General features: G+C 42.7%; 2 protein-coding genes, 1 long non-coding RNA gene and 1 other non-coding gene across 42 annotated transcripts in view; 3 read left to right on the top strand and 1 right to left on the bottom strand.

Moving 5' to 3' along the window:
- The window catches only part of VPS8 (VPS8 subunit of CORVET complex), a 388,385-nt gene extending 373,050 nt beyond the window's left edge, over positions 1-15,335 (top strand). For all 38 annotated transcript variants that reach the window (XM_077991934.1, XM_077991941.1, XM_077991930.1 and 35 more), the window contains 2 exons: positions 11,203-11,283; positions 14,604-15,335. In XM_077991934.1, coding sequence (XP_077848060.1) covers positions 11,203-11,283; positions 14,604-14,753 — 231 coding nt within the window. In that variant the 3' untranslated portion in view covers positions 14,754-15,335. The remainder of the gene's footprint in view (positions 1-11,202; positions 11,284-14,603) is intronic.
- A 25,933-nt stretch (positions 15,336-41,268) lies between these two features.
- C2H3orf70 (chromosome 2 C3orf70 homolog) lies at positions 41,269-114,445 on the bottom strand. 2 transcript variants are annotated; one of them, XM_077990382.1, is made up of 2 exons: positions 114,258-114,445; positions 41,269-46,799 (listed from the first exon to the last, which is right to left on the bottom strand). In XM_077990382.1, the coding sequence occupies exons 1-2, from the start codon at positions 114,337-114,339 to the stop codon at positions 46,243-46,245; spliced, it is 639 nt and encodes a 212-aa protein (XP_077846508.1). In that variant the 5' UTR covers positions 114,340-114,445; the 3' UTR covers positions 41,269-46,242.
- LOC144339082 (uncharacterized) lies at positions 66,355-67,641 on the top strand. Its single transcript, XR_013413745.1, has 2 exons — positions 66,355-66,440; positions 67,126-67,641. It is a non-coding gene; the product is annotated as an uncharacterized LOC144339082 (long non-coding RNA).
- A 20,958-nt stretch (positions 114,446-135,403) lies between the features above and the next one.
- On the top strand, positions 135,404-135,466 carry LOC114676583 (small nucleolar RNA SNORD43). Its single transcript, XR_003727634.1, has one exon. It is a non-coding gene; the product is annotated as a small nucleolar RNA SNORD43 (small nucleolar RNA).
- The last annotated feature ends 6,873 nt before the right edge of the window (positions 135,467-142,339 follow it).

A 142,339-nucleotide genomic window follows, 5' to 3' on the forward strand; every position in this document is an offset into this window, starting at 1 on the left:
GGTATTATTTCTGCAGGCTCTGTTCTGTTCCGTTGGTCTATATCTCTGTTTTGGTACCAGTACCATGCTGTTTGGTTCCTGTAGCCTTGTAGTACAGTTTGAAGTCAGGTAGTGTGATGCCTCCAGCTTTGTTCTTTTGACTTAGGATTGTCTTGGCAATACGGGGTCTTGTTTGGTTCCATATGCACTTTAAAGCAGTTTTTTCCAATTCTGTGAAGAAAGTCATTGGTAGCTTGATGGGGATGGCATTGAATCTATAAATTACCTTGGGCAGTATGGCCATTTTCACAATATTGATTCTTCCTATCCATGAGCATGGTATGTTCTTCCATTTGTTTGTGTTCTCTTTTATTTCATTGAGCAGTGGTTTGTAGTTCTCCTTGTAGAGGTCCTTTACATCCCTTGTAAGTTGGATTCCTAGGTATTTTATTCTCTTTGAAGCTATTGTGAATGGAAGTTCATTCATGATTTGGCTCTCTGTTTGTCTGTTACTGCTGTATAAGAATGCTTGTGATTTTTGCACATTGATTTTGTATCCTGAGACTTTGCTGAAGTTGCTTATCAGCTTAAGGAGATTTTGGACTGAGACAAAGGGGTTTTCTAAATATACAATCATGTCATCTGCAAACAGGGACAATTTGACTTCTTCTTTTCCTAACTGAATACCCTTTATTTCTTTCTCTTGCCTGATTGCCCTGGCCAGACATCCAACACTATGTTGAACAGGAGTGGTGAGAGAGGGCATCCCTGTCTTCTGCCAGTTTTCAAAGGGAATGCTTCCAGTTTTTGCCCATTCAGTATGATATTGGCTGTGGGTTTGTCATAAATAGCTCTTATTATTTTGAGATACGTTCCATCAATACCGAATTTATTGAGAGTTTTTAGCATGAAAGGCTGTTGAATTTTGTTAAAGGCCTTCTGCATCTATTGAGATAATCATGTGGTTTTTGTCTTTGGTTCTGTTTATATGCTGGATTACGTTTATTGATTTGCGTATGTTGAACCAGCCTTGCATCCCAGGGATGAAGCCCATTTGATCATGGTGGATAAGCTTTTTGATGTGCTGTTGGATTTGGTTTGCCAGTATTTTATTGAGGATTTTTGCATCGATGTTCATCAGGGATATTGGTCTAAAATTCTCTTTTTTTTGGATCTGTTCCTATTCTGCCATCTTGGGCGTGCCCCCCTCCACTGTTCTTAAGAACACACTTAGGACTGAAATTCTCTATATTCAGTTTCAAGTGAAGTCTGTTCCTCTGGGAAAAGATTAGAAGTTATTTATTTTAGGATCTACTTTTTTCCCAAGGAAAAATCTCTGAGCTGGGGCTCTGCAGCTGGGGGTAGGCACAATGGCAAGCTTTTTGCTGACTGTCATCCCCTGGTCTACTAGTTGAATGCTGTTGGAAGCGGGGAGGGACAGCAGCCTAAGGTGAAAGCCTAAGCAGCCTCCTGGCCTGCCTCTCCCAGACTCATAAGCCAGGGCAAGGGTGATCAGAGACCAAAGATTTTCAGTGCACAGCCTCCAAGGTAGAGCTTCCATTCCATGAGTAGAGGCTTCCAGAAGAAGGGAACACCCATTACCTCTTGACTCTACTCACCTAGGACTTAGCTCCAGCAACACGTAGCTGATGGCAGGATGAAAAATACCAAAGTCCTGCTCCTACTGGGAAGAAAGCCTTCCAACTGTGGTCTTGGGATAAAGAGAGCCTGCTGTTCTTGGTTGCAGTAGTGTAGAGTTCTGTCTTGCTGAGTTGTGAAGGTGGGGAAGGGAGCAGTCGGTTCAGAAACCATAGTCATCTTTCTTACCAAATTTTCATAGTGTAGGGAGGATAGTTTCTTCATTTGGTCATTAAATGCTTGGAGTTTTTATTTTATAGTTTTCACCAGTTTTTATTTGGAGTTTATCTTAATCCACTTGTATTGCTATAAAGGAATACCCACAGCTGGGTAATTTATAAAGAAAATAGGTTTATTTTGCTCATGGTTCTGTAGGCTGTACAAGCAGCATGTACGAGCATCTGCTTCTGGTGGGAGCCTCATGCTGCCTCCACTCAAAGCAGAAGGCAAAGGGGGGAGCCAACATGTCCAGAGATCACATTGTTACCAAGAAAAAGGGGCATTGCTGGCCTGATACGTTAGAAGCCAACACTATGACACTGTGGTTGTTTTTTGTTTTTGCTTTTGTTTTTGTTTTTAGAAAAGAACTGCTTTTTATTATAAATTGACTAGCAAGAAGACAGGAGTCCAGCTCAAATCTGTCTCCCTATGCTGGCTCTAAGGCAGTAATTTTATTAGTAAAGGTTCAAGGGGTAGATTCTGGGATCAGCAGGTGATTAGTAGAAAAGAGAAGGTCTGGAAAGTCCTCAGGGATGCGTGTTTATCTCTGCATGCTACCTCATGGGTCTCAAGTGCAAGTTTGGGAAGAATTAGTGTGAAATACGCAGTAGAAATTGGGCTGTGACATCAGTGAGCTCATTCCGTACAAACTGCAGTCAGCCATGTTGCTTCCAGCCAATTTCAACCGTTTTTTAATCTCACAAGCAGAGGAAGTTTTAGCATTTTAGCAAATTGTTCCTTATCTGCTATGTTGCAAACTCAAGAATTTCTGTTAGTCGTAGATTGTTTTTAACTCTTTGGGGCATTGTTTCAGCAACACAAGAGGAGCACCGGGAGAGGGAGGGGAGGGAAGTACCAGGCTCTTTTAAACAACCACCTCTCATGGGAACTAATAGAGTGAGAAATCACTCACCTCCTACCCTCAGGGAAGGCACTAATCTATTCATGAGGGATCCACCTCCATAGCACAAACACCTCCATTAGGCCCCTCCAACATTGGAGCTCCAATCTCAATACAAGGGTTGAAGGGAACAACATCCAGACTACAGCAGAGCTCCTCAGGCTGTCATGCTAGAAATAGCCTCTCTCCTCATCCATTGGAACAAGCAGTGTTCTGCCTCTGCTTGAAAACCACCTTCTTAGGGCAGGATATTCCATCTTTGGAAGCTGTAACTAAGATAATTCTTCCTTGTAGTAGGTGAAGCCAATTGATCCTGATCCTTCCCCTGGGACCTACCAAAAACAGCTTAATCCTTCTGTTACAGTGCAGCCTTTCCAGTCCTTCATGTAGCTGAGGTCCTCAATCTCCAGCCCTCGGTGGTCCCTTGTCCAGGCAGAACATCCACAATCCATTTCCTCTATCTTCTCCACGCTATCATACCACATCTTGAGTATTACCATTGTACTTCAGGTGAGGTCATTTTAGAACAAAATGACGTTATCATCTTCCTTACTCTGGAATCTGTTTCTGTAAATGGGAACCAAAAGCACATTAACTTTTTTAGCAGCCACTTTGCATGGTTGATTAACAATTAACATACTGATATCAAACTCCCAATTCTGTTCACACATGCTATTGATGCATATACCCTTGGTTTCTGGAGCCAAGTGCCAGGCATTGCTTATATTGTTTCAGTTTCTGACCCTTGGGAATCATTTTTTCCTCCCAAGGATAGGGTTCTTTTCCCTTTAAGCCATTGATAAAATATTTGTATATAAAAAAGCCAAGGTTGGTCGGGCGCGGTGGCTCACACCTGTAATCCCAGCACTTTGGGAGGCCGAGGCGGGCGGAACACCCGAGGTCAGGAGTTTGAGACGAGCCTGGCCAACATGGTGAAACCCTGTGTATACTGAAAAACACAAAAAATTAGCTGGACATGGTGGCATGCATCGGTAATCCCAGCTATTCGGGAGGCTGAGGTAGAAGAATCATTTGAACCTGGGAGGCGGAGGTTGCAGTGAGCCGAGGTCACGCCATTGCACTCCAGCCTGGTCAACAACAGCAAAACTCCATCTCAAAGGGAAAAAAAAAAGGCAAGGATAGAGCCTTACAGCTCATCATCAGAGACTTAGCTAACATCATTTATTAGCTCCCATGCTAATGCAGCTGAGAGCTAATGGCTGTGGGTTTTGCACTTCTTAATATGACACTTCTGCTTGAGTAGTTGTCTGTTCCCACTCAGATTGTCATATGTGTGTCTTATTATGGGGCTGTGTGTGAGACCATCTCGGTGCCAGTAGTTCTCTATACTATCGTATGCCCTTTCTATATGGAAGGGAACTCCCTCAGCAAAACAGGAGTTCGCTCATGGCTACCATCTTCTTGGACGTTGAGATTATTGATCGAGTTACAAATGGGCCTTTCCCCTCCAACATGTTTCCTGATGAAGCTTTTAGGCACTTCCCACAATACATGGTAGTTATCTTCTTTCTCTTCAGTATGTGTGACAGAGCCACTAGCAGCCTGTCACTGTGCATTAAAACAAGTCAGGAGGCCATTCTTAATTGTGCTGTGCTGAATTATCAGCCATTTGTAAAGGTCATGAGATTCGAACAGGGCTTCATAGATTGTACTGCTCTAATGTGTGTGATGTTTTCTGTCACTGCAGAGCGTAGCCTTCTGCCTGGACCTCTGTCCCAAATCAGTTGTGCCACCCTGAAAGCTCCCACGTCTTCATATAGTATCAAACATTGGATTGGGCGTGTTCGGGAAACTGGGAATCTCCATTGGCTAACGCAGAAGGGAAGGAGGAGGAGATGAACGTGGAATGTAGGCGGGGGCTTAGCGCAGTCTCTGCTGTGGCTGACAAGTCACTGCCTTGGGACTTTTATGTTTTGTTGTTTTCTACAAATATCCTAGGTGTGTTCTGGTTAGAATTTACATTTCTTCCATCATAATATTGAAATTTTGCTCCCTGGTTTTCCATGAAATATCAACTGATGGTGGGTATTATTCAAGACATAATAACACCTCCTTAAAAGAGAGCCCCTACTCTGTGTTGTCAAGCATCTGGATTGTATTGTCTTCCTTCAGAGACTTTTGAGGTTTTTCTCTGGCAAGCTATTAATTACTATTAAATCAGCCACATATTTTTGAGGCTTATTTTGAAGTTCTACTAGGGCAGATCCCCAGAGTATCCCTTTCCCTAGTACATGCCCTGTAACAGTAATCTTTCTGGATTTTTTAAAGATCTTCCTGTACTGACAATAGAATATGTAATTATGAAATGGCCACAGTATGCTGTGTGGCAAGACTCCAGGTTTGCACAGGACAGTGGCCCCAGGAAGGGGGTCAGTCTCACTGTCATCCATCTGTGTCCCTGTGCTGTCATTTTCATGCCTGTTTGTAACGGTCCTGCTCTCTGTCCTGGCATCTCGGGATAATGATGACTCGGGAAAATACCTCTGCTACATTGTGGGTGGCAGAATCCAGCTGTGATTTTTTAATGTTTGGGAATTTGAGCTTCCCCTGCCTGTGAGGCAGATACATTGAGATGGCCAACCCTTTCCAACCCTGTCAAGAAAACAGGAAGGCTGTCATGAATTTGACCAAGGAGCTACATTAGTTATCTAAGAATTCAAACTGTATTCTACATTTTTTTAATCCATTTTTTTTAAATGTATAATGAGATGATCAGCTTTTGTCACCACAGATTTTCCCCCAAGCTGTTGCCTTTCAAAGCAGGTTGGGCAAGGAGTAGCCAAGTCTATGCAGGAACAGCATATGGGTTTCAAAGACTTTAAACCAATTGGGGGACATTTTCTTTTGTGAGGGAGCAAAACAGGTGACCAACACCAAACAGAAGATACTTAGGTTTCCTTATCTAATGACACAGCCTTCACCTAGTGATCACCTTATGATGGCACCACAAAGGATCCCGGTAGGCACTCGGGCAGATTCAGCATCAGCCCCTACAGACACAGACCAGGCAGCCCAGGGTGTCCACGAGAAGCCCACGAAACTGTATACATTCAGAGCACCTTATGTTTGTCACTAACATGTCATAGTGGGCTTTAGGGTTAGACCCGTTATCAAGAGTTACCCTGTCTCTTACAAGCTGTATTCTAATATGTCTAAACTTCCGTTTCCTCACAGGTAAATTAGAGAAAATAATTTCTCCTTCAATGGGCTAATGTACACATTAAACATAAAAGTAGCTAGCAGAAGGCCAGAGACTAATGGACAACAGGAAATGAGCTTTCTCCATTTCCCTTCCCAGCCCTTTCCTCACAAGAAAGAGCCTTGTAAGGTAGGCTGTGCAGAGATTTTCCCCGTTTGTAGTTGAGATAACTGATATGAGGGATATCAACACAACTAATTAGTGTCAGAGCCAAGTTCAGACTTTTTTCTGTGATGGCAGAGGCATTCGTGAATGCCTAGTATGTACCCAAAACTGTCATTACGTTGTATGTGAAGTGTCTCACTGCAGAACGAAGCTTAGTTCTTAACACTGGGCTTTGGTCTAGGCTTCCAAAGTCATTTTTAAGCAGAACACTAATAGCTAGCTATATTTATTTCCATTAGCTGCTCTCTCCTCTCTCCTGGGTCTTTTGTTTATACTTTATAGAATGATGGGATGAGTTTTGAAATGAAAGCAGAATCGTGAAGGATCCCCAGAAGGAGGGCAGGTGTCCATCAGTTTCACAGGAGCTTGATTAAGCAGATTGATCCAGGCGAGTCCTACACTGCTCACATAACCTTTTGGGGCCCTTGAAAGTGACTTAGTCGGCTGGGCATGGTGGCTCACGCCTGTAATGGCAGCACTTTGGAAGGCTGAGGCAGGCGGATCACCTGAGGTCAGGAGTTCAAGACCAGCCTGACTAATATGATGAAACCTCGTCTGTCCTAAAAATATAAAAATTAGCTGGGCATGGTGGCATGTGCCTGTAATCCCAGCTACTTGGGAGGCTGAGACAGGAGAATCACTTGAACCTGGGAGGCAGAGGTTGCAGTGAACCGAGATCGTGCCACAGCACTCCAGCCTGGGCAACAAGAGTGAAACTCCATGTCAAAAAAAAAAGAAAGTGACTTTCCTCAGGCTTCTTTCAGACCGCTACCGAGAGAATGGCAGATGAAAGGCACCTCTGGAACCGGGCTGTCCCAATTCAGATCTGGGCTCCACCACCAGCCAGAGTGACCTGGCATATCACTGAATCCCAGGACTTGAGTTTCTTCACCTGTAAAATAACAATAAGAAAAGTACCTACCTCGTAGGGTTTTTGAGATGATTAAATGAGATGATCCATGCGCAGTACTTGTGACAGTGGCTGGCACATGGTCATTACACGATCGATAAAGCGAGCTGCTGCAGCGGGGAGGGAGGATTGTTCCTCTGTGTCACATCTGAGAAAACGTAAACCAGCGTTTTCCCCTGTGCTGTGAACGGTCACCATGTTGTTTCTTTTTAATTGTGGTATTGAAGGGCTTGGGTTTTTAAGGTTATTTTTCAGTTAGCCTTTCAGTCTGTCTCTGTGGCCTCAAGCACTCACCTCCCCTAGAGCTGGTCATTCTAGGGTCATGACCACTATAAAAGAATCTCCTGCAGAGACGTTCTGCCACATTTTCCCCTCCTCTCTCTAGGCAGCTTAGCAGCTTGTCTGCCTGTCGTCTTATTTCATTACCTAATTCATTATTAGCTGTGACCTACTGAGAGTTTTGAGGCATTAGAGAATGAGGGGCTATGAGGAGTCAGGTTCAATCTGAGAGCAAACTGTGTTGTGGGTGGGAATTTAGAAAAAGTATTTCCTGTTTGCAGAGGGGAAGGAGGTATGTATGTGGCTTTTCCTTTATCTCTGAAGCCAAACTTTGATTTAGGCAAAACTTTTAAATATTAAGGACCTCCAGTGTGAAACAGCTTAAGTGGTGGCAAAAGACTGGCTGAGGCTGTAACAGATATAGGGAAAGATTTGAAAGTGAGGTGGAGGGCATACAGGGAGAAAAGGGGGAAATATGCTTCTCATTCCACTCGTCCTACTTCATCTCCACCTTCATTGCCACCAGAAAATTACAGAAGCGCCTGTAGGAGGCTTCTAGAATACCGAAAAGACATGATTGTGTTACGAATTATACAGAGTGGCCCGTGTCTCTCTCAATGATTTGATCCTCTCATGTGTTAGTGTGGAAAGATAATTAGGAAAGGAAATGTTAGGGTTTTGATTTCAGGATCTTAGTAGTTGTAGAGAGTAAGAAATGAACAAGCAGAGCTCAGACTTCTGTGACAGTCTGTGTCTTCGAGTATGATTTGGAAGGCTTCGTGTCCAATATCCCTAGGAGTAGAATCAGCCCTGTTCTTGAGAACTTGGTCTGTAAGGTAGCAGTGGATCATGGTTGTTTTCCTATATCAGAGCTTGATACGTTTGTTAAGAGGTCTGTGGCCAGGCACAGTGGCTCACGCCTGTAATCCCAGCACTTTGGGAGGCCGAGGCGGATGGACCACCTGAGGTCAGGAATTCAAGACCAGCCTGACCAACATGGTGAAACCCCATCTCTACTAAAAATAGAAAAAATAGCCAGGCGTGGTGGTGCGCACCTGTAATCCCAGCTACTGAGGAGGCTGAGGTAGGAGAATCGCTTGAACCTGGGAGGCTGAGGTTGCAGTGAGCTGAGATCATGTCTCTGCACTCCAGCCTGGGCGACAGAGCAAGACTCTGTCTCAAAAAAAAAAAGAAAAAAAGAGGTCTGTGGATCCTGAGAGCCCCGGTTTGTTTTCTTCCTTCTAGCGGATATGGTTACTGCTCCCACTTTCACCTCTGTGAGTCACTGAGCTTCGCACTGTGCTGGCAGCCGTGTTAACCCAACACCCCTCCCTGGGCTCTCAGAGACCATCAGGACCTCGCTTTCCACTGGATTTACTTTAATGCTGAGTACTACAAGGTCATTTCCAGGGTGGCCACTGTTTCTTCCTCTCACACTCGCTACAGTTTAATTTTTAGCTCTTAACACTGGACTTTGTTACATGGAAAGAAAGAAATTTGCTCTAACAGACAGCAGCAAATGCATTTTTCTGTCTTTCCAATTGGAAAATCACTCCTAACCAGTTTTATCCTGGGGGATTTAGTGGTCTGAGAATACTTTTATGTTTTTAGATGTGAACAGAGATTATGTTCATATTTAGTTGCTCCTCCTTTATTTTTTGTCTGACCCTAATTTGGCATCTGTAGATGGAAACTGTTATTTCTCTTCAGGGCTGCCATGTGTCTTTGTGACATTACCCCTAATTTGCTTCCGAATATGCAATAAAAGATAAAAGCCATGATTAGGCTCAGTATACATTACTAATTTTCTTGAACTTTCTATGCCCTAAATGCCTGTTAATCTCGTGGTGCCCACGTCTTCCCTGGATGGTGGAGTGTGGCCGGGGTGGCATTGCCCTTTAATCAGTTGGAACATAGACTCAGAGGAGAGATGTGACCTCCTCAGGTTATACAGGGAGCAGGTAACAGGATTGGAGCCCATGTTTCCTGATTTCATCCCACTGTTCTTTCTAGGGGGCACTTCTCTCTGGGAGTATAAACAACACAATCACAGTAATTACTGCCATTGATTGAGCATCAAATAGATGCTAAGCCCATATATGATGTCTAATTTTCACAACAATTCTGCAAAGTAGAGTTTTATAGATAAAGAAACTGAGACTGAGAAAAGCTAAATTCCTTGCCTAAAGCCACTCACCTAGTCTTGGGCAGAGTCCAGATTGAGCCCAAGTGTGTCAGAAGCCCTGCCCTGTGTTCTTACTGCATGGCAGAGGGTTGGTCACAACTCCAGTGATAAATAGTAAGAAATCGGAAATCTGCATGTCAGCCCTCCCATCCCTTCATGTGATAGCAGATGATGACTCTGTGGCTGCTCTGTGCAGCACAGTACTGGGCACTGGTGAGCAAGACAGACAGGGAGCTGACCGTAGCAGCTCTCATTTCCATGAAGCTTTCCCTCTCACGCTCCGCATACCCACTCCTGCACATCCCCCAGCCTCCTTCATTACCCAGTTTTGCCTGTGCATGATGCTCTGATGCCCCCTTCCTTTCTGTTTCTGTAGCCACATCAGGACAAGGGCCACATGACGTTGTCCCCTGGAGACCGGCCCTGTGCGTGGTACCTGTGGGCCTTCCTGTGCTCTCTAGTTAGTAGTGCTCAGTGAGAACCTGCAGAGTCCCGTGCATCTACTATGTGTTCTGCGTGCATTACCTTCTTGAATCTTCATAGCCACTTTATGTGGTATAGCTATAGTCATTATCCCCATGTGAGCAAAAACAAACAAGCAAGCAAAAAGTACCCACCTCAGAGAACTTGCCTAAGATTGCTGCTCATAATTGTTAAAGCCAGGGTTTGGGCTTAGGCTGATGGACTCTGGAGTGCAGGCTCTTACCCACCAACCTGTACAGTGCAGACGCTTGGGACAGGTTCATAATATAGGGCAAAGAAAAATGTCTTTCAACTAATCTTATACATAAACAAAAACGCTTCTGAAATCAACTTTTAACTATGGGTATCTCTGAATTGTAAGAAAAGCTAGTGTGTACTGAACCCTCGCCTGGTTCTAGGCAGGCGACACTTTAAATATATATCTCATTTAATTTTTGGTAATCTCAAAAGGTAAGCATTACCCCTTCCTTCCCACAGGTGAGGCAGCTGAGGTTTAGAGAAGTGAGGTGACTTGCCTAAAGTTACATAGCAGGTTACTGTCAGAACTAGTATCCAGATTCTCCTCTGACTCCAAAACCTATGGCCGCCTCCCCCAGGATTCCATTTCTTCTCTCTGCATGTGAGTTGGATCAGGTCCACTGAGAGAAAAACCGCAGTTTGGCAGGTCCCACCACAGTAACAGGTGGAACAAAACAAGGCTGCTGTAAGAGCAGGCTAGACCGGCCCTTTTCCCAAAAGCAGCAGATGAATCTTGCAACCCCATAGGTAGCTACCAGCTTTATAATGAAACAGGGAGAGGATGAGATTTTTAAATGACAGTGCATCTCCTGTTACCAAGACAGAGAAAAGGGGTATCTTTGCTGGCCATGTGAAGTGATGGACATGGGAATGCAAGGCTGGAAGGAACTAACTAGCTCTGCATAGTGATGCCAAAGAGGGATCAAGAAACCTGAAAGGAACCTGTACATACGGGACATTTGGAGACTCCATTGGGAAAAGGGTCCACAGACAGGTCAACCTGCAGCCACACACCAAGGGGAGTTCTTAGGGGACGTGCCAATTTCTAACTCATGTTCAGTATATACGTCACTAATTGCTGGTAGCATGGATTGTTTTCAGAAGAATGAAGGAAGCACCATATTCTGCTTCAGCATCGTGTAGAGCACATTCAGAGGCTGCCTAGCCACATGATGTTGTTAATCGTATCGGTTTTTATTCTTCAGGGAACCTCAGAACCTATTCTGGATCCACAGCAAATCCAAGCATTTGATCAGCTTTGCCGTCTCTACCGAGGAAGTTCCAGGGTAATGTTTGTGTGGTTGTTTATATTTTCATTTCCCTATTTATAATTTACTGCTTTAGAAAGGCAGTGTCTTGGAACCTCCCTCTAGCCTCCTCCTAACCTGGAAGGTGCCCTGGCATCCCTGTTATGGCTACATGGACAACAGACCCTGGCCCTAGGGAGCACTCCGAGCTTGGCAGAGAGAGCAAAGGAAGTGGAAAGCTGTCTGTCCCTTACCTACCATGACCTGTGAGGACACAGAAGGGCTTCTGTGTTTGACCTCCCTCCAGAGAGAGCAGGCCAGAAGGCTGATCCCAGGAGGGCTTTGCTTAGGATATGGATAGGTGCCCAATCTGTCCGAAGCCCTAGACCCTCCTGGGCATCTGAATTGGTTGAATTCGTTTTGGCCATGAAAGACAAATGCAAAGTAGTAGTGGTTTAAGCAAGAGAGAAGTGTAACTGCAGCCAGCCAGGGCACATCCACGCACCTCCCTCCAGCTTTCGTGTGTCTTGTGCTCTGCCTTCCTTAGCACGTGACTTAAACTTCTGTGGTTCAACCTGGTTGCTTCCACTTATCTCCACTGTCTAGAATTTAGACCCATGACCATGCCTCACTGCAATGACTGGGAAAATTGGATTTTATTCCAAAAGACCTCAGGCTACAATTCTTGGTCTACTCTAACTGGGGAAGAAGAGCACAGACTGGAGGGCTTCTAGCAGTCGCTGCCACCACATCAGACCAGGTGTCCCCCAGGCACTTCAGAAGCATACTCATCGCTTTCTCGACCTGTTCTTTGCACCTGGTGCCTGCCTCAGGAACAACACCTCTGTCTTCCAGCCACCCAGAGCAGAGACCTGGCAGCACTAGGCTCACCCCTCCCCTTCCTTCCACCCAACTGGGGACATCCTGTGGGATCTTCTCTACTAATCCCCTTTTGCCACTACCCCCAGTGGGGCCGCCTCATCACTCACGGAGGCCACTGCAGGTCTTCTGATTGGCTAGAAACCCTTCTGTCCCTTCTCCATGCTGCTGCCTGGCCACCCTTTCTAAACCCAAATGTGTCATACCCTTGTTTATGACACATTCTGGATCTCCACCACCTAAAGAATGAGTCCAAACCCTAGCATCTCCACTCCCCAGATCACACCTCAATTCTAGCTGGTCCCATTTGTTTCTGAGCTTATCTCAAGCTTGTGCAAACTGCTGTGTCCTCTGCTTCTCTACCTGGGCCCCCTTCACGCACTCCCCATTCTTAGGCAGAACCTACTAGGTTACTTGGCAGCCAGAGAAAAAAGTGGTGTTCCTTCTTTGAGAGTTGGTCTGGGCAGAGGTTGTTATTCCAGGAAGCTTCTCCAGGGGTCTCCTGGATGCAGTCCAGCAGCTTTATTGAACTGGCCTCACCCCATCCCTTTCCAGCCTCAGCCAAGCTCTGCCCCAAGAGTTGGGTTTCTGGGGCCTTCCAAGGAGGTTCTTCTGCTTCAAACTGTTGAACTCTGATTTAGGGCTCATTGATTTCCAGATCACAAAGTTACCAAAGTAGAACACAAAAATACCTCTTTTCCTGGGAAATATATATATATATATATATATATATATTTTTTTTTTTTTTTGCAATTGATCTTCCCACCTCACAGTGTCAGAATGTGAAAGCATTGAGTTGAGCATCTGTTGCCCATTCTGTTCAAGGCATCGTACATAACAGTCATTGCAGAGAACGTCGCAGGCTGATGGGCAACTGAGAGGGTTATGGAAGAAAGGAAGTGGCACAAAGTGGACTCGGACAGAGCAAGGGACATCTCTTGGCCCCTGGCGTATTGCTTGAGTGGGCCTGCTCAGTAACTTGCAGTTAGAGCTTGAGTCAGAGTTACTGAGTTGTAAATGACACCATACATGTGTCTCTGGCCAGGACCTGGATTACTTGTGATAAATTGACACTTAGAACTTTGGGGCCTTTAGATGTCTTCCCAGTTACCACAGCCACTGGTACTGAGTTTTCCACAGAAGTGACACATGGACACATGTGAACTTGTGCCAACGTTGCCTGTGAGGGAAAAACCCTTTGCCAGAGGTCGGAGGCACCTCAAAGACATGGTGCCTGGCGGGTGAATCCCACATCGCTACTCACTGCTGGTGACCGAGGGCAAGTCACTTCTCAGGCCGCAGAGTTTCTGCCCCAGAGGTATGTTGTGAAGGATGAGAAATAACACACGTCAAGGACCTAGCAAAGTACCTATCATGGAAAGACACTTGATGCAGTCACGAGAGGCTGTTAGACATCCCCTCGGACTCCTGGCGTGTTTAGTAGACACAGACAGGGCTGCCCTGAGGAGTCTGATGGCCCGCTTGTCTCAGCTGTGAGCTCTCCATGGGCCAGGCTTTCACTGGCCTCCATGTGAGCCTGCGCAGGGTCCCTTAGAGTATTGGTAGTGGGACATGGTGGCCCGTCCCACAGGTCCCAACTGCTGTTATTAGGGACCGTATTGACCTGGGCTTGTGGGGTGGAAGTTAACTCACAAGGTTCTGGGAAGCAACAGGCAAAGACCCTAATCAGTCAGGAAGTCTAAGGACCTTGGGTGTAGAATTCTTATCTCCTCTGACCTTCAGGGGTACCTCAAGAGCCAGGCTGCCAGCTCCCTGCTTTTGCAGAAAGCCTCTTTAGGTGAAAGGGATGGTCCCCCCGTGGGGCAGAGTGCTAGCATCCCAACAGGCCGACATTAGCATCTCCTCCTACCCTTCTATCCTCCTCGACAGGTCTTCCAGAATTGAGCCACTGACAGAACGAGGGTACTGCTAATGTCATTGGTGGGAATAAGGAAGCTGGGAGCAGGGAGGACTCGCTTGAAGGAGAAGGTAGAATCCAGGGGTTCCACTCTGGAGCCCCTGAGTTTGAGTTGGCAGAAGAGAGGTCAGAGTCAGCGGTCATAATTAGTCATTCACCCCCAAGGAGAGTGCACCAAGGTGGAGAGCCTGGAATGAGCAGAGCTGAGAACAAGCTCCTCAGCACAGGGCACATCCACAGGGAGAGAAGGGCGGCAGCAGGGGCAGCTGGAGGAGCCCTCAGCGCAGGGCCAGCCCAGGGTGGGAGAGCTCTCCAGTGCCAGGGAGAGCACAGTTTGTGTGTCCTTGGGAGCGAACCAGTCCAGTCTCATTATTGAATGAGGAAATTAAGGCCCCAAAGTCACACTGCTAGTTTGTGATATATGGACCTAAGATCCAGACCGTGCATGTTACTATTCCTGCAACATAGCACTGTCTCTCATGTACCTGAAGCAGTGGATTCAGGAGCCTCTCTTCCCTCTGCTCTCCACAAACCTTAGCTGATGTGTGTCCTTCCTTTGCAGCTGGCTCTTCTCACGGAACTCTCCCAGAATCGCAGCAGCGAGAGCTATAGGCCATTCAGTGGCTCGCAGAGTGCTCCTGCTTTCAATAGCATCTTCCAGAATGAGAACTTCCAGCTGCAGCTCATTCCCCCACCTGTGACTGAGGATTGATGACTCCGTGGAGCCTAGCCCAGGAGAACCAGAGATGATCCCAAGGCCGCTGGAGAGAGACCCCGCCTCTGGTGGGCTTGGCCTCCACCGCCTCCCACGCTTCTGAGAAGAGGTTCCAAATTGGGATCCTGTGCCCAGAGCGTCCACAGCACCATTCCCAGCGTAGACTCCCAGTCTTCTCCACATTGTTGTCATGGTGTCACTTCACCAGACTCGTTGATTTTGTTTTGCCTGTTAAGCAAAGGAATGTCACATACCTCTGTCCAGCTTTTTAGGAAACACATTTTGCCTATTGGGACTTTTTCCATTTCCCCTGAAGCCTAGAAAGTAGATGGAACTCACACAAATGGCATTCCAGAGTCTGCTGTACTCCGTCTCCTCCAGCTGCTGGATAATACAGAGGAACTTCAACTTCTACAGGGAACAGTGGTTGGCCAGGCTGCAGTATAACTGAAACATGCCTTGGAGAGAGCAGAGACACTGTGGGGGCCAGGGCCATCTCCCTTTTAATGTGTTCGTGTTAAAACCTATTTGAGTATAAGACTTGCCCTTTCTAACAATAAATGCTCTGTGTTTAAGTTCTGCAGGTCTCCTGGCTGGCTGGCTTAGTCTGTCAAGTCATGGAGGACATTTAGAGCCCTGTTGTCACAATTTTATTAGCTCAAAGTCAGGAATCCTGACTATGACAACCCTCCTTAATTCAGATAAGCAGCTCCATCGTCAGCTCTATTCAGAGCAGCCCAGCCACCCAAATGCTCCTGTGACAGGGGCTGGGCTGCCAACGAGAATAGTACTTAACTCAGTTTTTGGCTATAGGACTTCATGTATCATTGAACCAACCACCACAGGAGGTCACCACACCCAGAGACCTAGGTTTCCACCTTACATACTCAGATGATCCTTTTCTCAGCGCACTGGCATGATTAGGCTCTCATGGACTGATACTAACCAAACCCACAGGAAATAGATACATAAACTAGATACAATTTTTTTTTATTATTTTATTTTATTTTTTGAGACAATTTCACGCTTGCTGCTCAGGCTGGAGTGCAGTGGTGCTGTCTCGGCTCACTGCAACCTCCGCCTCCCAGGTTCAAGTGATTCTCTTGCCTCAGCCTCCCGAGTAGCTGGGATTACACCCACCCACCACGCCCAGCTAATTTTTTAATTTTTAGTAGAGATAGGGTTTCACCATGTTGGCCAGGCTGGGCTCAAATTCCTGATCTCAGGTTATCCACCTGCCTTGGCCTCCCAAAGTGCTGGGATTACAGGCATGAGCCACTGCACCTAGCCAATACAAATTTTTAACCCTTAAATAGAAAATAGATCTTGTTTCTGCCATGTACTACCTATAATCAACAATCGGTTAACCTCTCTAATCCTCTGTTTCTTTATAAACAGAACTGTTATGAAGATGAAACAATACATGTAAATGTTTGCTGTGTGCCATTCAGGCACATGGCAAATACCCCAGAAATGCAAGCTTAGCTTTTATTATATAACTTCTCCCAAGACCTGGGCTACAAGGGTACTGCTTCCTGATGAAGGTGCCAGGATATAAAATTGAGGGAAGTGGTTAAACCATTAAGTCGTCACTGTTTGGATGCCTGCCACAACCAAATGACAGTCTCAAGCCGTTTACAGGTGAGAAAGCTGAGGCTCAGAGGTGATTAGTAATTTCACCAAGGTATCATACTGAAGAGCTAGCAGAGCAGGCGGAATTCGGAGCTGTGATTCCAGAGCCAGTGATGCTTCCTGCCCCAAGTTATGTATCAAAAGATTTCTCATTGAGCCTAAAATTAAGGACAAAGGAACTTGATATTCTCAAAGCAAAACTCAGTTATTCCCCTTCATCTTTTATAGTGTAAAGAACTAAGGCAAAAGGAGTATTCAGTATAAAAATGTAAATTGTGACATCAAAAACATGAAATGTATGTGGGAGGGGTGAAGTAAAAGCAGAACTTTATGCAATCAAAATAAAGTTGTAATAAATTTAAAATAGCCTGTTACAAACTCAGATGTTGGCCGGGCGCAGTGGCTCACACTTGTAATCCTAGCACTTTGGGAGGCCAAGGAGGGCGGATCATGAGGTCAGGAGTTCAATACCAGCCTGGCCAAATGGTGAAACCCTGTCTCTACTAAAAATACAACAATTAGCTGGGAATGGTGGTGCGTGCCTGTAATCCCAACTACGTGGGAGACTGCGGCAGAAGAATCGCTTGAACCAGGACCTGGGAGGCAAGGGATGCAGTGAGCCGAGGTCGTGCCACTGCACTCCAGCCTGGGGTACGGAGCGAGATTCCATCTCAAAAAAATAAATAAGATGATTTATGTAAGCTTCATGTAGCCACAAAATAAGAAATTAGGTAGATAAAAAGCAAGGAATAAAAGTATACCATTAGAGAAAATCATCTAATCAGAAAGAAAGCAAGAGAGGAAGAAAGGAACAAAGGATCTACAAAACAATGAACAAAATTGCAGTGATAAGTCGGCAGGAGAATGGCGTGAACCCAGGAGGCGGAGCTTGCAGTGAGCCGAGATCGCGCCACTGCACTCCAGCCTGGGCAACAGCGTGAGACTCCCGTCTCAAAAAAAAAAAAAAAAAAAAAAAAGATAAGTCCTTACCTATCAATAATTACCTTGAATGTGAATAGATTAGATTTGCCAATCAAAAGAGAGTGGCTGATTGAATTAAACATAAGATCCAACTATATGCCACCTAAAAGAGACTTAATTCACCTTTAAAGACACACGTAGCTTGAAAATTAAAGATGGAAAAAGATACTCTGTGCAAAGGAAACCAAAAGAGAGCAGGAGTAGCTGTACTTCGATAAAATAGACTTTAAGCCAAAAACTGTCAAGTGAGACAAAGTTATATAATAATAAAGGGATGGATTCATGAAGAACATATAAGAGTTGTAAATATATATGCATCCATTATCAGAGCACCCAAATCTATAAAGCAAATATTAATAGATCTGAAGAGAGAAACTGAAATACAATAATAGGGGACTTCAACAAGGGACACATTTTCCAGACAGAGAATCAGTAAACACTGGACTTGAATTACACATTAGACCAAATGGACCTAACAAACATACACAGAACATTCCATTCAACAGCATGAGAATACACATTTTTCTCAAGTGCACATTGAACATTCTCCTGGATAGACCATATTTAGGCCACAAAGCAAGTCTTAACAAATTTTAAGATTGAAAATCATATTTTTTCTGACCACAATGGTATGAAACTAGAAATCAGTAATAGGAATTTTAAGAAATTCAGAAATCTGTGGAAATTAAACAACATGTTCCTAAACAACCAATGGGTCAAAGAAGAAATAGGAAAATTTAAAAATATCTGGAAACAAATGAAGATGGAAACATCCCATAAAAATATCATTTATGGTATGTGGGGCAAAAGCAGTTCTAAGAGGAAAGTTTATAGCAATGAAGTCCTACATCAAGAAAGAAGAAAAACTCCAAATAACCTATTGGCATAGCAACTTAAGGAACTATAAAAAGAACAGACTAAGCCTAGAGTTAGTTAAAGGAAGAAAATAATAAATACCAAAGCAGAAATAAATGAAATAGAGACTAGAACTAGAAAAATAATTTTAAAAAATCAGTGAAATTAAGAGGGTTTTGTTTGAGACAGGCTCTTGCTTTGTCACCCAGACTGGAGTGCAGTAGCACAATCACTGCTCACTGCAGCCTCTCCCTTCTGGGCTCAAGGGTTCCTCCCTCAGCCTCCCAAGCAGCTAGAACTACAGGGGCATGGTACCATGCCCAGCTACTGTTTTTTGTTTTGTTTTGTTTCATTTTGGATGAGGCAGGGTCTCACTGTGTTACCCAGGCTGGTCTCAAAAAACTCCTGGCTCAAGTGATCCTCCCACCTCGGCCTCCCAAAGTATTGAGATTACAGGTGTGGACCACTGTGCCTGGCCAAGAGTTGGTTTTTTGGAAGGATAAACAAAATCAATAAACCTTTAACTAGACTAAAAACAAGAAGACTCAAAATCAGAAATGAAAGATAAGACATTACAGCTGTAAGAAGGATCATAATAGATGACTGTGGACAAGCATACGTGAACAAATCGGATAGCCTAGGAAAAATAGATAAATTCCAAGACATGTATACCACCTACCAAGACTAAATCATGAAGAAATAGAAAACCCAAACAGAACAATAATAAATAATTAGATGGTATCAGTAATTTAAGTCTCCCAACAAAGGGAAGTCCAGAACCAAATGGCTTCTCCACTGAGTTCTACCTACCATTTATAAAATAATTAGTACCAATTCTTTTCAAACTATTACAAAAAATTGAAGTGGAGGAAACTCTTCCTAACTCATAAAGCCAGCCTAAACCTCACACCAAAACCAGCAAGGACTCTATAAAAAGAAGAAAATTATAGGCCAATATCCCTCATGAACATAGCTGCAAATATCCTCAACAAAATACTAGTTAAGTAGGCTGGGCATGGTGGCTCATGCCTGTAATCCCAGCACTTTGGGAGGCCAACACAGGTGGATTGTCTGAGGTCAGGAGTTCGAGACCAGCCTGGCCTGTAACATGGTGAAACCCTGTCTCTACTAAAAATACAAAAATTAGCTGGGCATGGTGGCGCATGCCTGTAGTCCCATCTACTTGGGAGGCTGAAGCAGGAGAATCGCTTGAACCTGAGAGGTGGAAGTTACAGTGAGCCAAGACTGCACCACTGCACTCCAGCCTGGGTGACAGAGTGAGATTCTGTCTCAAAAAAAAAAAAAATCCAACAATACATCAAAAAGATTATAAAGATAATACACCATGATCAAGTAGGATGTATCACAGGAATACAAGGATGGCTCAGCATATGCCGATCAATAAACATGATACGTGACATCAATAGCATGAAAGACAAAAACTATATGATCATCTCAATACCTGCAGAAAAATCATTTGATGAAATTCAGTATCCCTTCATGATAAAAAAAAAAAAAAAAAAAAAAAAAAAAAAAAAAAAAAACTCTCAATAAGTTAGGTATAGAAAGAAAGTACCTCAACACAATTAAGGACGTGTATGGCAGACTCACAGCTAACATCATACTGAACAAGGAAAGACTGAAAGCTTTTCCTCCAAGAAATGGAACAAGACAGGGATGCTTACTCTTACTACTCTTATTCAACATAGTGTGGAAGTCCTATCCAGAGCAGTCAGGCAAGAGAAAAGAGGAAGTCAAATTGTCACTCTTTGCAGACAACACAATCTTACAAATAGAAAAACCTAAAGACTCTAGCAAAAAAACTCATAGAACTGATAAATGAATTCAGTAAAGTTGCAGGATACAAAATCAACAGCAAAAATCAGTAGTGTTTCTCTACACGAATAACAAACTAGCTGAAAAATAAATCAGGACAATCCCATTTACAACAGCTACAAAAAATAAAAACAATCTAGGCATTAATTTAACCAAGGAGGTGACAGGTCTCTACAAGGAAAACTAGAAAACACTGATTAAAGAAATTGGAGGTCAGGTGCAGTGGTGGCTCATGTCTGTAATCCCAGCACTTTGGGAGGCCGAGGTGGGAGGATCACTTGAGCTCACAAGTTTAAGACCAGCCTGGGCAAATGGCAAAACCTAATTTCTACCAAAAACACAAAAATTAGCCACCATAGAGGCAGAGGTGGGAGGATGGCTTAAGCCTAGGAGGTGGAGATTGTAGTGAGCTGAGATGGCACCACTGCACTCCAGCCTGGGTGATAGAGCCAGACCTTGTATCAGGGGGGAAAATGAAAAAATAGAAAGAAAGAGAAAGAAAAAACAAAAAAAGTAAAAGGAAGGAAGGAAGAAAGAAAGATACAGAGAAAAAAGAAAAAGAAAAGAAGTTGGAGAAGACACAAATAGACATCCCATGATCATGGACTACAAGAATTAACATTTCTAAAATGACCATATTACCCAAAGCAATCTACAGATTCAATGCAGGCCCTATCAAAATACCAATGTCATTCTTCATTGAAATAGGAAAAAAAAATCTTAATATGTGTATGGGACACAAAAGACCCTGAATAGCCAAATTCTGTGCAAAAAGAACAAAGTTGGGGACTCACACTACCAGACTTCAGAATATTCTACAAAGCTATAGTAACCAAAACACCATGGCACTGGCATAAGAATACACATAGACTGAATAGAGAACCTAGAAATCAATCCATGTATATGCAGCCAACTGATTTTTGACAAAGACACCACATACACTTATTGGGAAGGACACCCTCTTCAGTAAATGGTGCTGGGAAAACTGGATAGTCATATGTAGAAGAAAGAAACTAGACCCCACCCCTCTATATAAAAGTCAACTCAAAACAGATCAAAGACCTAAATGTAAGACCCAAAACTATAAAACTACTAGAAGAAAACATAGGAGAAACACTTCAGGACATTGATCTGAGAATAGATTTTATGACTCACAGGCAACAAAAGCAAAAATAAATAGGATTATTTCAAACTAAAAAGTTTTTGCACAGCAAAGGAAAAAATCAATAGAGTGAAAAGACAGCCTACAGAATGGAAGAAAATATTTGCCAACTGTTCATCCAACAGGAGTTTAATATCTATATCCAGAATATACAGGCCAGGTGTAGTGGCTGACACCTGTAATCCCGGCACTTTGGGATGCTGAGGTGGGTGGATCACTTGAGTCCAGGATTTTGAGACCAATATGGTGAAACCCTGTCTCTACAAAAAAAATACAAAAAGTTATCCAGGCATTGTGGTGTGCCCCTGCAATCCCAGCTATTCAGAAGGCTGAGGTGGGCAGATCACCTGAGCCTAGAAGGTTGAGGCTGCAGTGGGCCATGATCATGCATGCCACTGCACTCCAGCCTGGGTGACACGGTGAGGCCCTGCATCAAAAAAAAAAAAAAGAAAAAAGAGAAAGAGAAAGAGAGAGAGAGACAAAGAAGAAAAGAAAGTAAATAAAGAATATACAAGAAACTCAAACATGTCAACAGAAAAAAAAATTTTTTTGTAATGAGCAAATAATGTGAACAGGGATTTCTCAAAAGACATCTATAGCCACAGATAGATGAAATGCTCAATATCACTAATGATCAGGGAAATGCAAATCAAAACCACAGTGTGGTATCATCTCACTCCAGGATGGCTATGATCAAAAAGACAAAAAATATAAAATGCTGGCAAGGAAAGATGTGGAGAAAAGGGAACTCTTATATACTGTTGGTGGGGTTGTAAACTAGCACAGCCATTATGGAGAACAGTATAGAGCTTCCTCAAAAATTACAAATAGAACTATCATATGATCCTGCAATCCCACAATGTGGCACTTATCCAAAGGAAAGGAAATCAGTATATTGAAGAGACATCTGCACCCCAATGTTTATTGCAGCATTATTAGCAATAGCCAAGATATGAAATCAACCTTAGGTGTCCAACAACAGATGAATGGATAAAGAAAATGTGGTATATATGCACAATGGAATATTAACTATGAAAAAGAATGAAATCCTGTGATTTACAGCAACACAGATGGAGCTAGAAGACATTATGTTAAGTGAAATAAGCCAGGAACAGAATGTTTAACACTGCATGTTCTCCCTCATATGTGGAAGCTAAAAAAGTTGATCTCATAGAAGTAAAAAGTAGAACAGAAAATACCAGAGACTGGGAAGGGCAGGGGGAAGAGGGGAATAGGGAGAGATTTTTTTAAAGGATACAAAATAAATAACAGGAGGAAAAATTTCCAGTGTTCAGCACCACTGTAGGATGACTATAGTTAATAATATAGTCTCAGATAGCTACAAGAAGGATATTGGATGTTCCCAAAACAAAGAAATGATAAATGTTTGAGATGATGCTTATGCTAATTACCCTGATTAGATCCTTGCACATTATATGTATTGAAATATTACTATGTACCTGATATGGTTTAGCTCTATTTCCCCACCCAAATCTCATGTTGAATTATAATCCCCAGTGTTGGGGGAAGGACGTGGTGGGAGGTGACTGTATCATGGGCACGGATTCCCCCCTTGCTGTTGTGATAGTTCTCACAAGATCTGGTTGTTTAAAAGTGTGTAGCACTTCCCTGTTCACGCTCTCTCCTGCCGCCATGTGAGGAAGTTGCTTGCTTCCCCTTTGCCCTTCTGCCATGATCGTAAGTTTCCTGAGGCTTCCCAGCCACGCTTCCTGTAAAGCCTGCAGAACTGTGAGTCAATTAAACTTCTTTTTTTTTCATAAAGTACCCAGTCTCAGGTAGTTCTTTATAGCAATGTGAGAACAGACTAATACAGAAAATTGGTACTGGAGAAGTGGGGCATTGCTATAAAGATACCTGAAAATGTGGAAGGAACTTTGGAATTAGGTAACAGACAGAGGTTGGAACAGTTTAGAGGGCTCAGAAGAAGAAAGGAAGATGAGGGAAAGTTTGGAATTTCCTAGAGACGTGTTGAATGGTTTTGACCAAAATGCTGATGGTGATATAGACAATGAAATCCAGGCTAAGTGGTCTCAGATGGAGATGAGGAACTTACTGGGAACTAGAGCAAAGGTCACCTCAAAAGTGACTTTCTGTGCTTTAGCAAAGAGACTGGCAGCATTGTGTCCCTAACCTAGGTATCTGTGGAACTTTGAACTTGAGAGAGATGATTTAGGGTATCTGGCAGAAGAAATTTGTAAACAGCATAGTGTTCAAAATGTGGACTGGTTGCTTCTAAATGTCTGTTCTCATTTGCATAACCAAAAATAGCTTGCATTTAAAAGGGAAGCAAAGCATAAAAGTTTGGAAAATTTGCAGCCTGACCATGTGGTGGAAAAGAAAAACCCATTTTCTGGAGAGAAATTCAAGCCAGCTGCAGAAATTTGCATAAGTAAAGAGGAACGGAAGTTAATAGCCAAGACAATAGGGAAAATGTATCTAGGGCATTTCAGAGACCTTCACAGCAGCCCCTCCCATCACAGGCCTGGAGGCCTAGGAGGGAAAAATGGTTTCCAGAGCCAAGCCCAGGGACTCCTGCTCTGTGTGGCCTCAGGACATGGTGCCCTGCATCCCAGCTGCTCCAGCCATGGCTAAAAGGGGCCAAGGTACAGCTTGGGCTGTTTCTTCAGAGGGTGCAAGCCCCAAGCCTTGGTATCTTTCATGTGGTATTGGGCCTGTGGGTGTGCAGAAGTCAAGAGTTGAGGCTTAGGACCCTCCACCTAGATATCAGAGGACATATGGAAACACCTGGATGTCCAGGCAGAAGTCTGTTGCAGGGGTGAGGCCCTCATGGAGAACCTCTACTGGGGCAGTACAGAGGGGAAATATGGGGTTGGAGCCCCCACACAGAGTCCCCACTGGGGTACTGACTACTGGAGCTGTGAGAAGGCCACCATCCTCCAGACCCCAGAATGGTAGATCCACCAACAGCTTACACCATCTGGAAAAGCCACAGGTACTCAATACCAGCCCACAAAAGCAGCCACAGGGGTGGAGCTGCCCAAGGCCGTAAGCGCCCACCCCTTGCATCAGTGTGTCTTGGATATGAGACATGGAGTCAAAGGAGATTGTTTTGGAGCTTTAAGATTTAATGACTGCCTGTTGGGTTTTGGGCTTTCATGGGGCCTGTAGCCCCTTTGTTTTGGCCAATTCCTCCTTTTTGATGGGAGCATTTACCTAATGTCTGCACTCCTGCTGTATCTTGGAAGTAACTAACTTGTTTTTTATTTCAAAGGATCATAGGCGGAAGGGACTTGCCTTGACTCAAATGAGACTTTGGACTTGGACTTCTGAGTTAATGCTGGAATGAGTTAAGACTTTGGGGGACTGTTGGGAAAGCATGATTGGTTTCGAAATGTGAGAAGGACATGAGATTTGGGAGGGGCCAGGAGCAGAATGATATGGTTTGGCTCTGTGTCCCCACTGAAATCTCATGTTGAATTGTAATCCCCAGTGTTGGGGGAGGCACCTGGCAGGAGGTAATTGGATCATGGGGGTGGATTTCCCTCTCGCTGTTCTTGTGATAGTGAGTTCTCACAAGATCTGTTTAAGTGTGTATCACTTCCCCCTTTGATCTCTTTCTCCTGCAACCATGTGAAGAAGTTGCCTGCTTCCCCTTAGCCCTTCCGCCATGATTGTAAGTTTCTTGAGGCCTCCCAGCCTGTGGAACTGTGAGCCAATTAAACCTCTTTTCTTCATAAATTACCCAGTCTCAGATAGTTCTTTATAGCAGTTTGAGAAGGGATTAATACAGTACTCCATCAATGTGTATAATTATATGTCAATTGAAATTTTTTTAAAAAAGATTACAACTTTCATATGGGTTGTGCATCTGCTAGTGCTCTGCTCTCTCTCTCTCTCTCAATCTCTTTCTGCCTCCCCCACCTCCCCCTCCCTCCCCCTCTCTCTTTCCCTCCCTCCTCTTCTTAACTCACTCAGGAGGAAGCCAGTTGCCATTTTGTGAGCAACCCAGTGTACAGGCCCATAAGGGAAAAACCGAAGCTTCTTGCCAACAACCACAAGTACGCTTGGAAGCAGATCCTGCAGTCCCAATCAAACATCTAAGTGACTGGTGCCCCAGTTAACAGCTTGACTGGAATCTCATGAGAGAGGTTCTGAGCCAGAATCACTCAGCTAAGATGTTCCCAAATTCCTGAATTCTGAAAGCTGTATGAGATAATACATGTTTATTGTTATTTTAAGCAACAGAGTTTGGGAGTAATTTATTATGTAGCAATACACAATATTGTTTGCTTCCTAGGGAAAAAGAAAACAAAGCTCTAGGCATCACACTACCTGATTTGAAAACTAACTACAAAGCTATAACAAATCAGTATGGTACTGGCACAAAAACAGACATAGACCAATGGAACAGGATGGAGATCCCAGAAATAAATCCATGCATTTACAGTCAATTGATTTTCAACAAAAATGCCAAGAACACACAGTGGGGAAATGACAATATCTTCAATAAATGTTGCTGGAAAAACTGAATATCCACATGCAGAAGAATAAAATTAGACCTTCATCTCACACCACATACAAAAATCAACCAAACTGTATTCAAATTTTAAATGTAAGACCTGAAACTATAAAACTACCAGAAGAGGCCAGGTGCAGTGGCTCACACCTGTAATCCCAGCACTTTGGGAGGCCGAGGCAAGTGGATCACTTGAGTCCAGGACTTTGAGACTGTCCTGGGCAAAATGGTGAAGCCCTGTCTGTACAAGTTGCCGAGACCAGCTTGGTTGGGGAGACCCTAACCCTGCGGTGCTAGAGGAATTAAAGACACACACATAGAAATATAGAGGTGTGAAGTGGAAAATCAGGGGTCTCACAGCTTTCAGAACTGAGAGCCCTGAACAGAGATTTACCCATGTATTTATTAACAGCAAGCCAGTCATTAGCATTGTTTCTATAGATATTAAATTAACTAAAAGTATCCCTTATGGGAAACGAAGGGATGGGCCAAAATAAAGGAATAGGTTGGGCTAGTTAACTGCAGCAGGAGCATGTCCTTAAGGCACAGATCGCTCATGCTATTGTTTGTGGCTTAAGAATGCCTTTAAGGCCGGGCGCAGTGGCTCAAGCCTGTAATCCCAGCACTCTGGGAGGCCGAGACGGGCGGATCACGAGGTCAGGAGATCGAGACCATCCTGGCTAACACAGTGAAACCCCGTCTCTACTAAAAAATACAAAAAACTAGCCGGGCGAGGTGGCGGGCGCCTGTAGTCCCAGCTACTCGGGAGGCTGAGGCAGGAGAATGGCGTAGACCCGGGAGGCGGAGCTTGCAGTGAGCTGAGATCCGGCCACTGCACTCCAGCCTGGGCGACAGAGCGAGATTCCGTCTCCAAAAAAAAAAAAAAAAGAATGCCTTTAAGCGGTTTTCCGCCCTGGGCGGAACCACAACCTTCCAGTGTGGGTATTATGGCCATCATGAATATGTCACAGTGCAGCAGAGATTTTATTTATGGCCAGTTTTGGGGCCAGTTTATGGCCAGATTTTGGGGGGTCCTGTTCCCAACAACAAGTAATACAAAAAAATTCAGCTGGGTGTGATAGTGTGCACCTATAGTCCCAGCTACTAGGGAGGCTGAGATGGGAGGATTGTTTGAGCCTGAGAGGTTGAGGCTGCAATGAACCATGATCACTTCACTGCACTCTAGCCTGGGCAACAGAGTGAGACCCTGTCTCAAAAAATAAACACCTATCAGAAGAAAACATACGTGAAAAACTCCATGACATTGGTCTGAGCAAAGATTTTTTTAATATCCTAAAAGTAGCATTGGCAACAAAGGCAAAAATACAAATAGGATTACATCAAACTAAAAAGTTTCAGTGCTGTAAAGGAAACAACAGTGTGAAGAGACAGCCTATGGAATGGGGGGAAATATTTGCAAACCATACATCTGATAAGGGGCTCATATCCAAAATATCTAACGAACTCAGTAGCAAGAAAATAACTCAGTTTTCAAAATGTGCAAAGGAGCTGACTAAAGATTTCTCAGAAAAGACATACAAGTGGCCAGCAGATGTATGGAAAAAATGCTCAACATCACTAATCAGGGAAATGCAAATCAAAGCCACAATGAGATACCACCTCACACCTGTCAGAATGCCTGTTATCAAGAAGGTAAGAGAGTGTTGGTGAGGATACAAAAAGGAATCCCTGTACACTGTTGATAGGAGTGTAAATCAGTATGGGCATTATGGAAAACAGTATGGAGGTTCCTTGCAAAATTAAAAATAGAACTACCATATGATCCAGCAATCTCACAACAGGGAATATATCCAAAGGAAATGAAATCAATATGTCACAGAGCTGTCTGCATTCCCATGTTCACTGCAGCAGCATTCTTAATACCAAAGAAAGGGAGTCAGCCTCGGTGACCACCAACAGATGAATGGATGAGGAAAATGCGGTCCATATCCACAAAGGACTACTACTCAGCCTTTAAAAAGAAGCAAATTGCACTTTTGGAGGCCAAGGCGGGCAGATCACGAGGTCAGGAGATCGAGACCATCCTGGCTAACATGGTGAAACCCCATCTCTACTAAAAATACAAAAAATTAGCCAGGTGTGGCGGCATATGCCTGTAGTCCCAGCTACTTGGGAGACTGAGGCAGGAAAATGGCATGAACCCTGGAGATGGAGCTTGCACTGAGCCAAGATCGCACCACTGCACTCCAGCCTGGGTGACAGAGCGAGACTCCGTCTCAAAAAAAAAAAAAAAAGCAGCAAATCCTGTCATTTGTGACATCATGGATGAAGCTGGAGGACATTAGGTTAAGTGAAATAAGCTAGCCAAAGAAAAATAAATGCTGCATGATGTCACATTCAGGGAATGTAAAAACATCAAACTCAGAAACAAAGAGTAAAATGGTGGTTACTGGAGGCTGGGAGGTTGGGGAGATGTTGGTCAAAGGACACAAGATTTCATTTAGGAGGAATAAGTTGAGATCTATCATGTATTATGGTGATTGCAGTTAGTAATATATTGTATATTTGAAAATTGCAAAAGGAGTAGATTTTAATTTTTACTACAAAAATATAAGTATATGAGGTAATACATTTAAATAGCTCGATGTAGCTATCCCACAATGTGTACAGATATCAAAACATCATGATGTGTGCCATACATAGGTAAAATTGTACTTGTCCATTTAAAAAATAAATCAAGGCAGTTTATGGGGTTATCAGGACCTCTGTTCAAACCAGGACAAGCACACATCAACAAATCATTCTTCCTCAGCCCCTTTCCTATTTTATCAGTCCCCAAGAGTTCCTTTAGTTGTCATTCAAGTCACAGCACAATTGAATACATTGCAGCATTTTTACATTCAGGTCATGCCTCCCTAAGAATCTACTCTGGATTGGGTTTGAAGAGCCCTCTCATCTCATCTGATGGTAGATGAGACACAGGCTTGAGAGCTGGGCAGTGCTAGGCCCTGGGGATGTGGCATGCCTGAGCTGAGCCTGTTCTTGCCACCGGGAAGCCTGACCCTGTCCCATCTTCTGGCACTTAGCGCACGTTCTACTAGCAGGTCTTTGGGGGCAAAGTCTCTTATCTGGAACTATCTTTAGAATCAGCAGTAGCACCTGGCTCTGCTGATACTGCCTTGGGAGCTTGGAGGATCACAGAGCAGGCTAGGAGCCAGGCCCAGGATGTGGGAACAAGCAGCTCCACCTGCGTTGTTCCAGCCCCAGGGAGCTCCAGCTGGGTTTCTAGGTCACATGCCCACCACTTGGCTGTGATGGGTGATAAGGAGGATCTGGGAAGACTTCATATTACCATTTGGGGGAGGCAGGTAACTGGTCTGAACATTCTCCTCCCCTCCTGCCCCCTGTGATGAGGAGAAGATGATCCCTGGATAAGTTCACTGATGGGAGAGGGGAGGGCATTTGAGTTGTCCAAAAAACAGCAGTCCATCACAGCTTTGCTTCTCCTTTGTACCTGGTGATATGGTTTGGATCTGTCCCCACCCAAATCTCATCTCAAATTGTAATCCGCAGTGTTAGAGGAGGGGACTGGTGGGAGGTGATTGGATCCCAGTGGTGGAGCTCTCATGAATGGGTTAATACCATCCCCCACTCCCCCTTGGTACTGTATAGTGAGTGAGTTTCACAAGATATGGTTGCTTAAAAGTGTGTAGCACTGGCCGGGTGCGGTGGCTCATGCCTGTAATCCCAGCATTTTGGGAGGCCAAGGAAGGGGGATCACCTGAGGTCAGGAGTTCAAGACAAGCCTGGCCAACATGGTGAAACCCCATCTTTCCTAAAAATACAAAAATCAGCCAGGCATGGTTGTGGGCACCTGTGATCCCAGCGACTTGGGAGGCTGAGGCAGGAGAATCACATGAACCCAGGAGGTGGAGATTGCAGTGAGCCGAGATGGCGCCATTGCACTCCAGCCTGGGGAACAAAGGGAGAATCTGTCTCAAAAAAAAAAAAAAAAAAAAATTAGCTGTGCATGGTACTGTGTGCCTATAGTCCCAGCTACCCAGGAGGCTGAAGCAGGAGGATCACTTGAACCGGGGAGGGGAAGGTTACAGTGGGCCATGATGGTGCCACTGCACTCCAGCCTGGGCAACAGAGCGAGTCTCCATCTCAAAAAAAAAAAAGTGTGTAGCATCTCCCCACCTCTGTCTTCCTCCTGCTCCAGCCATGTGAAGTGCTGGCTCCGCCTTCATCCTCCACCTTGATTGTAAGTTTCCTGAGGCCTTCCCAGAAGCTGAGTAGATGGTGTCATGCTTTCTGTACAGCCTGCAGACTCACGAGCCAGTTAAACCTCTTTTCTTTATAAATCCCCAGTCTCAGGTGTTTTATAGCAGTGCAAGAACGAACCAGTACACCTGACAGAGAATCTTTGCATGTGTAACCACCCAGTGGGTTCTTCCTGCCCCTTTCCCAGAGAGAGCTGATTTATCAAGACAGGGGAATTGCAATAAAGGCTTTAATTCACCGAGAGCCAGCTGAACAGGAGACTGGAGTTTTACTATTACTCAAATCAGTCTCCCTGAGCATCTGGAGGCTCGGGTTTTTCTGAAGTAGTTTGCGGGAAGGGGTGGGGATAGCTAGCCAACAGGTGCTTGCTGATGACTGGTTGGGGGTGCTATCATAGGGGTGTGGGAAACGGTCCTCCACGCTGAGTTAAGTGGCTGGCTTCTGGATGAGGCCACAGGAGAAGTTGGTGGGTCCATGTGGAGCCATTTTTTGTTAGACATGCAAAAAACCCAAAAAGATATCTCAAAAGGCCATTCTTAGGCTCTACAATTGTGATGTTACCTGCAGGAGTAATTGGGGAAGTTGCCCATCTGGTGGCCTCTGGAATAACGGCTGGCAATGGTCTATATCAACACCTTAGCAGACAGAATTCAGGCTCCTCTATCCTCCTAGCCTGGTGACCTCTCATTAGCTAACGAGAGACCAAGTTGAGTGTACAAAGGCAGTTAAGTACTGGGGAAAGGCTATTATTTAAACTAAAGTAAGTATCTTCCAAAGTTAGCTTGGCCTAAGCACAGGAATAATTAAGGGCAGCTTGAAGGCCAAAGGCAAAGTGGCGGTTGGCAGATGAGATCGTCTACACTGCCATAATTTTTTCACTGTTAACAATTTTAGCAAAGGTGGTTTCAAATGGATGTATCACACCTGAAGATGGTTACTGTCAATTTCCAGCTTCACTGAATTCTCCCCTGTGCCTTTTTCTTCCCTTTGAGTCCCCAGGATTGCTCAGTCGTTCCCTTGGGCAAGACACTGGGCTGGCTGGTGTGAACACAAAAGGGAGCTATACACAGCCCTGCCCTTAGGCACCTACCAGCTGGGGAAGGACACATTCAGCAGGAAATGCTCCCAGAGCTCTATCAGCACTTGTTTTTATTTTTATAGTTTAGTTCTTATAAAAAAAGAAGGCCTAGAGGTCCTTTGCTTTCAGGTTATACATTTGTTGAGGTGGGATGTATTGTCCGAACCTACCTCTACATAACTCTGTTCATTTGTTTTGGGCACTTTTAGAAGCGAATCTGGGCTTGGACCTTTACCATGTGTAATCCGTTACAGCCTCTGCTTTCCATTCTGCTTCTTTTTCTACATTTTATTATCCAAAGGGAGGTTTTTTGTTTTTTGAGATGAAGTCTCATTGTATTGCCCAGGCTGGAGTGCCAAGGCTCACTGCAACCTCCGCCTCCTGGGTTCAAGCAATTCTCCTGCCTCAGCCTCTCAAGCAGCTGGGATCACAGGCGCCCACCAGCACACCCAGCTAATTTTGTATTTTTAGTAGAGACGGGGTTTCACCATGTTGGCCAGGCTGGTCTCAAACTCCTGACCTCAGGTGATCCACCTGCCTTGGCCTCCCAAAGTGCTGAGATTACAGGCGTGAGCCACTGCACCCAGCCAGGTTTTGTTTTTTATATATGAAAACTCTGAAGTCCTCTTGCTAGGAGCATTGCCTTCCTCCGGATGGTGTAAACGAGCACAGGTTTTCATGTTGCTATGGTTTGAATGTGTCTCCTCCAGAATGCAGGTGTTGAAACTTAATAGCCAGTGTGTTAACAGGTGGGGGCTTTAAGCAGTGATTCGAGTGTGAAGGCACCTCCCTCGTGAATGGTAATAAGGCCCTCGTAAAAGAGGCTGCACACAGCATTGAGCCGGCTTGCCTGCTGCCGGTGAGGATGCGGTAATCCCCTCTTCCGGAGGAGCTGCAACCAGGCGCCATCCTGGAAGCAGAGAACAACTCTCACCAGACAACTGAACCTGTTGGCACCTTGACCGTGGACTTCCCAGCTTCCAGAACTGTGAGAAATCGAGTTTCTGTTCTTTATAAATCACCTAGTCTCAGATATATATTCTTGAGACAGTTCTTGCTCTGTCACCCAGGCTGGAGTGCAGTGGTGTGATCTCAGCTCACTGCAACCTCCACCTCCCGGGTTCACGCGATTCTCCTGCCTCAGCCTCCTGAGTAGCTGGGATTACAGGTGCCCACCACCATGCCCGGATAATTTTTGTATTTTTAGTAGAGACAGGGTTTTGCCATGTTGGTCAGGCTGGTCTCGAACTTCTGACCTCAGGTGATCCACCCACCACAGCCTCCCAAAGTGCTGGGATTACAGGCGTGAACCACTGTGCCGGCCAGTCTCACGTACTTTGTTATAGCAGTACAAAACAGACTAAGACATGTTTTCATAGGTGTCTGCACATGTCTCTCAAGTCTGGGTTTTATTGAAGGGCATGATGGGTGGTGTACATCCAAGTTCCTTTTCTCTGTGACGTGGACTAACTGTCCTAACATTAATCAAGAACTGAGCCAGGGAGGGTGAGCGGAGGTGGGGGAAGGGCCTCAGAGAGCCTTCCTGGCAGGAGGGGTGCCAGGCTGTGTGGTTTCTTTAGGACCTGGGGCCACTGACAGAGCTTCCGGCTTATGTGGCTCTCGGTCCAGGGGCATATGGCAGGGATGGTGGGCGGGGTGGCATCTGGACACCGTGGCTGGCCCAGGCTTCTGCCCCATCTGTGACCTGCGTGTGCCAGGTTCTGGGTGTGCGTCAAGGCTCTGTTCAACGTGATGGGTTTCTAGGCAGGGCCCGGGGCGAGGGTTCTGAACCACCAGGGTTGAGAATCATTGTGGTTATCCGTCCAGCTCGGTGACACACCCCACCTGGCCTATCTGTGTGTAAATGGCCTGGACACCCCTTTTATAAGCTATAATGAAGGGCTATAATGAAGCCACCAGCTACAAACACTACTATGCACAGCCACTTTATTCTCCCCAGTCACCCGGGAGGGTAGCTGCTATTATCTCCATTTTCCTCAGAAGAAACTGGCTTCAGAGACCTGCCAGCTAATGAGTTGTATTTGGAGCTTGGGGTGTGCGACTTCCAATTTACCTGGAATGAACAGTAAAAGCCCTGACGGGAAAGCACGTATTCCCACAGAACGGCTGCGTGTAAGGGTGTTTAAAAGCTCCTCCCTAGATTCCCAGGCAGCGGCTCCCCATGCTCGCTCAGTGCCCACTCAGAGGTGTGGCTGCGCAGGGGCCATCCAAGGGCAGCAGGAATCCACAGTCCGCTTTCCCTGAAACGCGACCCGCAGAACTTGTGAGAGAGGCCCGCTAGAGTGCACTGTCAGGGGCCAGTTTGTAATCTGTGCTATGTGTGGGGGAGTCAGAGGCGCTGAGAAGGGCCTGCAAATGGGAAAGGGCTGATTCTGCCAGATGAGGGTGCCCTGCAGGGGGTTCTGGTCGTCTGGGAGGGCGCCCACCTTGGAGGGCTTCTCCTGGGCCGCATGTCTCGCGTGTCCTCTTGCAGCTGCTTTCCCAGCCCCTGAAGTGTGTGACATAACTAAAAGAAGCTGACCCCTGGGGTTATGCAGGTGTGGTCACATCCCCAGAGTGAGGACCGGGGAATCCTTGAGCAAATGACTGGCCTCTCCCTACTCTGTTTAAAAAAAAAAAAATGTGGCCGGGTGCGGTGGCTCAAGCCTGTAATCCCAGCACTTTGGGAGGCCGAGACGGGCGGATCACGAGGTCAGGAGATCGAGACCATCCTGGCTAACACGGTGAAAACCCGTCTCTACTAAAAATACAAGAAAATTAGCCGGGCGAGGTGGTGGGCGCCTGTAGTCCCAGCTACTCGGGAGGCTGAGGCCGGAGAATGGCGTGAACCCGGGGGGGCGGAGCTTGCAGTGAGCCGAGATCGCGCCACTGCACTCCAGCCTGGGGCACAGAGCAAGACTCCGTCTCAAAAAAAAAAAAAAAAAAAAAAAAAAAAATGTGTGTTGGGGAGGCCGGTGCTCCCCGCTGAGGCCGGTGCTCCCGGCTGCTCACTGCAGCATCCGCAGCCACTCTGGTGAATTCGGGCCCACAGTCAGGGCCTACGAGTCAGTAATCTCCTGAGTGCCAAGTATATGCCGGACGCTGTCCTTTGCAATGGGGACAAGCAGGGAGTAGGTCGGACATGGTCTTCCCTCTGGAGGGGACAGAGGTGACACCCTGCACAGACAACACAGCGTGAGACATTGTGACGTGGAGGGTGTGCCTGCTGAGGGCACGGGAGGGACCTGAACCTGTGTAAAACTTCTTTCTATTTTTAAAATTTGGACTCCTCCATCTTGCTTCTGATCTAATCTTTCATTTCTTTACCCAGCAAAGGAATAGAAAGAAAAGTTCTTTGCAAGTTACCACTCCACAGAAATCAGAGCAGATCCCTGCAGAAATTGAGCAGCAGCTTAGAATGTTGGAGTCAGTGAATTCTAGCATCCAGGTGACCTCAAGAGTTCAGGGTGCCAGCTTCTCCCACCCAAACACAGACACCAGTCTTGGCCCCAGGGGCTGGGAAGGAGTGGGAGGGAGACTCTGGGGTGAGTGTTCCAGAAAGCAGAGGACAGGAAGCAGTCTGTGGCCAGCAGGGAGCTCTGCAGCCACCAGGGGCAGCTACATTCTCAAGTGCTGTGTGCCCAGGGAAGTCTGCCCAGAGTGGGGACAGGCCCTGCTCAGCATCTGGCCGGGCACAAGGAAGGCGAGGCTGAATCGGCAGGGCTGACACGGTGGCTCAGGGCAGGGAGGACTCAATCAGCAGGGGAAGGGCTTCATGGAGTAGGTGTCACTGTCCTCTCCCCTGAGAAAGTAGACAGGGAAGGAGAGGCGACAGCCTGAGCTGAGCCCATCAGTGGGGAGTCACCTGCAGGTGACAGGCCCATCCTGTACCCAGTCAGTTCTGACCTTACGGAACCCAGAAGTTACAGCGCTAACGTTGCTCTGATTCACGATTGTCCTGCTTTATTCTACGGAGCTCTGCAGGAGGCATGTTTGTGGGAGAGGGTGGGGCAACTTGGCCTTCACACCCTAGCCAGCGGCGTGGAGGCGGCGGTGCTTGGAAGGGCCCCTGGTGCCCCTCCATCTGCCCCTTCTTCCTGCCATCAGGGGGATGGAAACTCCCCCAGCTCTCCAGGAGGGGCAGTGTGGCCCGTTAGGAAGAGCGAGGCACAGCCCCATCATGGCCCCTGTGTGAGCCAAACAAGGCACTGGGCCTCTGAAAAATACCATAAAAATGATGTTTCATCTGCAGCAAAGGTCCCAGCAACATGTGGGAAAATGCTTTACAAAGGTCACATATTACTTGTGGAAAAAGAAAGCCCACAGGGGCCTCCATCAATGAACTGCAGTGAATAAATCATTCAGAGCTTTGGGGATCCTTCTAGAAGCAGCGTATTTCCACTCAGCTCTGCTTGCTGAAAGTGTTTTTCCGAAGATGCTGCTCCAGAGTCAGATGTCTGTGACTTGCCCAGAGCTGCAGGAAAGGCCTCCTGGGGCTCCATCTTCTGGAGGCGGGGCGGACTCCAGGCCCCCGGTTGGGGGGGAGTCTGAGCTCCCAGTAGGTGTCCCCAGCTGATCAAAGGCCCCATCCCAGGGGCCTCCTCTCTCAGGGCAATCCATGGCCATCTTTCACCAATCTCCTCACACCACATCCTGGGTCCTCTCTGAAGCTTTCCCCAAGGAAAACGGCAGTTTGACACCTGTCCACCTGCTCCAGGGACACACCACACCTGTGCCAAGGAAGCGAGTTTTCCCATCTCACTCTTCCTGAGGGCAGGACTGTCTCTGGCTCACTCCTATGTCTTCCCTGGCACAGTCAATAGTTACTGAGTGTCGAGCATATACCAGGCACTTGGTGAGACAGAGTCTGTGTTGCTGTCCTTTAAGTCACTATCTTTTTCGAGTAAACTTTTGATGAGCAGAATATTCACAAACCATATGTGTACCACTAGATTAACTCGCAGTGTGAACACACCGGTGTCACCAGCACCCAGAGGTCCCCTGGATTCCTCTGTCACACCACACCCCCCAGGTGAACCACGACCCTGACTACTAGTGTAGATGGTTGTGCCTGTTTGGAATTTGGTACCAATTGAGTGATACATCAAGTCCCCCTGGGGAAGTGGCTTCTTTCACTCAGTGGTGTGTCTGTGTGACTCATCCATTCTGTTCATCCTCATTGCTGAAGAGCATCCCGCTGACTGGCTGCGCCATAGTTCATCTCTTCTGTTGTTAGTGAGAATTCAGTTGTCTCCAGTACTGGCCTGTCAGCATTTTTGCTTCTGTCTTTTGGTGGACGTAGGTGTCCATTTGTCAGGTATAAACTTAGGAATGGTTTTGCAGGGTCAGGGGGTAGATGTCATTAGTACCTTGTTGAATGCATACATGCCTGATGAATGAACAAGCCTCTGGCTCTGGGGGCAACAGGATAGGCAAGATGGGACATGGTACACACGCGCCCACACGCGCTCACACACTCAGTCTTTTCCTGAGCTTGACCCTAAGTGCAGGGCCTGCCATCTGCCTTCTGCCTCAGCCAGGGGGGTAGCCGGCTCTAGAGCCTGGCAGGATCTGCTGTTAAGCTGCTGGGTGGGGCTCGGTTGGGTCCAGCCTAACAGGCCTGGGGCTCTGAGGGGACCTCAGCTTCACATTTGAAGTTTTGTTTTGATTTTTCTTTGAGACAAGGTCTCACTCTGTCACATACACTAGAGTGTAACAGCGCAATCATGGCTCACTGCAACCTTCACCTCCCAGGCTCAAGAGATCCTTCCACCTCATCCTCCCAAGTAGCTGGGACTACAGGTGTGGGCGCTTAGCTAGTTTATTTTTATTTTTGTAAGGAGGTGGTCTCACGTTGTTGTCCAGGCTTTGTCTCAAGCTCCCAGGCTCAAGTGATCCTCCTGCTTCAACCTCCCAAAGTTCTGAGATTACGGGGATGAGCCACCACGCTGGGCTCACCTTGAGGCACTTATGAGAGAAGCTGTAGTCCCCCATTCCTGACATCTGTTCCCTCAGATCCCTGTGCTGACCATCTCAAAGGTCAGCATTGGGTCCTAGTAGTCTTAGGGGCCATGTCTGAGCCTCTAGCAAACTTGGGGCCTGATGGTTTGCCCAATCCAGCCTCTTTTTTTTCTTTCAAAGACAGAGTCTCACTCTGTCACCCAGGCTGGAGTACAGTGGCATGATCTCGGCTCACTGCAACCTCCACTTCCTGGGTTAAAGCAATTCTCCTGCCTCAGCCTCCTGAGTAGCTGGGACTACAGGTGCATGCCACCACACCTGGCTAATTTTGTATTTTTAGTAGAGGTGGGGTTTCACTATGTTGGCCAGGATGGTCTTGATCTCCTGACCTCGTGATCCACCCGCCTCGGCCTCCCAAAGTGCTGGGATTACAGGCGTGAGCCACCGCGCCCGGTCCAGCCTCTTCTCTCTAGATGAGTCAGCCCATCCTCCTCCAGGATGCCCATAGCACCCACCCCCATACCACCCTGCCTCATCTCCACCTGAGATGGGGTTTCCAAGTAACTGCCTCCCTTTATACTCACCACTGCTGGCCTCTCCGTGACCCCTCAGCCCCTCTCTAAGTGGCATAATGTGGGCCTAGGTGACTCCCTGATTGACTCAGAAGGCACTGGATAGCTCTAGGAATTCACTGCCTGTGGCCCTTGGAAATGATGAAGGGGAGGCAGAAATCCTTTCAGGATAGGACTGACCTCTTTGGTCCCCCAGTGATGCGAAGGGACCTCAGTGACTTCTAGTTGGACGGGCTGATCTTCCACTGGCCTGTTGGTGACTCATCAGAGATCTCCACTGTGTACCCCATGTTCATCCAGGTGTCTGAGTTTCCCGAGGAACCCTCATTTGGTTTCCTCAGGAAGCCCAAATGCCTGTTGTGCTCCCCACATCAGGGAAGCCTCTAAATCAGGCTAGAATCGCCTCATTCTAGATTCTTAGGGAAAACAGGCTCTGTGAATCCCCTGTGCAACTCACACCTGGGCCCCGGTGAACCTCCCCTCCTGGCACTGCGTGGCCTCCCGGCTCTTCCTGAGACCTCCGGAGTCCTGTCTGACTCTCCCGGCTCTTCCTGAGACCTCCGGAGTCGTCTGACTGCTTAGCGTGGTGACGCTCATAGACCAGGATGGCTTTTCCAGGTCCTTCTGCAGATAAACGGGTGTGCTTGTATTTGCTCTGTGAATTTTGGTATTGCAATTCACACAGGCAGATTCTAAACATGAGGGCTGAAATGTACTCCTTTGTTTACTGCACAGATCCCTGGTTGAGGCAGATATGAGAGGCTCATGGCTGAGTAATCATTCAGGATCTACACAGTCACCTGAAGTAGACTGGCCCGGGAGGTGAGTCCAAAGCAGATGCTACTGAGGACATGCAATAGGTGAGGGAAGCAATCAGTATCGAAGGTCCCAATCACAATGGAGGTAGCAGCGAGGGGGACAGGAGAAGCGGCTTCTTAAAGAGCCAACCCGGCAGGCGTGGTGGCTCACGTCTGTAATCCCAGTACTTCGGGAGGCCGAAGCAGGTGGATCGCAAGGTCAGGAGGTCGAGACCAGCCTGGCCAACATAATGAAACCCGTCTCTACTAAAAACACAAAAATTAACTGGGCGTGGTGGTGCACACCTGTAGTCCCAGCTACTTGGGAGGCTGAGGCAGGAGAATCACTTGAACCTGAGAGTTGGAGGTTGTGGTGAGCCGAGATCGTGCCACTGCACTGCAGCCTGGGCAATGGATCAAGACTCCTTTTCAAAAAAAAAAAAAAAAAAAAAAAAAAAGCCAACCCGAGGCCAATTCCCAAGATGAGTTCTTAGGCCCAACGGCCACGCTTGAGCATGAGCTAGTTAGTGCCTGTTCTCCAGATCAGACTCAGATCTAGGTCAAGCCAGGCTGGCGCACAGTGATGTGGCACTAAGGGCAACCTCAGGCGATACCCGAGGGCTGAGCTGTAGTTCCCTTGATGCAAGGGATGCCCTCTCAGCCTCAGCTGTGGGGCGAAGAGAAAATGGGTTGCAAAACAGGGCAGGGTTTGACTGCAGGGGCTCCGCAAGTGGCAGAGCAGCAAGGCTGGGTTTGGAATCAGACATCTGGGGCTCTGACCTTGCTAATTCCTGCTGTGTGACCTTTAGAGTTAACTGTTGGCTGCTTCGCAAGAAACTCGCCAATATCCCTGCCCTGTCCACCACACAGAGTTGATGCGTCTAGCAGTTAAGCTGCCATCTGGGAAAATGCTTTGTAAACTGCAGGTCCCTGTTCACACATTGTGGTGTTCTGCTGATCCACGATGCTGTGTATTTTGTCATCATCTTTGTCCTGGGAGAAATCATCTGGGGTTTGACAACAGGTGACCAGCTAGGTGTCATACAGTGCCAGGATGGTCCCCCCGGATCCCAAGCTTTCTCATCTCCGATCTCCAGAGTCACACACAGCTTCAGGCTGGGGACTGAGGAAGACAGGAGGAGAAGCCTTACCCCTTTCTCCGACCCACCTGGCCCATGAACTCTCCAGCCATGAAAGGGGCCACTCCTCTGTGGAGGCCCATTAGCTTCAGGACACACACTCCCAGCCCAGCTGCTAGTCTCTTCCAGCGGGTACATGAGCAGCTATGGCCACGGCCTCGACTCACTTCCATGCATGGATCCAGCAACATTGGGCTCCACAGGTACTCACTGTCCTAGGACTTGACATCTTCAAAAGAACTTACTGGGTTGTTTCTGATTGTAAAAGTAATGTATCTTCATTTTAGAAAAGTAGAAAATTTACAACAAAAACACTATTAATCTTGGCACATTTGCTTTTGCCTTGCTTTTTACTTTATTTCCATAAATTTCCCATATATCCGATTCCTGAAGAATTCCATCTGACCTCTAACTGCCCCTCTCTAAACTCTACCGCAGGGAGGCCGAGTCCTGAGATCCTTCTTACTCCCTTCAGCACAGAACTGGGGTGGGACAGTAAGGGTTAAGAGCTTTACCAATTCCCAGTGATTGAATTGTAATGAGGATGAGATGCTAAATTAAAGTTTATTGCAGAATAAAAGTGTGTGCAGTCAGCATTTGTAAGAGGCTACAATGAGATGCCTTCCAGGACCGTAGCAATACAGTTAGGTAGAGAGTTAAAACAGTAGAGTGCACACGCAGATGAGATGCGCTGTCTGCAGGAATCACTTGAAAAGATCAGTTAGCTTTAGGGAAGGCAGAACTAGTCTTGAATGCTAGTCAAGAGGTGATTAAACATGAAAGAAGCAATGGCCTCATCAGAGTGTAGAGGTATTTGCAGAAACAAGGCCTGGGGTGGGGGGTGGGGCTACCGTATGGAGGACAAAGAAGGGCACAAAGATTGAAGCCTGTCAGTGTTTCTCCTCCACTGTGTAGGGACCAGGTGCACCGCGATAGATGAGGCACTAGTCGGTGGGAAGGTGTCTGCTGGGTTAGGGGGATGGAGCAATGCAGACAATGGCCAAGAGTGCGGACTCTCGAGCCAGAGTGACCGGGTTCAGACACTGGCTGCCATTACTGTACAAGCTGTGCCACGCTGGGCAAAGATGTGGACTTCTTGAGCTCTTTTCCTGATCTGTGAAACGTGGCTGCTGTAATCTCCCTCACAGGGTTGCTGTGAAGATTACACATAGAAAGCTTAAGGTAGCCATTGAGCTATAATCAATATTAACAAGGATTTGATTACTGATAAATAATGACTTTATTTAGCAGTTCCTAGGAAGGTTGTTCAATAGAAGCCAACCCCTGAAGCTGTTCTTTTCCGAGTAGGGACTTGCCACCACTGGGGCCTGGCCCCTGAGCCTTGGTGACCAGGCAACCCCAAGGCTCTGCAGGGCAGCAGCCTCCCTCGATGCCCAATCTTCAGTCAGAACTGCAGCCAACACTGCCTGACATGGCATGTGTAAGCCGAACGGAAAGGCTGTAACTGCGTGTGAAATAAATGCTATTTGGTGGGGGGATATCAAGTTTTATTTGCTATAAACCCAATGTAGCCAGAGTTCTGGGAGTTGTGAGTGGTGACTATGAGTAGATACTGTGGATGGTACAATTTATCTGCACCTCATGAGGTCTTGTAAAGTTTTAATGTGGTAATAGGCATACACTATTTCCTAGCACGTTGGAAAGAGCTGGTATATAAATGTTTCACACTTTGCAAACGTGAGTTTCTGTTTTGGGGTCGGGTGGGAGGCATTACCCTACACTCCAAAATAGCAGATTTGTTCTGGTATAAAAGAAAAAAAAGCACGTTTATTTTACAAGGCAGTATTTTCCTAAAGTGTTACATATCAAGGAAAGTTGAGCTGTCTGTAGGAAAACAGTATAATTTTAGGAAATTACAGAAGAGTCAACATTGTGCTTAAAACTTTAAAATAGTTTTTAAAAATAGCAGTTAAGTGAATATTGCCAGGTATGAACAGCCTTAAAAAGTGAGGTGGACACGACGACATAGAAGCTCAGTGTTAAAGCCGCTAGTGACAGGTCGCTTTGAGAAGTGCTCAGGCTACTAAGAGAACACTGCTTCAACCTTAATCAACAAAAGAATTCATAACACTAACTAAAACATGGCCTTTTCCTACAATAGCTGACTCTCAGTTATCTACGGTGATGAAGAAGAGCAGTGACAATGTTTAAATGGTGAATCATTCCAAAATGAATGTTGAGAAGTGCCCTGTTTATGTTTTGATGTGAGAGACACTGACATCCGGGAACTTACAGCACTGATCACGTGCATGGAACTCCCACTGGCTTCTCCCTTCTTCCCTCCTCCTCAATGGGAGAAGACAAAACCGTACTACTGAAAAGCCTAAAATACAACTGGCCTCCTCAGTTCTGGTTCACACCTCCTCTGGAGAAGGGGACAGAAGAGAAAACTGTTAAAACTTTGTTTTCCTCATGTAAAAAAGCCAGAGCGTGATAATAAAATTTTGCAAACAAGATGCAGGAATAATTAAGAGCTGACTGGATGAATATTTTAACTTGTGCCTTTTTTCCTGCCCAGTAGTACCCGCACCACTAAACTGAGCTGGATCTGTGGACAGCTTTATAAATTATCCATGTGTGTATCCTATTACCCAAGTCAAGAATTAAATTAGCATAAAGGGAGTTTGTTATCGGTCCCAAAACACTTGTGATGGTTCAAATAGACCAAGAAGTGGAGGTAAGAAGCAAAGCCACCACTCCCAAGATAGAATCAAATCCCACATCAAATCCAAAAAATATTTCAGGAAAACAACCACATCGTGTTGTTCTGCTCTTGATGCTTTTGTTTTTGTTTTGTGCTGTATGCCCTTGAGCTACAAGTCTTCCTCCCAGGAAAGCAACTGTTCTTCAGGGCTGTCCTCAGATTCTTATTTCATATCTTAAAAATTGCCTCAGAAAAAAGACCTAGATGTGACAGTAAACCCTTATTTTTTAATATACAAAAGAGTTGTGACCACAAAAGCATTGTAATCGTCATTTCTTGGAAAAGTTATAAGCATATTTGAAACTTGAAACTTCTAAAATCTTGGTTAGAGAACACAATTAAAGTCTACATTTAGTGGAATTAAGCTTCCATCTAATAGCTTTTAAACCAACTTTCCAAAAGTAGGAGTGGTACCGGGTTCCATGTAAACCCAAGAAAGCAGTTTATCCATCCACACAGCCCAACCCTTGCTCCAATGAGCATACTGGGTCCAAATTATAAAGCTTTCACATCTGTCAGTGTGCAAGTGTTAACCACAGGCTACTTCATGCGATTGTGTTCAATGTTATAGTGCATGTTGCAGTCTAAACATTTTCTAAAGTGCCTATAAGTATACAAATTAGCAACATAATATCAGCGTTACAGAGAATTCCTTCATATAATATAGAATAGAATAGGCCTAGAATTTAAAGTGAAACTACACATTTTTATATCTGTTTCAGTTGGTTTTGGAATGCAAGCATAAACAATTCCAGTTCAACAATATATTTCAGAGTATTATCAACAGTGCTAGGACAAAAATAAATCTTGTGCTTATTTAGAAAAGGTCATTTTGAGATCCAGGAGTATCTGATACTTAGAATCCAATGGAACATCTTTAATTCTATATAGTAGATAGTAGTAAGTGAAGCTTAGTGAGTTTTTAATTATAAAGAGGTTGTGCAAATATTTAAGGTGATTATCAACTATTACATCCAAAAATTTCATTAAAATTGTGTCTAATCAGAAGGGCAGTTCAGGAGTTTAAAAAAAACAGGAACCTAGACAAAGTCCTAGATAGTACTGAGAGAGGGCCCAAGCCTGTCACTGAGCCAGCTGCAGAAATATGGCCCCGTGACCACGTATATCCATGGCTTTAGACATCTGGTTATCTGGTTGTTGACTCAATTGGTTTAGTGGGTGGGAATGTGGGCCTATAAAGAACATTGACAGGGCCGGGTGCGGTGGCTCACACCTGTAATCCCAGCACTTTGGGAGGCTGAGGCGGGTGGATCACGAGGTCAGGAGACTTGAGACCATCCTGGCTAACATGGTGAAACCCCGTCTCTACGAAAAATACAAAAAACTAGCTGGGCGTGGTGGTGGGCGCCTGTAGTCCCAGCTACTCGGGAGGCTGAAGCAGGAGAATGGCGTGAACCCAGGAGGCAGAGCTTGCAGTGAGCCGAGATCGCGCCACTGCACTCCAGCCTGGGTGACATGAGCAAGACTCCATCTCAAAAAAAAAAAAAAAAGAACATTGATGGGAATGGTGTAGAGGAGAAAGCCCCTGTATACTCCCATCTGGAGAACGGGCTCGCCCACAGGGTAGATCTAGACAGGGCCCTGGTGTTGCTGTTACAAACCTGAGTGCGTGGCGCGTGACTGCACTGCTGTGGCCTGACACGTGGCTTGCAGGCATTTGGCTTCCACACGTGCCTTCAGTGGGCCACTCATGCAAGGGAGGCACCGAGAACCTCGGGCAGGGCTCATCAGATGTCCCTGTGCCACCTGGGCCATGCCCTAGACAGGGGGAAGCTCCTCATGTCCACACCTGCCTCCACCTGCCCTCTCTTGTGCCTGTCCCTAGAGCTCCTCTGATCCTCTTCTTGTTTGTCTTGTCGAGTCTTTAAATTTCAGCAAGTGGAGACTTTATGCTGCATTCTCATTCAGCATAGAACGTTCTGGCTCACACTGTTTGCAAAGGAAAATGCATACTCTGCCTTCTAAACCTATAGATGTCTTGGCCACCTAAACCTAAAAAAGTTCTATCTAGTAAATGACTTAAATTATACATACAACTGGGAAAGCAGATTCTTCCTTGAGTAGTTTGTGAATGATGCCAGAGGGAGACTTCAGGGAAGAACACAACTTTTTCTTATAAATCTGGCCGGGCGTGATGGCTCACACCTGTAATCCCAGCACCTGGGGAGGCCGAAGTGGGTGGATCACAAGGTCAGGAGATCGAGATCATCCTGGCTAACACGGTGAAAGCCAGTCTCTACTAAAAATACAAAAAATTAGCCAGGTGTGGTGGTGGGCACCTGTAGTCCCAGTTACTCAGGAGGCTGAGGCAGGAGAATTGCTTGACCCCAGAATGCGGAGGTTGTAGTGAGCCAAGATCACGCCACTGCACTCCAGCCTGGGCAACAACAGGGAAACTCCGTCTCAAAAAACAAACAAACAAAACCAAATTAATTTGACATAGAGATGTACCATAATGGTGCCAGAGCACAAGGGCATCTCAGAGCACAATGGCCTGAAAGCACGCTTCTGGATAGTTAGGATGGAAGTATTGTTCTGTCTCCAACTCTGATGTGCTCATTAGGCCATACTGAAAATTTCCAGGATTTGTAACGATGCCTCATGGATAGAAGGTTTGGAGAAATGGCAGTTAACTGACTCACAAGAGTACCTGGTACAAATGGAGAGCAGAATTCTGGAGAGAGCTAAAGAAGAAAGAATTGGTCACTATTTTGTGCGTGTGAGGGAGAGAACACATACGGACAGTTAGTGTGGGAAAGTAAGTCACTATTACACAGAATATTTTCTCCTGACTTAGCAGCGAACTATTTCAACTGCTTTTGCATTTGCATAAAAATCCATGCATCATACTGAATTCTAATCCATTCCTCACTTAAGCCATACTAATGCTTCATACAACCAAATGAAGCAGAATTAATCAAACCTATTAGATTCAGTCCTAATCCCTAAAGGGCTTCTGTCTTTAGCATTTCCATGCTAAAACTATTAGTTGGTTTTTCTTAAGATGTCAGATGTGGCTGCCTCCTAAATGTGATACCTATATAACTTCCTAAGAGATCTTCCCAGACTTGAACAATTAAAAGCAGAGAAATGTTGGGGAACCCACCCAAGAGGCCAGCTCAAATGCTGAAACACCTTCCCCAGCTGGCCCGAGCCAAGTAAATCTCATCCTTCCCCTGGGTTCCCAGAGCTTTCTGGGTGTCATGAGTTGAATGTGTCATATATAGGACTGGGCCCCTTCATGGTGGGAATCAGGTCTTATTCATGCTGTGTCCCCACAGCACCCTGCAGGGGACAGGTGCTCAGCTAAAGCTGGATTGAGCATGAGACGGATGAGGTCATCTCCTCATGTGAACGTCTAGCTCAGCCCCAGTCATGGAGCCTTGTACAGACATTGGCCACAAACCATGGGCTGAACTGGCCTCCAGTGACCTCCCGGAAGTAAGCCGAGGCAGCTCTGATCCAGACCCAGTGCAGGTGTGGGGAGAAGGGGAAGGGAAGAAACGGCATCTACCAGTGCACACTCAGTAGGGAGTGCTGCTTGCGTAGGACAAGCAGGACAGGACGGGAGTGCCTGTGAACATGCCAAAGGGAATGGCAAGAGTCTCTCTGTGAAGGACTGGCTACTGAGAAAACACTGGTTCCTTCCCTTTGGGTACCTCCTCAATCTGATCCAAGATACTCTGCGACCATCACTTCACCGCCTTCAAATCTCCCAGTGAAATTAAGGCTGGGTCACAATTCATGACACCAGATGCTACATAGAAAGTAAGTCAAGATACAAAAGAAAACCGTTTATAATAAAAAGAATGTCTTAGTTGTAAGACGGAGAGAAGCTAATCAGCATACCACTGAACTGCTACGGTTGTTGGTTGGGGGGGGTGGGTGGGTAAAAAATATCAACAGCATTGGAAAAAAGGATCCACCAGACAAAGGTACAAAAGCTCGGCGTGGGTCCGAGGCTGCGGCTTCCTGTCTGGACTCTCACACGGTCGTTTCTATCGTTTCAATCACTTCCAGGTCAGACTGTGAGGGGGAGAGAAGGGTGCACTCATCCGGTTCCCAGCTGCTCTCTGGACTGTAATCTTCCTCTGAGCTCAGTTCTGCTCCTTCTTCTGTGTCCTCGTCACACGATTCCACGTAGTGAGCCCCGATCGCATTGATCCCAGAGTCCTCAGAACTTGAGGGAGAAGAGCAGTGATCTATTTTTGGTGTATTGCTCTCTTTTGAAATTAAGGCATCGTGTGCAGAGACCTCCTCAGGGCTCATTTTGTGGGAATGCGGCGCCGGCTGCTTCTGCACATAACACATCTTCCCATTAATACATTTAACCTGATAGTTGTCAATAAAGAGGTCCGAAATCATACAGTACCTTGGTGAGTCAGGGGGAAGGGGAGGCTGGAAGACAGACGCAAATTTCAAAAAGTGTTCGGTGAGCGAGACTGAGATCTGAATGGTGTTTGTGGGTTCCCGAGGCCGGGCAGGAATCTCAGTGCTTGGAAGCTGTTCCACAGGGGTCATAGGCTGATACATGTATTTGCCTGTGGAGACACAAAAAGACACTTGAAATCTATGAGTATTACACAAACTATATTAATACGGCCATAATGGTTTCTGAGGACTCGATGTCTTTAAAAATATTTCAGTAACACCTCAAAAGAAACTAGTAATAAAATCATTCAACACTGGTACAGTCAATTAAAAAGTCAGCATGGTATATAATAATTTTCATCTAAAAGACTCGATCTACTTTCCAAATCTCAATTTGAGTCTTTCTGATATCTCTGAAGTAGGTGGATAGACACTATAATCCTTATTTTACAAACAACTTTAAGTTGTTCATCAGACAACTTTATGTCTGTTCATACTAGAACAAAAAAGGTCCACAATATAGCATGGTAAAAAATACAACCTGTACAGCCGGGCGCAGTGGTTCACGCCTGTAATGGGCAAATCACTTTAGGTCAGGAGTTCCAGACCTGCCTGGCCAATGTGGCAAAACCCTGTCTCTACTAAAACTAAAAAACTTAGCTGGGCATGGTGGTACATGCCTGTAATAGCAGTTACTCGGGAGGCTGAGGCATGAGAATCCCTTGACCCCAGGAAGTGGAGGTGGCAGTGAGCCGAGACTGTGCCACTGCACTCCAGCCTGGGTGACAGAGTGAGACCCTGTCTCAAAAATAAAGTTGTAAAACAGTATAATGTACTGTAAAATTATAATTCCATGTTTATCTCCAATAATGTGTTAATGTATATATTCTTCCAGTTTTTAAATGTATGTAAGTTTATTATCAGAATTATGGGAGACTTTCACTTTCCAGGTGTCTATGTTCTAATTACAATATACACACACCTATATATTTACTGAATAGGTAGTGGCCCACTGAATTGTCCCGGCCACCCTCAATGACTGGGGTAAGGTTTAGGGTGGGAAATGATTTCTCTCAGGACCAAAGCTCATCAGTAGCCTATTCAGGAGGTTCCCCCTCACCGCCCCCCACCCCAATTCCACTGGCACTAAGCAACTCAAGCCAAGCAGAAGCAAAGGGCAAATGCACAGAGGGATGCAGAGGACACCCTGCTGGATGTTTCCGGGAGGCCACAAGCTTATCTCCGAGCCTTCCTCTCTGCTCTGAGACCTCAACTGTTTCCCACATAGTTGACATGGAAGTAAAACCTATATGGATTTGTTCCTAATGTCTCTCTTTCCTTACCCCATTTTTTATTATTATTATACTTTAAGTTCTAGGGTACATGTGCACAATGTGCAGGTTACATATACATGTGCCATGTTGGTGTGATGTTCCCCACCCTGTGTCCAAGTGATCTCATTGTTCAGTTCCCACCTATGAGTGAGGACATGCGGTGTTTGGTTTTCTGTCCTTGCGATAGTTTGCTGAGAATGATGGTTTCCAGCTTCATCCATGTCCCTACAAAGGACATGAACTTATCCTTTTTAATGGCTGCATAGTATTCCATGGTATATATGTGCAACATTTTCTTAATTCAGTCTATCATTGATGGACATGTGGGTTGGTTCCAAGTCTTTGCTATTGTGAATAGTGCCACCATAAACATACATATGCATGTGACTTTATAGCAGCATGATTTATAATCCTTTGGGTATATACCCAGTAATCGGCCTCATCCCATTTTTCATTCAACATCTAGCAAAGCCTCCCACGTGCTAAGGAAATAGGGTTGAAAATATCCAATCTGTAAGTCTAAAGTGATTTCAAAACAAAAAGCTAAAGCAGGGATGGGGGGCCTAAAAAATCCCAGAGACAAGTAGCCACAATTGTGGGCATCATTTTGGATTTTTCCTAATTCAGTCCATTTGTCAGTTCATGTTGTATCTTCTGCACACTGTTGACAGGGCTTTTAACCTTAGCACTACCTGCATTTTGGACCAGACAATTCTTCGTTGTGGTACGGGGCGGGGAGGGCTGTCCTAGGTGCTGTAGGGTGTTTAGCAGCATCCTCAGCCTCTCCCCACTAGATGCCAGTAACAACTGCTTCCCAAATGAGACAAATTCCCCGAGGGGTGAAATCACCCTGGTTAAGAGCCAGTGATTTATGGTATCTTCATGAGCATCTTTTTGCAGGCAAATCACTCATGCGTATGGCATTTGCTCCTGTTTATTTCTTTGTCAGACTGGAAATTCTTCTAGGACAGGAATCACATTTGTAAGGAAAACTAGCTTAGGTTTTATAATGTTAATGATGCCACAGGAGAGTAGCAATTTCAGATTAGAAATGTAAGTAGTAAAAAGGCCACAAATCATGAAACATCAGTAATCTATTAAGATCAATCAAGCCTGCTTATATTTTTTTGACTCCTGTACAAAAAAGTCACTCAGGTACCACAATTTCTTTATAACCAAATTACTCTAAAAACACCTTCATTTTCATCCTGGGGTACCATATGAAAAAAGTACATTTAAAGTCGTTGAGCCTCTGGGTTCCCAGGGTGCTTCCAAGCCTGGACATACCTCATGCAAACCCCATGGTCTGATTAAAATGCATTGAGAAGAACCGTCGCACCTGCCTGGGGGAACTATGTTTAAAATATACCAGGCATCTTCATTTCTCCAGCTCTTTAAAAGGTAATTACTACTTGTCAGGCAGAGTTAAAATCAGGTCAGATCTAAGAGACGGCATGCTAGGACCTCTGCCCCTATGCACTGTGGACACTATTGGCTGAAGGGCTAAAGAAGGCTGACCTTTAAGCCTCCCTCCAGATCCTCCAGCCCCAGGATTAGAGCAATGTATGTTTGGGCATGGGATAGACAACGGACGTAGAGAACCTGGGAAACTACTCTTTTGTCCACAGAGTGTTAAATAAAATGTGGAATGAAGGTTTCATCTTTTCCATTCTTGGCTGGTAGTTACTGAGCTCAGGAGGCTGTGGAAGGCAGGCAGTCAAGATGTGCTTGCTGTATACGCTGACTAGGTTCCTCCTGCCCTAAGTAACCTGTGGTTTAGTTATCCACTTGTCACAGCCATAGGATCCTCGTAGTTGATTCACGCCTTCCAGAACCATCCTCAGACCCAGAGGGAACAAGGCTTTATTTGTCCAAAGATAGAGGGAAATGGTGAAGTCCGGCTTTGGGACTTCCCTCACTCCATCTCTTTCTCTCCTTTCCCTCCTTTATGCTTCTTCCTAATTTCTTTGCTCTCTTTCCTCTTGGTTCTTCTACTCTTTCTCTGGTCCCCTCTCATCCAAAGCTTAATTTTTCTTTCTTGAAGTGTAGTGCTGTGGACCGAATGTTTGTATCCCCACAAAACTCATGTTGAAACCCTAATCCCCAATGTGATGGTATTTGGAGGTGAGGCCTCTGAGGAGTACTTAGGTTTAGATGAGGCAATGAAGATGGAGCCTCTAATCATTGGTTTAGTGCCCCATGAGAAGAGGAAGAGACCAGATCCCTTTCTCTCTCCTCCAGGTGAGGATACAGCATCTGCAAACCAGGATGAGCGTCCTCATCAGACACTGACTCTGCCTCACTCTTGGAATTCTCAGCTTCTAGATTGTGAGAAACACACATTTGTTGTTTAAGCCACCCAGTAAATGGTATTTTATTATACCAGCCCAATCTGACCAGGACATGTAGTAAAAGAGAAATGCAGCTGGGTGAGGAAGATGTGAACCAGATTCCATTTCTTTCTACAACTATTAAATGTGTTTACTCAGAGCGAGGTGGGAGCCCATTATCTGGTGATATGGGGATGCAAAGAAAGAGAGGAAGAAAATAGTAAAGATGGCCACATAAAAAACCTTTAGTAACCACCTTTGAAATATCAATTATTATATCATACTTACTATATTGTTTATAAACACAGAAATAATTAAGCTCAAAGATTTAGTTTTATAGGGTTGTGAAGGGTTAGTGCTTTGCTCCAATCCCTGATAACTTACATCCCTGGGGTATTCTAGGCTAAGAATCCATGTTCACATAGCTCCAAGGCACTGCAAGATCCTGAATTATCAGAGAGATTCAATTATGTTTACTACGAGAATAAAATGAACACACTTCTTTAACAGCAAGGATTGAAACAGATTTCTGGCGATTTAGCCAAAAAATTCAATAACCACTATATTCTCTGAACAATCTTAATTAAGGGTTTGCTGTGTTACTTAAAGAATAAATGGATGAGAACTTTTAAAACCTAAAGCTCTAAAAGGAAAAGATACTCAGAGTGAGGGCTTAGAGAAAAAGAGCAAAAGGAGGATCCATTTGATGCAGCAATTCCACTTTTGGGTACATAGCCAAAAGAATGGAAAGCAGAGTCTCAGGAATATTTGAATATCCATGTTCATAGCAGCATCATTTGCAACATCCAAAAGGTGGAGCAACCCAAATGTCCACTGATGGATGAACAGATAAACAAGAGCTCATATATATGTAAAATATATTAAAAGGAAGGAAATCCTGACCCATGCTACAACTAGAAGAACCTTGAGAACACTATGCTAATAAGCCAGTCACAGTAAGACAAATACTCTTGATTCCACTTGTTTGATGTATCTAAAGTAGTCAATTCATGGAAACCGAAAGTAGAGTGGTGTTTGCCAGGGCATACGGTGGGGGGATAGGGAGTTGTTTAATGGGTAGAGTTTGAGTTTTACAAGATGAAAAGAGATGTGTAGATGGATGGTAGTGATGGTTGCACAATATAAATGGACCTAACACCACAGAACTGTACACTTAAAAATGGTTAAGATGGGAATTACGTATATTTTACCAAAATTTACCAAGAAAATGAGTGACCTCAGGTAAATTGCATGCATAGTTCAGTTCTTTTACTTTATATATTTTAAATTAGTTTTATACTTTTTTTTTTTTTTTTTTTTTCCCGAGATGGAGTCTCTGTGGCCCAGGCTGGAGGGCAGTGGCATGATCTCAGCTCACTGCAACCTCTGCCTCCTGGGTTCATGCGATTCGTCTGCCTCAGCCTTGTGAGTAGCTGGGATTACAGGCATGCACCACCGTGCCCAGCTAATTTTGTATTTTTAGTAGGGATGGGGTTTCTTTTCTTTTTAAATTATACTTTAAGTTCTAGGGTACATGTGCACAATGTGCAGGTTTGTTACATATGTATACATGTGTCATGTTGGTGTGCTGCACCCATTAACTCATCATTTACATTAGGTATATCTCCTAATGCTATCCCTCCCCGCTCCCCTTCTCCCCACAATACGACCTGGTGTGTGATGTTCCCCTTCCTGTGTCCAAGTGATCTCATTGTTCAATTCCCACCTATGAGTGAGAACATGCGGTGTTTGGTTTTCTGTTTTTGCGATAGATTGCTGAGAATGATGGTTTCCAGCTGCATCCATGTCCCTACAAAGGACACAAACTCATCCTTTTTTATGGCTGCATAGTATTCCATGGTGTATATGTGCCACATTTTCTTAATCCAGTCTGTCACTGATGGACATTTGGGTTGATTCCGAGTCTTTGCTATTGTGACTAGTGCTGCAATAAATATACATGTCCATGTGTCTTTATAGCAGCATGATTTATAATCCTTTGGGTATATACCCAGTAATTGGATGGCTGGGTCATTTGGTATTTCTAGTTCTAGATCCTTGAGGAATCGCCACACTGTTTTTCACAATGGTTGAACTAGTTTACAATCCCAACAGTGTAAAAGTGTTCCTATATCTCCACATCCTCTCCAGCACCTGTTGTTTCCTGACTTTTTAATGATTGCCATGCTAACTGGTGTGAGATGGTATCTCATTGTGGTTTTGATTTGCATTTCTCTGAGGGCCAGTGATGACGAGCATTTTTTCATGTGTCTGTTGGCTGTATGCATGTCTTCTTTTGAGAAGTGTCTGTTCATATCCTTTGCCCACTTTTTGATGGGGTTGTTTTTATCTTGTAAATTTGTTTGAGTTCTTTGTAGATTCTGGAAATTAGCCCTTTGTCAGATGAGTAGATTGCAAAAATTTTCTCCCATTCCCCCATTCTGTAGGTTGCCTGTTCACTCTGCTGGTAGTTTCTTTTGCTGTGCAGAAGCTCTTTAAGTTTGGCTTTTGTTGCCATTGCTTTTGGTATTTTAGACATGAAGTCCTTGCCCATGCCTATGCCCTGAATGGTATTACCTAGGTTTTCTTCTAGGGTTTTTATGGTTTTAGGTCTAACATTTAAGTCTCTAATCCATCTTGAATTAATTTTCGTATAAGGAATAAGGAAAGGATCCAGTTTCAGCTTTCTACTTATGGCTAGCCAATTTTCCCAGCACCATTTATTAAATAGGGAATCCTTTCCCCATTTCTTGTTTTTCTCAGGTTTGTCAAAGATCAGATGGCTGTAGATGTGTGGTATTATTTCTGAGGGCTCTGTTCTGTTCCATTGGTCTATATCTCTGTTTTGGTACCAGTACCATGCTGTTCTGGTTACTGTAGCCTTGTAGTATAGTTTGAAGTCAGGTCGTGTGATACCTCCAGCTTTTTCCTTTTGACGTAGGATTGTCTTGGCAATGTGGGGTCTTTTTTGGTTCCATATGAACTTTAAAGCAGTTTTTTCCAAGTCTGTGAAGAAAGTCATTGGTAGCTTGATGGGGATGGCATTGAATCTATAAATTACCTTGGGCAGTATGGCCATTTTCACAATATTGATTCTTCTATCCATGAGCATGGTATGTTCTTCCATTTGTTTGTGTCCTCCTTTATTTCATTGAGCAGTGGTTTGTAGTTCTCCTTGAAGAGGTCCTTTACATCCCTTGTAAGTTGGATTCCTAGATATTTTATTCTTTTTGAAGCAATTGTGAATGGAAGTTCATTCATGATTTGGCTCTCTGTTTGTCTGTTACTGGTATATAAGAATGCTTGTGATTTTTTGCACATTGATTTTGTATCCTGAGACTTTGCTGAAGTTGCTTATCAGCTTAAGGAGATTTTGGACTGAGATGATGGGGTTTTCTAAATATACAATCATGTCATCTGCAAACAGGGACAATTTGACTTCTTCTTTTCCTAACTGAATATTATTTCTTTCTCTTGCCTGATTGCCCTAGCCAGAACTTCCAACACTATGTTGAATAGGAGTGGTGAGAGAGGGCATCCCTGTCTTCTGCCAGTTTTCAAATGGAATGCTTCCAGTTTTTGCCCATTCAGTATATGATATTGGCTGTGGGTTTGTCATAAATAGCTCTTATTATTTTGAGATACGTTCCATCAATACCGAATTTATTGAGAGTTTTTAGCATGAAGGGCTGTTGAATTTTGTCAAAGGCCTTTTCTGCATCTATTGAGATAATCATTTGGTTTTTGTCTTTGGTTCTGTTTATATGCTGGATTACGTTTATTGATTTGCGTATGTTGAACCAGCCTTGCGTCCCAGGGATGAAGCCCACTTGATCATGGTGGATAAGCTTTTTGATGTGCTGCTGGATTCGGTTTGCCAGTATTTTCTTGAGGATTTTTGCATCGATGTTCATCAGGGATATTGGTCTAAAATTCTCTTTTTTTGTTGTGTCTCTGCCAGGTTTGGTATCAGGATGATGTTGGCCTTGTAAAATGAGTTAGGGAGGATTCCTTCTTTTTCTATTGATTGGAATAGTTTCAGAAGGAATGGTACCATCTCCTCCTTGTACCTCTGGTAGAATTCGGCTGTGAATCTGTCTGTCCTGGACTTTTTTTTGTTGGTAGGCTATTAATTATTGCCTCAATTTCACAGCCTGCTATTGGTCTATTCAGGGATTCAACTTCTTCCTGGTTTAGTCTTGGGAGAGTATAAGTGTCCAGGAAATTATCCATTTCTTCTGAGTTTTCTAGTTTATTTGCGTAGAAGTGTTTATAGTATTCTCTGATGGTAGTTTGTATTTCTGTGGGATCGGTGGTGATATCCCCTTTATCATTTTTTATTGCGTCTATTTGATTCTTCTCTTTTCTTCTTTATTAGTCTTGCTAGCGGTCTATCAATTTGGTTGATTTTTTTAAAAAACCAGCTCCTGGATTCATTGATTTTCTGGAGGGTTTTTTTGTGTCTCTATCTCCTTCAGTTCAGCTCTGATCTTAGTTATTTCTTGCCTTCTGCTAGCTTTTGAATGTGTTTGCTCTTGCTTCTTTCCAGCTTTCTCTTGTGGGCATTTAGTGCTATAAATTTCCATCTACACACTGCTTTAAATGTGTCCCAGAGATTCTGGTATGTTGTGTCATTCTTCTGATTGGTTTCAAAGAACATCTTTATTTCTGCCTTCATTTCATTATGTACCCAGTAGTCATTCAGGAGCAGGTTGTTCAGTTTCCATGTAGTTGAGCGGTTTTGATTGAGTTTCTTAGTCCTGAGTTCTAGTTTAATTGCACTGTGGTCTGAGAGACAGTTTGTTATAATTTCTGTTCTTTTACATTTGCTGAAGAGTGCTTTACTTCCAACTATGTGGTCAATTATGGAATAAGTGTGATGTGATGCTGAAAAGAATGTATATTCTGTTGATTTGGGGTGGAGAGTTCTGTAGATGTCTATTACGTCCACTTGGTGCAGAGTTGAGTTCAATTCCTGATATCCTTGTTAACTTTCTGTCTCGTTGATCTGTCTAATGTTAACAGTGGGGTGTTGAAGTCTCCCACTATTATTGTATGGGAGTCTAAGTCTCTTTGTAAGTCTCTAAGGACTTGCTTTATGAATCTGGGTGCTCCTGTATTGGGTGCATATATGTTTAGGATAGTTAGCTCTTCCTGTTGAATTGACCCCTTTACCATTATGTAATAGCCTTGTCTCTTTTGATCTTTGATGGTTTAAAGTCTGTTTTATCAGAGACTAGGATTGCAACCCCTGTTTTTTTTTGTTTCCCATTTGCTTGGTAGATCTTCCTCCATCCCTTTATTTTGAGCCTATGTATGTCTTTGCATGTGAGATGGGTCTCCTGAATACAGCAAACTGATGGGTCTTGACTCTTTATCCAATCTGCCAGTCTGTGTCTTTTAATTGGACCATTTAGTCCATTTACATTTAAGGTTAATATTGTTATGTGTGAACTTGATCCTGTCATTGTGATATTAATTGGTTATTTTGCTCATTAGTTGATGCAGTTTCTTCCTAGCATTGATGGTCTTTACATTTTGGCATGTTTTTGCAATGGCTGGTACTGGTTGTTCCTTTCCATGTTTAGTGCTTCCTTCAGGATCTCTTGTAGGGCAGGCCTGGTGGTGACAAAGTCTCTAAGCATTTGCTTGTCTGTAAAGAATTGTATTTGTCCTTCACTTATGAAACTTAGTTTGGCTGGATATGAAATTCTGGGTTGAAAATTCTTTTCTTTAAGAATGTTGAATATTGGCCCCCACTCTCTTCTGGCTTGTTGAGTTTCTGCCGAGAGGTCTGCTGTTAGTCTGATGGGCTTCGCTTTGTGGGTAACCCGACCTTTCTCTCTGGCTGCCCTTAACATTTTTTCCTTCATTTCAACTTTGGTGAATCTGACAATTATGTGTCTTGGAGTTGCTCTTCTTGAGGAGTATCTTTGTGGCGTTCTCTGTATTTCCTGAATTTGAATGTTGGCCTGCCTTACTAGGTTGGGGAAGTTCTCCTGGATAATATCCTGCAGAGTGTTTTCCAACTTGGTTCCATTTTCCCCCTCACTTTCAGGCACACCAATCAGACATTGATTTGGTCTTTTCACATAATCCCGTATTTCTTGGAGGCTTTGTTCATTTCTTTTTCCTCTTTTTTCTCTAGACTTCTCTTCTCGCTTCATTTCATTCATTTGATCTTCAATCATTGATACTCTCTCTTCCAGTTGATCAAGTCGGTTACTGAAGCTTGTGCATTTGTCATGTATTTCTCGTGTCATGGTTTTTATCGCTGCCAGTTTGTTTACGGCTCTCTCTGCATTGATTATTCTAGTTTTCCATTCTTTTTTCAAGATTTTTAGTTTCTTTGCGCTGGGTACATAGTTCGTCCTTCAGTTCTGAGAAGTGTGATCGACTGAAGCCTTCTTCTCTCAACTTGTCAAAGTCATTCTCCGTCCAACTTTGATCCATTGTTGGCGATGAGCTGCGTTCCTTTGGAGGGGAGATGTGCTCTGATTTTTTGAATTTCCAGCTTTTCTGCCCTGCTTTTTCCCCATCTTTGTGGTTTTATCTGCTTTTGGTCTTTGATGATGGTGATGTACTGATGGGGATTTGGTGTGGGTGTCCTTTCTACTTGTTAGTTTTCCCTCTAACAGTCAGGACCCTCAGCTGTAGGTCTGTTGGAGTTTGCCTGAGGTCCACTCCAGACCCTGTTTGCCTGGGTATCAGCAGCGGAGGCTGCAGAATATAGAATATTGCTGAACAGCGAGTGTTGCTGTCTGAATCTTGCTCTGGAAGCTTCATCTCAGGGGTGTACTCTGCCGTGTGAGGCGTGAGATGTCGGTCTGCACCTAGTGGGGGATGTCTCCCAGTTAGGCTACTCAGGGGTCAGGGACCCACTTAAGCAGGCAGTCTGTCTATTCTCAGATCTCAACCTCTGTGCTGGGAGATCCACTGCTCTCTTCAAAGCTGTCAGACAGGGTCATTTACATCTGCAGAGGTTTCTGCTGCTTTTTGTTTAGCTATGCTCTGTCCCCAGAGGTGGAGTCTACAGAGACAGGCAGGCCTCCTTGAGCTGCAGTGGGCTCCACCCAGTTTGAGCTTCCCAGCGGCTTTGTTTACATACTTAAGCCTCAGCAATGGCGGGCGCCCCTCCCCCAGCCTTGCTGCCACCTTGCAGTTCAATCTCAGACTGCTGTGCTAGCAATGAGGGAGGCTCTGGGCGTGGGACCCTCCTGGCCAGGTGTGGGATATAATCTCCTGGTGTGCCATTTGCTAAGACCCTTGGTAAAGCGCAATATTAGGGTGGGAGTTACCCGATTTTCCACGTGTTGTGTGTCTCAGTTTCTCTTGGCTAGGAAAAGGGATTCCCTTCCCCCTTGCACTTCCCAGGTGAGGCGATGCCTCGCCCTGCTTCAGCTCTGGCTCATCGGGCTGCACCAGTTGACCAGCACCGATTGTCTGGCACTCCCCAGTGAGATGAACCTGGTACCTCAGTTGAAATTGCAGAAATCACCTGTTTTCTGCGTCGCTTGTGCTGGGAACTGGAGGCTGGAGCTGTTCCTAGTTGGCCATCTTGCTCCGGGACCCCCCGGGATGGGGTTTCTTCATGTTAGTCAGGCTGGTCTCAAACTCCTGACCTCAGGTGATCTACCCGCCTCAGCCTCCCAAAGTGCTGGGATTACAGGTGTGAGCCACTGTGCCCGGCTATACTTTTAAATTAGTATAATTTCCTGTATTAACAGACTACAGGGAAAAAAACCCATATGATCTGGAATATTTAACGAATTCTTGCCACTCCATAATGAGAAAACAACCCAATTTTCTTAAAAAGAGGTGTGGCAACATAAGAGTAAGACTGAGGGATCTTTACAGTGATGGAAATGTTCGGTATCTTGCCCACATTCATGTTAATACCTTGTTTGTGGTATCTTACCACTGTTTTGCAACTTAATTGCCCTTGGGGGGAACTAGGCAAAGGGTACATGAGAGCTCTGTATTTCTTAAAATTTTATATAAATCTATGATATTTTTCAAAATGTATAATCTAAAACAACAGGGAAATAATCACCATAGATGTGATGACGTACCCTTTTTGGTGTATTATATCAGGAGGTACATGCTGTTGATACATTTCATTACAGGTGATATTTATTAACTTTGTGGTGCCTGTCTAGGTTTTTCCCTTGTAAAGCTACTATTTTTCTCTTTGTAAGATATTTTAGGACTGTGCAAATATCCTGTTTCTTACCATACTTTCACCAATTTTAGCATGGATAGGTAGCTCTTGTCTGCAACAAATATTACTGTGGTGTTTGCCAAACAGTGATTTTTTTTTTTTGTTTTTTTGTTTTTTTGTTTTTTTTTTGAGACGGAGTCTGGCTCTGTCGCCCAGGCTGGAGTGCAGTGGCCGGATCTCAGCTCACTGCAAGCTCCGCCTCCCAGGTTTAAGCCATTCTCCTGCCTCAGCCTCCAGAGTAGCTGGGACTACAGGCACCCACCACCTCGCCCGGCTAGTTTTCTGTACTTTTTAGTAGAGATGGGGTTTCACCGTGTTAGCCAGGATGGTCTCGATCTCCTGACCTCGTGATCCGCCCGTCTCGGCCTCCCAAAGTGCTGGGATTACAGGCTTGAGCCACCGCGCCCGGCCCAGTGATTTTTTTTTAAACGACACACCATGATTCTTGAGATTTTCTATTTACATCATTCCTTCTACGTTTATTAATTGGAATTCTATATGTGAAATTGAAGACACTGGGATGAAATCACATCTTGTGAGACCCAAACAAACTAAAGCCAGGAGAGTCTGAAGAGGGGAGGGTTTGTGCTCTGAGATAAAGACTTGTCTCAAGGACTTTCTAAAATAACTCTAAGAGATTCTTTCTTTAGGACTGCAGCAATTCAGACAAGATGTCCTCGAAAGAACACCTGCCCAGTAACGGCATCTCCACTGAAAAACAGAGGCCAACTTGTGTTATAATTCCCAAATAAATTCAACATATTTGGAGACTTTTTCTGATTTTTTTTCTTGGTTGACATAAGCACCAGAAGCTGCTCCTTCTCCCTCATTTATTTATTTATTCAATTATTTATATAAGCATGGACTCACAGATATTTATTCTGTGTATTGCTACCTGTTACTATGATTTATTTTGTTACTCATATTTTTCCAGATTTAGCTCTTGGGACCTGTGTCCTTTCAACTACTCTCATCCTTGACTGAAGACTTCTTTACTTTCTGGCACTAGAAGACATTACTGGTTTATTTGTACTTTCCCTGGGCCAGTCTGGGAACCAGCCATTTCTCCAAGGGGCCCTAGTTCCTTTTATTAAGAACTTATACGCATTACTCCTGTGAAGTGGAATCTTAGTTTGCTAATGACTCATTCAAATCACTCTCTGAGCTCATCCATAGGAAAGTGAAGACAATACCCTATTATAGTATCCAGTACCCATTTTAAAAATAATATAAAAAAATCACAAATCCATTAATTTATCTTTAATCTTTTTAAAGGGAGCTGAAATCACTTTCTCAATCATGAAAGTGATCATACAACATGGCCAACATAAAAACTAACTGTGGGCTGGGTGTGGTGACTCACGCCTGTAATCCCAGCACTTTGGGAGGCCAAGGTGGGTGGATCATGAGGTCAGGAGATTGAGACCATCCTGGCTAACATGGTGAAACCCCTTCTCTACTAAAAATACAAAAAATTAGCTGGGCATGGTGGCGGGTGCCTGTAGTTCCAGCTACTCGGGAGGCTGAGGCAGGAGACTGGCGTGAACCCGGGAGGCAGAGCTTGCAGTGAGCCGAGATCCGGCCACTGTACTCCAGCCTGGGCGACAGAGCGAGACTCCATCTCAAAAAACAGGAAAAAAAAAAAAAAAAAACTGTGACCAGAAAATGAAAAATATGAAAATCACATTGAGGGTGGAGGTACATGAATCAATACTGTGAGCTGGTTTTCAAAGGCCAATCAAACCACAAATAAGTAACTTCCACTATTAAAGTTTTGATTCATAATATTTATGATGTTTTCCTTCTTTGGTGTTTGGCAATAATATGCCTTTTCACAATGCCTCAAGACACTAGAAAAGATTTACATTCTCATCCTAGCTCTTTGGTTGAAAAAAGAAAACAGAAGAGTTACTATATTCTTAAACTCTTATAACAAGAGAGGAGTCAATTTTCAGACTTGGGCCTTGAGACACCCTGTGTTCTTTCTTCAGGAAGATACCCATTACTTAATAAGGTTTAGATCATGCTCTATTAGTTCCCCCGTCATTCTCTGCCCTTAACTTCAGCTAACATTGCAATTTGCAGCACTGTATAATTACATAGCAGATATAATTCCTTGAAGATGTTTCTTTCTCTTGGTTGTAGAGCACAAAGGGAATGAAAAACAAAAAATAAACCCAAACAAATATAGAAAATAAACAAAATAAATGTGTAAGCCCTGCTAAGCTACTGTGTGTACCTTGCTCAACTATTTGATCAATTGTGCACTTTGATTCTTTAAAAAGATCCTTTTGGGGGGAATATGAGCTTTTTTCTTTTGCAGATAGTTTTATGGTTGTTAAATATGTGTCCTCCTTGACACATGAAGTATATTGCTCTCAGGGAATGAAACGTAATTTAAATATTTGTGCAAGCAAAATATAATTAGAAAGGTAAATCTACTGAAAAAAATGAGTGGCCTGAGGTAAACTGTGCACAATTTATATTTGTGACTTTATATTTTGAATTACAATTATGTTTATTTTACTCCCAAGGACATTCATTATTTTGAAAGTAATGTTAAACATTCTAATTTAGAAATTTCTGGAAGGTGCATTTTTCACTGAATAGCATATCACAAACCAAAAGCAAATGAACTTAGTAATACTTTTATTATAGCCAACATTTCTTGTGGCCTGGCCCTTCATCCTGCCCCACTGGCAGTCAATACACCAATATTTTTGTACTTTGAGCTGTGAGGACACTAAAGTTTGTATATTTCCCAACAAGTTGAAATTCTCAATCAGAAATATATGTAAGATCCTAGTTTCTTCATTTTAAAATTGCATGTACAACTTCTTTAGTATGGCGGAACATATTGTAAAGCAAATCTAATGAGACCACAAGAAGCATGGCTTATTTACTCATCTAGCAAATCCTTATTGCATATCTACCATGCTTATGCCACTAAGTCAGATGCTACAGGGAAATAAAATGAAGTAGAGTATGCAGTCATGCTTCTAGGAGCTTTCAGACTGATACAGAAGATAAGTAAAACAAGAGTTGATTAAGATTACAGGAATATATGCAAGGGCGTTCACCAGGCAATGGAACAGGATTCAAGTTTTACTGAAGGATTTTATATGGCTATCAAAAGACAGAGACCGGTATTGTAGCAAGCAGAATGGCTCCAATGTAGTAGTTCGGCATTTGGGGTTAGACAGTCGATCAAAAGGGCGAAGGAGGATAAAGTTTCTGAGGAAGACTGAGGCTGGATGGGGCTTGGAATGCAAAGCCAGGGAGTTCAGATGTGGGTAGCAATGGTGAATGGCTACAGATTACTCAGGAAGTAAGTAATGACAAAAGAAGGACTGTAGAGAATGTGGCCTGGTAAATGTGTGCTGATGGACTGGAAAGAGAGGAGATGGGAGTTAAGAGACTGCTATCGATTTTCAAGCATGAGGTTTTAAGTCACATGGCTTGGAAGAGGAGGAAACACAGGAGACACATCTTGTGAAGGTGGCAGAGCCCAGGGGATTAGGACAAAGACTGTAGAGTCAGACACACCTGGATATGCATCCTGGCTTGCTACTTAGAGCTGTCTTTTTTTTTTTTTTTTTTTTCCAGCCAGAGTCTTGCTCTGTTGTCCAGACTGGAGTGCAGTGGTGTGATCTTGATTCATTGCAACCTCCCCCTCCCAGGTTCAAATGATTCTCCTGCCTCAGCCTCTCAAGTTGCTGGGATTATAGGTGCCTGCCACCACACCCAGCTATTTTTTTTTTTTTTTTTTTTTGTATTTTTAGTAGAGACAGGGTTTCACTATGTTGGTCAGGCTGGTCTTGAACTCCTGACCTCAGGTGATCCACCTGCCTCAGCCTCCCAAAGTGCTGGGACTACAGGCATGAGCCACTGTGCCTGGCCTGTTTGACATTTTTGAAACTGTTTATCTCATATTTTCAGTTTCCTCTTGTAGAAGTGATTAATGATATCTACCTTAGAAGGTGGTTGAATGGTTTAAACATGAAAATGCTTTCAAAGCAGTAACTCATTATCTGGCACACTGTATACATTCTGTTATTCTTGCTGCTTACAGAAGGCAAGGGCTGCCTGGAGATGTCTCCAAGCTACTCTAGAGCTTTTCTTGGCCGCATTTGGCCATCCCTGCCAAGCCCAGGGCCCTCTCATTCCTGAGTTTCTGGTACCCAGCTTCCTGATTCAGTTGCTCCCATAAACTCCTCTCTGTCCAGACCTACCCCCAAACCCTAGAGTCTGCTTTCACTCTGTTTTTCAAACTAATATTTATTGAGCCTCAATTATGTGCCAGGCACTGAGCTAGGTTCATGGGGTAAAAATAGCAGGCAAAGCAGACAACCCCGTCCTCGTGGAGCTTATACTGTAGGAGAGTATGTATACTTCAAATCTCACATGAAAAGATATAAATGATTAAAACCAGTAAAAGTGATAGGCAAAAAGTGATAAGAAAAGTCAATGATTACAAATTATGTATTTGGGGCCAGGCGTGGTGGCTCACGCCTGTAATCAGCACTTTGGGAGGCCTAGGTGGGGGGATCACGAGGTCAGGAGATTGAGACCATCCTGGCCAACACGGTGAAACCCCATCTCTACTAAAAATACAAAAATTGGGTGCAGTGGCACACACCTGTAGTCCCAGCTACTTGGGAAGCAGAGGCAGGACAATCACTTGAACCCTTATGGTGGAGGTTGCAGTGAGCCAAGATCATGCTACTGCACTCCAGCCTGGTGACAGACGGAGACTCCAGCTCAAAAAAAAAAAAAAGAAAAAAAAAAAAGGGACAATGTATAGTGCAGGTTGAGTATCCCTTATCTGAAATGCCTGGGATCTGAAATGCTTCAGATTTACCAAAGCACTAAACTGACTTCAGCAATCAAGCCACTACCCCTCTCCCAGTATCATGCTGATACCTGGATTTCAGTCAAGTAAGAGAGAATGGAGGTGGTGGAACAAAGTACCACCAAGCAACCTGTACAGGGCAGGAACCCTTTACCAACAGACTTCTATAAGCTACGTTGCTCCAGGCCACACTTCAACACCCTCAAGTATGGGCAGCTAAACCCTGAGACCAACCTTAAATATAACATTGCTGTAAGTGCCATAAATCAAAAATAGAGAAGCTGTTTGCCATACTTAGGAATTCACAACAGCCAATCTGAAAATTAGAGATAATGAAGGCTCTATACTTTTTATTTATTTATTTATTTTTATTTTTTATTTTTTAAAATTAATTTATTTATTTATTATTATTATACTTTAAGTTGTAGCGTATATGTGCATAACGTGCAGGTTTGTTACATATATATACTTGTGCCATGTTGGTGTGCTGCACCCATCAACTCATCATTTACATCAGGTATAACTCCCAATGCAATCCCTCCCCCCTCCCCCCTCCCCATGATAGGCCCCTGTGTGTGATGTTCCCCTTCCTGAGTCCAAGTGATCTCATTGTAACTACATTTAGTCCTACCTGAAGTCAAATCTGGTTGAAGGGACAGATATATGCAACAAATTCTTGTGTATTTTAACAAGCAACCACCAGTGAACAACTAAGGGGAAAGAGAAATGTAGAATGCAACCCCCTTACAATCCAGTTCGGGTCACATAAACATCCATGGACGCCACAAGAAGAAATATAAGTATTAAGCTGTGGGTATAGATGATACATGGTGTAGAAGTTAGAGAAAAGCGAGGGCTGGAAGGGCTAGAAAAGACTCCACAGAAAACATGGAATGTAAATTTAAAAAGAGCTATGACCTGAACAAAAGAAAGTAAAATGAAAAGCCTTGTGCAACAATAACAGTGGGGGGAGGGGGAAGTATGGGATGCCTGAGGGATGATGGGGTAACTGGCCTGAATGGAGGTCTCCTATGACCCCAGACCAGTCTCTTTACCTAGATACAGTCATCCCTCAGGATCCTCAGGGGATTGGAGAAAGAACCATCCCCATCCCCACAGAAGTCAAAATCCAGATACTCAAGTCTCATATAAACGGCATGGTATTTTGTGTATAACCTATGCACATCCTTCTGTGTATTTTAAATCATCTCTAGATTATAGTACCTAATACAAAGTAAATGGTTTGTAATGAGTTATACCCTGGGTTTTTTTGGTTTTTTTTTTTTTTTTTTTTTTGAGATGGAGTCACTTTGTTACTCAGGCTGGAGTGCAATGGCGTGATCTGGGCTCACTGCAACCTCCGCCTCCTGGGTTCAGCGATTCTCCCACCTCAGCCTCCCAAGTAGCTGGGATTACAGGCATGAGCCACCATGCCTGGCTAGTTTTTGTATTTTTGTAGAGACTAGGTTTCACAATGTTGGCCAGGCTGGTCCCAAACTCCTGACCTCAAGACATCTGCCTGCCTTGTCCTCCCAAAGTGCTGTGATTACAGGCATGAGCCACTGTGCCTGGCCTATTTGTATTTTTTATTGTTGTAATTTTTTAGTTCTTTTCCCAGGTATTTTTAATTCATGATTGGTTGAATCCACGGATGCAGAACCGGTGGATATGAAGAGCCCACTATAATGTGGCAAGAGAAAAATCCTTCCCTTGCCATAGGAGATGGGACACAGTAAGAGCTATTCTGCCGAATAAACCAGCACGATGGAGCCCTTCAACCTGTAGACACAGCTAACTCCAGTTGAGAGAGGCTCCTTCTAGGGCCAGAGAGTTTAGAAACTTCTGGTAGATTAAAAAAAAAAAAAAAAAAAAGAAGTCTCCTAGGCTTCCAGTTCGTATTAGGTGGCCAAATAAGGGTTTCATATAGTGAATATGTCTGCTTGTTTCCATGTAAGTGGAAAAGTCATAGTTATCCACCTGGAGCTATTCTGCAGAGCTAGGTGAATACAGTTATCGGTTAGAAAAGAGAGCTGAGGTAGGCTTCTCACAAGGAGAGGTCACTGGGGGTGAGATGAAGCATGAAAACCATATGCTCAGAAAAAGGATGGCTGCTGACAGGGCACACAGAGACTTGGCCAGTCTGTATTAAGTGTCTGCACTCTGCAGTGTAGGAAAACAGTGCAGAGAAATGTGATCGGGGGGAAAGAGGCATAAATAGGGAAGTGGCTGACTGCAGAAGCTACTGTTGTTACAAGGTGAGAAAAACTGCATGAGTCCCACCGCTTTTCAAATCTAAAGATGGTTGTTAATGTCTTTCATGTTCATTACCATTATTATCTTTGATATTTTAATAACAAGCCTTGACCTTATAGGCATTTTATGAGACCATCTCAGCCTCCTGTCCTATGCAAAAATCACCAGTGTGTGGGTTGTTACTAGACTGAACAACAGATTTCTAAAATTGCAGTCTGAAAAAATCCATTTTGAGAACAATGAAATCCCTATGGGGGGAGGGGAAGCAAAGTAGAGCCTGGAACATGATGATTCTGGTGTAGTTTTCTGCCATTGCTCTAGCACACAGCTGTAGAGTTCTACAGACACCAAATAAGTTATTAGCAGCCATTAAGTCAATGGACAGATATTGCTAACAGACTAAAGCTAAGGGAACCAGTAAAAGACATCTGTCACATTTATTTATTGATAAGGGGATGAAAAGTTCAGAAAATTACAAGAAAGGGTGCTAACAAGTCAACTTGATTTAAGAAAAATAAGATCTTGAAGCATCTGTGCTTAGCACAGGAGCTCAGAAAGACTCAATGTTTGCTGATATTTTAAAAGATGTAACTTAGTTAAAACTTTTGTAGGGGAGCGTGTCTGTACATTATTCAAGAACCTCATTTTCAATATGAAACAAGCCAATATAGCCTTCTGAAACTTTTTTTTTTTTCCTGAGATGGAATCTTTCTCTGTCACCAGGCTAGAATGCAGTGGCACGATCTCGGCTCACCACACCCTACACCTCCTGGGTTCAAGCAATTACCCTACCTCAGCCTCTTGAGTAGCTAGGACTACAGGTAAGTGCCACCACACTTGGCTAATTTTTTGCATTTTAGTAGATACAGGGTTTCACCATGTAGGCCAGGATGGTCTTGATCTCCTGACCTTGTGATCTGCCCACCTCGGCCTCCCAAAGGGTTGGGATTACAGGTGTGAGCCACCATACCCGGCTGAAACTTCATTTTTTTAATAACCATAATAAACACATTCAAAATATCAATGAGCTATTAACATATACATAAATTATCATTCCCAATATAATCAAAGAAAATATATTTTTTCTTTAATAATTACCTCTCATTTCTCCTGAAATTGTAGTTAAACCAGCCAATTTTAAAATTGGTGCCAGTGGGGAAATCCAAAGCATTAGGGGTAGGAAGTAATGAATTTAATATTTACAACTAACTAGTGTGTCTACTTCACTGTCTGTCTAACTGCTCCTGAATGGGGACAAAAAAACTCATATGATGGCACCAAAATTCAACTTGAAGCTTTGTTCCTGAACCATCTCTTCCTTACAATAGTTGGGCTGTAAAATCTATGGAGGGAGTCATTCCACAGTAAGCATTAAATAGTAAAGAGAGAAAAGAGGTCCAGAGTACGGTAAGACTATGAATATGCTAGCTGTCAGTTCATTGCCACTCAGCTCCAAATTTTCCCTTCCATATATGCTCTGCCATAATGGACAGAATTCCTTTACAGAGAATGTGATGATGCTTTCTTGGTGGAGGGTGCGGAGGACTCTGCAGGAGGAAGGGGCTCTGCTGCTGCTGGCTGCTGCAAGTGTGAGGGGTCTGCTGCTCTACTCCAGCCATGCACCCAGAACACGTGGTTCCTTGCACGTGTTTGGCTTGGAACTAGTGATAACCTTCCCATGCCCTCTCCACAAGGCAACCAATATTCTGAAGACCTCCTGCCCACACTAAGTTTCTGCTCCTACTACATAGCCACACCATTAGTTGCTGATTGACTGTGCCCACCTGCACTGCAGAGGGCTGCTTCCTACTTGCCAAGCAACTGCAGACCAGTACGACCTGGGGAAGCAGCACGTTTCTCTACTGTCCTTTGGGCTGAACCCCAGCTTTGGGGAGAGGACCTCCTTCCAAGTTTGTCCTGCCTTGGGTATTCTCCCAAGGCCCTGGGGGACTGCATAGAATTTCCTTAATTTCTCAGAGTTTAATACTACTCTATATTAAATTTCCTCCCCGTTTAATCCACTGTGTGGTTTCCATATCCCATTTGGTCTTAAACTGATTCAATGACCAAGGTATGGGATTCCTTACAGTAGTAATTTTGATTGTCTACTGAGAAAATAGCATTAAGAAGTAGTTTATATATTTGGAACCTATATTAATAGATAATAAATGTCATATATGAAAATGCTACTAATTGGTGGCTCCAAGATGGCCAAACAGGAACAGCCCCAGTCTACAGCTCCCAGCCTGAGCGATGCAGAAGACAGGTGATTTCTGCATTTCCAACTGAGGTACAGGGTTCATCTCACTGGGGCTTGTCAGACAGTGGGTGCAGGACAGTGGATGCAGCCCACCGAGTGTGAGCCAGAGCAGGGTGAGGCATCGCCTCACCTGGGAAACACAACGGGTCAGGGAATTCCCTTTCCTAGCCAAGGGAAGCTGTGACAGAAGGCACCTGGAAAATCAGGTCACTCCCACCCTAATACTGCGCTTTTCCAAGGGTCTTAGCAAACGGCACATCAGGAGATTATATCCCGTGCCTGGCTCGGAGGGTCCCACGCCCGTGGAGCCTCCCTCATTGCTAGCACAGCAGTCTGAGATTGAACTGCAAGGTGGCAGTGAGGATGGGGGAGGGGCGTCCGCCATTGCTGAGGCTTGAGTACATAAACAAAGCAGCCAGGAAGCTCAAACTGGATGGAGCCCATCACACCTCAAGGAGGCCTGCCTGCTTCTGTAGACTCCACCTCTGGGGGCAGGGCATAGCCGAACAAAAGGCAGCAGAAACCTCTGTAGACTTAAATGTCCCTGTCTGACAGCTTTGAAGAGAGCAGTGGTTCTCCCAGCATGGAGTCTGAGATCTGAGAATGGTCAGACTGCCTCTCAAGTGGGTCCCTGACCCCCAAGTAGCCTAACTGGGAGGCACCCCGCAGTAGGGGCAAACTGACACCTCACACAGCTGGGTACCCCTCTGAGACGAAGCTTCCAGAGGAAGGATCAGGCAGCAACATTTGCTGTTCAGCAATATTTGCTGTTCTGAAGCCTCCGCTGCCGATACCCAGGCAAACAGGGTCTGAAGTGGACCTCAAGCAAACTCCAACAGACCTGCAGCTGAGGGTCCTGACTGTTAGAAGGAAAACTAACAAACAGAAAGGACATCCACACCAAAATCCCATCTGTATATCACCATCATCAAAGACCAAAGGTAGATAAAACCACAAAGATGGGGAAAAAACAGCAGAAAAGCTGAAAATTCTAAAACTCAGAGCACCTCTCCCCCTCCAAAGGAACATAGCTCCACACCAGCAACGGAACAAAGCTGGACAGAGAATGACAAATTGAGAGAAGAAGGCTTCAGATGATCAAACTTCTCCAAGCTAAAGGAGGAAGTTCAAACCCATCACAAAGAAGCTAAAAACCTCGAAAAAAGATTAGACGAATGGCTAACGAGAATAACCAGTGTAAAGAAGACCTTAAATGACCAGATGGAGCTGAAAACCATGGCACGAGAACTATGTGATGGATGCATAAGCTTCAGTAGCCGATTTGATCAACTGGAAGAAAGGGTTTCAGTGATCGAAGATCAAATGAATGAAATGAAGCATGAAGAGAAGTTTAGAGAAAAAGGAAAAAGAAATGAACAAAGCCTCCAAGAAATATGAGACTATGTGAAAAGACCAAATCTACGTCTGACTGATGTACCTGAAAGTGACAGTGAGAATGGAACCAAGTTGGAAAACACTCTGCAGGATATTATCCAGGAGAACTTCCCCAACCTAGTAAGGCAGGCCAACATTCAAATTCAGGAAATACAGAGAATGCCACAAAGATACTCCTTGAGAAGAGCAACTCCAAGACACGTAACTGTCAGATTCACCAAAGGTGAAATGAAGGAAAAAATGTTAAGGGCAGCCAGAGAGAAAGGTCGGGTTACCCACAAAGGGAAGTCCATTAGACTAACAAACAGTGGATCTCCTGGCAGAAACTCTACAAGCCAGAAAAGAGTGGGAGCCAATATTCAACATTCTTAAAGAAAATAATTTTCAACCCAGAATTTCATATCCAGTCAAACTAAGCTTCATAAGTGAAGGAGAAATAAAACCCTTTACAGACAAGCAAATGCTGAGAGGTTTTGTCACCACCAGGCCTACTCTACAAGAGCTCCTGACGAAGCACTTAAACATGGAAAGGAACAACTGGTACCAGCCACTGCAAAAACATGCCAAACTGTAAAGACCATCGATGCCAAGAAGATACTGCATCAACTAATGAGCAAAATAACCAGCTAATATCATAATGACAGGATCAAATTCACACATAATAATATTAACCTTGAATGTAAATGGGCCAAATGCTCCAATTAAAAGACACAGACTGGCAAATTGGATAAAGAGTCAAGACCCATCAGTGTGCTGTATTCAGGAGACCCATCTCATATGTGCAGAGACACACATAGGCTCAAAATAAAGGGATGGAGGAAGATCTACCAAGCAAATGGAAAACAAAAAAAGACAGGGGTTGCAATCCTAGTCTCTGATAAAAACTTTAAACCAACAAAGATCAAAAGAGACAAGGCCATTACATAATGGTAAAGGGATCAATTCAACAAGAAGAGCTAACTATCCTAAATATATACGCACCCAATACAGGAGCACCCAGATTCATAAAGCAAGTCCTGAGAGACCTACAAACAGACTTAGACTCCCACACAATAATAATGGGAGACTTTAACACCCCACTGTCAACATTAGACAGATCAACGAGACAGAAAGTTAACAAGGATATCTAGAAATTGAACTCAACTTTGCACCAAGTGGATCTAATAGATATCTACAGAACTCTCCACCCCAAATCAACAGAATATACATTCTTCTCAGCACCACATTGCACTTATTCCAAAACTGACCACATAGTTGGAAGTAAAGCATTCCTCAGCAGATGTAAAAGAACAAAAATTATAACAAACTGTCTCTCAGACCACAGACTACAGTGCAATCAAACTAGAACTCACTCAAAACCATTCAACTACATGGAAACTGAGCAACCTGCTCCTGAATGACTACTGGGTACATAACAAAATGAAGGCAGAAATAAATATGTTCTTTGAAACCAATGAGAACAAAGATACAACATACCAGAATCTCTGGGACACATTTAAAGCAGTGTGTAGATGGAAATTTATAGCACTAAATGCCAACAAGAGAAAGGAGGAAAGATCTAAAATTGACACACACCCTAACATCACAATTAAAAGAATGAGAGAAGCAAGAGCAAACACATTCAAAAGCTAGCAGAAGGCAAGAAATAAGAGCAGAACTGAAAGAGATAGAGACACAAAAAAACCCTTAAAAAAAATCAATGAATCCAGGAGCTGTTTTTTTGCAAAGCTCAACCAAATTGATAGACCACTAGCAAGACTAATAAGAAAAGAGAGAAGAATCAAATAGACACAATAAAAAATGATAAAGGGGTACCACCACTGATCCCACAGAAATAAACTACCATCAGAGAACACTATAAACACCTCTATGCAAATAAACTAGAAAATCCAGAAGAAATGGATAAATTCCTGAACACATACACCCTCCCAAGACTAAACCAGGAAGAAGTTGAATCCCTGAATAGACCAATAACAGGCTCTGAAATTGAGGCAATAATTAATAGCCTACCAACGAAAAAAAGTCCAGGACCAGATGGATTCACAGATGAATTCTACCAGAGGTACAAGGAGGAGCTGGTACCATTCCTTCTGAAACTATTCCAATCGATGGAAAAAGAGGGATTTTAGACCAATATCCCTGATGAACATCAATGCAAAAATCCTCAATAAAATACTTACAAACAGAATCCAGCAGCACATCAAAAAGCTTATCCACCATGATCAAGTGGGCTTCATCCCTGGGATGCAACACTGGTTCAACATACACAAATCAGTAAACGTAATCCAGCATATAAACAGAGCCAGTCTGTCACTGATGGACATTTGGGTTGATTCCAAGTCTTTGCTATTGTGAATAGTGCCGCAATAAACATACGTGTGCAGTGACAGACTGGATTAAGAAAATGTGGCACATATATACCATGGAATACTATGCAGCCATAAAAAAGGCAAACTATCGCAAAAACAGAAAACCAAACACCGCATGTTCTCACTCATAGGTGGGAACTGAACAATGAGATCACTTGGACTCAGGAAGGGGAATGTCACACACCGGGGCCTATCACGGGGAGGGGGGAGGGGGGAAGGATTGCATTGGGAGTTATACCTGATGTAAATGACGAGTTGATGGGTGCTGACGAGTTGATGGGTGCAGCACACCAACATGGCACAAGTATACATATGTAACAAACCTGCACGTTATGCACATGTACCCTAGAACTTAAAGTATAATAAAAAATAAAAATAAAAAAGTAAAGTAAATAAAGGACCTAAGACCTCTCCAAAAACAAACAAATAAACAAAAAAACAAAAAAACAGAGCCAAAGACAAAAACCACATGATTATCTCAATAGATGCAGAAAAGGCCTTTGACAAAATTCAACAGCCTTTCATGCTAAAAACTCTCAATAAATTTGGTATTGATGGAACGTATCTCAAAATAATAAGAGCTATTTATGACAAACCCACAGCCAATATCATACTGAATGGGCAAAAACTGGAAGCATTCCCCCTTGAAAACTCGCACAAGACAGGGATGCCCTCTCTCACCACTCCTATTCAACATAGTGCTGGAAGTTCTGGCCAGGGCAATCAGGCAGGAGAAAGAAATAAAGGGTATTCAATTAGGAAAAGAGGAAGTCAAATTGTCCCTGTTTGCAGATGACATGACTGTATATTTAGAAAACCCCATCGTCTCAGCCCAAAATCTCAAGCTGGTAAGCAACTTCAGCAAAGTCTCAGGATACAAAATCAATGTGCAAAAATCACAAACATTTTTATACACCAATAACAGACAAACAGAGAGCCAAATCAGGAGTGAACTCCCATTCACAATTGCTTCAAAGAGAATAAAATACCTAGGGATCCAACTTACAAGGGATATGAAGGACCTCTTCAAGGAGAACTACAAACCACTGCTCAATGAAATAAAAGAGGACACAAACAACTGGAAGAACATTCCATGCTCACGGATAGGAAGAATCAATATCGTGAAAATGGCCATACTGCCCAAGGTAATTTATAGATTCAATGCCATCCCCATCAAGCTACCAATGACTTTCTTCACAGAATTGGAAAAAACTACTTTAAAAAAAGAGCCCTCATTGCCAAGGCAATCCTAAGTCAAAAGAACAAAGCTGGAGGCATCACGCTACCTGACTTCGAACTATACTACAAGGCTACAGTAACCAAAACAGCATGGTACTGGTACCAAAACAGAGATATAGACCAATGGAACAGAACAGAGCCCTCAGAAATAATACCACACATCTACAGCCATCTGATCTTTGACAAACCTGAGAAAAACAAGAAATGGGGAGAGGATTTCCTATTTAATAAATGGTGCTGGGAAAACTGGCTGGCCATATGTAGAAAGCTGAAACTGGATCCCTTCCTTATACCTTACACAAAAATTAATTCAAGATGGATTAAAGACTTAAATGTTAGACCTAAAACCATAAAAAACCCTAGAAGAAAACCTCAGCAATACCATTCAGGACACAGGCATGGGCAAGGACTTCATGTCTGAAACACCAAAAGCAATGGCAACAAAAGCCAAAATTGACAAACGGGATCTAATTAAACTAAAGCGCTTCTGCACAGCAAAAGAAACTACCAGCAGAGTGAACAGGCCACCTACAAAAATTTTTGCAATCTACTAATCTGACATAGGGCTAATATCCAGAATCTACAAAGAACTCAAACAAATTTACAAGAAAAAACCCTATCAAAAAGTGGGTGAAGGATATGAACAGATATTTCTCAAAAGAAGACATTTATGCAGTCAACGGACACATGAAAAAATGCTCATCATCTCTGGCTATAATAGAAATGCAAATCAAAACCACAATGAGATACCATGTCACACCAGTTGGAATGGCAATCATTAAAAAGTTAGGAAACAACAGGTGTTGGAGAGGATGTGGAGAAATAGGAACACTTTTATACTGTTGGTGGGACTGTAAACTAGTTCAACCATTGTGGAAGACAGTGTGGCGACTCCTCAAGGATCTAGAACTAGAAATACCATTTGACCCAGCCATCCCATTACTGGGTATATACCCAAAGGATCATAGATCATGATGTTATAAAGACACATGCACACGTATGTTTACTGCAGAACTATTCACAATAGCAAAGACTTGGAACCAACCCAAATGTCCATCAATAATAGACTGGATTAAGAAAATGTGGCACATATACACCAGGAAATACTATGCAGCCATAAAAAAGGATGAGTTCGTGTCCTTTGTAGGGACATGGATGAAGCTGGAAACCATCATTCTCAGCAGACTATTGCAAGGACAGAAAACCAAACACCGCATGTTCTCACTCATAGGTGGGAACTGAACAATGAGAACACCTGGACACAGGAAGGGGAACAGCACACACCAGGGCCTGTCGTGGGGTGGGGGGAGGGGGAGGGATAACATTAGGAGATGTATCTAATGTAATGATGAGTTAATGGGTGCAGCACACCAACATGGCACATGTATATCTGTGTAACAAACCTGCACATTGTGCACAGGTACCCTAGAACTTAAAGTATAATAAAATAATGCTACTAATTCTTTAGATGTTTATAATTGGACATATTGATTAAATTAATTTAACAAGTTTAATATTAATGGAGGAACACTTTAGAAGAATGTATCCTAAAACCTATTTTTTAAAGAACATTGCCTTTGTTACTTGAATATTCTATGTCAATAATATCAAAAATAACTAAGTGAAGCCAAGTCAGCTTACTGAATATCCTTGATTATTCTCCACCCAAAGGAATGGCATATAAAACTACCAAATTAAAAGTGCTTTCCCTGAAAGAACAAGCTTAGGAAAAGAATTGTGAATCCAGCCTTCATAATAGATGAACACATGTTAATCTTAATTTTAGAGTGAAAAACTGCAGCATAGCTGAGAGTAACATTCAGTAGTCTTATGAACGACAGCAGAGCATCATGGCTGGCCAAGGATAATACAGCTGTTTTCCCAGGAACCTGGAATAAGCCCTTGAAAAGAGACAGGGAGGAAGCCACCCTTGCCTATAAAGCATGTGGAACACTGAAGGCAGAAACAACCATTTGAGAAAAGAAATGCTGATTTACATGTGAAATTCTACACAAAACTGGAGCAGTATATAAAACCTAAGACATTTGGCACTGGGTTGGGTGCTGTGGAGCTTTATACCTATTTGTCCACGTTATGTGTGTAGAAACTTATGATTACAGCAGATAACTTCATGGTTTTAGCCGACTGATAACATCAATGAGATTAGGTAATATGACAATGTAGGTTTTCAAGACCAAATAAGATTGCTATGCATGATGGGGTTTTTAAGATTATCACTTGATAATATAATGGATAAAAGGTACCACCAGCACAAATATGACCCTTGCAGACAGACAAAACCATAAGCCTGCAGGGGAAAGGCTGTGGCTAAAAAACACTGCCAGAGACGCCAGCCCCACAGCAAGGATGAAGCCTGCCCAGGTACAGCTATTCTGGATATGTCTAGGCTAAAACTATCTTGGGAAATATCTATGCAGATGGCTGGCTCAAAGAGGTCCCCAGCTGTTCTTAACCTATACTAATAGATAATAAATGCTATGTATTAAAATGCTACTAATTCCCAATTGGGGAATATTTTTAATGTTGCTAATAAAAACCAAATAGGATTTCTGTGAATTCTTTACAGACTATGAACCTAAAATGCCAGATGAGGTCTCATGGATGGTTTCAAAGACATTAATTAGGATTTCATTACTTCGGTCTGGAATACAAGCAGGGCACATTTCAAACAAGTAGGTCCTAGAGTCTATTGATTAATGCTTATATAGTTTCCCATAAAATCTCAAAGTTATAAAATGTGATGAAGACAGAAAGCATCTCCATTCACAGTTGATATTTTTATGAATTCACAGAGAAAAAAAATGTATTCACATATCATACTGTCTGAGAACTAATTTCAAAACTACTCATTTTACTGTGTGGTAGATGTGACGGTTAATTTTATATGTCAACTTTGAGGGTGCTTTGAATAAGATTAACATTTAAATCAGTGAAGTCTGAGTAAGCCAACTGCCCTTCGTAATGTGGGTGGGCCCCATTCAAACAGTTGAAGGCCTGAACACAACAGAATACCAGCTTCCCAAGCAAGAGAAAAATCTCCAGTAGATTTCCTGTGGACATCATCCACACTGTCAGCTCACCAGGGTCTCCAACCTGTCTGCTGGCCCACACTGCAGATTTGGACTTATCAGTCTCTATAATCATGTGAGCCAATTCCTTATAATCAGCCAATATCCATCTATCGCTGTTTCTCTGGAAAACACTAATATAGTGGAACTGATTTTACCTGCAGTGGTAAGTTATAGCCATAGCACTATAATCCGGTATGACCAATTTTAATTTTAAGACATGGGGAGAGTGTAAGCAACGTGGAAAACATAATTCAGGATATCATCTGGGAGAACTTCCCCAACTTAGCTAGAGAGGCCAACATTCAAATTCAGGAAATGCAGAGAACCCCATTAAGCTACTTCATAAGAGGATCATCCCCAACACACATCATCAGCAGATTCTCCAAAAATGAAAGAAAAAATGTTAAAGGCAGCTAGAGAGAAAGGTCAGGACACTTACAAAGGGAAGTCCATCAGACTAACTGTGGACTTCTCAGCAGAAACTCTACAAGCCAGAAGAGACTGGGGGCCAATATTTAACATTCTTAAAGGAAAATTCCAACACAGAATTTCATATCCAGGCAAACTAAGCTTCATAAGTGAAGGAGAAATAAGATCCTTTTCAGACAAGCAAATGCTGAGATAATTCATTACCACCAGATCTGCCTCACAAGAGCTGCTGAAGGAAGCAGTTTATAAATATGGAAAGACCATTACCAGCCACTACAAAAACACACTGAAGGACACAGACCAGTGACACTATAAAGTAACCACATAAACAAGTCTGTAAAATAACCAGCTAACAGCATGATAGCAGGATCAGATCCACACATGTCAATACTAACCTTGAATGTAAACAGGCTACATGCCCCAGTTAAAGGGCACAGAGTGGCAAGCTGGATAAGAACCAAGATCCATTATTATGCTGTCTTCAAGAGACCTATCTCACATGCAATGACACCTACAGGCTCAAAATAAAGGCATGGAGAAAAAATCTACCAAGCAAATGGAAAACAGAAAAAAGCAGGTGATGCAACCCTAATTTCACACAAAACACACTTTCAACCCACAAAGATTTTTAAAAAGGGCTTTACATAATGGTAAAGGATTCAATTCAGCAAGAAGACGTAAGTATCCTAAATGTATATGCAGCCAACAGAGGAGCACCCAGATTCACAAAGCAAGTTCTTAGAGACCTAAAGAGACTGAGACTTCCAAACAAAAATAGTGAGAGACTTCAACACCCCACTGACAGTATTAGATCGTGAGGCAAAAAATTAAAGATACTCAGGACCTGAACTCAGTAGTGTATATCAAATGGACCTGACAGACATTTACATTACCTCTCTACCCCAAAACAACAGAATACACAGGTTTCTCATTGCCATATGGCACATACTCTAAAATCAATCACATAATCAGACACAAAACACACCCCAGCAAATGCAAAAGAACTGAAATCAAAACAACCACACTCTCGGACCACAGTGCAATCAAATTGGAAATCAAGATTAAGAAATTTTGTCCTGGCCGGGCGCGGTGGCTCAAGCCTGTAATCCCAGCACTTTGGGAGGCCGAGATGGGCGGATCACGAGGTCAGGAGATCGAGACCATCCTGGCTAACACGGTGAAACCCCGTCTCTACTAAGAAATACAAAAAATAGCCGGGCGAGGTGGCAGCGCCTGTAGTCCTAGCTACTCGGGAGGCTGAGGCCGGAGAATGGCGTGAACCCGGGAGGCGGAGCTTGCAGTGAGCTGAGATCCGGCCACTGCACTCCAGCCTGGGCGACAGAGCGAGACTCCATTTCAAAAAAAAAAAAAAAGAAAAAAAAAAAAATTTTGTCCTAACTATACAATTATATGGAAGTTGAATACCTCTCCTAAGAGAATTTTAGGTAAATAATGATAGGCAGAAAAATAAATTCTTTGAAACCAATGAAAACAAAGATACAACATACCAGAATCCCTGGGACACAGCTAAGACAGTGTTAAGAGGGAAATGTATAGCACTAAATACCCATATCAGAAACTTAGATCTCAATTTAAAAACCTAACATCACAACTAAATGAACTAGAAAACCAAGAGGAAGTCAACCCCAGAGCTAGCAGAAGACAAGAAATAACCAAAATCAGAGCTGAACTAAAACAGCTTTAGACATAGAAAAACCATCCAACAGTTCAATGAGTCCAGGAGTTGGTTTTTTGAAAAAAATTAACAGCTCACTACCTAGACTGATAGAGAGCCAATCCAAATAAACACAATTAGAAATGACAAAGGGTGTATTATAAATGAACCCACAGAAATACAAATAACCATTAGAGAATATTATGAACACCTCTATGCACATAAACTAGAAAACCTGGAAAAAATGGATAAATTTCTGGACACACACATCCTCCCGAAACTGAGCCAGGAAAATGGAATTTGCTGAATAGACCAGTAACAAGCTCTGAAATTTAATCAGTAATAAATAGCCCACCAACTAAGAAAAGCCCAGGACCAGGGGGATTCACAGGCAAATTCTACCAGATATATAAAGATGAGCTGGTACCATTCCTACTGAAACTATTCCAATAAATTAAGGAAGAAGGACTCCTACCTAACTTATTCTATGAGGCCAGCATCATCCTGATACCAAAACCTGGCAGAGACACAATAAAAAAAAGAAAACTTCAGGCCAATATCTTTGATGAATGTCGATGCAAAAACCCTCAACAAAATACTCGCAAACCAAATCCAACAGGACATCAAAATGTTTATGCACCACAATCAAGTAGGCTTTGTCCCTGGAATGTGAGGTTGGATCAACATACACACACAAATCAAAAAATATGATTCATCACGTAAACAGAGCTAAAGACAAAAACCACACAATTATCTCAATAGATGCATGCATTCATCCATTCTTGCACTACTATAGAGAACTACCTGAGACTGGGTAATTTACAGAGAAAAGAAGTTTAATTGGCTCAGGGTTTTATGGACTGTATAGGCATCTGCTTCTGGGGAGGTCTCAGGAAACTTAGAATCATGGTGGAAGGTGAATGGGAAGCAGGCACATTTTCACATGGCCGGCAGGAAAGTGATGGACGAGGTGCCACATACCTTCAAACAGCCAGATCTCACGAGAACTCTGTCAATGAGACAGCACTAGGGGGATGGTGCTAAACCATTAGAAACCAGCCCCATGATCCAATTACCTCCCACTAAGCCCCAACTTCAACATGGGGATTATAATTCAACATGAGATTTGGGTGGGGACACAGTCAAACCGTATCAATGCAGAAAAAGGCTTTCAATAAAGTTCAACATCCCTTCACGTTAAAAACGCTCAACTAGGTATTGAAAGAACATACCTCAAAATAATAAAAACCATCTATGACAAACTCATAGCCATCATCATACTGAAAGGTCAAAAGGGTAAGCATTCCTCTTGAAAACTGGCACAAGACAAGGATGCCCTCTCTTACCACTCCTATTCAACATAGCATTGAAAGTCCAGACCAGATCAATCAGGCAAGAGAAAGAAAGGGCATCCATATAGTGAGACAGTAAATCAAACTATCCTTGTTTGCAGACAACATGATCCTGTATCTAGAAAAGCCCACAGTCTCAGCCCAAAAGCTCCTTCAGCTAATAAACAACTTCAGCAAAGTCTCAGGATACAAAATCAACGTACAAAAATGACTAGCTTTCCTATATACCAGCAACAGGTCAACAGCCAAATCAGAAACACAATCCCATTCACAATTCATACACACACACATACACACACACACACACACACACACACACACACAAATAACCAGGAATGTAGCTAACCAGGGAGGTGAAAGATCTCTACAAGGAGAACTACAAAATACTGCTCAGAGAAATCAGAGATGACACAAACTATTGGAAAAACATTCCATGCTTATCATTAGAAAGAACGAATTTCATTAAAATGGCCATACTGCCCAAAGCAATTTATAGATTCAATGCTATTCCTATCAAACTACAAATTATATTCTTCACAGAACTAGAAAATCTATTTTAAAATGTACTGGAACCAAAAAGGAGCCCAAATAGACAAGGCAATGCTAAGCAAAAAGAACAAAGCTGGAGAAACCATATTACCTGACTTCAAACTCTACTACAGGGTTACAGTAACCAAAACAGCATGGCACTGGTACAAAAACAGACACATAGACCAATGGAACAGAATAGAGAGCCCCAAAATAAGGCCACACACCTGCAACTATCTAATCTTCCATGAAGCTGATAAAAACAAGCAATGGGGAAAGGACTCCTTATTCAATAAATGATGCTTAGAAAACTGGCTACCCATATGCAGAAGATTGAAAATAAACCCCTTCCTTACACCATATACAAAAATTAACTCAAGATAGACAAAAGACTTAAATGTAAAACCCAACTCTATAAAAACCTTAGAAGATGGCCAGGTGTGGCAGTGGCTCATGCCTGTAATCCCAGCACTTTGGGAGGCCAAGACAAGTGGATCACCTGAGGTCAGGGATTAAGACCAGCCTGGCCAACATGGTGAAACCCCGTCTCTACTAAAAATACAAAAATTAGCTGGGCATAGTGGCACATGCCTGTAATCCCGGCTACTCAGGAGGCTGAGGCAGGAGAATCACTTAAATCTGGGAGGTGAAGGTTGCAGTGAGCCGATATCACGCCACTGCACACCAGCCTGGGCCACAGAGTCACAAAAAACAAAACAAAAAAAAACAAACCCTGGAAGACAACCTGGGCAATACCATTTGGGACATAGGAACGGGCAAAGATTTCATGACAAAGACACCAAAAGCAATTGCAACAAAAGCAAAAATAGACAAATGGGATTAATTAAAAGGCTTCTACACAGCAAAAGAAACTATCAACAGAGTAAACAGACCACCTACAGCATGGGAGAAATTTTTGCAAACTATATATCTGACAAAGGTCTAATATCCAGCATCAATAAGGAACTTAAATTTACAAGAAAAAAAAAACCATTAAAAAGTGGGCAAAAAACATGAACAGACACTTTTCAAAAGAAGTCATACATGCAGCCAACAAGCATATGAAGAAAAGCTCAACATCACTGATCATTAGAGAAATGCAAATCAAAACCACAATGAGATACCATCTCATACTGAGGGAGAAGAAAAGGAAAAATCAGTTAGGTAAACAGTTAAGACTGGTCCTCGGAGAAGCAGCCTGCCTGAAAAATCACGACTACGGGCAAAAACAGAGCAGCCTGGGAAAAACTCAGGCTGCACCTGCACAGATAAGCAGGTAAGATCCAACACAGAAGCCTTTTGTTCTTTGTGTGATTAGTGGGCTCCCAGGAAAAAGTTTCCTGTCCTTTTCAGGCATATACATGGTAGGCTCTGTGGGAACCTGCACCGGAAGGAGGGGGACTTACCTAAAACAAAACTCACAGTTACATATACAAGAGAAGCAATGCTTTGCGCTTGCCTAGAGACATACGCACAACTACACGGATAAGGGGGAGTTATGCAGACAGCTTTTCAGGTAAGTGAAGTTACTCAAACAGCTACAGAGATGAGTTTTTTTACAAAAGCTTTTGATTTCAACCGTGAAACGGCAACCCACTCTGGCTCCCCTCTCCACTGTGGAGAGCTTTCTTCTGCTTCTTAAACTTTCCCTCCAACCTCATCCTTTGTGTCCACGCTCCTTAATTCTCTTGATTGTGAGATGACGAGCTTGGATAACACCATAAGACAACAAGACCAGTGACCCTGACCTGTTTCAACACCAGTCAGAATGGCTATTATTAAAAAGTCAAAGAATAACAGGTGTTGGAGAGGTTGCAGAGAAAAAAGAATGCTTATACACTGTTGGTGGGAGTGTAAACTAGTTCAATCATTGTGGAAAACAGTGTGGCAATTCCTCAAAGACCTAAAAACAGAACTGCCATTTGGCCCAGCAATCCCATTACTAGGTAAATACCCAAAGGAATATAAAATCATTCTATCATAAAGACACATGCATGCATGCATACGTTCATTGCAGCACTGTTCACAGTAGCAACAACATGGAAACAACCCAAATGGCCATTAATGATAGACTGGATAAAGAAAATGTGGTACATATGTACCATGGAATACTACATAGCCATAAAAAAGAATATCATGTCCTTTGCAGGGACACAGATGGAGCTGGAGGCCATTATCCTTAGCAAACTAATGCAGAAACAGAAAACCAAATACCGCTGTTCTTATAAGTGGGAACTAAATGATGAGAACACATGGATGCATACAGGAGAACAACACATGCTGGGGCATACCAGAGGGTGGAGGGTAGGAGGAGGGAGAGGATCATGAAAAATAAATAATAGGTACTAGGTTTAATACCTGGGTGATGAAATAATTTGTACAACAGACCCCTATGGCACAAATTTACCTTTATAACAAACCTGCACATGTACCCCTGAACTTAAAAAATAAGTATCTAGCAACCAACAAGGTAAAATTCACAATGCTGACAACCAATTAAAGATTACCGGACATATCAAATAAGAAGAAAATACAACTTATAATGTAGAAAGTATCAATTAAAATTTACCCAGAACTGACAAAAACGTTAAAATTAGCAAATATACTAAAACTATATTCTGTATGTTCAACAGATTAAGTAGATGTTGGGACAACTAGATATCCACACGCAAAAGAAAGAAAATTCGACCCCTATCTCACACCAAGTACAAAAAGCAACTCACAATCGATCATAGAACTAAACATAAGAGCTAAAACTATAAACTCTTAGAAGAAAACATAGGAATAAATCTTTATGATCTTGAATTAGAGAATATTTTGTTAAAGCATAAGCAATGAAAGAAAAAGTAAATTTGATTTCATCAAAATAAAAAATCTTTGTGCTTCAAAAGACAACATCAAGAAAGTGAAAAAAGATAACCCACAGAAAGGAAGAAAATATTTGCCAGTCATATAACAAAAGATTTATATCAGAATATATAAAGAACTCTTAGAATTCAATAAGAAGACAATCTAATTTTAAAATGAACAAAAGGATTTGAACAGATATTTCTTTAGAGATGGTCAATAAGCACACGAAAAAATGCTCAACACATCATTAGCCATGAGATAAATGCAAAACAAAACCACAAGGAGCTACCATTTCACCCCCGTTAGGATGACTTTAATAAAAAGAGAGACAATAAAAATGGTTGCCAAGACTATGGAGAACTGGAACTCTGATAGTGGGGGTGTAAAATGGTATATAGCTGCTTGGGAAAACTCTTTTGAAAAACAATTTGGAAGAGTTGATAGAGGACCCCAGAATCTCTGGCCACACTGACTGGTGGAGGTGCAAGTCCAGTCAGTAAGGACTAGAAGAGGGTTATCCTCTATCTAATATGTAGACATCAACACAAAGAGTAAAGGAAACAAAGAATCAGGCAATGATGTTTTAAAAGAACAAGATAAATACCCCAGAAAGTGACCCTAATGAAATGGAATCATATTATTTACCTGACAAAGAATTCAAAATAATTGAACAAAGATGCTAACTGAAGTCAAGAGAACAATGCATAAACAAAGTAAGAATTTAAACAAAGAGATAGAAAATACTTTTAAAACACCAAACAGAAATCATGGGTCTGGGGCAGGCATGGTGGCTCATGCCTGTAATCCCAGCACTTTGGGAGGCTGAGGCAGGTGGATCACCTGAGGTCAGGAGATCGAGACCAGCCTGGCCAATATTGTGAAATCCTGTCTCTACTAAAAATACAAAAAAATAAGCCAGGTGCGGTGGTGCATGCCTGTAATCCCAGCTACTCGGGAAGCTGAGACAGGAGAATTGCTTGAACCTGGGAGGCGGAGGGTGCAGCGAGCCAAGATTGCACCACTTCATTCTAGCCTGGGCTACAGAGCAAGACTCCATCTCAGAAAAATAAATAAATAAAACAGAAGTCCCTCGTGGCCCATTTTCTGACTATATTCTGACTATATACAAGAAGTTGGTCATTTGCCACCTGGTTCTCATTTCCCTATTCCCTAGCAAGCATCATCTCACTAGTTTTGCTTTCTCCTGTCCATTTATACTTGAAACACTCTGCCTCTATTGCCAAATAATTCCATGATTCCTAGCAAACTTATTTAAAAAACTTTTTTCAACAAATAATTCATATCAGAATTCCTTGATAAGCTAAAAATTACACTTACGCTGTTTGTACAACCTATATTCATTTATTTTTTACATTAAAAAATTATGAAATATCTTTCTTACACAAAGGTATATAAGAAAAACAGTTATTTTTGTACTGCATGTGCTCCATGTACCCACCATCCAGTTAAAAAATAAAACTATCAATATAGTTGAAGTCTCTGTATATTCATACCCAATCTAATTCTCCTCCCTCCCCCACCCCTATCATTGTAAGAGGTAACCTCTATTTTGAATTTTTACCTAATATATTTTTCATTATATCCCTGGACTTTGCATGTCTAAACTAATATTTTCTTTTTTGAATATGACATGTCACCAAACTCTCAGTACACAATAAATAATAACCAATAATGCAAGTTCAGTAAAAATTCCCATGACATTATTTCAAACCTGAGTCACTGAAGAGAAGTTAAATTTTTTAACATTTTTATTCCAAAATAATTGCCATTTGACATGCACATAAATCCCAAAGAGATTTGCGACGAAAATGAAGTAGGACATCTAATGCTTGCCTTCAAATAGAAGTTTTTATCTATACTAAAAAAAAAACTACAATATGTAGAAAGTTAATGGCAATGTAAAATAAAACAAATGAGACTTGTAAAGAACTAACTGTGCCATACCTTTTCTGGATAGAATTCTAAGAATAGAGGTTGAAGGAAACAAGTCTGCTTAAAGAGCATTTTCCTTTTCTTCCAACATGGCTGAAAGTGACAGTGTCTGGATTCCTGCCTCACCTGAGGTTTATTCAGGAAGAAAAAGTCAGGAAAGCTTATCCAGTCATAAAATAATGAACAAGCATAGAAGGACCTATAAATAACACTAGTAAAAGCATATCTTGAAATAACCCTATTCATTAGTCTTAGTGCTTCTATTATAACTAATTGCTAGATAGTGCCAAAAGTAAAATTCCAGTTGTGATATACATAAAAAAAGACACAGTAGGCTATTAATACCAGAATATAAAATAGTAAATAAGCCAACCAAAATTTATTATATACTTCTTAAGTGCCAGAGACAGAGCTATGTGGAACAGGGAAGGGGGAGGTACATGGCTTAGTACCTGGAATATAATAGGCCCTGTCCTTAGAGTCAGAAGCTGTAACAATTTAAATTAACAACTTAAATGTCAAAGAATACTTTCTAAGTTGATTGCTATAAGAAAATAACCAAATGGGCCTGGTGCAGTGGCTCACGCCTGTAATCCCAGCACTTTGGGAGGCTGAGGTGGGTGGATCACCTGAGGTCGGGAGTTTGAGACCAGTCTGACCAACATGGAGAAATCCCGTCTCTACTAAAAATACAAAATTAGCGGGCATGGTGGCACACGCCTGTAATCCCAGCTACTCGGGGGGCTGAGGCAGGAGAATCGCTTGAACCCGGGAGGCGGAGGTTGTGGTGAGCCAAGATTGCACCATTGCACTCCAGCCTGGGCAACAAGAGAGAAACTCCGCCCCCCCCCCCCAAAAAAAGAAAATAACCAAATGAACTCAAAAATAACTGAAAGACCATAAATGGTAATTTTGTTTTGTTATACTTAGATATTGAGAAATATTCAGAAATATTCAGATTAAATTAAAAGGAGTCAAGTAACTATTCAGATATATGAATATATCCACACTTGGAAATATCCAAGAAGAATTAGCAGCATTTTTCCAGATAGTCTGTATCATGTAAATATGTTTTTAGAGTCCAAATCTTCAGTAAATTAATGAAACAAATTAAGAAACCCAGCTCAAGACATTATAATTTAAGTTATAATTTAAATAGCAGTAGAATCTTGATTTTAATGATTAAAGATTCCCCATCAGAAACCTATCCTAAAATGTTTCCATTAAAATGAGTTAATGTAAATGAAAGCACCTATCATCACTCTTGCTAGATAGTGGATTCTTACTAAAAATTAAAACAACAATTAACCCTAAGGAGCAACAAAGTTCATTCTTTATATCTGAAACCATAGAAGCACAGAGTTTTACTGACCGGAAAAACCTTGGAAATGATCTAGTCTAATTATTTAATTTTCAAAAAGAAGGAGAATGAGGCCCAATGACTTAGTAAGCTAAAACTAGAATCAGATTAAAATCCAGATCTCCAGACACAAGACTATCGCTTTTGCAAATTCTTTTGTTGAACTAAAATTATGAGAAAAAAAGAAAAAAGGGAACTTGCTTTGTTTTCAATAAGAAGCTCTGAACTCTGAGGCAGAAGACCAGATTCTTCTCTAACTTTCACTAATTACAGCCTCAGGCAAGTCACTCAAACTCTCTGGGATTAATTTTTTATAAAATGAGAAGGTTAGACTAGTGATTCTCAATCTTGAGTGCACAGTAGAATCCTCTAAGCGGATTTTTACAAAATAATAAATGCTCAGATCCTACTTCCTCCCACCTAAGATTTTATTTTACATGGTCTGGGATGGTACTCCGGCATATTTTTTTTTTAAAGCTTCTCAAGCGACTCCACTGCACAACCAAGACTGAGAGCCAATGTACTAAATAATCTTTAAGGTCCCTTTTATAATCTAAAATTCTAATTAATCTTCCCCTGTTTTGGCTGTAGTCATTTGGCTACTGGTTAACTGATGGACAGATTAGACACAATAAATGCACAAAAAAATAATAAACTGATATAAAAAAATAAACTGATATTCCCCCTGTGGACTTTACAGACATTCATGGTGTATGGAGATTCTACATCATAATCTGTCAGCATTTACTGGGACCCATTATGGAGAAGGCTGCCTCTCCTTCCCTGATGTATCCTTCCATCTGGAGGGAGCTCAAGTGGCATAAAACTCTTGGCCCCTCTCTATGCCTTTCCTCCTTATGGTCAAGGAGAGACAGAATACCTTCTTGGCTGGCAAATTTGGAAAAAACCTAAACTACACATGCCTGGCTCAGCGCCCTCCTTCTGCCTCTTGGGAGTGAGTCAACCAAAGGGAACGCAAGTTCTGACCTAGTCCTCTAAAGACAGTGTCTTAATCACTTTGGGCTGCTATAACAAAGCCCTAAAGCCCGTATGGCTTATAAACAAAAGAGATCTATTATTTATAAGAGCAGGTTGCTGGTATGATTGGATGCTGGTGAGGGCCATCTTCTGGCCTGCAGATCATTGACTTCTCATTGCGACCTCACATGGCAGAAAGAGGGCTAAAGAGATTTCTGGAGTCACTTTCATAAGGGCACTAATCCCATTCAGGAGGACTCTACCCTCCTGAACTCTTACTTCCCAAAGGCCTCACCTCTCCTAAAACCATCACACTGGGGATTAGGATTTCAAGATATGAATTTGGTGGGGGGGACCAAACATTCAGTCCACTGCAGATGGTCTCTGCAATGCAACTTGTCCCAGTCCAGTGCTGCTGTGCCCAGGTGGATAAGTCTTCCCATTCTGAGGTACAGAATTTGGAAGCCCATATGTCAGCAAATATAAGCTACAACCTCTAACTCAGCATTTAGTAGACAGAGGGTAATATTTTGGCTCGCAGATGAATATTCTTATTTTATTTCTCAACTGGCTCACAATTCAGTGAAAGAAGAATGCTATTTATTGGTACCCCTCAGGGATCTCAACAAGACCTACTCTATATTAGATAATGGCACATGGAATACAAAAACGATGTGTTTAGTGTCATTTGGCAATGTTTAGAATGAATGAAAAAACAAATATTATAGTACAGATAGAATGTCATATATACTCAAGGACTATATATTAACCAAAGGTAGTCTTATCAACCTTGCCTTAATTCAGGGTTTCTGTTATTATTTACATTTTAGGCTGGATAATTCTTGTGGAGAGCTATCCTCTACATTATAGGATGTTCAGCAGCATCCCTGACCTCTTACTCACTAGACATGAGTAGGCAACTCTCCAGTTGTGACAACCAAAAATGTCTCCAGGTATTGCCAAATGTCCCCTGGGTGGCAAAATCATCCACTGTTGAGAACCACTGCCTTAATTTGTTGTCAGTATAGGAAAGCAAAGGTATGTATCTACTGAAAAATGACCTATTGAAAAGGAAACACAGAATCATAGACTATGACAGAAAGGTCTTTAGAGGTCAGCTAGTCTAACCCTCTACATTTTCAAATGAGAAACCACATTTATAGAAATGCCAATGTTTATTACCAATTATTTAAACAGAACCTCTATCTCACTTTTAAAATCAGCAACCTTGTCAATAAAAATGCAAATAGCACAATCTAGGAATTTCCCAATTGTTTTTTTCTACTGAAAACATCAGTCAGTATTATTAATTTCTGGGTAAGTGCCATATCACTTAAAAATACGTAAAATATATTTCCTCTAATTCAGTTCCTATAAGATCTGTGAGAAATCTTTAGAAGCCATAGCCATCACTTAGGGTAAAAACCCTGGTTCTATTTGTGTACCACACAAACATACACACACATACAGAGAGAGAGAGAGAGAGAACAGCCACTGATATGGCAGAACTGAAGGAACTAAAATAGGGTATTAAAATTTAAAAACACAGAACCTATCATGTATTACTTAGCAAAGAAACAAGTAGATACAGCCTTGCCTTCCACAGTAACCTTTCTCAAGAAGATCCTTCTAAAACATAAATCTCATTATGTTTCTCCCAGCTTGGCTTCAAATCCTCAAATGTTTCACAATATCGATCACCTTCAAGATAAAAAGCAATTTTCCTAGAACAGTATACAAGGCTTTCCATGATCTTGCTCCTGCCTAGTTCTCCAGCTTGTCTTTTCCTTCTCCCACACGTGCGCTACATTCTAGCCAGACTGAACTCACTGAAGATCTCGAAAGATACCCAGGAACCTACGTTTTTCTAACAGTAATAGTGAAATCAGTACAATTTTGTGTAATCTTTGTTTATGGACCCATCCTTCAGTTGTCAGGTTTAGTGTTACTTCCTCAGGAAACACTGCCCCAATCCCCACTCTATTACATGTTCTCACAGCACCCTGGACTTCTCCTTCACTTGCATGTATCACAACTACAGTTTTTACAATTTTTTTGGGTGTGATTATTGTATTATTCTCTTTCTTCATATGCCTAAAAAGGCAGGAAGTGTGTCTGGTTTTATGTTCTAATATGTCCCCAAGGCAAGTTATTATATTGTATATGTCTGGCATATAATAGATGCTCAACAAATGTTTGTTGAATAAATGAATGTTCTTTCATATCTGCAAGTCTTACTGGAGATGGGACATGATGCTTCTTTCCTTCTTTAGCCATTCCTGTTCTCCTTTAAGCTCGGGCATCCTTCATTCTAGAAGTCTTCCTGATGCCCTAAGTCTTAGATACTCCACTTCTGTGCTGACATACTATACTGGATATATTTTTATATAGCATATATATTTGACCATAATAGTTTTTACTTTACTTAACTGTTTCTTCTGCTAGACTATGGGCTCCTTAATGACAAGGGCTGTGTCTTTCATCTTTATATACCTTGTTGGTAGCACAGTGCTTAATACAGAGAGGGTACTCAGTAAATGCCTGAACACATATGAGTATGCACATACTGTACTTTGTGACACAGCCTCACTACTTTATAGTGAAAACATTATAAAGATAAAATAAAACTTGAAATAAAGCCCTAACATTTAAATTACGTTAAAATTTTTTCAGAAAAGACAATAACCTAAAAAAACTGCTTACATTTTTTTAACGACTATTTTCCTTGTCATGCTTCCAGGGTAAAATTTAAAACAAGTATCAGAACACTAAATAAAAATTTAAAAACAATTTAGATACATTTATGACTTCTAGGAAAATAGAAAAGTTGAATATTGTGCTCTATGCAAGTTAAGTCATTTGAAAATAATACGATCTCAAGAACCACTCTACCATGTTACTCTACTACTGAAAAGACACTTAAACTTAAAAACTCCCCTGCAAATTACTTTGTCCCTTTACAGACAATGCTAATGATGTCTGTAAATTTCTCCTGGATTCCCTATTGAAAGAGAGGAGTTGGTTGCTAAGGCAACTTCCGTTTTCTTAATACCTGATCTATCCCTTCAGAGTTCTGAAACATTTAAATGTTTTTCCAATGAGTCTTTAGTGGGCATAATTAAAACAGTACCAGGATGGAAGCTTATGTTATTTGGTTACTTCCATCACAGCTCATAAATGACTACACATTTGCCCACATTTTATTACTATGAGGTAGTCTTTCCTAAACCAAGAGCATACCAAGTTTTCAAGAAACAAATTAATGACCAATAAAGGGTACAAACTTGCAGTTTTAAGATGAGTATGTTCTGGGAACTTAAAGTACAGCATGGTGACTATAGTTAACAATAACATGCTATATACGGCACTTGAAATTTGTGCTAAGAGAAGCTGGGCACGGTGGCTCACGCCTGTAATCTTGGTACTTTGGGAGGCCGACGCGAGCGGATCATGAGGTCAGGAATCCAAGACCATCCTGGCCAACATGGTGAAACTCTGTCTCTAGTAAAAATACAGTCATTTTAACAGAGCTTAAGGTTAGTCATCTAATGCCAAATTTAAATAGTACACTATATCTCATTACATATGCAAATGTGAAAATGAACTGAAAAGGCATGTCTAAATAATAAAGTTTATGTTGGTCTTCCAGTTAATCTCTGAATTTTTCAGAAAAGTACATCACTAATCTATTTTCAGTTTAGTGTTTCCTCATTTTATCTGTATTTTGGCGAATTTGAGATGCTTTTAAAAAAAATGAAAAAGGACTGGGTGCGGTGGCTCATGCTTGTAATCCCAGCACTTTGGGATGTTGAGGCGGGAAGATCATGAGGTCAAGAGATTGAGACTATCCTGGCCAACATGGTGAAACCCCGTCTCTACTAAAAATACAAAAATTAGCTGGGGGGTGGTGGTGCATGCCTGTAGTCCCAGCTACTCCAGAGGCTGAGGCAGGAGGATCGCTTGAACCTGGGATGCGCAGTGAGCCGAGACTGCAACACTGAATTCCAGCCTGGGCAACAGAGCTAGACTCTGTCTCAAAAAAAAGAAAAAAGTATCTTACAAAACATGTAAAGTGTCTTACAAAGATCATATACTTGGTCATATAATAATAACACCACTACAAATCACTTAAGATATGCATGTGACTGCTAATGGGTAAAGGGTAACTTAGCAAGTATAAATACATTTCTGTCTAATGGTGAAAATATACAAGCATGTAAGACTATGTAAGTCCTGGAAAGAAGCAAATTTTGAAAATCATTCATTTGGTCATTCAATAAATATGTACTATCTGCCAGACACTGTACTACTGAATGCTAGCCATTCAATAAAGAACAAAACGGGGCCAGGTGCGGTGGCTCACACCTGTAATCCCAGCACTTTGGGAGGCCGAGGTGGGCGGACCACGAGATCAGGAAATCGAGACCACGGTGAAACCGTGTCTCTACTAAAAATACAAAAAATTAGCCGGGTGTGGTGGTGGACGCCTGTAGTCCCAGCTACTCTAGAGGCTGAGGCCAGAGAATGGTGTGAACCCGGGAGGCGGAGCTTGCAGTGAGCCGAGATTGCACCCCTGCACTCCAGCTTGGGGCAACAGAGTGAGACTCCATCTCAAAAAAAAAAAAAAAAATGGGCAAGATTCCTTTACGTTCATAATGTTGGGCATTCTAGTAGGGGAAAGTAGACAGTAGAATAAACAAATAGATATACAGAGCAAATAAAGGAAGATGAAAATAAGCAGAGTAAACAGACAACCCACAGAGTTGGAGAAAATCTTCACAATCTATGGACCCAACAAAGGACTAATTATCCAGAATCTACAAGGAATTCAAACAAATTAGCAAGGGAAAAAAAACAATCCCATCAAAAAGTGGGCTAAGGACATGCATAGACAATTCTCAAAATGGGCAACAAACACAGAAAAATGTTCAGCATTGCTAATGATCAGGTAAATGCAAATCAAAACCACAGTGCGGTACCACCTCACTCCTGCATGAATGGTCATAATCAAAAAATAAAAAAAAATAGACGTTGGCAGGATGTGGTGAAAAGGGAACACTTCTACACTGCTGGTGGGAATGTAAACTAGTACAACCACTATGGAAAACAGTGTGGAGATTCCTTAAAGAACTAAAAGTAGAACTACCATTTGATCCAGCAATCTCACTACTGGGTATCTACCCAGAGAAAAAGAAGTCATTATACAAAAAATATACTTGAACACACATATAGCAGCACCATTCACAATCGCAAAAATATGGAACCAGCCCAAATGCCCATCAATCAACAAGTGGATAAAGAAAATGTGGTATATATGTATATGATGGAATACTTCTCAGCATAAAAAGGAATGAAGTAATGGCATTCACAGCAACCTGGATGGGACTGGAGACTATTATTCTAAGTACAGTAACTCAGGAATGGAAAACCAAACATCGTATGTTCTCACTCATAAGTGGAACTAAGCTATGAGGATGCAAAGGCATAAGAATGATACAATGGCCACTGGGGAAAGGGTGGGAGGGGGATGTGGCATAAAAGACTACACACTGGATTCAGTGTATACCGCTCAGGTGATAGGTGCACCAAATCTGACAAATTACCACATATTCCCCAAAATTTATGGGAAAAAAAAAAAAAGCATGATTCTGTTACAAAGAATAGGGAGAGCCTACTCTAGACAGCATAGCCAGGAAAGGTTTCTGTGAAGAGGTAATGTTTAAGAGACATGACAAGAGGACTATTTATTATAGCATGAGAGGCTAAAAGGGGGAGGATGGCAGATGCCACGGGGTATGAAAACACTCAAAGCAGAGACAACAGCAAGAACAATGGTTTTGAGCAATAAAGAATTTCACTAGTTCTACAAAGTGAATTAAGATTAATCTGATGGGAGAATAGTGGAGGAGAGAGAGTGTAATGAGACATGTGAAGTTGGAGAAGTAGTAAGGCTAGGTCAGACAGGACAATCAAAGAAAGCCATGATGTCAGACTGTATAAAAAAGCAAGGCCCAATGATAGGCTATCTACAAGAAACCCTCTTTGAAAGTAAATAAATTGGTTAAAAGCAAGAGTATGGCCGGGCACGGTGGCTCACGCCTGTAATCCCAGCACTTTGGGAGGCCGAGGCGGGCAGATCACGAGGTCAGGAGATCGAGACCATCCTGGCTAACACAGTGAAACCCTGTCTCTACTAAAAATACAAAAAATTAGCCGGCCATGGTGGCAGGCGCCTGTAGTCCCAGCTACTGGGGAGGCTGAGGCAGGAGAATGTGTGAACCTAGGAGGCGGAGCTTGCAGTGAACCGAGATCGCGCCACTGCATTCCAGCCTGGGTGACAGAGTGAGACTCCATCTCAAAAAGAAAAAAAAAGCAAGAGTATAAAGGAAATACACTATGCAAACATTAATCAAAAGAAAGCTAGAGTGACTATAGCATTATCAAAGTAGATGATTCCAGAACCAGTAATATTACCAAGGATAAAGAAAGACATTACATAATGATAAAGGGTCAATGGACCAAGAACATATATAATCCTAAATATGTATAAACCTAACAATAGAGTCTCAGAATACCGTTGGCCCTCCATATCCATGGGTTCTGCATCTGTGGATTCAATTGGGTTTGGATCACAATCTCAAAAGACAATCCCAAATGCCATAATCCCATGTTGAAATCCTAAAATATCAAAATCCCTAAAGTCTAAAACCCTGAGTGTCTAAAATCCTGTAAATCACCATCACAGGATAGTGGCATCATGGTAAGCGGAACTATTACCTTGTTATTGTCTGTATTTGGAAATTAGGTATGGTTTAAGGAGATGCATATGGGTGCCAAGGTGATGAGAGGTGGACTTGTGGACTTCATATTAGGGGTCAACTTGATTGGATTAAGCAATACCTAGAAACCTGGTAGGGCATTATTTCAGGTGTGTCTTTGAGGGTGTTTCCAGAAGAGATTAGTGTGTGAGTCTGAGTGGACTAGGTGGGAAGATCTGACCTCAATGTTGGCAAGCATCATCCAACTGGCTGAGGGCCAGGAGAGAACAAATACAAAAGGCAAATTGGTCTCTGAGAACTGAGACAGGCTTTTCTTTTGCTCCTTGGACATCAAAAAATTGACTCCATGGGCCAGGCGTAGTGGCTCATGCCTGTAATCCCAGTACTTTGGGAGGCTGAAGCAGGTGGATCATCTGAGGCCAGGAGTTCAAGACCAGCCTGGCCAACATGGTGAAATCTCATCTCTACTAAAAAAAAAAAAAAAAAAAGAAAAAAAAAAAAAAAGAAGGAATGCAAAAATTAGCCAGGCATGGTGGTGCACACCTGTAGTCCCAGCTACTCAGGAGGCTGAGGCAGGAGAATTGCTTCAATCTGGGAGATGGAGGTTGCAGTGAGCCAAGGTTACGCCACTGCACTCCAGCCTGGGTGACAGACCGAGACTCCATCTCAAAAAAGAAAAAAAAAAATCGACTCCATGAAACTGCATTATCACAATGTTGACTCTGTGTGTAAGCATAAAAATGCTGAAACTTAACAAATAAAAAAAGTCCTTTTTCACATTTGCATTTGTGAAAAATAAATTTCTTGAGAGTTTGGCTCTTTGCACGAGGACGTATGTAGTGGTGACCCGTGGTGGTTTTTGATATATCTCATCAAAAAGCTTAGATTGAACATCATGGTATTTCAGGTGACTACAGTTACAAAGCTGGGTACACACAATTACCAACTATAGTGAGGTGCCTTTATACATTTCACTTTTTGATATATTTTTCTTTCCTTTTTTTTTTTAAAGAGATGAGGTCTCACTATGTTGTCAGGACTGGACTTGAACTTCTAGGCTCAAGTGATCCTCCCCCCTCAGCCTCCAAAGTAGCTGGGATTATAGGGACGCGCCATGGTCCCCATCTCTATGACCTATTTATTTATGAATATAGTTTGGCTGCTCATAACCATTATACACATGTGACTATTGTTACTATACCTGAATATATATGATTACAAAAAATATATATTATTGCCTATTTTATTTTGTAAACTGGACTATCAAGTATTGTTATGTTTTTATATGTTTCTCAAATAAATCCCACTTCTAAATGTAAATAAATGTCCTTTGAAGAATTTTAAATTATTTTTTCCAGAATTATATTTTCAGGATTTTGATCTTTTAGAATTTCAACATTCAGGATTACACCGTTCGGAATTTTGTCTGTCAGAATTATGACAGGCTCCTGATTCAACAACTGTAGATTGAAAATATTGAGGGAAAAACTGGATAGTTTTGTCTTTACTGAACATGTGTAGACTTTTTTCTTGTCGTTATTCTCTAAACAATAAAGTATAACAATTATTTCCATAGTATTTACATTGTATTAGATATTATAAATAATCTAGAGATTTAAAGTAAACAAGAGAATGTACACAGGTTACAAGCAAAGACTACACTCTTTTATATAAGGAACCTGAGTATCCACAGATTTTGGTATCCACGGGGCGATCCTGAAACCAATTCCCCATAGGTACCAAGGAATGACTGTACATGAAGAAAAATCAAATCTTTCCAAATTGATACACAAATTCAATGCAAGTGCAATCCCAATCAAGAAGCTGATTCTAAAATGCATATGGAGACACAAAGGAATTACAATAGCTAAAACAATTTTGAAAATGAACAGTAAAGTTGGAAGACTCGCACTGCCTGATTTCAAGACGTACAATACAGCTATGGTAATTAGGACAATGTGGCATTGCTGAAAGGATAGACACATTAAGCAATGGAACAGAATAGAGGGCCTCAGCACATTTACACTCAATAGATTTTTCAATAAAAGTGCCAAGACAATTCAATAACTTTTTTCAACAAATAATGCTGAAGTGACTGAATGTATATTAAAAAATCACTTAATATCTATAATTACAACATTTTGTCATTTACAAGCTGCCAATGTCTTTGTATAGCTAACAATTTGGAAATGACAAAATTTTGTAAATAAAGGAGTCCTAGAAATGAAGGAGTCAGAGACTTAAACATGAAACTTACACTGTAAAATTTTGAGAACATATAAGAGAAAATCTTTGTGACACTGGATGAGGCAAATCATTCTTAAATAGAATACGAAAAGCATAAATGATTTTTTAAAATGTTAAACTGAGCATCATTAAAATGTAAAACTCCTCACTAGACAGTGTAAGAAAATGAAAATCCACACGCTGGGAGAAAATATTTGCCAACATATGTTTGACAAAGGTCTGATATCCAGTATATAGAAAGAGTTAAAAAAAATTAAAAACAGTTTTAAAAACAAAGTAAGAAAACAATTTGAACAGATATTTCACCAAAGAAGATTATACAGATAGCGAACCAGCACATGAAAAGATGCCCAATATCATTACGTTAGAGAAGTCACTTTAAAACTACAATGAAATACTATAACACACATATTTAAATTGATAATTTTTTTAAAGAGCTGACCTCATCGAATGCTGGCAAGGATGTAGAGCAACGGGTATACTCACTCATTGTTGGTGGGAATGCAAAATAAAACCACCACTCTGAAAAACAGTTTGGGCCGGGCGCAGTGGCTCACGCTTGTAATCCCAGCACTTTGGGAGGCCAAGGTGGGTGGATCACCTGAGGTCGGGAGTTCGAGAAAACCCCGTCTCTACTAAAAATACAAAATTAGATGGGCATGGTGGTGCATGCCTGTAACCCCAGCTACTTGGGAGGCTTGAGGCAGGAGAATCGCTTGAACCCGGAAGGTGGAAGTTGCAGTGAGCTGAGATCATGCCAATGCACTCCAGCCTGGGTGACAGAGCAAAACTCTGTCTCAAAAACAAAAAAACAAAACAAAACAAAAAAACCCTACAAATATCTGTGGGTAAAGTAACAGACTTAAGAGGACAAACCCACAATTTATGTGAACCCCTCTGATATGGTTTGGTTGTGTCCCCACCTAAATCTCATCTTGAATTCCCACATTTTGTAGGAGGGACCTGGTGGAAGGTAATTGAATGTTTTTCCCGTGCTGTTCTCGTGGTAGTGAATAAGTCTCACAATATCTGATGGTTATAAAAAGGGGAGTTTCCCTGCATAAGCACTCCTCTCGTTGTCCACTGCCATCCGCATAAGATGTGACTGGCTCCTCCTTGCCTTCCACCATGATTGTGAGGCTTCCCAGACACGTGGAACTGTAAGTCCAGTTAAGCCTCTTTCTTTTGTAAATTGCCCAGTCTCAAGTATGTCTTTATCAGCTGCGTGAAAACAAACTAATACACCCTCTTTCAACAATTGACAGAACATACAGACAGAAAATAAGCAAGGATGTAGAAGAACTCAACAACAAAATCAATAAACAGGATTTAAAAGACATTTATAGAACACTTCATCCAACAGCAGCAGCATACCCATTCTTTCCAGGTGTCCATGACACTTGACCCATATCCTGGGCCATAAAACAAACCTCAACAATTTCAAAATAATTAAAATCATACAAAGTAGAATCAAGCTAGAAACCAATTAGTAAAAAGTTAGAAAAATCTCCAAGCACTTGGAATAATCCATGGTCAGAAAGGAAGTTTTGAGGGAAATCAAAAGTTACACGGAACTGAAAGAAAATGAAAATAAAACACATAAAAATGTATGACACACAGCTAAAGCAGTGCTGAAAGGAATTTTTACAGTAACAAACGCATACATTAGAAAGAATAAAAGCCTCAAATCAGTAATCTAAGCTCTCACCATCAAGAAGCTAGAAAAAGAAGCACAAAATAAACCCAAAGTGAGCAGAAAGAAGAGCATAATAAAGATGAGAGCAGAAATCAAAGACATATTAAACAGAAAAACTGACAGAAAGAAAATCAATGAAACAAAGAGCTACCTCTTTTAAGGTCAATGAACCTAACAAACCTCTAACAAGACAGACAAAGAATAAAGACAAACGACACAAATTACCAGTATCAGGAATGAAGCAGAGGATGTCATTACACACCATGGAGACAACAAAAGTATAAGGAACTACTATTAACAACTCTACAAGCATAAATTTGACAACTCAAAATGAAATAAACCAATTCCTGAAAAAATGCCAATAATCTACACTCATCCCTTGGTAATTATTTGAATAGCCCTATAATAACAAGAAAATTGAATTAGTAATTTTTAAACTCAAAAAAAAAAAAAAAAAAGAAATCCCCAGGCCCAGATGGTTTTACAGGAGCATTCTACCAAATGTTTAAAGAAAATTTAATATCAGTTCTGCACATTTTCATCGAGAAAACAGAGGGGGAAAAACTTTCTAATTCATTGTATGAAGTTACTAATACTGGACACCAAAACCAGACAGTAAAACAAAACAAAACAAAAACTATGACCAATACCTGTCATAAATATAGACATAAAAATATTTAACAAACTATTAGCCAATAGAATTCAACAATACATTAAAATAATTACCCTTTATCAAGTGGAGTTTATTCCATGGATGCAAGGCTGGTTCAATACTTGAAAATAAATCAATATAATCTACCACATTAACAGGTTAATGAGGAAAAATTACATGATCCCATCAATTGATTTTTAAAAAGCATCTGACAAAACTTAATACCCATTCAAGATTTTTTTAAAAACCTCTCAGAAAATAGGAATAGAGGAGGAACTTCCTCAACTTGACAAAGAACATCTACAAAACATCTACTGCTAACATTATACTTAAAGGTGAAAGATTTGGCTGGGCAGTGACTCACACCTGTAATCCCAACACTGTGAGAGGCCAAGGTGAGAGGACTGTTTAAGGCCAGAAGTTAAAATAGTTAAGACTGTGTGTCTACAGAAAAAATTTTTAAATTAGCTGGACATGGTGGCATACGCCTGTAGTTCCAGCTACTTGAGTGGCTGAAGCAGGAGGATCATTTGAGCCCAAGAGGTAGAGGCTGCAATGACCTATGATCACACTGCTGCATTCCAGGTGACAGTGAGACCCTGTGTCAAAAAAGGAGAGGGAGAGGGAAGGGGAGGGGAAGGAGGAGGAGAAGAGAGGATGAGGAGGGAGGAGGAGCAGAAGGAGGAGAAAGGGAGAGGGAGAAGGAGGAGAAGATGAAGAAGAAAGAGCAAGAAAGAAGACAACGATGACGAAAGAAAAAGTGGGAAAAAATCAGTCTACCCAGCCAGGCTCGGTGGCTCACACCTGTAAACCCAGCACTTTGGGAGGCCAAAGCGGGCAGATCACCAGGGGTCAGAAGTTTGAGACCAGCCTGGCCAACATGGTGAAACCCCGTTTCTACCAAAAATACAAAAATTAGCTGGGTATGGTGGTGCATGCCTGTAATCCCAGCTACTCAGGAGGCTGAGACAGGATAATTGCTTGAACCCAGGAGGCAGATGTTGCAGTGAGCCAAGATCACACCACTGCACTCCAGCCGGGGTGACAGAACAAGACTGTCTCCAAAAATAAAAATAAATAAAAATAAAAAAATAAACCAGTCTACCCAACTTAAAGACTTCTTATACAGCTATAGTAGGCAAGATTGTATGGTACTGGCAGAAGAGACATGAAAACCAGTGGGACAAAACAGAAAGCCCAGAAATAAGACCCACACAATATGATTTTTAACAAAGGTATAACAGCAGCTTAATGGTGGAATGATAATCTTTCAACAAATGGTGCTGGAGCAACTGGACATCCATAGGCAAAGAAGTGAATTGTGATCTAAGCCACACCTTATAAAAAATTACTCATAATGAATAATGGAATTAAATATGAAACTTAAAACTATAAAAATTTTAGAAAAAAATTAAAATATTTGAAATCTCAAGCTTGGCAAAGAGTTCTTAAAAGCATCAATAAAGCACAATCCATAAAAGGAAAACACTGATAAATTGGACTCCATCAAAATTTAAAATTTTGTATCTCGAAAGAGTCTGTTAACTTACCAAATTATACACAGTCATCTCTCAGTATACACATCAGATTGGTTTCAGAACCCCCACCTGAACATACTCAAGTCCCACAGTTAGCCCTCAGTACTCATGGGTTTCACACCCTGGGAATACTGTATTTGCAATCCATGTTTGGTTGTAAAACCCCATCATAAGTGGACTCACGCAGTTCAAACCGATGTTGTTCAAGGGTCAACTATAAACTCATTATGCAGTTTTTTGGCATATAAATAAACATGGGGGAAGCCTCTGCTAAGAGGATGAAAAGATAAACTATGGAGAAAATATTTGCAAACCACTAGACAAAAGTCTAGTAGCTGTAATAAAGAACTCTCAAAACTCAGTTTAAAAAATCCAATTAGAAAAGGATAAAAGACATGAACAGACATTTCACTACAGAGGATATATAAATGGCAAATAAGCACATGAACATTAGATATTAGGTGAATGCAAATTAAAACCAAAATGAGTCATCAATACACACCTGTTGTGGCTGCATGTTTGTCCCCTAAAATTCATATGTTGAAATCCTAATCCTCAATGTGAGGGTCTTAGGGAAGAGGGGCCTTTGGGAAGTAATTATAGGTCTTGAGGGTAGAGCCCTCATGAATGGGTTTAGAGCCCTTATAAAAAAGACGCCAGGGCCAGGCAGTGGCTCACGCCTGGAATCTCAGCACTTGGGAAGCCCAGGCGGATGGATCACTTGAGTCCAGGAGTTTGAGACCTGCCTGGCCATCATGGTGAAACCCCATCTCTACAGAAAAAAAAAAAAAAAATACAAAAATTAGCCAGGCATGGTGACCCACACCTATAATCCCAGCTACTTGGAAGGCTGACGCAGGAGAATCGCTTGAACCCAGGAGGCGGCGGCTGCAGTGACCCGAGATCTTGCCACTGCACTCCAGCCTGGGCAACAGAGTGAGACTCCATCTCAAAAAAAAAGAAAGAAAAAGACCCCAGAAAGTGCGGTATCCCTCTTTCCATCAAGTGAGGATATGGTGAGAAATCAGCAATCTAGAACCCAGAAGACAACCCTTGCCAGAACCCAACGATGCTGGCACCCTTATCTCAGTCTTCCAGCATCTAGAACTGCGAGAAATAAACTTCTGTTGTTTATAAGCCACCCAGTCTCTTGTACTTTGTTATAGCAGCCTGGACTCACTAAGACAAAAGCTATCAGAATGCCTAAAACAAAGACAGTGACAATACCAAATGCTGGTGAGCATACGGTGAAGCTAGGCCAGTTATACACTGCTAATGGGAATGTAAAATGGAATAGACTCTCTGGAAAACAGTGTGGCAGTTTCTTTAAAAAAAAAAAAAACAAAAAACGAAAAAACGTAACTACCATACAGCCTAGCAATTGCACTCTTGAACATTTATACCAGAGAAATGAAGACTATGTTCAACTAGAAAATTGTACATAAATGTTTATAGCAGATTTATTTATAATAACTAAACACTGAAAACAACTTAGATGTCCTTCAATAGGTGAAAAGTTAAACTGTGGTACATATATACCATGGAATACTACTCAGCAATAAAAAGGAACAAACCATTGATATATCCAACAACCTGATGGATCTCCAGAGAGTTATGTTGAATTTAAAAAGCCAATCCAAAAGGTTACGTACTCTATGTTTCCACTTATATAACATTCTGAGAATAAAATTATAGAAATGAAGAATAGGTTAGTGAGTATTACGATATATTAGAAACCAGGGTTTTACTGACAAGAGAAGTACAAGTATGCAGTGGGGAAATGCAAAGGATACACACACACAAATTTCCTAAATTTGTCCACTGAAAAGTCCTAAATGCAATAATCTCTTAATAAAGATAAGCAGACTCAAAACCCAGATAATGGTTTCCATACCATTTCTCATGAAAAGGAACTCGGGTTCCTTGGAAAAATTTCTGATCTGGGGCAGGGAAATTATTAGGTAAGCCTGGGACATCTTGTGCCAGAAAACTGGGAAATGCTCAAAAAAAAGTTGAGATATATTAAAAAGACACAGAAGCCGGCTTGCAGGCATTCTCACTGGCCAAATTTAAAGACAATTTGAACATTAAAAAGAATTATAATACTTGATTAAAACATATTGAAAAAAATAATAATCAATTTGGCTGGGCACAGTGGCTCACACCTGTAATCCCAGCACTTGGGGAGGCCAAGGCAGGCATCGCTTGAGCTCACAAGTTTGAGACCAGCCTGGACAACACAGTGAAATTCCCTCTCTACAAAAATAAAATAAGCCAGGCATGGTGGCATGTTTCTGTGGCCCCAGCTACTTGGAGGCTGAGGTGGAAGGACTGCTTGACCCTGGGAAGCAGAGGCTGCAGTGAGGCGAGATCACGCACTGCACTCCAGCCTGGGTGACACAGCGAAACTCTGCTCAAAAACAAAGAATTAATTTGTCTATAGTAACAGGAGAAAGATGGGGTACAGTTAGAGAACCTCTTCCTTATAAAAGACGTCATCAAATGGTAGAAGGAATGACGAAATGTGAACATCACTGTTTTGCAACCACCAATGTAATAAGTGACGTATGCGAGGATCTTCAGCCAATACTCAAATCACTAGGTTAAAGTTTGTTAGGGAACAGACTATTCACCCAGCATCAAAGTATCACCCCACAGATTAAAAACAAAAGGGAAAAAAAGCAAAAGGCATCTTTATAATGGAAAGATGTGGCAGTTACCACCTTAGCCTTGGTAGAACAAGACACATGATACGTTTTCTTTTTTTTTTTTTCTGAGATGGAATCTCGCTCTGGAGTTGCCCAGGCTGGAGTGCAGTGGCCAGATCTCAGCTCACTGCAAGCTCCGCCTGCCGGGTTTACGCCATTCTCCTGCCTCAGCCTCCCGAGCAGCTGGGACTACAGGCGCCCGCCACCCCGCCCGGCTAGTTTTTTATATTTTTTAGTAGAGACGGGGTTTCACCACGTTAGCCAGGATGGTCTCGATCTCCTGACCTCGTGATCCGTCTGTCTCGGCCTCCCAAAGTGCTGGGATTACAGGTTTGAGCCACCGCGCCCGGCCTATGATATGTTTTCTCATGTGATGCTGTGAGAAGGGCACAATATCACCCACGTAATAACGTGACAAAAAGTGTTTAACGTAAATCTAATCACGATGAAACAATTAGGCAAATTCAGAATATAGGGCATTCTACGAACAGTTAACTTGGACTCTTCAAAAAATTCAAGTCATCAAAAAAAAGTGATTGGTTCAGAGTGATTAAAAGAGGCTAAAGTTATCTAACAATGAAATGCGATATATGAATCTTCATTGAACCCTGGATTTTTTAAAGTCATTTTCTTTACAATTAAGAAAACTATGGTAGACTGAATTACTGTTAATTATCTTAGGTGTGAGTATAGTATTATGGTTACATAGAAAAATGTCCTCATTCTTAAGACAGGCAGACTGATATATTTCTCTTTCTTTGGCATACTGATATATTTTCATATGAAGTGTCATGATGTCTGCAACTTTCTTCTAAATGTATTGGGGGAAAAAAGTGAGAGAGGAAGAGAGTGTGTAGTTAGAAAAAGGGAAAGATAAAGTAAATGAGTCCAACAGATAGAATTTTCCATGAAATACCAAATGGTTGTATTCTTAGTGCTTTTATTTCACTAAACATCTATTAAAATGAGATAGAGATATACAGAAGTACATCTGTATTACACCAAAACATCCAGTTTTAAATGGACAAATAAGCACTAGTGAGGTTAAAGAATTTGTCCTACTTGGGAAGGCATTGTACAGATACAGCTGGGGGAGGGAGGTGTTGGTATTATACATTGTTGACACTCCAGATATTACACATTATTGGCAGTATGCTTACAAAATACTTTTAAAATATCAGAAAATTCAAGAATAAGAGAAAAGCAAAGGAAAAATCCTGTGATTGTGAGTAAAATAACTTGCAAAGACTGCAATTAAGTTTACAGGACCAGCATTCTAGCAACCAAGACTCCTCTATTAACTAGCACTCTTGCCATTTTTCAGCACACACTGATGAGACTTCTAAAGCACCAAAGTTGAATATGTTCAGTTTCACTTTAACATAGGATAAGCTTTATAATATTTGAATCTTTTGAAACTTGTTAACCCATGTTTGATATATATGATAGCTCTCTATTATTTGGTATATTTGATTAACCAGAGCTGTCCATTGCTTAACAATGGAGGAAAATAGGATGAAGCTGGGGTGTGAGAAATGGAGCAAAACATAAGATTTCATGATTTTTTAAAAAAGCAATCATCACATAGGAACTATTACTTTCCATAATGAGAGCAATAAAAAATTCTAAGTGTAATATTCACAACATGTATTTTTATTCTTTGTTGTTTTTCAGTGTTTAATTGAACAAATCAGTAGGGACGCAGAGGAGATTCCGGATTAACGAGGACATCTGAGGAAGGGGGAAAACAACTGTGGACTTTGACAATCACAACACCATGCAGCTGATTCTATTATCCCCATATTAACGATGTGAATACTGAAAAACAGGTTAAGTAACTTTCCCAAACCACATAACTATTAAGTAGGCACAGCCCATTCAAACGTGAAGTCTGACTCCAGTGCCTACCATCAGGGCATCTACAATACCTAGTATTTCCACTGCTTTTTGCTTTTTTTGGAGGAGGGGCTGATCCTTTCATTTACTGAATACTTGCACTAAGTACTTTGCTTGCAATATATAGTGTATTTATTTATTTATTTTTGGGACACAGTCTCAATCTGCTGCCCAGGCGGAGTGCAGTGGCGCAATCTCGAATCACTGCAACCTCCACCTCCCAGGGTCAAGCAATTCTTGTGCCTCAGCCTCCCAAGTACCTGGGATTACGTGCATGTACCACCACGCACGGCTAATTTTTGTATTTTCAATAGAGACGAGGTTTTGCCATGTTGGCCAGGCTGGTCTTGAACTCCTGACCTCAGGTGATCCACCTGCCTTGGCCTCCCAAACTGCTGGGATTACAGGCATGAGCCACCGCACCAGGCCACAATACGTCATTTAATCTTCACAACAACTCTGTGAGGTAGGATTTCTTTAAGAGACGGGGGTCTCGCGATGTTGCTCCTGGGCCAAAGCGGTCCCGAGTAACTGGCACTACAGGCACCCACCACCGTGCCTGGATGAAATAGAATTGTCATTCCTATTTTTCAGAAGAGTACACGGAAGCTGCAGGAGGTTCAGTAATCTACCCAGTTACCCTGCAAACAGTAAGACTCAGTTCAAATGCAGATGTTCTTTGTTGGACTATACTCTGCCTTCCACATTCTATGTATATACGATTCCTTATTTTTTTAAGAAAACAAATCCTCTACCAGACAACTTTTGGTTGCCAAAGGCATGTGTTCCTATATTGATTTGGAATTAACAACACAATTTCCCTGGAAACATTCTTTCCTGTAATTAATGAGATCTATAACATGAGAGAACAAATTCGGATGAAGTGAGGATTTTGTAATGTGGGAAATTATAGAAAGGCCCTCAAAAGCCATGTGGTTTAAATCTCTAAGTTCAACAGGCCTGGAAGCCAGTAATAATTAATGGTAGGTATGCAAATCTAAAAATGGCTTGTGCCAGTCAGAGATTAGTTGAGGATATGACATGACTGAAGCTTCATATCATACAAATAATAAAAACTGCCTAGTCTTTTTTGCTTCTTTATATTTTTTAATTTTATTCAAAAACATTATTAAATGTTTTCTAAAGCATGGTTTTATAGAGTTCACAACCTTTCCAAAAATATTCATACTGCATATAATTGCCCTTCTCTTAACATCAGAAAGCATTCTCAACATGCTAGTTCCAAAAGGAATTTAAAACAGCTGAAATCATCCTTACTACACCTTCAGTGGAACCGAGAAACCGACAGCCCTGGTTGCCAGCTGGTCTGTAAGATTTTGATATACATTTGTCACAGGCAGCTGGGGGTACTACACGTGACCTTGGGCAAATTTCCTAATCTTAAAAATGAGGATAGTAACAGTACCTATTTCATAAGACTGTTGTGACCTTTAAATGAGCAAGTACATGCAAAAAGGTTACAAAAAGTTATGTGCCTGTACATAGCCATGATGTATGTTATTTGTTATTGCTGAAGTTTATGTGCATCCATCATTGAAGCACCAGCTACACAGAAAGACACTTATCAGCATTCTCTATCTCTAGAAGAACCTATCAGCTTTCTCTTAACCTGGAAGAACCTATCAGCGTTCTCTATCTCTGGAGGAACCTATCAGCTTTCTCTTAACCTGGAAGAACCTATCAGCGTTCTCTATCTCTGGAGGAACCTATCAGCTTTCTCTTATCTCTGGAAGAACCTATCAGCGTTCTCTATCTCTGGAGGAACCTATCAGCTTTCTCTTATCTCTGGAAGAACCTATCAGCGTTCTCTACCTCTGGAAGCGCTTTGGGGAAACTCACTCAGAACTTCACCTCACACCTCTCCTCTTAAAATCTGTATCCTCTTCCTTCAACCACTAGGCAAGGTTAGAACCCTCATTTTTAGAAAAAAACTTTAGTTGACTTTTCCAACCAAATTACCGTTCCTTATTTTGTGGTGTTGTTGCTAGTTTTCATTCGTCAAACTCCTTAAACACATTTTTTGTAGCTATTGTTATTGATATGAATCAGAAGTCCTTTAGGAAAACCAGATGGCATTTTCCCATTGAAGTCAGAACCTGATTTTGTGAGTTTTCCTAGAGTTGTACAAGTAGGAAAACAGAACAAATAGAATAACACAAAACCACAATGCTAATTTACTGACGAAAAAAGTATATCTGCCCCAAGGTCCTGACAGTTGAACCCTCTAATCAACTCCTCCTCTCCCTACAGGAAATCTATAAATAAGAAGCCAAATGTATAACCAAACATTTGCTGGGACAGCGCAGCCATAAGGACCAGAGATATTAAACTCTCTAGGCAGCACACCACCCTCTCTCAATAGTCTTGAAAAGCACTCCCAAATTCTGCCTCTCCAACTCCCATTTTTCTCTATTTCTATGCTGCCCATCTACCTTTTGCTGTGACAGTCTTCCTTTAGATATGCTAATATCATCTATTAGACTACATCAAGTCCCACTCTTCCTGCTTTCAACCTGAAACAGAATCTTTTAAGATGTCTTCTACAGAAAACTGAGCTTATCTATTATGTGATTTTCTTAAGCCAACTCAGTTTTGCTGGTAGCACCTACGTCATACCACATCCACCCACTCAGCCCCACCTGTCACCTTCTAATCACTTTCTCTTCCTTAACCCTTAACTTGAATGTCATTTCCTATCACATACAGTGACCTCTTTACAGTTCTCATTCTTCTGGATTTAACTACTGCAACTGATACAACTTGCCACCCATTTCTTAAAAACTTTCCCCATCATTGGCTTTAATGGAACTGAGCTCTGTTGGTTCTGCTCACTAATTTTAAATTGCTCTACAGTGCAATGATGGTTAAGAGTCCAGGTGTAGAACCAAACAGACCTAGATCCGAATCCAGGCTCCCCTCCTTACTATGTGCTCATGGAAAAGCTCTAAGCCTTGTTCCTCAACTGTGAAATGGACATAATTACATAATTGGCTATTAAGTGCTCAGCATAATAAGCTTATTCTGGCACAAAGTAATCACTCAGTAAATATTAACAATTATCTCTGTGTCCTAACTCTTAGCTCCTAACACTCTGTTCTCTTTTGCCTTGAGAGCCTCCAACAGCTTTGACTAATGCTTCAATTAAGTATATTCCTGAAGTCACTGTTGCAAGACTAAACCTTTCACCCTCTTCTCCATAATAATGAAAATCACTTTTGTGTATTTTACCAATATCTAATAATTAGCCTGCTGAAAACTAGTTTCATCTTCATACCCTTTCTTAAAACATTAATTTCCCTTGGCTTCTGCAATACCGTATTTTCCAGATTTTTCTTCTCTAGCCATCTCTTCCTAGACTCCTCTGCCAGCTTATCTTCTTGTACCCAGACTCTGATGTCCTAAAAGAAAACACTCTGGTGTTGTAAAGGGAAAGTTTAATGGTTTTCTTTACTTCTCATGCTACAGTCTCTACCATGGTGCTCATGCTTCATCACAGCTACAACTGCAACCTATAAGTAAGTAAATTACTTCCATATTATTTCCGGCCTGGACCTCTCCCCTGAGTTCTACATCCCTATATCTAACTGCCTACTGACAACACCATGTGAGGACAAAGGCAGCTTAAATTCAGCCGATCCAAAACTGGATTCATGACCTTCCTCCAAATCCTAGTTACCCAGTATTTTATTGTTGTTAGTGAATGGCACCTCCATCCACAGCTGCACAAAGCAGAATTCTAGAAGTTAACTGTAATAATCTTCCCCTCCCTTCCCAACCACATTTAATCAACCCTACAGATTTCACCTCAAATATCTGTCAAATACACTGACTTATCTCCACCTCCACCAATCTAATTTCTTATTCTTTCTAAGTATTCTAAGTAGCCACAGAATTCTACTTTACAATACCTACATATGATTTCTTTCCCATCCCTCTTCTCTAGCCAAGCCATGTATTTTTTTCTCTCTTAAAACGCCTCTTGAAAACCTTCACTCGTTAATTCAAGCCAATATCACTCCTTACTGGGAAAAATTAAGTTACACATTCACATTCATGGTTAATTCGGCTTAATAATCTATTTTTGACAGTGATACCAACAGAACACATGATGCTTTCCTCCCAGACAACATCCTCAAAAATGCTGCATTACCCAAATACACTAGTCATTTCCTTTGATAATGCATCGAGCACTGAATCTGTGAATGTATACGTGCTTTATGTCTTTTATGGACATATATATATTTTAAAGCTTTTTCTATTTTATAAGTCTATACATTTCACAAGATTAAAATCAACCACATAAAACTGAACTTCCTTGTTTTGAATCTACCTTTTTCAAGCATCGGGATAATCCTCTCATTTTAGTATTCTCAGATTTGGCAAACAAACTGACAGTTTTCTCACTTCTATCATTTGTGATTTTAAAAGAATTACAAAAATAAATACAGTATGGGCTGGGCGTGGTGGCTCATGCCTGTACTCCCAGCACTTTGGGAAGCTGAGGTGAGCGGATCACCTGAGATCAGGAGTTTGAGACCAGCCTGGCCAATATGGTGAAACCTCGTCTCTACTAAAAATACAAAATTAGCCAGGCATGGTGGTACATGCCTGTAATTCCAGCTACTTGGGAGGCTGAGGCAGGAGAATCGCTTAAACCCAGGAGGTGGAGGTTGCAGTGAGCAGAGATTGCACCACTACACTCCAGCCTGGGCAACAAGAGCGAGACTCTGTCTCAAAAAAAAAAAAAAAAAAAAAAAAAGTGAATACAGTATGATTGTGTCCTTAGACTCTGCATATAAGGTCCATAATGGTCCATATTGGATCCACTATGGTCCAGCTGTATTCATATTTGTATTCTGAGTTTCTAAAATAATGTCTCATAAAGAGAAGGGCTCAATATATGTTCAACAGAATTAAAGGAATTCTGCTTAGGACTGATACTGTAAACTCCATGAATACCAAAAAGGAAAGGAGAACTTTTCAAATATGTTAACTCTGCTTATTTTGGGCTAGAAAAGGTAGAATTAATGCCCAGTATAATTGAGGAGACTGTAACAGAGCACCAGCTGCTTTAAATGAAGTCAAGCTTTTAGTGAATGGGATCACTGAACTGCTGCCAGTGGAGGAAGTGTGGAGAACCGGAGGATTGCCAAAGACTGGAAAAGAACAAATAACTGTAGTCCTGATTTTTTAAAAGACAGAAACAACTGCCAACGACAGTCCAGTATACTTGACGTCAATCCTTTTCTAAATTCAGATTATTTATTTTAAAACAGTTTCTAACCATTTGGAAAAGAAAATGGTGACCATTTGTGGAATCAACCTGAGTTTTACCAGATTAATCTAATTTCTTGTTTTTTTTTTTTTTTTTAAAGAGTGTATGTACAGATAGGTCACAGATCAAAAAGAGGCAGTAAAAACAGTGTGTTGAAAGGATTTTAACAAGGTATTTGACCAGGTTTTCATTACACCCATATACAAGATAAATATAAGATGGATAACAGTGCAACTAGGAGGCTAGGTAATTGTTTGACCAATCATAACTAACAAGTGCTCATTAGTGAATTGCTATCAACCTGAAGGGCGGTTCTACCCACAAGCTTCAGGACTCTATCTCTTGCTTTCTCTTGTTCAACAATGTTATCAATAACTTTAATGAAGATGTACTGTACTACTGTTGGTATGCAGTGTGGGGATGACATGAACCTAGGAGAAACAGCTTATAAATATATTAAGAAAGAGCCAGGATCTAAAAACACACACACACAAAATTAGGCTAACTCTAATGAAATGAAATTCAATAGGAAAAGATATCTAAGGGATCAGTATCTGTGTCCAAATATATATATATATATGTAACTGTGAGATGGGCAAACAGTGGCTTGTCATGTGTTTAAAAAAAAAAAAGCTCAATGGCTTTGATGGTAAGCTTAGTTCAATCTGACAGCAGCAAGCTCAGTATGTGATGAAGATATCAGAAAAGCTAATGTGATGCTAGCTGCAGCAGTAGCAGTATCTCGAACATGGGAGGTAGTGGTCTTGTTCAACTCTAGACTGATCAGACCACAACTGGAATATTGTCTACCTTTCTAGGGGCCACAGTCTTCAAAAGATCAAAACCACCTTGGCACATGTTCAGAAGAGAACAACCAAGATGCTTAGGAGCCTGGATACTATTCCATAAAAGGAAAGGCAGAAGGGACTGGAAATTTATAAATAGGACAAAGCAATGCCTTAAGAGAAAGATGATCACTAGCTTCATTCAGTCATTCAATGAACATTATTGTTAAACCTATTTCAGGAAAGACATTGTGAGAATGGCCAGGGATACAGAGCGAAGACAGTCCATATGCGCAAGAAATTAGTATGTATATTCAGCTACGTATATATGAAGAGTTGAAACAGCCATGATCTAAAAAAGGATTCGATTGTTCTATATGATTTCATAAGGCAGAAATAGGAGCAGAAGAAAGAAGTTAGAAAGTAACTGATTTCAGCTCCATATAAGGAAGAGTATTTTAAGAGTCAAGGCTAATGAAGGGAGAAGCTGTCTATGAAGACTGCCAGGTTCCCATCAGTAACGATGTACTTAGAGAAGACACTGTCAAAATAAGACAGATAGTAACCTGGACTATCTTGAATATTCCTCACATTTTACACAACGATTCTATACTTTCCCACGAAATGAATGAATGTCCAGATTCTACTTGTGCACCTCAGTATCCCAGGTTTCCTAGAGTTGCTACTTCCAACTCGGTACCCTGTCCCACCGTGAAGCAATGCTTTATATTAACAAATGAGAACAGATCTGAGCACAATAGGAATAATGAGAAACAGGAAGAAACTGGCCCACCGGCAAATGGAACACCAAAAATCAATACTGTTCTATGTGCCTAGAATTTGTAAAGAAAATGATCCTCTATCCTTGAATTCATGAATTCGATTTAAAATATCCATTTATGTTCGATTAATGTAAATAAGGATTTGTTATGTACTGCATCCCTGGTTGTCAGCTATTTTTTTTCTCCTCAACAAAGAAAAATTCATTTTAACTTAAGATCACTTGGAAAATGTCCTAAATAAGCACTCCAAAGCCCTCTATTATAAATGTATGTGGAAAGTAACTTTAGAATATATTTCTTAAAAGGAATGATTCATCGGATATAGTCCAAATACTATTAGCTAATCAAATTGTGAAATTCTAATTAAATGGCTACTTAAGTTTAATCTATTTAAAAATCACAGGCAGGAGGATAAACACAAAGACAGGGTTTAGACCATTTGGTTCTGGCTTTTGTAAATTGGTTTAAGATTATTAAGCTTACTTTCGCTCATTTTAGTTTGTAATTTTGTAAGTCTCATTTATTGGCTTTAAATTCTACAACTGGGTATTTAAGGAGCTCGACCTTCCAAACTGTTAATATTAACTTCTTGGGAGCAATCCCTCCCACATTAGCGCTTTTTCTCAATTTGTGTACAATCAAGGGGGAACAATTGGATTTCCAAAGGCTCTTTCTTTTAAATAGCAGCCCAGGAAGACAAAAGTGAGAAAGAAAAAGAGGAGCATCTTTAACCAGCAGCCTTGAAAAAAGGCATCTCCTACGGCTGTCACCAACTCTGCTGGCTCTCTCCCATTTCTCAAAACACTGCCTGGACGCGTTGGTCAAAAAAAGAAAAAGAAAAAAACAGATTCCCGCTTCCCTGGGACAGGGAGCTCCCTTTTGTAGAAGTAGCTAAAGAAAGGAGGCGCCCCACGGGATTTCATCTCGTCGCCAAGGCAGCGCCAACTCGAGCCGTCCGGCGCGAGGAAAGCTCCGGCGGGCCCAGAGCCCAGGGTGGCCCCAGCCTGCGGCAGAGCAACCCCGGCCGAGCCCGGAGCTCCGCGGCCACAGAGTCCAGGCAGCGACCCCGGACGGCCCGGCGGGCGTCCCCCGGACCGCGGCGGAAGGCGGGAAGACGCGACTCGACTTACAGTGACACCATCCTAGGTGACAGCACCAGTGCAGCTTGAAGCACTTGCCATGGCTGTGCGTGGCACAGATGGACAGCCCGTCGCACGGCTGGAAGTCGGGTCTGCGGGCGGCACAACTCCGCGCCAGGGCCTGAGCCTCGTCTAGTTTCTCGCTCTTCCAACCCCGCTCGGGCGCCGGCGACGCCGCCGCACTCATTTCCTCTCCCTCCGCGCGGAGCCGACACCGGGAGCCCGAGAGAAGCGACGTCTGGGCGGGCAGGAAGCCGAGCCGGCTGCGGACGCGGGAGGGCGCGGCACGGTCTGGGAGTCACGCCAGCACGCGGCGGCGGCGGCGGGAGCGCGGCGGTCCCAGGCTCGAGGAGGAGCCGCCCCGGGCGCTGCGACCGGGGCTGGGCCTGCCGCCTCCCTCCCTCCGCCGCGGCGCGCGCCGCGCCCCACGCGCACACGCACGCGGACAGGCGCGCGCCGGTCGGCCCCGCGCGATGTTCTTCAGCTAGCCCGGCCTCCTCACACACACCCTGCCGGGGAGCGCGGCCGTCGGCGTCCCAGCCGATCACAGCAAGGTCCTGCTCACACACTCACTCTTTCCTCGGAGAAAGACGCCGACGGAGGGCCGTGGTGAACACACACTCCTCGGCCGCTTTGTACTCACACGCACGCCGGCCTACATATGCACTTCCCTCCGAGTGACACTGGCCACCGAGAACTGACACACGCTTCCACACGCTCCACGGAGGGCTGCGCACACCCGGCCCACGCCCACCCGAACCTCCAGTGGCCCGGACCCGGCGCATCCCGGAGCGAGGATCTCACACACACAGCCTCTCCCCACGCGCGTCTCACATCTCCCTCGTACACACCTCCCCGTGTCTGGGCATGGAGCCCCTGGGAGGCGCGCACACGCTCGTGCACACGCGCGCCCTCCCCCGCACAGGGCCGGCCTCCCGCCCCAGCGCGGCCACTCAGCGTGTCAGGGGCCAGCACCGCCAATCCCTGCCCGCCTCGCCCCAAACCCCAGGCCTTCCCGCGCCCGCCCCAACCTTCTCCTGGACTGCAGCCCCTCCCCCTTCTCCTCCCACCCCCGCCTCCGTTGAGCGGGAAAGCAACCAAGCTGGGTGCGGTGATGTGTGTGTGTCTGCATATGTGTAATTTGGTGTGCAAGGGATGTGTGTGGCGTGCCTGTCTATGATTTGGAGTATATGTGGTGCGTATGCGTGCGTGGTTGGTGTGTGGTTAGGTGCGTTCATGGTACATGGTGGGTGGTATGCATGATGCAAGTGACTGGTGAGCTGTGTGTATACGTGTGTGAGATGAATGTTATAGCTGAGGTGGGGTGTGGGTGGTGTGTGTGTAGTTGAGTGTATGTGGTGTGCAGAATATGTGTATGTGTGTAGTTGGGCGTGCACGTGCTTGTGCACGTGGTGTGGGGGTGGATGTGCTTAGTAATACAGAGTATTTGGTGTGTGTATGGTATATGTGTGGCAGTGCAGTGCGTGTATCTGGCATGTCGAGTGTGTGCATCGTATATATGGATCAAATCGGGTGTATGTGGTACATAGGGGTGGGTGGGCACACAAACAGGACTCATTTTTGTGGAGGACTCTGCCTTTGTGTGTTAGTGCCTGCCCTGGCCAGCAGGTGTGACTGACCTTGTGGTGGCTGCGGCTTCCTCACACAATCGGCTTGCACTCTTCCCTCCTGGGGACAAGTTGCTCCAAATAGATTTTCCATGCCAGGCTCTGCTGCTGAGAACCGACCCCAGGCTGGATTCAGTGAAGAGGAAACAAACCATTTGTTCCCAGGGTGCACTGCTGGGAATTAGTGTTCCCCTGCAACAAGGCCAGAACCCAGCCTTGAGCACAGGAAAGGAGGGGACACCCCCTTCCTTCTTTGCCAAACGTTTTTCACAGCACAGAAGAATGCTTGTTCAAGGAACAAGGCTTTCAGCACAAACACTGTGGGAACATGTTTATGCCCAGGTCCACTTTCTCCTTTATGCCTTTCCTGCTTTGCACTGACAAGAGACTCATCATGGTTTTGAAATAACCAAATTCATCCTCAAGCGCTGAAAATCCTTGCTGCCATAAGCAATCTTTCATAGTTTTCCCTTTTATTTAACCTTGGCTTGAGAAGGGAAATGTAATTTGCATATATCTGACTCTAGTGAAATCTTCATTTATTAGGGATTGGGGAGAGACTCAATTTGGCAGCAAAAGTATTTTCCAGAAAGGTCTGAATCAAAATCACAAACTGTAGTTCTCCCACTAACCTAATATTGAAACAATTGCAAACATGAGCGTCATCTCATCAGCTTCCACCCCAACTGCTCCCCCAAAATCCTAAAGGAATACATCTCTGGCATAAAATCTATGCACCCCTGCTGTTAACTTCACAGTCTGACCTACCTCAGAATAACATAAGTAAAAGGCAGAGAAATCTTAATCAAAGAAATCCCCAAGCCAACCAACAATTTTTCAAACAAAGAGTACTTTCCATCTGTTTTACCCTATTTGTCTTTCTCCAACCTATAACTCACTCTAATACTGCCCGTATCGTAGAAGGGCTTATGACAGCATCCCCTCTGTATTTCAGTAACGCATGCTTGTATGGGATCCTTCCCCTGACTTTTACCCTAGGGTGAACCATGTGGTAAGATTCCACAATACATGAAATATACCATCTCAGCTAGTAAAAAATGAGCATGAGAAAGAATGCAATATAGCACTTCAGCTAGGAGGCAAGATAAATTATCCAAACACCTTATTTTAGGTTAGCCACATGATTTGAAGTTGAGAAGCCTTTACGTTTTCTGTACCGTGAAACTCATTCCATCCCCTTGCCCTAAAAGATGTTATTGACTTCTACCCTCTGGTGTGGAGCAGGAGGAGGTAATTGCTGTGACCTCTCAAATATATACACACAGCTTTCAGGATGTGTTGTTGGGATATTATTTTTAAATTTTTTATTTTGAAACTTTCCAAAATATACAAACATAGAGAGATGAGGATAACCGCCCCCCATGTACCCATGTACCCATCACCCAGTTTCAACTATTATGAACTCATTTAGAAAACCTTGTTCATCTACAGCGCCACCCACTCAAGGCCCCCAGCCTGTCCACTGGATCATTTTGAAGCAAATCTCAAACATCAAATCGTTTCATCCATAAATATTTTGGTGTATATCTCTAAAGGAAATTTTAAAACCTCTAACCATAATTATTGCATAATAGCATACAATTTGATCATAAATATGAACTTGTCCTGTAGCTACTGACCACTTCTCCAGCTCCCCTTTAAGAATGCTACTCCTGGCCAGGTGCAGTGGCTCATGTCTGTAATCCCAACACTTTGGGAGGCCAAGGCAGGTGGATCACCTGAGGTCAGGAGTTCGAGACCAGCCTGGCCAACATGGTGAAGCCCCATCTCTACTAAAAATACAAAAATTAGCCAGGCATGGTGGCGTGCACCTGTAATCCTGGCTACTCAGGAGGCTGAGGCAGAAGAATCACTTAAGCCTGGAAGGCAGAGGTTGCAGTGAGTCAAGATCTCACTGCTGCACTCCACCCTAGGCCACGGAGTGAGACTCCATCTCAAAAAAAAAAAAAAAGAAAGAAAGAATGCTACTCCCTGCCGGGCACAGTGGTTCATGCCTGTAATCCCAACACTTTGGGAGGCCAAGGCAGGCAGACCACCTGAGGTCAGGATTTCAAGACCAGCCAATATGGCAAAACCCCGTCTCTACTAAAAATACAAAAATTACCCGGGTGTGGTAGTGCACACCTGTAATCCCAGCTACTCAGGAGGCTGAAGCAGGAGAACCACTTGAACCCGGGAGGCAGAGATTTCGGTGAGCTGAGATTGTACCACTTGCACTCCAGCCTGGACGACAGAGCAAAGCTCCATCTCAGAAAAAAAAAAAAAAAAAAAAAAAAAAGAATGCTACTCCCTCTGCCTGGAATTTTCCCCTGTCCCTGGCTCTTACTTCCCTGTCTACCTCTTCAGCTTAAGTGCCACTTTCTCTGACTAGTCCAGACTGAGCTATACACGCTCTCCATTCAGGTCACTTATCCCAATTTTAAACAAATATTAAAGAAGGAATTATTCAATTAATATCTTTCCCTATCTCCCTTCCCCGACACAAACTGTACACTCTTTGAGGCCAGGAATATTTCCGCCTTGTTTTCAATATTTAGCACAGAGAGTAAGTAGTTATGAAAATAGTGAAAATAATTTCATCTCAGGTTCTAAAGGGCTGGAAAAGATTCATCTTTGGTAAATTGTTTGCAAGTGTGTATAAATAATTCATATAATTACTCTTCATATAATGGTACCCTTGGATAGTCGCCTCCGACGCTGACTCTGAGCTTAGCTGTGTGTATTAGTTATCTATTGCGCTGTAACAAATTACTCCCAAATTCAAACAACACACGGTGTCTGTGAGTCAGGAACCCAGATGTAACTTCAGTAGGTCCTCGGCTTCTAAGTCTCTCACAAAGCTGCGATGAAGATATGGGCCAAAGCTTCTTTCTCATCTAAAGGTTCAACCAGGCAAGGGTCTGCTTCCAATCTCACTTACTCACTGTATGTTAGCAAGATTCAGTTCCTTAGGGAACTGTTGTTTTTCACTGGTTGTTTGGATCTCCATGGACCTCTCCATAGGACAGTTCATGCATAGCAACTTGCTTTATCGGAACAAGTATGTCTTTAAAAGAGTCAGAGAGAGCACCCCAATCCTTTATAACTTACTCTCAGGAGTGATATTCCATCAATTTTGTCATATTCTACTCATTAGAAGCAAGTTGCTAGGTCCAGCTCCATGCAAGAGGAGATGATATGAAGGCAGAAATGCCAGAAGGCAGGAATCACTGAGAGCCATTTCAGAAGCTGCCTGCTATACCATGTGACTTGCTTTAGCCAATGAAAGAATAAAGATGGTAAAGATTTGCAAAGAGCATTCTCATTGGTATTTGCCCTTTCCTTCTGTGTTGGAACCCTGAGACCACCATGTGTAGAAGTCTGAGCAAGCCTGCTGAAGGATAAAATGCTTTGTGAAAGAGAATGAGGTGCTCCAGTTGGCGAGCAGCCAATCCCAGCCAATGGTCTGTCAACCACTAGAACTATGAATGGGGCTATGGCAGATCATGTAGACCTACCAGCTGGTCACAGAAGCATGAGAGTCCAGCAGAGATCTGCTGAGCCAGTCCAGACCAGGACAACCACCATGATCACCCACACAATCGCAAGCTCCATAAAGTGGCCATTATTTTAGGCTGCTAGGTTCTGGGTGGTTTCTTACACAGCAAAAGCTAACTGATACATCCACCATTCCTTTCATATTGTAGACAAAATAATTGAGGATTCAAGAGGCTAAGCGACTCCATGTCATGGTGCAGCAGGCATGGTAGGAAAATGGCATCAGAACAATACAAATAGTTCAAGTCTAAGCTCCATCATTTTGTGGCTGGGAGACCTTGGTAAATCCCTTATGCCTTCTGGGCTTCAGTTTCTCTATCAACAAAAAAGAGCCCAGAACTTTCTCTAGCACATCTTTTAATGTTCAAAGTTAAGACTTGTCCACTTGACTATAGAGCTGGGATTAGAATTATTTTGGTTCAGCTGTCATTTGTGAATACTCAAATATTCCCCCACTATTCTATTGCATCTATTGGTCTAACGCTAATATGAGTTATATATGCGCACACCAACCATTTGGAACACTTTGATAAATCGAGTCATTACAATTCAGTTACTTTTTGGTTGCTTGATTGAACTAAGCAACTAATTCCAACATGGTTATAAATAACCTGCTAGTAATTGGTCAATTTGTCATGTTAAAGCAATTAGAATGATGAAGTGGATGGAGAAGCTTCCAGATGAGGTGAAAGTAAATTAGGAGTCTTCTGTTGGGAGGGAGGATGCCTCTTCAGTGTTGCTGCCGGCAGAATTCAGACCTTCATCATCCCCTCAAAGGAAAAGAAAAGAGCAGCAGCTTTGGAATCAGACAGAGTAGAATCAAAGCTCAGGTTGACCACTTCCTAGCTGGGTGATTTGGGGCAAGTTATTTAGCCTTATCTCTTAAATGAGAATTGTAATTCCTACCTCATACACTTGCTGTGAACATTAAATACAATAACATATTTGAAGAGCCAAATCCTATGTCTAGCACATTGCAGATGCTCAGTAAAAATGAGTCCATCTTTTCCCAGCACCTTCAAATGCCTCCATGTCCACAGACTCTCCTAGCTCCAATCCTTCCTTCATGAGGCTGAGAAGAGATCTCCCTAAAACATAAGTCTGATCACATTATATCATACCTGGGCTTAAAATCCTTTGATGCTTCTCATTGCCTACTTGAAAAAATGAAGGTCCTTCATAGGATACACAAAGCCCTCCCAACTTCCCCACATCTTCTTCCGTATGCCTCCGTATCTGGAAACTCCCTGGATTATTGTCTTGTTTCTAGATATGTAATATCCTCTCCTGCCTGCCTCGGTGCCTTCTCTCATCCTATTCTCTTTGCCTTGAGTTTCCCGGCCACCCCCTTTTACACATGTGGAATCCTGCCTTTCCTGCAAGTTCTAGCTCAAATGGTTCTTGAAACCTTTTCTTTTTTTTTTTTTTTTTGAGACGGAGTCTGGCTCTGTCGCCCGGGCTGGAGTGCAGTGGCCGGATCTCAGCTCACTGCAAGCTCCGCCTCCCGGGTTTATGCCATTCTCCTGCCTCAGCCTCCCGAGTAGCTGGGACTACAGGCGCCCGCCGCCTCGCCCGGCTAGTTTTTTGTATTTTTTTAGTAGAGACGGGGTTTCACCGTGTTCGCCAGGATGGTCTCGATCTCCTGACCTCGTGATCCGCCCGTCTCGGCCTCCCAAAGTGCTGGGATTACAGGCTTGAGCCACCGCGCCCGGCCTTGAAACCTTTTCTTAATTCACTTTCTCCTCCATACTCCAGAACTCTGCACCTAACCACTTGGTGCCTCAAGTAGCGAGGCAAGGGTGCACAGAAGATACTCAACAACTAGTTTTAAATGGATGTATTGGAAGATTTGTGTCTGAAAATTCACAAATAGGATGGAATTTGTATTTCAAATTCCTATTTTGCAAACCTTAGACCCCAAGCACTAGGAGATTCCTTTGAAATCTTTGAAATTAAAAAGAAGCCTAACTTGAACAACTGGCTTGTAATCTTACTGAATATCTTAGCTCTGTAGGTGACCCAGGCTGAAATCACCACAAATTCAAAGCGGTATTTTATTTATTTTTTTATTCATTTAATTTTTTGAGACGGAGTCTCACTCTGTTGCCCAGGCTGGAGTGCAGTGGCACAATCTCAGCTCACTGCAAACTGTGCCTCCTGGGTTCAAGTGATTCTCCTGCCTCAGCCTCCTGAGTAGCTGGGATTACAGGCACCCGCCACCATGTCTGCCTAATTTTTGTGTTTTCAGTAGAGATGGGGTTTCTCCATTTTGACCAGGTTAGTCTCGAACTCTTGACCTTGTGCTCTGCCCACCTTGGCCTCCCAAAGTGCTGGGATTACAGGCATGAGCCACCACACCTGACCAAAGCAGTATTTTATAAATTGCATGAATAACAGACCCGTAATAGAGAAATATTCATGGTTCCCCCTCTAACCTTTTGATATTGCATCACGAAGGCCAGCTTTCCCACAAAACATACCATTATGCCACCATCAAAGGCAAAATAGAAAGCCATACAACGCTGAGCCAGTCCAAAATTGCATTTCTTGTATTTTTTAAGTGGTGGATTGTGGATCACCTTAATATGATTTTTAAAATTTGCCATTATCTCCCTCAGCTGCTCTTTGAAAGGAACACAGCAGTTTTGTACCAGTTTGTTTTATCAACCAGAGAAGTATTTTTATCTATGAAAATGTTTAGTGGAAAAACAAACCTCCAGAGTAGGTTTTGAACATGGAAGGGGAAGGCAAAAAGGCCAGTCTTTAACCTCCTAACGATCTGGCCCCTGGTGGGCCTCGGTAAACACCCTCAGTGTTCATGCTCATCGGGAACAGTAAGCAGAGAGCTTCTCTTGAGTGATGCGATGTGACACTAATAGGTGTAGGATCAGGTCGATTTTGTGCTCCACACTACACAACCCGTTTTTTATACTTCCACAGTCCGCACCTACTTCGGGAAGCAATGGATCTCTCATCATTTTGAAACAAGAACACTCTTGCTTCTTTTAATGGTAGGATAACACACACGTTCTACCATTTTCATTTTTAAAAAAATCTTTTCTCTTGATGATTAGCAATTAAAATAGTTCAGCTTTATCTCATTTCAGGAAGCAGCTAGAGGCTAAAATGACAGTGGAGAGCAATCTGGAGTACAATGACTGACTCATGGATTATAAATGAGGCAGCTGAGCTTCCATGTGCAAACCGTGAAGATGCGAGGCTGCGGTCAGCCCTCCAAGCACACCCAGGGCCCCATGCACTCAGAGAGCATCTTGCTCACAATGCTGGGCTCATTCATCCACTCCACAAATAGCTAGTGAGTGTCTTCTGTGTGCCAGGCGCTGGGTTGGATGCCAGAGAAAATTTCGAGGGAAGACATAAACCAACCATAGGAATATAAAAGGTAACTGCTTTGATTAAGGGGTTTAAACAAAGCACTGTAGGAGAATGAGGGAGAAACATGTCTGCCTGGAGCCATCTAAAAACATTTCCTAGGAAGGATGCGTCGGCACTGGTGACGCAGACAAGCTGGGGTGGGGTACAATGAAAGAAAGGCAAGAAAGGCAAAGGCTGCTCCGTGGATCTGTCTTGCCTGAAAGTCATGTGGGACCAGTCAAACAAGAGGCAGAACTGTTTGATCTGCAGGGGCCAGATCATGGAAAGCCTGGTAAAGTTTAGACTGAGTCCTCTAAACCCATAGTTTTTGTATATCTTTCAGCTGGGCGCACTTTGTTCAATTAAAAAACTCATCAGAAAACATAAATGAAACATCTGTAAAGTCCAGCTGCTCCAGCTGAGGCTGTTGCATGTTGCTGGGGTAAGGCTGGAACCCCGTTTGTTTGTAACCGCACAACACCAGAGCAAAACCACTGCTCCAGGAGGTGGGAAGTTGCGATGGACAACCTCTAAGATGGCTCCCACGATTTCCTCGTGTTAATTCTCTCCCCTGGAGTATAGACTGGACTTAACAATCCTAAAAGTAGTGATGGGAGTTGTTTCCAAAATTAATTGACAAGGAAAGTCACTTCTTTCGTGTTGGTCTCTCTCAGGGACTTCACTCTAGGGGAAGCCAAGTGCCATGTTGTGGGTGGCCCTAGGGAAAGGCCCACATGGTAAGGCCCTGACATCTCTGGTCAACAGCCAGTGAGGACCCAAGCCCTGACAACAACCATGTGAGTGAGCTTGGAAGCAAATCCCTCCAGTAGAGCCTGAGATGAAACCACAGTCCTGGCCAACACCTTGATTGCGGTCTTGTAAGAGACCCGGCCAGCACAGCTGCACCTGTATTCCTGACACACAGAAATTGTAAGATCAGATCATAAATACTTCTTGTTTTAACTTGTTAAGCTATGGAGCAATTCGTTCTGCCACAATAAATAACGAATACAGGACCCACTGAGGAATGCTGAGCACAGAGCGAAGGGATCAAATGTGCATTTTAAATGCTGACTCAGGAAAGACCCAGGAGAATAAATTGAATAGAACAAGACCAGAGATAAGGCAACTACTAGTCCAAGAGGGAGGCGAAGAGGGCTGAATGGTGGGGGTAGGAAGGAGGGGAGAAGAATGGTAGACATCCTGGGAAGGTAAAATCAATAAGGCTTGGGATTGTTTCCGGGGAGGGGAGGAGTTTCAAGGACAATGCCAGTCATTACCTAGGGAACAAGGATGGAGGAACATATTTGGAGGGAAAGAAAAAAATGTTCAGTTTGGGATGTGTGGCGATCATAGTGGCTGCGAGTCACTCATATGAAGCATGCAAGTATGCAAATAGTCAATACGCAGTTCAAAGCAGTCTGAAAGAGGAGGCTGCGTTAGAAGTTGCCCTTATACATTCAGGGCGCTTCACTCACAGAGGCTGCAAACTCCAATGCCTCTGTGCCAAGAAAATAACATAAAGGAGTGAAGAGTCCTGGGTATAAGTCCTGGGTATAAGTCCTGGGTGAAGAGTCCTGTTTTGGGAGTAGTAGGGACTGTGTTGAATTGCAGAGTGCCTGCCTTCCTTAGAGGCACCAAAGCCAAACATGTTTGAAACTCTGTGCTGTGTGCGATGCTGAATTCAGTTTCAAAAGAAGCTGGCTTGAGTGGCACTCCTTAGGGAAGTGTCACAGCAGAATGAAAAGGACGAGAGTTTTGGAGTCAAGACAGCACTGAGTTCTAATCTTGCCTCTGCCACGTGCTAGCTGGTATCCCTGGACGAGTTAATTATGCCGTCTGAGCCAGCGTTTCTTTAGCTGTGTAAGAGACTAATAATACTAGCTTTAGGAAAGTTGTTGTGATTAAATGAGATAGTGCTTGTGAAGTACCAAGTACAGTCCTGGCACCAAAGAGGTGCTTGAGAAGTGGTAGCTGACATTCTGATAGTAATGTAATAATGGCCATCATCTCCACTGAAGGAGGCGGGACTCCAGCACACAGCGAATGTCCTTGCCATTCTATTCAGAGAGAAGAGTCATCCTGGAACAGCCGTGCTGGAACTCTCAGAACTCAGTGTCGGTGAGGGGTGTGTGGATCTGTCTTTTGGTTGTGGTACTTCAAGTGATGAAAAGTTTAATGTCAGGAGGCACATGGTGTGATAGAAGACTCCAAGAACAGAAGTCACAGTACATCCAGGACTCCAGGAAGTGGGGCTGGATCCAAGGCAGCCTGAACTGGCAGCAGCAGAAGTTAATGCGGCTTCACTGGTGTGCTCCAGAATATGTGATTTTGCTGTTACCCACGGGTAAGTGTTCCACATCACCAACACCTCTATTCTTCCTATTTTGTCTGCCTTGTAGCTTCTATTTACACATAGTATCAGTCTGTTTCCTTCTACTTTGACTTCATCTAATCCCAACTCCATCTTATTCTTTTCCACTGTAAATCCTTTCCAATTCAGCTCTTGCTATGACCTGCATTTTCCTCTTCCCTCCTAGATTAAATGTCCGAGAGTTAGAATTTGTTTCAACCCCTATCTTAGCAGTCATCCGCAGCTGAAAGAAGAGATGGCACGTCATGTGGTGTCAGTAAAGGCCACCTAAACTGCTCCTTTAGCATGAGCTATGAGAGGATAATTTCCCATAGAAGGGACTGTGGGCAAGGAGGCCCCATGATTGACATGCCTCGGATAGTGCATATGTGTGTGTCCAGTGGAGACTAGGAGGCTGGGAGTGGTAGGGCACATCAGAAATATGATACTGTTAGATCGGGCACAGTGGCTTACACCTGTAATCCCAGCACTTTGGGAGGCTGAGGCAGGTGGATCATCTGAGGTTGGGAGTTCAAGACCAGCCTGACCAACATGGAGAAATCCATCTCTACTAAAAATACAAAATTAGCCAGGCGTGGTGGCACATGCCTGTAATCCCAGCTACTCAGGAGGCTGAGCCAGGAGAATAGCTTGAACCCGGGAGGCAGAGGTTGTGGTGAGCCGAGATCACACCATTGCACTCTAGCCTGGGCAACAAGAGCGAAACTCCATCTCAAAAAAGAAAAGAAAAGAAAAGAAATATCATATTCTTATTTATTTATTTATTTATTTATTTATTTATTTATTTATATTGAGATGGAGTCTTTCTCTGTTACTCAGGCTGGAATGTAGTGGCGCAGTCTCGGCTCACTGCAACCTCTTCCTCCTGGGTTCAAGCGACTCTCCTGCCTCAGCCTTCTGAGTAGCTAGGATTACAGGCGTGCCTGGCTAATTTTTTTGTAATTTTAGTAGAGACGGGGTTTTACTATATTGGCCAGGCTGATCTTGAACTCCTGACCTCAGGTGATCCACCCACCTCGGCCTCCCAAAATGCTGGGACTACAGGTGTGAGCCACAGCACCTGGCCTTATTTTAAACGTCAGTATGAAATTGTTGCAGGAAGATGACATGTAACCAGTACAAAACCAGAAGCTTCCTCCAAAAGTCCCTCTCCCTTTTCCTGACATTCAGGTACAAAGAACCATCAAAGCAATTAGCTTCAACGGTAATGTCAATGATGTCAGTGGTGCTAGGTTCTTTATATAGCTATCTGGAAAACGAACCCCTTTCCTGTCCTGGCTTCAAAACCCAAGGATAAGGCTTGCTCTCTTTCTCTGCTACTCACACCTACTCGGCCTGGGTGTATACCTGTGTAGGATTTGGGTGCACTGTTGTTACCCTAGTTCAGAACAAAGCTAGTTCACCTGGGGTGAAATGAGGGTGGAGCCAAGGCTTCTTCTCCCTCCCTTGCAGCTGGCTTCCCCCAGGGAGCTGCTGTCGGGAGAGTTTTATCTCCGCTTCCTGGAGGGAGAGAGCAGAGCCCCAGTAACAGCTGTTGTGATTTCCAGAAGGCACAGGGCTGGGGACTCCCCGCCCTCCTCACATCACCCGTGGGTATCCAAATGCGTATGTTCCTTCCTGAAGCTGAAGGTGTAAATAGCTGTGAAACTGACAGAGAGACTTGTGGATTCATAGAGTAACATGACTGGTTAAGTAAAATGTCCCTTTTATTATTCAGGAAAGTGGAATTACAGAAAGGTGATAGGGTTACCTGCTCAAGGTCATAAAACCACTCATCCCACCATCTATTCATGGTGGAGAATGAAAGAGTCCATATTTAGTGATTCCGAAGCCACACTGCTCTGCTTGCTCCCTTAGTGGTATGAAGGGAAATTGGCTGATGCTTGTACACATTTTAAATCTTGATGACTGCTTTTCACTCCCTGCCCATTGTTGGTCATGAGGGTGATATTTTGAGGCTATGCTGTTATAGGCAAGGATCCAGCAACACCCTAGCCCTGCTTGCCACACCGCTCTCCCCTTCCCATTAATCCCCCCCAGGAAGCTAAGCATAATAAATGATTGTAGACTGTGAAACAGGTACTTTTTCTTTCTTTTTTTTTTTGAGACAGAGTCTCACTCTGTCACCCAGGCTGGAGTGAAGTGGCACAGTCTTGGCTCATTGCAACCTCTGCCTCCCGGGTTCAAGTGATTCTCCTGCCTCAATCTCCCAAGTAGCTGGAATTACAGGCATGCACCACCACGCCCAGCTATTTTTTTTTTTTTTTTTTTTTGTATTTTTAGTAGAGACAGGGTCTCACCATGTTGAGAACTCCTGACTTCGGTCATCTGCCTGCCTTGATCTCGAAAAGTGCTGGGATTACAGGCATGAGCCACCACGCCTGGACGAAACAGGTACTTCTTTATGAAGACGATCCGAGCACCCATACACCAATGTAGAGCTCTCTGGTGAGAGAGGTAGGGGCCTCCTACCTCTCGGGATCTTCCTGCTGTCTGACCATATGCAAAGAGGAGGAAGTCTAAGAAACAGGGGAACTCTGTGGCCAGGATTGCATAGCAGGCCTTGGCTTATTTGTTCACCTAAATGCATGTTAGGGGGAAAGCAGAAGAGAGAATGAGTTAGGCCTGATCCACCTAGAAATGAGGTAGGAAGCACAAGAAAGAAGCATATAGGGCCAAGTGCGGTAGCTCACAACTGTAACTCCAGTACTTTGGGAGGCTGAGGCGGGAGTATTGCTTGAATCCAAGAGTTTGAGACCAGCCTGGGCAACATAGGGAGATCCCATCTCTAAAAAAAATTTTTTTTTTAAACAGCCAGACGTGGAGGTGCATGCTGGTGGCCTCAGCTACTCAGGAGGCTGAGGTGGGAGGATCACTTGAGCCCAGGAGGTCAAGGCTGCAGTGAGATGTGATTGCATCAAGCTGCTGCACTCAGCCTGGGTGAGAGAGCGAGCTCCTGTCTCAAAAACAAAAACCAAATCCACAAAAGGGAAGCATATAGGTTCACACCCTTTAGTAAATGTATGCTTTGGTAAACGTGTTATTTCCCTAGTGCTGCATAACAAATCACTCTAAAACTCAGTGGCTTACGATAGTAATCATTTATTCTCTCTTGCAGTTTCTGTGGGTTAGGAATTCACACAAGGCAGCACAAAGATGGCTTTTCTCTGCCCTAGGTGGATCAGGCCTAGCTCTACCATGTCTGGAGTCTCAGCTGGAAGACTCAGAGGCTGGGAATTGGACCTGCCTGAGGAAGCGGTCACTCACATGTCTGGTGGTTGGCTGTTGCTTAGCACACTAACACATGGCCCCTCCACGTGGCTTCCTCAGAATACAGGAGGGGTCCTGAGAGAGAGCCGAGTGGAAGTCATATTGACTTTTAGGACCCAGCCTCAAAAGTCAGGCAGCATGATAGGCCAGGCGCGGTTGCTCACACCTGTAATCCCAGCACTTTGGGAGGCTGAGGTGGGCGGATCACCTGAGGTCGGGAGTTCGAGACCAGCCTGACCAACATGGAGAAACCCTGTCTCTACTAAAAATATAAAAATTAGCCAGGTGTGGTGGCACATGCCTGTAATCTCAGCTACTTGGGAGGCTGAGGCAGGAGAATTGCTTGAACCCAAGAGGCGGAGGTTGCAGTGAGCCGAGATCATGCCATTGCACTCCAGCCTGGGCAATAAAAGCGAAACTCCCTCTCAGAAAAAAAAAAAAAAAGTCAGGCAGCATGACTACATTGGAATTGGATTCGTTGAGGCAGTTACTAAGGTCAGCCTAGGTTCAGAGGGAGACCTCACCTCACAACAGAGACGTGTTAGCATCATATCATAAGAACAGCATGAGAAATGAGATGTTTTTGGAAAATACCATCTGCCACATAGCCTAGTCGATGTTTAGGGCTCTGACCATTCAGATTAGAAATGTATTCCTTATTTATTTATTTATTTTTCCTCGAGACGGAGTCTTGCTGTCCCCAGGCTGGAGTGCAATGGTGTGATCTCAGTTCACTGCAACCTCCACCTCCTGGGTTCAAGCGATTCTCCTGCCTCAGCCTCCCGAGTAGCTGGCATTACAGGTGCCTGCCACCATGACCAGTTAATTTTTTGTATTTTTAGTAGAGATGGGGTTCCACCATGTTGGCCAGGCTGGTCTTGAACTCCTGACCTCATGATCCGCCCTCCTTGGCCTCCCAAAGTGCTGGGATTACATGGGTGAGCCACCGTGCCCAGCCCAGAAACTTCTTCCTCACTGAGGAGGTAGGAAGGACTGGGACCTGAGATACGCATGGCTGGGAAGAGTGCCTAAAATTTTATTTTCTCATACCACCCCTACCTTTTTTTTACAGTTATTCATTTAGAGACTCCTTTCCACTCCACTCTTTTTAACTTTCTTACCTTCCTTGACCCATGACAAAAATTCAAACTGGTTTTTTCTGTTTTGTTTTTTGGGGGAGACAGGGTCTCACTCTATTGCCCAGGCTGAGTGCAGTGGCGCGATCACAGCTCACTGTAACCTCAACCTCCTGGACTCAAGTGATCCTCCCACCTCAGCCTCCCCACAGGAGAGAGCTACCACACCCAGTTAATTTTTTAATTTTTTGTGGAGACAGGGTCTCACCATGTTGCCCAGGCTGGTTTCAAACTCCTGGACTCAAGCAGTCCTCCTGCCTCAGCCTCCCAAAGTGCTGGGATTACAGGCATAAGCCACCATGCCTGGCCTGCAAACTCTCTGGTTTTGATATTGAGATAGGACTAGGTTGATGGGTAAGAAGGTACATGTGTGGATACTCTGGAAAGACCCCTATCCAATCAACCATTTTCCAAAACAACATAAAATAAAACTACAATCTAACACTTCATTTTACTGTGCCATAAAAATCTGCATGAAAGTTAAATTTGTCTTAAAACTGCATCAAATGCTAAATCCAAATAAAATAGAAGTGCTATCTTATGAATCATGTATCACCTTAGTGGAAATTCATTTGGGTTTGAAATCGGGGGGAAAGGGTGACTGGCGATGGAGTTGAGAGGCCGGTAAGGGACAGGGTAGAAGTGAAGAGAACAGCAGAAACAGCAGAAGCTATAATTACCTGGAACATCGCCTGTATTATAGTTGACCAAGAGTTGGTCTTTGTAAGCAGTTTGCATGCTTTCCCAGGTGTAAACCCACAGTATCAGCTTGGGGATCACAGACCCTTTTGCACCCCTCGCTCAGAGACCAACCGCTAAAGCCAAGGCTTCTCTTTCATCCTGCCACGCAATAGAAATTCCCCTTTCCTCTGAGTCCTCCTATAGATAATTCATATTTTCTAATTAATAACAATGACAACTAATATACTAACATTTGTTAACAGCCTACTATGTGCCAAGTACTATGTTAAAAGCTCACTTTATCTCACATAATTTTTATGAAAATAATCTATGAGGCAGATCCTGGTAACTACCCCTACTTCACACATGAGGATGCTGGAGGCACACAGAGGTTAAGGAACTTGTTCAAGGCAACATAGCTAGTAAGGCCTGAAGCTGGGATTAGAAGCCAAGCAGCCTGACCCTGGCACCCATGCCTTTAACCATTGCATTAGGGTATACTTATTGTAGGAAAAGATCATCCTAAATACTTTTTTAAAAATTACTTATTTTATTTTATTATTATTATTATTTTTGAGATGGAGTCTTGCTCTGTCACCAGGCTGGAGTGCAGTGGCGCGATCTTGGCTCTCTGCAACCTCCAACTCCCTGGTTCAAGCGATTCTCCCACCTCAGCCTCTCGAGTAACTGGGATTACAGGCGTGTGCCACCACGCCCAGCTAATTTTTGTATTTTTAGTAGAGATGGGATTTCACCACATTGGCCAGGATGGTCTCAATCTCCTGACCTTGTGATCCGCCTGACTTGGCCTCCCAAAGTGCTGGGATTACAGGCGTGAGCCACCGCGCCCGGTCAATACTTTTGTTAATTAAAAAAAATGATAAACTTGATGAACTAAAATTCCACTTAAAATATTTAGTGGGATAAAAGTGGCTAAAGTAGGAGTAATAAAACAAGATTATATGTAAATAAAATGAGGAACAAAACCAGACTAGTAAACAGTAAAAAGTAATTTTTCTACAAAAGACTATTGTCTCAGTCAAAACAAGAAGAAAGAATACATGTTAATAAGATTTGAATAACACAAAATAGACTTGGCATTTAAAAAATATTATTTCTATATATGTATATATAAGTAAATTTTGATACCCAAATGTGTACTTGCTGATAAAAATATAAAGCACTGTGACAGATCAAATAACTGGAAAAGAAATACAAGAAATTACACCCTGGTCCTTATGGGTTTACAAAAATTTTGTAAACTTTCAAAGAACAAGAAAAAAATTCCTGTTATATAAACTTTGAATGTATGTGAGTGCTCACTGTGTTGTATGTTACCCAGTTCGTTTGGTGAAGAGAAAATGATTCATTTCAAAATTTGAATCGGAAACTGAAATCAAATCTCATTTATGAACACTAATATTAAGATTTCAACTTGATAGAAAAAAAGAAAAATACTTTATTAAACACAAGGAGTTGATTTAACTCATAGCAAGGTTTATTTGGAGTACATTATACTTTATTCTAAAGACACAAAACTGGTACACAGAAGAAGTGATAACATAGCATGTCCCACTGACAGGAAAAACAAATATATGTATACATATAATAATTATCCAAAGAGATTTTTTTTTTGAGATGGAATCTCGCTCTGTTGCCCAGGCTGCTGTGCAATGCTGTGATCTCGGCTCACTGCAATCTCTGCCTCTGGAGTTCAAGTGATTCTCCCGCCTCAGGCTTGTGAGTAGCTGGGATTACAGGTGCCTGCCACTACACCCGGCTAATTTTTGTGTTTTTAGTAGAGATGGGGTTTCGGCATGTTGGCCAGGGTGGTCTCGAATTCCTGACCTCAAGTGATCCACCCGCCTCAGCCTCCCAAAGTGCTAGGATTACAGGTGTGAGCCACGGTGCCTGGCCATCCAGAGAGATTTTAATAAGGTATTTGCTATAATTCTCATTCTCTCCTTGATTAAATTCTAAAAAATCAGGTGTTAGTAATTTCTGGATTGTTTTTTGTCCTATGGGATTTACTTCAGTAATGCACCAGAAAGGCAGATTGCCTGGTCTGCCTTGTTCAAACCCATTTTGCTTATATGATAATATATCCTTTACTCCCAGAGAAGGAATAATCTGTTTTACAGATGACATGACTACAAACCTAGAAATCTAAGGAAATCAACTGAAAATTACTGAAAGTAATGCGTTCAGTTGCAGGACTTAACCCTAATACCTCTAAAACTTTTGTATGTAGGTACATGTGTGTATGTGTGTATATATATTATATATTGTATGTATGTATACTGTTTTATGTATATATGCCAATATTAAACTGATATCTAATAGGGAAATACAAAAAATAAATTTTATTGTTGCTAGTACAACCAAAAAACAGATTAAACACATGGGGTTGATTTAACTTATAGTAAGGTTTTTTCAGAGAAATTACAGAGGACGTTGCTAATAAATCAAGTTCCATATCTGATTAGAAAAGTAAATAAAATATTATTTCCTAGGTTAACATGTAGATTTACCAGTTAAAGCCTCAGCAGGCTAACTTCAAGTATCTAACAAAATAAGAGGGCAATTCAGCTGGATAATAACAAGAAGAATGCCAAAGAATACTTATTTTAGACGATGTAATGATTATTGACTCACCCTATTGTACATTTTTGGTCATACTAAATTTTAATAAATGTTACAAAGTGATCATTATAAAAGTAGTGGAGCATTAAGTTAAAAATAGAATAAGTTACTTAATCTGAAATAGAGATTTAACACATTAATTCAAACACTAAGGGCTTAATATATGACAAAATGGAGTACAGTAAGGAAAAGAATCATGACAAAATGCTATTGGTATAAAGAAGCATTTACATATATATTTATACATATATGTATATGTGTGTGTGTGTATATATATATGGAGAGAGAGAGAGAGTGTGCACAATTAAGAATGGAATTTTGGAATCAGATAGTCTTTGGCAAGTTCCTTAAAATTTCTGTCTCCCTTTCCTTAGTGGTAAAATGGGACCCATACTACCTAGCTTGAGGGTAATTTTGCAGAATAACTCAGATATTGTATATACAGCACTTAGCATAATGCCAGGAACATAGTAAACAGTTATTATCATGAGTCAGGGTGCTAAATATAAACTAGAACCAACTGGTTAAATGCTCTAGAAACACGAACAGGAAAACATGTTCCCAGTGGAAGAAGGGAAACAAATTTCTGATTATGGAAGCATGCAGGACAGTATCCTAGACAAGATGGATGCTCAAAATCTTAAAAAAAAAAAAAAAGAAAAAAAGAAAAGAAAAACTGTATAAACAAACCATAGTATTGAGAGTAAATGCAAATTGTTGAGCTCCTAAATGAAGTAGTTTTGGAAAGAGCAGTGGCAGGCCGGTGGAGATGGGCTAAGTTTCAGGATGGCCTGAAATCTCACTATTTGTCAAACAGCCCTTCCAGAGCTGTGCCTGAGAAGGAAAGTTCATGGACAGTTCATGGACCTTTCATGTGACCCCAAAGGCAATCAATCCCAGTGAAAGTGGTCCCCCTTCCCATTCTATCATCCTCTTTGGCTAGATCTGTCCAGAGCCCTGTGGCCCCTCCTTCTCCAGCTTGGGGTGCAGAGGCGCTTCATGTGGGCTGGATGGACTTGTGGTTCTCACTGGTCACCTGAGAGCTGTACCATCACCCTCTGCTCCCAGGGCTGCTCCTCTGGCACATTTCCAGCCAATCCAGTGGCCCCGTTAGCTTGCCCAATGGTCCAATGTCTCTTTACTCCTTTACCTTAGCTGATGAATGTTCATTGCCTCACTGTTTTTTTCATTCTACTAATGTGGAATTTCATGTCATTCCGACAGCCCCAGCCCAGTCAATAAACCCAATGCAACGTCATAATTCATATCCCTAAACCCCACTTTTCCCTTCTTCTTCATCTGGATAATTACTTTATCCTGTATGACTCAAGTCACTCCAGGAAGCCTTCTTTGACACTTCCTAGCTGAGCTCAGAGTCTCTCTTGTAAGAATCAAGGCAGCTGGTACACCTTGATTAGATTGTAAATTCCTTGTGTGCCAGCGACAGTCACGGCTCTTAGGCATCTTTGTTCCAAGCACGGTGCCTGGTCCACAGTAGTCCTAAGAAATGTTTGTGCCATTTGCCGCTGTGTCTCTCACTGCTGGGCACTAGCTTGGACACCACTGCCTGTCCTACTGAAACTGCACGTACTAGTTTGGGCAGTGGTTCTCCAACCTGACTGTACATTGGCGCCTCCTGGGGAGTGCATAAAAATACCAGTTCCCCGGGCCAAGTCAGTCAGAATCTCCAGGGTTGAATTTTGTCAGAACTCCCCAGATTGTTCTTCTGTGCAGCCAGGAGTTGAGAACCACCAACTTAGGACGTTATTCAGAGCCCAACTAAGAGATTTTAATTCTGAGTCTGACTAGGGCAGATGGGAAGCACACCGTGCTGACATGGTTGCTATGCAGAGCTTAGGGGAGTCAGGAAGCATCCCAGCTCCCTCTCAGTGCCCTCTCTCCACGCCCCCACCCCCATAAGACTGAATGTTTAGTGCGATCACTTTCACTTCTCCTTGGAGGGTAGCCGTTTAAACCCTTTCTGTGGGAACTGGCTCTGAACCTGCCTCAGCAATTCACATGCACTGTCATCACTGGCTCTAATCAGAGGGGCAGGGCACTTTACCTGTCATTATAGTACCTCACTTCTCAGATTCCCTTTAAGTGGAAGGATAACACAGCAGTAATTCGGAGGATGCAATGAGAACCTGAAAGGTATATAATTTTAGGGGTCCTCTTTAAGGAAAAGAGTACAGGATTACAAATCACAAAATTGCCAGGGCCTTCCTGAAGTCTTGGAAAGAGCCTGTGCCAAGTGCTGTAAGCTTTGCTAGCTTCAGAGTAGATCTGCTTCTGAGAATAATGGCTACCATTTGTTGTGTCAATACGTATCTGAGACTTTTTATATATAGCTGTGCTTATAACAAACAAGCAAGGATATATTATCCTCCTTTTACAAACAAGGAAACTCAGTCTTGGAAAACATCCATTTTTTTTTTTTCAGGTCGCACATGTGGGACTAGAATTCAAACTCATTTCTGATTGGCTTGTGAACTCAGAATCTTTCCACAACACTAACAAATTCCACCATCTACAAAGGTTATGCATGCCAGGGGCCCAGAAGAAACAAGCAAATCCATATATATACTGAGTATTCTATGTAGAGTGAAAAATTAATGTGACTTTCATATGTGTGGGCCACTTTTTACATTATGTAGATGCTGCTATAATTAATCAAATCGTTTAAAAGCATGTGTTACTCAATAGCTTTAATTACAGTGTCTTTTCTCAATCAACGGATACAAAAGGTACAACTCTTTTTCTCTTTTTTTTTTGAGACAGAATCTCGCTCTTGTTGCCTGGGATGGAGTGAAATGGCATGATCTTGGCTCACTGTAACCTCCACTACCTGGGTTCAAGTGATTCTCGTGCCTCAGCCTCCCGAGTAGCTGGGATTACAGGTGCACACCACCATCCCAAGCTAATTCTTGTGTTTTTAGTAGAGACGGGGTTTCGCCATGTTGACCAGGCTGCTCTCGAACTCCTGACCTCTGGTGATCCACCCACCTCGGCCTCCCAAAGTGCTGAGATTTCAGGCGTGAGCCACTGCACCCGGCCTAAAGGTACAACTCTTATATGAGCATCTGCAAAACTTGTTTGTGTTAAAAAGGAAGCATGGTGCTGGAAAGTATTGGAAGCTCACTGTATTAATGGTGAAGTGGTACAGCTCATGTTCCCTGAGCCTGTCATGGTCAGGCTCTTTCCACAGGGCTCCAAATTCTTAAACAGTGGTCTCTAGAATGGGGGATTACAAGACAATCTATTGGAGTCAAGGAAGAAAATATCAGAAATTCTATTTATATTTATTGTTAACATTGCCTTTGAAAATGTCCGTGTATGTTTGTGTTTCATGAGGTATATATTAATGTTATTGCAGTAGCATACGTGTGTGATTTATAAATAAGTACAAATTGCATAGCATAATAGTTAGGAGCATAGACTCTAGAGCCAGATTGCCCAGGTTAAAATCTTGGGTTTATCACCTAGAGACAGGTTGATAGCTGCAGCAAACCACCATGGCACATGTATACCTATGTAACAAACCTGCAGGTTCAGCACATGTATCCCAGAACTTACAGTAAAGAAAAACAAAAAACAAAAAAACAGCTGGGTGCAGTGGTGCATGCCTGTAATCCCAGCACTTTGGGAGGCTGAGGCGGGCAGATCACGAGGTCAAGAGATCGAGACCATCCTGGCCAACATGGTGAAACCCCCGTCTCTAAAAATACAAAAATTTGCTGGGCCTGGTGGTGTGCGCCCTTAGTCAGGAGGCTGAGGCAGGAGAATCGCTTTAACCCAGGAGGTGGAGATTGCAGTGAGCCAATATTGCACCAAGATTGCCTGGCGACAGACAGAGCAAGACTCCGTCTTGAAACAAAAATGAAACAAAACAAAAAACAAACAAACAAATAAAAACCTTGGGCTTATCTCTGTGTGTCCCTGGGAAAGTAATCTTTCTGTGCTTCAGTTTCCTCATCTGTAAAATGGTGATAATAATACCGGAATGCCTACTGCATAGGGGTATTATAAGAATTAAATGAGTTAATACAAGCAGAATATTTAGAATGGTGCTCTGCAATATTAGGGGTGGTGTAGTTTTTTTAATGATAAAGACAGTGATCCACAGATGATGAACTTATTGATGGGTGGACAGAGATAGTGTGCTAACTGTCATGTTCTGATTTTAGAAAAAAAAGAAAAAAGAACAATGATTATTTGCATATATACATATTTTAAGGTATTTTAAAGATGCATTTTCTGTATGTCTCCTTCTCTTGTCTCTCTCTTTAACCCAAAAAGAGTGTGGTTTTACACATTTCGCAATTATGGCTCTAACAATTCTACTAACTAGAGGCACAAAAACAAATGACACTGGGGCATCAGAGCAAGACCACTCCCCAGATTGCCGCTTCCGCTTAAGCCAGCCTCTAGCCTTGGAATCTGGGCTAGCACTGCCAGGTTGCCTAACTCCACAAGCGGTGGAGGAGGGCCCTAATATGCTGGGGTTATTTATCTTGGTGTTGTCCTCTGGCCCAGCCCTGCCCAGGAACAGGAGACAGACTGCTACACAGAGCCTTCCCTCTGATAACTGGGGGATGGAGAGGCTGAGAAACAAGGCTTCACCCAGCAACTTCCTGCTCCCTCCGAGGAAGAAGAAAGGGGTATCTGTGCTAGAGCCACCCCCCTGCCAGCAGCCCAGCAGAACAGCTGCCGATCCCCTGCATCCCCAAGTCCAGGCGGAGGCCCTGGGAAGTGGGAACATCAGCTGGAGAGGAAAGAAGAAAGCAGTACATTGAGTGTTGCTTAGGCCGCTTGCTTTGCTTTCTTCTCTTGCTCTCCCCAGAGACAATCTCATGGCCTGTGTTTCCCTGCAGGCAGGCCCCAGAGCCCTCAAGCCCAGATGTCTGCTGTCCACACTCTTCTGACTTCCTGAAAGCTAACATCTCAGATTCCCTCTCCCTGAAGGACCTTGGGGAAGTCCCAACCCCCACCCCAGGCTCTTCGCTCCCCCTGGGTCTGCTTCTCATTCTCTCAGATAGACGTGTAACTTATGTAAATAAATGTACATGATTAGGCAAATGATTATGTAAATGATTCCTTCCTTTTCTCGTCCCAATTCTGGTAACAATAATGATTAAAAGATGGAAAATAGAGTCAACATGTAAAAGGTAAAGAAGCTGGAATTTAATCTGGAAAAGCAAGTGTAATGGCTACTTCATGGCAAGGTTCCATTTGCACAGAGGATAAAATAAAAGAGGTCATTGACTCTCAAATTTCCATGAAAGCTCCAAAATGGTAGCAAATCAGATAAAATCTGACCACCTATATTCACCAATTTTCTCATCAAAATTGGTGGCTCTTAGGAAATGACCAAGTAGACTAATTGCTATACTGTATGAATGGCTCATACTATTATTACAGTGATAGATGGTATATAGCATACACTCAAAAAAATCTCTGAATTTACTAATAGACAAAATATCTGTGTAGAAAGAGCCATAAATCCAACTGTTAAATTATTATTTTAAAAACCCTTGCCTGTATTTTAAAGAATTAATAAAGCTAGCTTTTCAGGAACCATGTAAGAATAAGCAATTGGACTTTTAAAATTGAAATGGTATTATTATGCTCACTCTTGTAGGTTGAACAAGAGCTACAAAAAATTATGTACTTTTTACATAATTTTTTAACTCTGGGAAGCCAAGTACATAATGATCACTGAAAATCTACTAATTTCAAATGCTGCTGCAGCTGAAATTCTATCTCCAATTTCCACCTACTCACATTGCCTATTATTTATGAAACTGACCCACATCCCACCCATGCACAAGTTCCAGGAGCCTACAGAACATTTTGTCTAAAGTAATAAAAACAATATTAGAGAACCGCTATTGAACATAGAAATTACATTCTATTACTTGGTTAATAGTTGACCCCCAACTCGGAATTTTTAAGAAAACTTCTCAACAGCACCATCTGGTGGGCAGTGCAGCAAAAAAACAAAACAACAACAAAAAACACAGCAAGACAAAACCCACACTCCATACTTTCAGTTCTTGGAAGTGATTATCAATTGCGCTTCACTAAGTTTATTTTCCAACATAGAGTCTCCATTATGAGATGTTCCTGAGGACCAGTTGGGTAACTGACAATTTAGTGGTATGGCCAAGTCATTTTCTGTAACAGTTCATATTTCAAATATTCATACATTCTAATAACAAATATTATTGAATTTTATATTCTTTGTTATGTAATATTATTGTCTCGAAAACATGGATTTGTAAATTGTACAATGAAATGTAATTTGATTTTTAATTTTTTTAATTTTTTTTTTTTTTTGAGACAGTCTCACTTTGTCATCCAGGCTGGAGTGCAGAGGCACAATCTTGGCTCATGGCAACCTCCACCTCCTGGGTTCAAGCAATTCTCCTGCCTCAGCCTCCTGAGTAGTTGGGACTATGAGATATTTTTTTATGTAAGTCACAAATCAGGAAAATTTTTTTGGAGCATTTGTTCTATAATTAGGGGTGGGTAGACAAGGCAAAAGTTAGGTTATCAATGGAAATTTGGCTTTTACATTTCTTATGTTAAGCTGTGCTAGGTAGTTTTGAGACAGATGATGGATGAGCAATCTTTCTGCGGCCTTCCTTCAATGTTCTAACATAGCCTGGGCTAATCTCCAGTATGCAGAACACAAGGTGTGATCTTTTAAAATGGCCAGTCTAAGACAAGATATAAACTAAGATTTTTATTTCTTCAACAAATATATTGAGCATCTCCGATGTCCAGGCACCGGTCTAGGTTCCAGACACAACAACAAACAGAACACCCAAAATGACTGCTTGTGAGGAGCTGACATTTTAGAGGAGGAAGCATAGAAAGTATTGTCAGACAGTAACTGTGCTCTGAAGAAAATGCAAGATCAAGAAGATAGGGAATATTGGGGAAGGGAATGGTTGCTGTTGATATGGAATCGTCAGAGAAAGCCCTTCTAACAAGGTGACATCAAAGCAGAAGGAAAGATGTGAGGCAGAAATCTATGCAGTAGCTGAGGGAAGTGAGTTTCAGGTGGACAGAATAGGAGATGCAAAGGCCTTGGAGTGGGAGTTTGCTTGGCATGTTCAGAAAATACCAAGGAAGCCACGTTGGCTGGGACAGAGAATGAGCCAAACATTCAGATGATGAAGTCAGGGAGGTAATGGGGTTACATCATGTAGGGTCTTGTAGCATTGTAAAGATGGGTTTTTACTCTAAATAAGATAGAAAACCACTGAGTATTTTGAATAGAAGAGCTATTCTGGCTGCTGTGTTGATACGGTCGTAGTAAAACAAGGGCTGAAGCAGGCAGTCCAGTTAGGACACCACTGCCTCAGAGGAGAAACAATAATAATAGGTTGGACCCAGTGATAGCAGAGGAGGCAGTGATAAATAGTTGTATTCTGAATATATTTGCTGGTAGAGCCACCAAGATTTACTGATGGATTAGATGTGGAGAGTGACATAAAGTGAGGAGCTGAGGATGACGCTAAGGTGTATGTACTGAGCAAATGGCAGAATGGAGCTATCACTTACAGAAAATGGGGCAGATTTACAGAAGTCTGCTTTGGGGGAGGACAGGAAGGAGGATGGAGAATATCAGGAGCTCAATTTGAACATGTTAAGTCTTAGATATTCACTAGATATCCTAACATAAATGTCAAACAGACAGACAAACAAGAGAGAGGTCTGGGCTGAAGGTATGAATTTAGGAGTTCTCTGTATATAGTTGATACTGAAAACCATGAAACTAAATGAGATCACTGAGAGAGCAGGTATGGAGCATGAAAAGAAGAGATCCAAGGCCTGGGCCCTGGGCTCTCCACTATTTACAGGTGGGGGAGATAAACAACCAGTAATGGAAACTGAGCAGGAGACCAATGAGGTGGAAGAAATAAAGAGGCTGGTGAAGTCCTGGAATCAGGCAAAGTAAGCTTTGTAAGGAAGAGGGAATGATCGATGAGTTAAGTGAGATGAAAACCAGGAATTGATCATTGGATTCAGCAATAAAAGTGTCACTGGTTGGCTGGGCGCAGTGGCTCACGCCTGTAATCCCAGCACTTTGGGAGGCCGAGGCGGGTGGATCACGAGGTCAGGAATTCAAGATCAGCCTGGCCAAGATGGTGAAACCCCGTCTCTACTAAAAATTAGCTGGGTGTGGTGGAGAGCACCTGTAACCCCAGCTACTTGGGAGGCTGAGGCAGAGAACTGCTTGAACCCAGGAGGCGGAGGTTGCAGTGAGCCAAGATTGTGCCACTGCACTCCAGCCTGGGTGACAGAGCGAGACTCCATCTAAAGAAAAAAAAAGTCTCACTGGTGGACTTGACAAAGGCAGTATTGGTAGACTGGTGGGGATCAAAGCCTGACTGGAGAAGGTTTAAGGAAGAATGAGAGGAAATGATAGGAAACGATTAGAAAAATCAGTAGAGAAGTTTCGCTGTGAAGAAGCAGCAAGTTGGTAGCCGGAAGGGGAAATGGGGTCAAATTTTTTTCTAATAGAAAAAGGATTTTTAAACAAGATTTTATTTAATGTGGAAGACAGTACAACTTTACGTACTGATTAGAAAGAAGCTGCAGAGAGAGGGAAGTTGATGAGGCAGAAGAAAGGGTAGAGAATTGCCGGGACAAGGTATTTGAGTAGGTGAAGGGAGATGGTATCCAGAATATAGCGGAGGAGCTGATTTTTAATAGATGGGCAGATAGTTTATTTACAGAAACAAGAGGGAAGGCAGAATATGTGAGCACAGATGCAGGGAGGTGGGTAGATGTGTTGGTGGGTACTTGAGGAAGCTCTCCTGATTGCTTCTATTTTCTCAGTGAAAGAAGCAAGGACATCAGCTGAGGAGGATGGAGAAGGAGGTGACAGAATTTGGAAGAATAGGAGGTATGAAAGAATCATCTAAAAGAATGGGGGAATGAATGGTCTAAAGAAATGTGGCAGCATGGCCTCCTTAAGGTTAAGGAGCATACATTTTTTTAGTGACTGCCTTATTCTCTGAATTCCAGTATTAATATTCTACATCATTCATTTGGCAATTGACACTCGTTACATTCAATTATTGTTTATCTGTTCTTGAGAGTTCCATCTCCCTGTTTTTCCTGATTATACCTCACCTGTTAGGGCCTGAGACAAGTAACGTGCCATAGGGAATCATTTAAAACCACATAACTGAGGGCTTCAGGAAATGTGAGAATATACGTGTGGCCCCCTGCTGCTGTGACTATGTAGGGCGGTCCGTCTAATTCTCCAGGGCAGTGTTATCAAGTCCATGGGGTTAATATACATCAAACCACATCCTCCTACCTGTCCTCTATCTCTAATAAAGGTGCCATTTTGGCCTCCAGAGTTACTTTTTTTGTTTTATTTTTCAATGTATTCAAAAGCTGGCTGATACAGTCATTTGTTAGAGACTCCCTTGAAGACCCCAAGGAGATACAGAAGTGTTCAATAAACATTTGAGACTAGAGGAGATGTTGATGCAAATGTTGGGTTTGAGAGGACTCAGGAGAAGGATTTGGAGAGTTGAGGAACATCAGACATCAGATTAGATGCCATATGATGAAAAGAGTCCAGGGTCACACAGGGATGAGTGTCCAGGTGAGGAGGGGTGCTGGGAGTTGCAGGTTTCTTGAGCAAATTACAAAAACAGGAGCTAAAAGTATAATGAGAGTGATAAGAGCAATAATGAAGGTCTACAAGGCAGGGCTGTGTTTGAAGCTGTGCTGCACCGACCAGATTCCTCCAGCTGCTGCGAGTACTGGGTGCCCCTGGGAGAAGGTAAGGACCTGAGTTCATCCCAGGATACTGACTTTGGCTGACGGTATATCCAAGGCTATGCCTTCCTCCCTAGGGGACAACCCACAGCCAAAAGAAAGTCAAGGTTGGGGTACAAAGGTCCATCCCCTTTGCCTTAATTTAGGATCTCTGAAGGGCTATCCAAGCCCCTGACTTCCTCATGGGTCCACTGAAGCCCCTGTTACATCTGTATCAACCCCTCCTTCTGCTCAATCCTGTTTCCTTACAGCTGTTGTTGCCAAGGGCATTCACTAGCAGACCTGCATGGAAATCTCTGCTTTGGGTTTCCTTCCCATTCTATGGCAATTTTAACAGAAGTGGTCCTAGGAGGCAAACTGCTAAAATGGAATTTTGGAACTGGATCAGCAACCAGCCACCTGGCAATGAGGACATCATCCCTCGTAGTAAGTGGAGTACTGATACCACCTGGCGTGCTGTGGCTGCAAAAGTTAAAACTTTTACCCATAGAGAAGTTGTGATGGGATATTGGTAGGAGTAATGAAAGCAGTATCTCAGGCATTTGAGAGGCTTATCAGAAATTGTGATTATGGAGTCAGATGGTGGCTGCTGGAGGCTATTGCTGCACTGGAAAAATATAATAAAAGATGTGAAGGTGATTAATTACCAATGTAAGATGAACTGTGAACATCACAGGACTTCCCTGGCAGCATATGAAGAAGCTCATCTCCTGTAGTCAGAGGGGAGAAAAAGCAGAGAGTCAGGCCTGGGACTTAATTATAAGGAAAGTGGAGTTCTGCAAAAGGCCGAATTTTCATACTAAGTCCGCTGTGATAAGGTTAGGGCTTTGATTAGGAAGAAGTGGGACCCTGTAACTTGGGATGGGGACATCGGGTCAATGAATCTGAAAATCTCAAATTCTGAGATTCCCCTAAATGCTCTGGGCCTGCAGAAGTGACCTACCTTTCCCTGCTAAACACTAATGCTCCTCAGTTGCTTGAAGATAAGAGGTTTCTGTCCTATAAAACAACACATGCCCAGCTCAGAAAATGCCCCTAGAGCAATAATTAGAGTTAAGTCACAAAATAACTCATCCAGGGAAGTATTGAGATCACTAGGGGAGAACAGGGATCGTACCCTTAAGGTGCTGTGGGACGTAGCCAACACCTATCAGCAGACGCCAGGAGAGCATGTGTGGGACTAGACCTGAGGGTGTTAGATCAAGTGAGCAGCAGAACACATAAACTTTGGTAGGTAGAGTTTACCA

This window comes from Macaca mulatta, chromosome 2 (assembly GCF_049350105.2).
Source record: "Macaca mulatta isolate MMU2019108-1 chromosome 2, T2T-MMU8v2.0, whole genome shotgun sequence".
Lineage (NCBI taxonomy): Eukaryota > Metazoa > Chordata > Mammalia > Primates > Cercopithecidae > Macaca > Macaca mulatta.

What these genes read in the sequence shown, in the direction of transcription:
- C2H3orf70 (XM_077990382.1), bottom strand. Translation starts at nt 114,339, where the DNA reads ATGGAAAATCTATTTGGAGCAACTTGTCCCCAGGAGGGAAGAGTGCAA. An exon ending in GAAGCCGCAGCCACCACAAG is followed by an intron (nt 46,800 to 114,257) that starts GTCAGTCACACC and finishes GTGTCTCCACAG; the next exon opens with GCAAATACATGTATCAGCCT.